The sequence below is a fragment of the Adiantum capillus-veneris genome, chromosome 1 (assembly GCF_014529385.1).
Source record: "Adiantum capillus-veneris isolate H3 chromosome 1, ASM1452938v2, whole genome shotgun sequence".
In the NCBI taxonomy this organism is placed as follows: Eukaryota; Viridiplantae; Streptophyta; class Polypodiopsida; order Polypodiales; family Pteridaceae; genus Adiantum; species Adiantum capillus-veneris.
Genome location: NC_140931.1, coordinates 136,322,849 through 136,467,027, shown reverse-complemented (window position 1 = coordinate 136,467,027; position 144,179 = coordinate 136,322,849). Strand labels below are relative to the sequence as shown.

The window sequence follows — 144,179 nt, the reverse complement described above, 5'->3', positions numbered from 1 at the left end:
TGCCCAATCATAGTACCATGGAGGACATTGACGAGATTCGATAGTGATCGATGTTGGACATGTTGGGATACCGACGACAATGATGATGTTTGTCATAAAATATATTATCTAACTTGATTTTGTCATATTAAATTGATCATTTAATATGGGAAGATAAAAGGGGAGCAAGAGTTAGGATATAGATATGTGCTTCTAGACCTATCTCAACAGGGGACCAAAAGGAGAAATGGTTGCATCTCAATAGGGGTCCAAAAGGAGACGGTCTACCAAAGAGCAATGTGCAACAAGTGCTTCTAGACTTATCTCAACATGGGACCAAGCGAAGAGATGGTTACATCTCACTAGGGGTCCAAAAGAAGGTAGTCTATCAAAGAGCAATGTGCATCTAATGGAGCTTAAAAGACCTTAGGGTTAGCTTCATTAAAGACCTCCAAAGGTTAGTGTTAAAACTCCTTAGACCTAGGACCTTAAGCAAGCTAGGGTTGAGCTTGAGGTGGGAACCCAACCCAAGCTTGAGGTGCTTGTTGTGCTTGCTGACTAAGGTTCTTGAGGTGCTTGTGATGCTTGATGAGTAACGTGCTTGAGGTGCTTGTCGTGCTTGCTGGACAAGGTGCTTGAGGTGCTTGTCATGCTTGATGAATAAGGTGCTTGAGAAGATTCCCATGCATGGGGGGGTTAAGGTGCTTGAGTCAAAAAGAGACCCTACAAAGGAGGGGGAAAGCCCCAAAGTTAGGGGAATATTTGACTTACCTTCCCACTCACCCAAAGGACACCCCCTTTCTCAAGGGGCACATGGACACATGTCGGGCTCTCCCTATGCTTAACCACATGGTGTGCTTGAATCCTATTGGCTGGTCTAAAGAGGGGTCCAATGAGCTTCTAGTTCAATTCAACAAATATCTAGATATTTTCAAGCTCTCTCCCTCTCTCTCTCAAAGGGGTAAGGAAGACACTTGTCCAAAAACTACCCACGTTGCTTGAAATGCATTGTGCATGTGATTGGCTAAGCTTAGAGGGGTCCAATGAGCTTCAAGCGTGAGCTACAAGGAGGGGTTGATCAAAGCAAGCAAGGGGTGTGCTTAGGGGTATACACCCTCTCACACACTCATTTTTCACACATTCTCACTTGGTGAAAGTGCAAGAACTCCATCTTCTTCTCCAAGCTTGTTGAGAAGTTGAGAGCCTACACCAACACTCTTGGCTATGGAATGCAAATCCAACCAAGATCCGTGCTTCAATGCTTAAGCTTGACATCTTCTCTATCTTCATAGCTATGGTATTATGTTATGCTAAGCAAGAAGAGTGATGATAAGTGAGGAACTATTTCTTTCTCCTATGAATGATTCTTCTTCCTCTTCCCTACCCTCATTCCCCGCTAGCTCTCTCCACCTTCGAAGTTGTTTGAGGCCTTGGGGTTGAGGGCGGGGATGGTTAATGATTTTACAAAGTTTATGTTATGCTCATGATGCATGAAGCTTTCCATCTTCATAGCATCACCAAAGGCACAAGAAACACAAAGATTGTATTGTACCAAGTCTCTCTTTATGGGAGAATCTATAATACAAAAGCCTATTGGAGGGGGCACCGCATCCACATGAATCTAGTCCTCAACTGTTGTCAAGTTCTCTAATTCTCTCTCTCTCTCTCTCTCTCTCTCTCTCTCTCTCTCTCTCTCAAAAGTATTGTTCATGCCAAGTTAATTAAGTATAATGGTTATGTTGCTATCACTAAATAAGTTCACCCTTCATGTTCTCAAAGTAGTCTCATAAAAATGTTTACTATAGTTCTCCTAATTCTGCTATTGTCAATGTTCATAGGCCATTCCCATTACTTTGGTATCTGAGCTATTGGTTTCTCTTTTCTTGCTTAAGAAGAGAGATCCTTAAGTTGTCCATGAAAGGTTGGACATGTTCATTCCAATAGGGTAAGTGGGGCAGGGATCTATTATCTTGGTTAAAAAGGACTTAGTTCAAGGTATACCATTGAGAACTATAGTCTTAATAATGGAGCCTCTCGGGGCTTGCCTTTGGCTTAACCATTATTGAGCTACTAGCAAGTTCAACAGGAACTATAATCAACCGAGCAATGTAGGTCTTACAAGATGGCGAGCAAGTTTTTTCGAGCGAAAAAAAAACGCGATTCCATCAACAAAGCTCTTGACTTCTTGTGTCACCCCAGGGCCCTGTGAAATCTAACCAAATGAGGAGCATGAAAAAAAAGTGCAGCACATAATTTCATGAAAGAATGTATCATTATCGGTGCCACTTGTAGTAGGAGATTAATGTGGGAAACTTATACCACTACATGCCATCACCCTCTAGCCATAGCCTCCACTATAGTCAAAGAGAGCTGCAATCTAAGACCCAAACCACTCCTTCTATACTCGGTGTCCTCTCTCTTCCCTCCTACACTCACAGTAGAGATGAGAAAATTATCTCAAGCACCAAAAATTTTCAATCAACCTTGCTACACAATCAACCCTAGTGACAACAATTGAACAATATGTAGATCCATAGGGGCTCCACAAGGACTGTCAATTAATTGGAATTGTCGACATATTGGAGAGGCCAAGATAAGGGCAAGATTTATGGGTCCAGATGAGTAGAATGGAAGGCGCGCGCACACACACACACACACACACACACACACACACAGAGTAGGCACTTTAAAAGGCATCTCAGTCTGATAGGCCTTCACAAATCCTACACTAGTCTAAAATCTAGTGGGATCATCTAGAGAGAGAAAAAGAGAAACTCTTTCAGGACTCTCCCTTAAGCTAGGGCCAATTTAAAAAGCTTGCATTGTGGATTGATAAAGTTCTCAAGATGTTTGCAATCAAATAAGGGATTGCATTGTGGATTGAAATTTGAACCAGCTTCTACAATTACAGTTATACCAAAGATAACTTTAACGTTGCCCTTACCCCTAGTGCTTCTCGCTCTCCCACTCAGACAACATTGTCCCACATTGTCATCCCCAAAGGTTCTTTACCTACTATACTCTCTCTCTCCCCCCAAGATGAGAGGAGTATCTCCTTATTTCTCCATATACTTTAATGCGGGCTCTCCCACTCAAGCAACATTGCCCCACCTTGTCATCCCCCAATTTTCTTTACCAATTCTCTCTCTGTCTCTCTCTCTGTCTCTCTCTCTCTCTCTCTCTCTCTCTCTCTCCAAGATCATAGGAGTATCCCCCCCACGAGACTAAGTGACACACAAAATTTAATGCGGGCGGGTAAGGGGATCGACGGTCCAAAAGTGGGAGGCGAGATCTTGAGGAGGGTTAAACCCGGGTAGCACAAAATTTTGGGCCTCTGTCGGTCGGTTTTGAACCCACCACCTCGCAGCCCAGGTTTTGGGTCGCATGGCCTAACCAACTCACCTGTGCACATGTTGCACTCAACCCTATTTTTATAATGTATTATGCTTAAAAACATGCATTGCCCGGCTTTAGGGGGTCCAATTTGTGGCCAAGTTTAATTTTGATAGGACTGCTACGGTTGCGATTGCATAAATCTCGTGTGTGGACTTGGCAACCATGGATCCCCTCACCACCCCGCATCTAATTTTGTGTGCTACTTAGTCCTGAGGAATATCCCCCATTTCCCCATATAACTTTAATGCAATAATGAAATCATCCTTTTCCCAAAAAATTGATAATCATGGGAAGGAACACTTTATGTATCAACCAATGGAAAAATTTGTAATGAAAAGAACAACCCAAATTATTTTTCCTATATTTAGACGAAAAATGAGAACACAACTCTAAAGCTTTTTTGCGATACAATATGTCCCAAATATTCAATTTCAGATTGGAAAAATGAACTCTTTTCAGGATTCAAATACAAGTGATTTTGTGCAAGCAGATCTAATACACGTGTTAAATGTTGTTTATGCTCTTCTTCAGATTTACTGAATACCAAAATGTCATTAAAAAAAACAATCACAAAATCTTGATGGTCAATGAAAATTTGATTCATCATGCGTGTGAATGTAGCTGGTGCATTTGTCAAACCAAATGGCATGACAAGAAATTCATAGTGTCTAGTTTGTGTTCTGAAAGCAGTTTTGTAGACATCATGTTCAAACATTTTGACTTGGTGATATCTTGATTTAAGGTCAATTTTGCTAAAGATGTGTGCCCCTTTGAGTTTGTCTAATAGGTCATCCACTCTAGGAATTGGAAACCTATTCTTAATGGTGATTTTGTTTAAAGCCCTGTAGTTGATACACATACGAAAGGTTCCATTTTTCTTCTTGACAAGAAGTATTGGAGCTCCGTATGGTGAACTACTAGGTCGGATTAGGCCTCGGTCAAGTAAATCAGTGATTTGAGTTTGTACTTCCCTGTGTGCGGTAGGATTTACACGATAAGGTGCTCTACAAGGAGGTTTACTACCCGGTATGATGTCAATTTTGTGGTCTTCTGGGCGTGAGGGTGGAATTCTAGGTGGCAGATCATGCATGAAACAATCTTTAAATTGTGAGAGAAATTCATCGTGTGTGGAATGACGTGAAGTTTCAGTTTCAGCAGAAATTTGATTTACCAATACTAGATATGTTTTCCCCTGTTTTCGAATTGCTTGTTTGGCTTGAGTGTGAGAGAGAAGTGGAAATTTTTGTTGTGCCAGTGTTGCTTGCATAGAGAAAGTTTTATTATTATGAGTGAGAGACATTGTACGTGTTTTATAATTAATCAACGGGTCAAATTCATGACGAAATGACATTCCCAAAATCATATCAAGACCATGCAATGGTGCTACCAAAAATGTACGTACTTGTGTGAATTCACCAATGCAAACTTCAACAGTGACTTGAGTTTTACAATTAAAACGTTGATTATTAAAAACATTTTTGACCTTATGAGGTGATGAAATTTCAGAGAGTGATAGTTGTTGTGCCAATCGTGTGTAAATGAAATCATGGCTACTACCATCATCTAGCAGAACGGTGATATTTTCACCCTTAACAGTGCCTTGCACTTTAAACAAAGTGTGAGGAGATATAGGAGTACCTGAGGATGGGTTGTCATCATTATCATAATCAGGATCATATCCCTCACCGTAGTTAACTTCCACTTCGTTCTCGTCAGGTATAGCATCTTCGATGAGGTTAAGAGTAGCTCCGTTGGGGCGGTTGTTGTTGAAGGGTTTTTTATTTGAATTTCTGTTGACTCCATTGGAATGGCTATTGGATTGACCATTGCCCTTAGCATGACCATTTGGGCACTTATCAGCATAGTGACCATATTGAAAGCATTTAAAACACTTCACCTTTTTGTTACCATTAGAATTTGGAGGAGAACGTTGGTTGAAAGGATGTTGGTTGTCTCGTTGCTGAGTTTTGTTGTGGTTGTTGCTCGTATGAGGTTGAGCAGTGGTAGGAGGATTGTCAAATATTCGTCTTTTGAAAAAGGTACGGCTTTGGTGTTTGCTTCTGTCAAAGTTAGGAGAAAAAAGGAGGTCTCTTGTTGCGGTTAGTGTTAGCAGGTTGATCAGTGTGAGAGGAATGTCCACCTTTCTTCTTTTCTGCGTTGAGAGCCAAATTAATGGCCTTTGACAGAGAATCTGGTTCGAACATATCGACCTCAGCACTAATTTGTAGTGCCAAGCCTGATATGTACTTTCGCTTCAATTTCCTGCGACTAACATGTTCAATAGCTTGCAATTGAATTAGACAATTCCAAAAACGGTCAGTGTAACCCTGTACATCTTCATTTCTACCCTATCGAATTAAATCCCATTGACGTCGTGCCTTAGCTTTGTACTGTGTGGGCAAAAATTGGGGTAAGAACACTTTTTTAAATGCATTCCATGTGTGTGGTCTTCTTCCATGTTGTTTGGTGGCGTTCCACCACAATGCAGCGCTGCTAGTGAGATGATTGGATGCACACTTTACCATTTCACGCTCGGGAAAGTCTTCATCATGAAAGTAGTCATCTAACTGACTAACCCATGCTAGAACCGTGCTAGCATCTTTGGTGCCATCAAAATCTTTGAAAGTGAAGGCTTTTCTGCTAATTTTGTTTTTCTTGGGTGCCGGTGCAGATTCGGTGTGTGCAGAATGCAATAATTTATCTTCAAGTTATTGCCTTCGCATGAGTTCATATGTGAGTGACTGCTGCAAATGTTGAAGTTGCTCTGCAATCGTGGGGGCATGAGGAAGATGTGCCATGATTGCGTGCTTTTCTTTTTCTTTTTTTTCTTTTTTTTAATCTTTTTTTTAATATAAAATTTAATAAATAGTTAAATGGTAATGCTTAAAAAGGCTATTTGGTGATATTCACAGATGCAATATGTGGAATAAAATAAAATAAATAACAGAAATGTAATGTACTTAGCTGAGAAAGAGCAGTGGCGTCCAGTCCGGAATGGCGATGCGCTAGGAAATTGCCAGAGAGTAGACAGTCCGACGGTGCGTCACCGAGCCAGTTGAATTTGTAGCGTCCGGTCTCCTTATTTTCAAAAGATAGTGGTAATTTTAATTTTCACTCCAAAGGTCGTCGAAGATATTCGGCGAAGAATAGACGGCCAATATTCTCCTTTGAACAGCGAAATACAAAGCTTGTGTGGCCAAGGGAGTCAGTCGAACTGGGTTTAATACAGCCGGTGACTTATTGTTGATTTTTAATTTGGTGGAGACCGACCAGGCGATGATAAAAGGGTGCCGAGTCCTTATTAAAAGGGGCCAACTTAATACTGAAGTTGAATCGGCCACAATTAAATTGGAAAGCCTTTAGAGGCTTGGGTTAAATGAGCTTGAAGGTTTGTTTGTTTTTTTCGGGACAATATGCACCAGTAGGAGGCCGGGGAGGAACAATGGGCGGCCGAGCTTTAAAGAATAAGACTTGTAAGCTCCTTTTTTTTTTGTGCAGTGGGCGGCCCTGGACCATCCAGTGGGAACTCACTTTGCATGAGGACTCTTATTTAGAGCATAAAGTGAAAAAAAAAAAAGCTGAAAATAGCCTGCAGGCAGCGAGGACGACAGCGCTGATTGATGGTGGAGCTCGGGTGTCGTGCAAAAGCCCTTTGAGGCTGCGAGCAAGGAGGACGAAGTTACCAGCAGACCAAGGCGCCCCTACTGGGGTTAATTAGGTGGGCTTTGGTGGAGGTCGACAGAGGGGGTTTTTGTGTGTAAGCACGGATTCACACAAAATTTCCTCGATTTCTTCCTTGCCTTCTCTTACGCCTCCCGATGCCGCTTCCCATCGACAAGCCGAATCATGAACATGACTCAATTTCCTTGTTTCCTTCAATTCTTGCTCTTCCTTTCCTTTAGCAATCCATAACCCATATTCTCGAGCCGAATTACATATGTCAAGCGACAAAATTATTGAATAATTTTGTTGCTTAATTCTTCGATTAAGCTTTACCTTGCCGTCAAGGAGTTTAGATCCGAATTCATAATTGCTATTTCCTTTCCCACAATCCACGAGAGTTAGCCAAAGAGTTGAATTTTTAAGCTTGCCATACCAATTTTGATCGTCGATGAGTGGAAATAATTAGCCGATTGCCAATTAGTCGTCAGGTAAGCCTTGATATTGCAAACTTGGTGTTGCAATTTCGTAATTTGCTCCTTTAAATTTGAATTCAAGTGTCGATTAAGCTTCCAAATTATGACCAAGAAGATTTGACTTGCAAATTCGATAATTTGAGAAATCGAGTTTGTCGAATCGAAAAGTCCCTCCTTGAAATTGAAATCTGATGCCAATTCAACCGAACCTGTTGGCTCTGATACCACTGTTGGGAGAAGAGGGGGAGATCGACCGCTTAAAATATTCAACATAAGCTTTCAAGCAATCACCATCAAACTGTCCACCTCTTCTTCCAATTTCCAAGCGCGCACACACACACACACACACAGTAAACATAGAATTGACATAGACAAACTTGTAAGAGATGTGTAAGAGATGGAGACTAGATTAGAGAATACACAACAAATAACCATAGCTTAAGAGAGTAGAGAAGAGAATCTGTAAGAGAAAAGCCTAAATCTAACCCCAAACTCCACGGCACCTCTCATGTGGAGTTGGTATTTAATATATTACTTTGAGTTTAAGGTGCCAAAAATTGAGGCCCCTCTTTTACAACCACTTTACTTTTGCAAATGAGTGAAGCTCATTAGTTCTTGCATGACCCATAAGGGTGTTAGAAGTTGGACACACCCCACGGCATCTAACTACTCGGCGGACTATTATTTTTTGTAATTATTCATTCGTTAAAGAAAACCCGATTTTTCACCTTGTAAATATTGGAACTTACAAAAGTTTCCAGCTTGTATCCCAGTTTTGATAGTTAGATGGAGTAGATGGATGATTTTGGAACTTTAGGGTTTGAGAAGTTGTAAGGTATATATACCACTTTTTGACCTTAATGAGAAAAAAACCCTTTTGTCATTTTGAAACGAGTTTAAGTCTGTGAGTGAGCGTGCTGTGTACGTGAGAGAGAGTGTGAGCTTCGTCTTGACGCTACGTGTGCTACGGTGGTCGGAATCGAGTGCGGAGAAGTGCAACGTGTTGCCCCCAACTAGAGCTACGAGCCGATACCAACATTGCGCGTGTACGGTCCGGCTTTGGGAGCTCCTTCTACGAGCTTCATTGGTTGTTTGGGTAAGCATATGTTATCTGATTTCGCATTGCAGCATATCCACGCGTTCACATTGAGTAGAGCTACACATCAGGCACTTCAGATTTCGGAAACGAAGACCTACAGATTTCGGCCAGACATCCTACGTGTTTCTGCACCGGGTGTTTTGGGTCATGATTTTGGTTCATAGACCTTAGGGAGAGCGGCCTATAGGTATTAGTAGGGTCTCCTTCAAGTTCTATGGTGTTTCGAAAGTGTTTGATGGGTGTTCGGCTCTAGCAAGCGTTGTAGGAAGAATCCTCTTTTTCACTTTTGAAGACTGTGACTTAGACAATGGGTAGGGACCTCTGTACGAATTAGTTAGGAGTCGGTCGAGTGTAGGTTGACACCTTATGCTTGCTTCCACGCGCCTACAAGTCGAGCTTCGTCCTTAGCTGACATTACTTGTTGTTGGGGTATAATGCCCAATGTGGTCGCCCAGGTAAGTGGGCGGGCCGCCAGGTATGTACACATATTCTTTTGTTAAAACCTAATAAGAACTCACTATGCTCTACACATTACAGTAGAGCGAGTTCACCATATCGTCGTGCTCTTCTTCTCGTACTCTCTCTCGCGTCGCACTTCCGCTCGTACTCCTTCAACTGGTATCAGAGCTCAGATCGAGGCTCGGGGCAGCACTGCAAGAGGCTAGAGTCACCAGCTCAGATTGGAGTGAAATTCGACAGGCAAAGACACGGCCCCAAATCTTGTGGGTAAGCCCGTAGGGCTTGGTGTGCTCAGAATTTCATTCTGAGGTCATCTCGGTCACCGTTCGGCTTCGACAAAGTTCTACGGAGGCCATTTTCGACTACGTGGTCTCAGCGGGTGCAGATCCGACTCTGCAAATTTGGGGTTTTCGGCCTACAACTGCAGGTGCTGAGGATATCGACACTCCCAGAGTGTTGATTTGTGGCTGTCTACACATCGAAGGACGGCTCACAGTTCTTGGAGGCGTGTCACATACGACACGGGCGCATCTACACACAGACTGTAGGCGACATCCACTACTTCATCAGGTAGCTTGTGTTTGCTGCTTGATATTCCAGATTTCATCCTGACATTGCAGGTACTTCCACATGGGATGTATTGTCAGAGATGATGTATGTCTGTTGAGGGTTTGTTGGCTGTGAGTCACGCAGCAAACAACCGTCGCAACGGTTACAGCATACAGTGGGAAATTTGTGGATGTATGACTTTGTGGGAAGTCTATGTACTGTCAAATTTACTGCAGCCTTTGTTGAGGGCCGAGTGAGGTTTTATTGAGCTGGGGGATTCTCGAATGTTGAGATCCTTTCGGTGATACAGGTCTTGGAGCGATCCCTCGAGCACCCTTAGATAGGAAGCTAGGATGTATTGACTGTGAGTTAGACAGTTGGGATTGCATCTTTGCTTTACTGCCGTTGAGGCATTGTCGCAGTCTATGCTTACAGGACAGTTACAGGACAGTCAGAGAGAGTACATGTGCAGGACAGGTTTACCCACAGCTTACAGTGTCAGAGAGACAGTGGTTTTTTGAGCTGTTTTTTGGTTTGTTTTTGAGTACACCAGAGCCATTTTACAAAGGAGACTCTGCCAAAATTTATGCAGAATCTGAAGCTTTCTTGGTTCATTTGACAGGTTGATATTGGTTCAGAGGTCAGTTTACAGGGGAAACTCTGCAGAATTTTTCCCAAGAAAGTAAACTACTGTGAAGCGTAGCTATGGCTGGATCACGGGACACTGCTCTTTACAATATCAAGAAGCTGGATGGAACCAATTTCCCATTGTGCAAGCAGCAGATTTGGCACGTGTTGGTACAAAAGAAGCAGATAAAACCTATAAAGCTCAAGGGGATAAAACCAGAAGATATGGACGAAGATGAATGGAGCGAAATGGATGAATTGGCACTTTCTACCATTATGCTGACTTTGGCAGAAAGCGTTTATTTCAATGTAGCAAACGAGATGTCGGCTTATCAAGCATGGTTAAAGCTGAGTGATCTTTATGAGAAGCAGAGTGCAGCTTCACATGTATACTGGCTTAAGAAGCTTGTTGACTTGAAGATGAAAGAAGGGACACCTATGTCCAATCATCTGAATGAATTCAACACAATCTACAGTCAGTTGTCAGCTCAAGGTGTTAAGTTTGATGAACCTGTTAGAGCTATGTTCCTGTTGATCACATTGCCGGAAAGTTGGGACACTTTTCGCACAGGTTTGAGTAATTCTGCACCTCCATATGGTTTGAACATAGCAGGTGTAGAAGGAAGTCTGCTTACTGAAGAAACCAATAGAAAGACAATGGACAAAGGAAAAGGAACAGCCTTAGTTGTCAGGGGAAGGACCAAAGAAAAGTACAAAGGTGGAAAGAGGAATCAGCCTCGTAGCAAGTCCCGCAGTGCTAAAGGCAAGAGTGACATAGAATGCTACCATTGTGGCAAGAAGGGTCACATGAAAAGAGACTGCAGAGAATGGAAAGTAGAAAAAGGCAAAGAGAAAGCTGAAGACCATGGTGAGAAGAACAAGTCCTCAGTGAAGATTCAAGAAATAAATGTGACAAACACTGTTGCAGAGGATGACAGTCTAGTGTCAGGAGACATCTACTTCTTGAATAATACAATGGACTCAGCTCTTCTTACAGCATCTGATGGAAATGCACCGAGTGACTGGATTATAGACTCAGGAGCATCACTTCATGTGTCTCCAAACAAGGAGTGGTTTACTTCTTATGTGACCACTAAAGATCATGTTCGGCTAGGCAATGGGCAGACATGTGAGATCTTACGTGTTGGAGATGTTCAATTGAAGTTTCAGAATGGCTCTTCTTTCACGCTGAAGAATGTGAGACATGTTCCCGCAATTACAAAGAGCTTGATCAACACAGGTTTACTTGATGATGTTGGCTACGTCACCACTTTTGGACAGAACATGTGGAAGATATCCAAGGGTTCTATGACAGTAGCACATGGAGTAAAGTCTGGAGGACTTTACATGATTTATGTATCAAATGTCTCTAAAAATGTAATCAATGTAACCGAGCAGCCGAACGTTTCTTTGTGGCATAGCCGGTTAGGACATATGTCCAAGAAGGGAATGGAAATCTTGTCTCGTTCTGGTTATTTGCCTGGCTTTTCATTTAATGATTTTGAATTCTGTGAACATTGTCTGTATGGTAAGCAAACACAGCAGCCACATAAGCATAGAAGCAGTAGAAGAGATACACAGTTGGCACTTGTTCATAGTGATTTGTGTGGACCTATGCCTAACCTATCTCTAGGGGGAGCTTCTTACTTTATGACATTTATAGATGATTACTCGAGGAAAGTATGGGTTTACTTTCTCAAGCACAAGGATGAATCGTTTAGTGTTTTCAAAATGTTTGTGACACTTGTGGAGAATCAGAGTGGCAAGAATCTTAAATACTTACACACTGACAATGGTGGAGAGTATATTTCAAAGGCCTTTCAGGACTTTTGTGAGTCAAAAGGTATAAAACGTGAACTTACTGCTCCTTACAATCCTCCTCAAAATGGTGTTGCTGAGAGGATGAATAGGACCATACAAGAGAAGGTCAGAAGTATGTTGTCTAATGCACATCTGCCAAATGGGTTTTGGGCTGAAGCTGTATCAATAGCTGTTCATCTTGTAAATAGATCTCCTAGCAAGGTTTTGCAGAAGGATTCAGTGCCAAAGATGGTATGGTCAGGCAAAATGCCCTCATACAAGCATCTCAGAGTCTTTGGCTGTGAGGCATATACTCACGTTCCAAAGGAATTTAGGAACAAACTTGAGCCAAAGAGTAGAAAGTGCATCTTTCTAGGCTATGGTAATTCTGGTGAGATGGGGTACAGACTTTGGGATCCCGAATCCAGAAAGGTTGTCCGTAGCAATGATGTTTACTTTAATGAATCCAAATATCATTCTAAACCAGAGAGGGTTGAGGAGATTAGAAGAGTTGTCTTCCAAGAAGATGGACCTGCACGTGCAAGACAAAATGTCAGGGCTCAAGAGGAGCAAGGACAGGATAGAGTGGAACCACAGGTTGTGGCTGAGCCTCAGCCACCTATTGGGCGTAGATCTGGACATGTCACGCGACCTCCTGATAGGTTTGTTCCATCTATGAACTATGTCATGTTGACTGATTGCAATGACCCTTCATGTTACAAGGAAGCAGTGCAAATGAAGGACTCCGGGAATTGGCAATTGGCCATGCAGTCAGAGATGACAGCTCTGCATAAAAACCAGACATGGAAGCTAGTTAAATTACCACAGGGCAAAAAGGCTCTACCTTGTAAATGGGTTTACAGGTATTAGATCACCGCTCATGATAGTCAGCCAAAGTACAAAGCAAGGCTTGTTTCCAAGGGCTTTAAGCAAGAACAATGCATTGACTTTGATGAAGTCTTCTCTCCGGTGGTCAAGATGACTACATTGAGATGCTTTCTTGCATTGGTTGCCATATTAGATTTGGTGTTGCACCAAATGGATGTCAAGACAGCGTTCTTGCATGGTGATTTAGATGTGGAAATTTACATGCAGCAGCCAGAAGGGTTTGTTGAGAAAGGCAAGGAAGATTGGGTATGCCAGTTGTTAAAAAGTCTTTATGGCTTAAAACAATCACCAAGGGCATGGTACCATAAATTCCACAAGTTTATGATTTCTCAAGGCTACAAACGTAGTGAGTTTGATCACTGTCTATATACGAAGAAGGCTAAGGATGGTAGTTGGTTGATCCTTATTTTGTATGTGGATGACATGTTGATTGCTGGCAAGCACTTGGAAGAAATTTCAGCTTTGAAGTCAAAGATGGCAAAATCATTTGACATGAAAGACATGGGTGAGGCAAGTCATATACTTGGTATGCGCATTGAGAGAGACAAATCAAAGAAGTTGATTTGGTTATCTCAAACAAAGTATATTGACAAGGTTTTGCAACGTTTCAATATGGAGAAGGGAAAGGCACTGAGTGTTCCATTGCCACCATATGTGAAACTTAGCAAACAAGATTGTCCTGTGTCTGAGGAAGAACAGGCTGAAATGGATAAGATTCCATATGCGTCTGCAGTGGGTAGTTTAATGTATGCAATGATTGCTACTCGCCTAGACATTGCATTTGCAGTGGGAGTAGTAAGTCGATACATGTCAAACCCAGGCAAGAAACATTGGGAGGCAGTGAAAGGAATATTGAGATACCTGAAAGCTACAAAGAGTATGCGTATATGCTATGGGAGTCAGGAGCTAAGTGTAAAGGGTTTTACAGACTCAGATTATGCAGGTGACTTAGACAACCGAAGGTCTACGTCAAGGTATGTCTTTACATTGGCTGGTGGAGCAGTATCATGGCGTTCTAGATTACAAGATTGTGTTACTCAGTCTACTACAGAGGTTGAATATGTTGCAGCATCAGAGGCATGCAAAGAATCAATTTGGCTTAATTGACTAGTAACAGATTTGGGAATCAAAGAAGAGATGCCTGTGTTATATTATGATAGTCAAAGTGCTATACAATTGGCTCGCAATCCAGTTTATCACTCAAAGACAAAGCATGTGGATGTGAAGTATCATTTCATCAAGGAAATGCTCGAGGATAAGCAACTTCAGCTTGTCAAAGTTCACACCACAGAAAATCCTGCTGATCTACTTACAAAAGGACTTCCCTCAGAGAGCTTTGCGCATTTTCGCAAGCAGTTAGGTGTAGGGTAGTACATCACTTCTCTACATCTCTTGTATATTAGCTTGTATAGTAGCTTCTCTCACACTTAAAGTACCACATTGGACTTTAAGTGGGAGGTTTTTGGGGTATAAAGCCCAATGTGGTCGCCCAGGTAAGTGGGCGGGCCGCCAGGTATGTACACATATTCTTTTGTTAAAACCTAATAAGAACTCACTATGCTCTACACATTACAATAGAGCGAGTTCACCATATCGTCGTGCTCTTCTTCTCGCACTCTCTCTCGCGTCGCACTTCCGCTCGTACTCCTTCACTTGTTAGGTGAGTTCTCGCTATGCTGACGTCCGTCGCGGCGTACCCGTCCAACATTGGCGCCACTGCTGGGGACGAAAACCTTAGGTAGGTGACCAAGACTAATCCTTGAGGATTGGGATTTTTGGCTTGCCAAGAGTCTCGCTTTACATTTAGACAGGATCGAAGGGTGGAGGACTCTCTAGGTCTTAGAGGGAGTCTAGGAAGCGTGTGTCTGGCTTAGATCCTTCGACTTAGGTAGAGGAGGTAGACTTAGGTAGTTTTAGGTAGTAGTCGAGTTCTAGAGTAGGAGTTGGAGTGGTAGAAGCGGTGAGAGGTGAGCTTGAGAGTCCGGAGAGGCCAAAAAGCAACCAAAAACACCATTATCACCATTTCTTCATGATAGGTAGAAGTAGAGTAAGTAGGACATCATGATTCATATCTAGAGCATTTCATGCATGTACACTTGCTTGGTAGAATCATTACAAGTTTGTAAAAGACGCAAAAGTGTGGTTGAAAGCCTAATTGAAGTCCAAAAGTTACTGTGAGTGTTTCTGATAGGTCTACAAAGCATCAGGGGCATTCCTGTCAGAAAAAATTTTAATTTTAAGCCAGGAGACATCCTACGCGTAGGATGTCTACATGCCAATCTGGGAGGAATTTTGGGATTTTGAGTTGACCAGTCTGTTCTGAAGGTAGGGTTTACCCTAATTTCAACTGGAAAGTGGAAATTTGGCCATCTCTTGACAGGATAAGGCCAGAAAGATTGAAATTGCTAGACATCCTACCCAATTAGTGCTAAAACATTAACTTGAGACCAAAACCATAAGATGGCTGCATGAGTGTGTCTTGCATGATATATTGAGTGACTGAAAGGGGTTTCACCTCATTCGGGTAAGAAAATTGGGTTCAAAGTGGACTTTAGCACTTTTGACTGAAAAAGAAAAAACAGCTGAAGTTTGGGACTTTTTGACATCCAAATCAAGATCTAAGCATACCACTGGGATACTGACATCAAGGGGAAGCTGTGGAACAAATCTGGGGTCAAACAGGCCAAAACGACATACTACGCGTAGGATGTCTTCTGAGTGATTTGGGACTCCAAACTGAAATCTGAGTATACCAAGGTGATCAGCAGCTCAAGAGCTTAAGTCTTGAGTTTAAAGCCATTCTGATGAAAAAGACATCCTACGCGTAGGATGTCTAATGCAAGAAAATGAAGCCATAATTTGACTTTGAGCAGTGTAAGGTGTTATATAGCCTAAGGCAAGCATGCTAGACAATTTTGGTCCAATTTGGAGTTGATTAGACTGATCAATACTATCAACAGGCAGTCGGAACAGATTTCTGACTCATTGACCAGCTTATAGAAGTCCAAATCAAAAAGTAAAAGCAGCTGTAAGCTCAGCACAACAAGGGGAAACAACAGTGCAAAAAATCCAGGCAAAATACAACAGGAGACATCCTACGCGTAGGATGTCTATTGGGCCATACTGCAGAGAAAATTTGACCTGGCCTAGACAGTGAGGTTCCATTTGGCTTAAGGGTTCCAGAACTTCTTTCAGAAATGAATTTGGACCTTGGTTGCCCATTTGACAAAGCAAAGACTGAATTCAGACTTTTTCGCGTAAATTGGCCAACATCATAGAAAAGTACTGTTTCAGATTAGCAACCTAATCTGGAACATCAGCAGTGTATAAAATACAGTAGTGGTTGAGATTAACTCTCCAGTTATACCAATCATTACTAAGATAACCTCTAGCAGATAAATGCTTTGATTGAATTGCCGAAATTAAAACTCTTGTGTACAGGTATATTCAGCAACAAAGCAAGAAGTTGTGCAGAAACTGACCCATTGCCAGGTGAGTGGTTGGAATTGTGCTAAATTTCATTGATAAGTTTGATGAATTTAAGATCAGGAAGATACATTGTTAGAGACCAGAAGGTGGCAAGTGACCAGGGTAGCTTAGTGTCCACCGAAGAGAGTGTAACTCAGGCAAGGTTAGATCCGCTAGCACCGATTATTGAGAAAGGTAGTGATACTGACACTTCGTCAGACAAATCTTTCTTCATGATGGGTAGTCAACGGCCAGGAGGTTTCACCTATGATGGACCTATGCGAGGAGGAACGACCTCCCAAAATCCTTTGAATGATTCCAGGCTTACGGTGATCTTCTTAGAGGGAACAAACTCAAGAGGAGCTCTAGTCTATTCTGACTATCGAGGCCGTAAGTGCATTTGTATAGAAGAGAGGCCAGCGCAAAGATTGGAGATAATCCGAGTGTATGATGATGGAGATAGATTCCGAGATGAAAAGGGGAACCACTATTTAATAGTTAGCAACCCTGAAGATTATAACAGATATGGAGACAATGTGGCTAAAGGGAAAATGGTTTCAGAAACTCAAGAGCCGCCACCAAACATTGATCGACAAGGAGCTATTTTTATGTACGATAAGAAAACAAACACGATTCCAACTTATAACGAGAATGTGGGAATCTACAAACACGAGAGCGAGGGTATTGTCTCTTACTTTCGCAACAAAGAACCATACGTAGACGGGCTAAGCAAAGACAAGGTTCTTTACTTATTCTCTTATGAAACTGCTACGGGGAAGGGCATAGTTTTTGTTGATAGATACGGGCGAGAATACCAACGTATTCTCCCAGAGGAAGTAGAAAGAGCAACAGGTCCAGGAGCATCATCATATGCCCCTAAGGAAATGCCGAGAGCCGCCCCCACCCCAAGCAAGTCAACGAATCCATTTTGAGATGAGTATGACACTACATCACATTCCACCAGACCGCAAGCATTTAACAACCAAGACCAACCAGCAAACCAGCCATCTTTGCAGGCATGGCTTCGACAAAGTGCAACAATGGAACCAGACCGAAACCGAGATGGTTATCCAACCGCACGAGGGCTCAGGGATTTGCAAGAACCGCCACACTATTCAAGGTATCAAGCAGAGAGTAAGCCAAAGACACAAGGGTCGACCGAGCTTGGAGGACCACCCATGGAACGAGTTCGAAGAGAAGAACCACCTCCAGCGAGAACCGTTAGAAATTATGGCTTAGGAGCACCGTTGGGCGAGGAACCAGCCTATTACAAAAGGCCTGAGGAGGTGTATAGACTTGGACGGGGTGATCCAATGATGAGGTTTGTAGACCATCGCAGAATTAGACCTTCTCAAGTGCAAAAATGGGTAAACAAGAAATACACAGGAAACAGAGACCCAAGAGATCATGTAGCAGCCTTTGTGCGTGTAATTAGAGCCGAAGAGGTGTTAGACTTTCCTACCCAATTTGCAAGGTTTGGACTAACCCTAGAGGATGATGCTGCAACTTGGTTTGACTCTGTGGAGGGTAGAGACTTTGAGTCGATGGAGGAAGTGTTTGACGAGTTTATTGAGGAATTCTCTCAAAGGGGAATAGCTCATAATACCGTCTCACAAATCCATAAATTCAAACAAAAAGATGGGGAATCTGTACGGAAGGCAGTCCTAAGACTAAAAAGATATGTTAAGTTCTGTCCTGTTGAAGAACTGCCAACTCAGTCCGGACTTATGCTGATATTCATCCAAGGAATAAGGAATGCAGATCTCCAGAAAGACTTACATATGAAGAGGAGCACGACGTTGAATGAGTTGACCAAGGAGGGTCTGTACCTTGTGGACAATTGTGCGGTCTACAAAGAAGGGGAGTTCAAGGACCTTGATGACGATTCATCTTCACAGCAAAGTGGGAGCAAGTCTTCCAAGACAACACTGAGAGGAGAAATAGTGGTAAACCAGGTGCAGCTCGTAGATGAAGTGCTAAAAAAGATCAACTTGTACGCCAAACCCCAGGCTAAATAGCCCAAGTGGTGTGCTATTGAACAAAAATGGACAAACCATGGGACCGAGGAATGTTACTATAACAAGGGATATGTGAGGGAGAGACCTTACGCTCCCCAAGCTCCTGTAGCTTCCCCTCAAGTTCCACCGATGCCTAGATATCAAGCAGGCAACTTGCCAGGACCTGTAGGTGTAGAAAGACCACAACCGGTGTTGGGGCAACAACCACCCCTACCAGGTTTACGACCAGTTGGTATAAGATACACACCAACGGTAACTGAATCAGAAGAAAAGGCTTTGGTGCCTATGCATGCATATTATGAAGATCCCAATGGATATGCGGCAAACCCTGTCTATTATCCACCGGAAGAACCCTCGACACCAGAACCATGGAGCATGATAGGGAATCAAGGACCACCAACTGCTGCACAGGCCGCAGGAGAAGGAAGATATAGCTTAGATGAATGAACATTGTTGTTCATAGCCAATGGAGGCAAGGGCGGACAGAGACAGGCTTACCAGCAACGAGGGGCTCAAGGAGCATCTCAACAACCCAAGGGCCCCTGTTACAAGTGTGGCGGAGACCATTGGCTAAGAGACTGTCCTCATGATGAAATCATTAGATTCAATGCGTATTGCCCAGAATGTGGAATTACTCATTTGATTCCCGATTGCCCTAAAAATCCGAGCAAAGGAGCAAAAACCACCTTGAACCTGTTGAAAACAGTACCTTCCAGTGGAGGATCGGAAAATGAAACAATCATACCTATTCAGGAGGTAACACGAGCACAAGCCCAAAGAAGGACGAAAGAACCCATAATAGAAGAACCAAAAACAGATGCCCAAAGTTCAGAAAGGAAAAATCAGAGAAGCACTTGGAAAGCGAGAAAGGCGCGTACGAAAGCTAGGAAAGAACGAGAGCAAACAGCCCTATCTGATGAGTTGAAACATACAAAGAACAGATTGGAGCAGTTAGAAGATCTAGCTAGCTTAAGCTCACACACCATAGCAGCCATAGCACCTAAGGAAATGGCAGAGCCCAAAAGTGCAGGATCAGGAGGATCCGTAATGGCAGACAAGGTAAACGAGCAGCTGGATGCGCTTCTAAAAGCTTATGAAGCTCGACTTAAAAAAACCAAACCCAGGAGCAAAGGTGGATGACATATCCATATGAGGAAATAGAAAAACAAAGGTTGGATATGTGTAAAAAGATGATCGAGACGGCTCAATCATTGATGGAAGACCCATTGGGTAAACCGACAAATTGCCATGACACACCAGCTCCAACCCCTATCCAACCAACATTAGAGAAACATGAAGAAAAAAAGGAAAGACTCACTAATGATTATGAGTCCAGAGGAGAGCCTATCATAGTGCCAAAAACCACCGATGAGGCAAGTGACGGGGTCCATCCTAAAATATTGGCAGAAATGGGAAAGGACGGTAACTGTCTAGATGATCTGTGGAAGCAAATCAGGGAGGCCAACGAGGCTAATGGGATGAGTAACCACATGAATAGCACGAAAAAAGAAAAGAACGTGATCTTACCTCCTATTAAAGAATTTGAGGCAAGATCACAAGTGAACTTTGAGATACATTCACAAGGGAGAGACCAAGGATCTATTAGTTCGGGGCACAGCCAAACAGACTCTTTGAGAACTTTACCCTCTTACCTGGGAGAATATGAAGCTAAGTCGGAAGTGAGAGCAATCCCATCTCAAAGACTTTCTTCTAACAAGGTGATGGATTCACAAGGATTGATTGAGTTGTTATCCACCCCGGTGGCATGCACAATTACGTTAGCAGAACTCCTAAGGTTAAGGCCAAACATGTGGACCACAGTAGGAAAATGCCTAGAAAAATTTGGAGTGAAAGACCCCACCTTGAAGCTACAAGAAGGAATCAGGGAGTTGGACAAGCCTAACCTAAACACTAGGCCGGTACCATTGAATAAGGTTGGAGAATATTGTGAGGGAGAAGACGGAAACACGACGCTACCGGTAGAATTCCAAGGAGTAGTTTCCAAAGCTATTCTTGACAGTGGAGCGGGAGTTGCTATCGCCACCAAGGAAATCTGGAAAAAATGGGGAAAACCAGCTCTGAGGGCTACCATGATGAAGCTGCAGTTGGCAGATGGGTTCATGGAGAAGCCTCTAGGACTCTTAGAAAAAGTAATTGTCACTTCATGCGGAATCGAGTACGAGCATACATTTGCAATAGTCGATTTTGACAAAAAGAACAATTATGAGAATCTTGGGACGACTATTCATGCGACAACTTAAGATGGTCCAAGATTGGGGCTATGACCACATATACCTCAGACATGGTGAGACGACAACTAAAATACACCTAAAAGATCATAGTTACAAAGATGTAAACCAAACACCAGTGGAAGAATTTGATTCGGCTACAATAGCAGGATCAGAACTACCAGCATGGTTAGGGCAACCAAAAGAGCTATGGATGTGCAGAGCTTCACATTGTGGAAGCTTAAGAAAAGAGAAATGCGTCTTAGAAAGAGCAATTGAGGACAAAGAGTATATTCTGGAACCTTTCCTTGAAGATGCCTTGGAGCCTCTAGAATGGGAACACATACTGGCAACATTAGATGTCTGTACTATTATCAACAGTCCAACAACAAAATTCTGCGATAAGGATGGCTACGATGTGCTACCCTATTACATGGTAAGCGTTGTGCCAGAAAAAGAGACGGTAGAACCTCCAGAACAAGAAGAGTTTTACAACTCCTCTGAACAATTGGAAGTAAATGATGAGGCAGATAATGAGTGTTCAGACACCTCCAGTGAGTGTGGGAATGAAGCCGAGAATATCAAGTTTTATGATTTTGCTAATCAACACCCTAGACACCAAGAACGCTATAGGAGGAAAAGAGCCGGAAGGCAAGCGAGAGAGAACCTGATGCCCAGGATAAAAGGTAAAACTCACTATTTGATGCTTGTAAAAGCAGAGGATTGTGTGAAAGATCAAATATCAGGGAAATCTCAGAAAATCAAAAAGAACGAACGCGAGAAGAAATAAAACAAGAAAGAAAAGCTAGAACCGAAACAAAATCACAAAAATCTAAAAAAACAAAAAAAGAACCAACAAAAGACCAAGAGTGGACCAAACTGGAGCATAAACAGAATTACCAAGAACTGAAAAGGTCTTTGAGAGAGATATGGACTACTGAAGAAGATAGTGATGGTAAAGGGGAGTCAGAAAAGGGCAACATAAACGTACCAGCACACTATCGGAAATTTACTATCCAAGATAGAAAAATCATCATGACACCACCAATCAGGGAGAGAACCAACCAAGAATCTTACGATGGGCCTGAAAATGCAAAAAGAATAGACCTCGACGAACCAGGTGAAAAGCCTCAGCCGGTCTATATAGCTAACGATCTAGAGCCTGAGAAGGAAGCGCAGCTAACACAACTTCTCACGAAGTATAAGGATGTGTTCGCCTGGTCCTATAAAGACCTCAAAGGAGTTGATCCATTGATATGACAACATACAATTCCTTTAAAATCGGATGCAAAACCTAGCAAACAATGTCCTTATACATATAATGACACATTTGCCAAGCAAATCAAAGAAGAGATTGATAAACTGGTGGAAGCAGAGTTCATCTATGAAATTGAACATACAGATTGGGTTTCACCCATTGTGGTAGTTCCCAAGAAGAACGGAAAACTATCGGTGTGTGTAAACCTTAAAAAGGTGAATGCAGCAACCATAAGGGATAATTATCCCTTGCCAATTACAGAACATGTCCTTGAGCGAGTGGCCGGGAAAGGGGCTTATTCCTTTCTGGATGGGTTTTCAGGATACAACCAACTGGCAATAGAAAGGGAGGATCAACACAAAACAGCGTTTGCAACAGAATGGGGGATTTATGCATATCGAGTTATGCCATTTGGCTTAACAAATGCACCAGCAACTTTCCAGAGGTTAATGACTCACGCTTTCAAGGAATACCTAAGGATATTCTTAGAAATTTACATGGATGACCTGTGTGTACACTCTCTTCTGCGAGAGGAACATATTGACCATCTGCAAAAGATCTTTGAAAAGTGCAGAACATATCGAATCTGTCTAAACCCGAAAAAGTGTGTATTTATGGTTAAGCAAGGACGAATCTTAGGACACATTGTCTCAAGAAACGACATAACCACAGACCTAGACAAAGTCAAATTCATAGTAGACCTACCAAGGCCTACTAATGCGAAACAAGTGCAATCCTTCATGGGGCACTACGGATATTATCGAAGATTCATATACATGTATGCGGTTATCGCACAACCTCTGTATCGTTTTCTAATCAATTTCGAATGGACCAATGAGTGTGAAACCTCATTCCAAAGGCTGAAGGAAAACCTTATATCCGCACCTGTATTAAAGGCACCAGATTGGGAAAAGATATTCCATGTGCACATTGATGCTTCAGCATATGCCATTAGAAGTATTCTAGCTCAACCTAGAGACGGAACAATGGATTTTCCGGTCTGCTATGCAAGCCGACAGCTAAACAGTGCAGAAAAGAACTACACAACCACCGAGAGGAAAGGGTTAGGAATGATTTATGCTTTAAAGAAATTTCGACATTATTTGCTTGCAAACAGATTTGTGTTCTTCACGGATCATCAAGCTCTTTTATACCTAGTAAATAAACCTTGCAATACAGGGAGAATCGTACGCTGGTTTATTATATTGCTAGAATTTGACTTCACAGTGGTGGTCAAAAAGGGTAAAACCCATCTGCGAGCTGGTCATCTTTCAAGAATACACAACGGGGAAGCTCCTCAAGGGGTAGAGGATGACATATCAGATTCTTATCTTTTCAACATTGAAATGGTACCCAAATGGTCTCAGGAAATAGTTAGCATTCTCTCCTTTGGAAGTGAGTTTGATAATACAGGAGGTAGATCCAAACATCAAACAATTCGAGAAACAAAAAACTTTCAGTTGATAGCAGGACGGCTGTATCATCTTGAATCTGACTCAATCCTACGATTATGTATAAATCCGGAAGAATTCGAGTGCTACCTTGAAGAGGCACACGTCCAGGGTTGTGCATTTCATTGTTCAACAGTGAAAACACACCAGAGACTGAAACAGTTAGGGGTTTATTGGCCAACTATGTATGCGGATACACATTCTTATGTTACCAATTGTACAATATGTAGTGCCAAACGACCAGTGGATCACGCAACTTTGTTTCGGGTGAACATAGCACCTACATGGAGTCGATATATCATTGACTTCCTAACCACTAGAACGTTCCCTGAGAACATTACAAGAGCACGGGAAAAAGCTATAGAGCTGGAAGCTTGTGACTTTTAGTTAATTGGAAATCAACTCTATAAGCGGGGAAAGGACAATCAACTTAGAATCTGTGCAAGTGAAAGCGAATACCTGCTGATTCTTGAACATGCACATAGCAGAGTAAGTGGAGGCCACTTTTCGGGTGATAAGTAGTTAGGGGTTTATTGGCCAACTATGTATGCGGATACACATTCTTATGTTACCAATTGTACAATATGTAGGGGTAAACGACCAGTGGATCACGCAACTTTGTTTCGGGTGAACATAGCACCTACATGGAGTCGATATATCATTGACTTCCTAACCACTAGAACGTTCCTTGAGAACATTACAAGAGCACGGGAAAAAGCTATAGAGCTGGAAGCTCGTGACTTTCAGTTAATTGGAAATCAACTCTATAAGCGGGGAAAGGACAATCAACTTAGAATCTGTGCAAGTGAAAGCGAATACCTGCTGATTCTTGAACATGCACATAGCAGAGTAAGTGGAGGCCACTTTTCGGGTGATAAGACGGCAAAAATTGTCTTGACCGCAGGAATTTGGTGGCCTACATTGCACATGGATGCCGATGAGTTTGTAAAGCATTGTAATGCATGTCAACGCACCAAGATACCAATCAAAAGAGATGAGATGCCATTAAGGCCAATGATGGGGGCAAGGGCATTTGCAAAATGGGGCATTGATTTTGTGGGACCTATATCACCCCATGCATATCGCACCCATACCCAATATATCATTGTAGCTACGGACTATCTCACAAAATGGGTCGAAGCCAAAGCAACACAAAAAGCTGATGCACGCACCACGGCTCAATTTTTGTATGAGAATGTTTTTGTACGTTACGGGTTACCAATAGAAATTGTCAGTAACCGTGGAACACACTTCCTCAATGAAGTCATTGAATATCTACTAGAGGAATTCATGGTCATACATAGGAAATCAGCACCATACCATCCACAGGCCAATGGGCAAGCGGAGGCCACGAATAAAACACTATGCACGGTTCTCACTAAAATAGTGTCAGAATCAAGAATCGATTGGGATCAGCAGCTACACTCAACACTATGGGCATACAGGGTAGCTTACAAAACCTCAATAGGAACAACACCATATAACATGGTGTTTGGGCTAAATGCTATACTACCCATATAGTTTTTAATCCCAACTCTATGAGTAGCAACAAGCTTGGAATGGACAGGGCATGAACTCTCTTCAAGAATTAATAATCTTGAAAAGCTAGATGAACTCCGCTTACGAGCTGTCGCTTCGATCTATGCTAAAAAGAGAAGACAAAAGGAATTTTTTGACAAACATGTGCGTACCAAAGAGTTTAAAACAGGTGATTACGTACTTGTTTATACCTTGAAGCAACATGCAAAGAAACTTAAAAAGCGAGGGATGGGACCATTTGTGATTCATGATCTATCACAAAGTGGAGTTGTCAAGCTTGCTACATTAGCAGGTGAAGAAATGCCAAACTGGATTAGTGGGTGTCGACTGATGAGATATCATCTACCACTCACACAGGCGATGCGCCAACAAATTCATCAAGGAAAGCAAAGAATGAAGGAAAAAGAGAGAGTACGGGAGGAAGCTCAAACCGAAGCACAAGAACGCATTGCAAAAAGACGGCTTCTGCGACAACAACAACAGAGTAAACCACCATTGAAAATCAATGCCATTCGACTGATGAACTTGGAGGAGGAAACAGTCGAGCCAATAATTACAGTCAAAGTGGGCAACAATCAAGTTGAATCAACAGCCTTGCTCGATTCGGGTGCTCAAGCAAATTTGATCTCTTACGGATTATACCAACAGCTCAAAGTCACAGATCAACTTCATCCTACTCCCCAAGTGCTGGAAAGTAGCACATCACACCCATTGAAAACATTAGGATGGACTATATTGAATGTACAGCTACATCAATATATTTACCCACACAAATTCTATGTGGTGACAGATGAAAGCACACAACAACCAATGATGCTAGGGCAACCTTGGCAAAAAGCATACAATGTCCAGATAGACTGGAAAGCAGAGGCGGTCAAAATTCAGCACGAACATGAACAACAGGTAATAGCTTTTGCTCAGAAGTACCATCATGATCAACTGCAAGCCATGCAATCACTGGCAACAAAGACAAAAGAACAAATACCATCAAAGAACAACATGAAACCTGAGACCAACAACCAGGTAAAGGCCAACCATGCTAATCACAGACAGCTGAAGTCACCGGCTACACTGCAAAAATCTAGGCTACCAAAACAAGGTAAACAAGTATGGATGCGGAAAGATAGAAAGGCCATGGTGGGAAGGAAACAATGTAACAACCGGATTCCAACAAAGCAGACGGTGCAACCCAAAACCAAGGTAACCAAGCAGATATGGATCCCAAAGAAAATGCTTAGCCATAACCCAAATGTCACTCACATTTGGATACCAAAGCAAAAGACAAAGGAAATACTTACAGTACAAGCAACAATAGAAAGCAGACATCTGCAGGTCAACAAGGCGAACCGATATATGTGGATGCCGATGACAGACAAACCAGTGGCAAACAAGAAAGTGCCAAACCATCTACAAAAGTTGGCAGCACCAAACTACCAATGGAAAGCCAAGGCCATAAGGCCCATAGCTATCACATCCAGGCCATCTCTATCCTCAAATACAGATACGACTCCAACAACAGTGTCGGCAAAGCAATTGCCTTTTGCCAAAAAGACAATTAAACAAAGAGCAGTAGAGTTACAGCAGCTACTTGCAAAGAAAGCAGGAAGCCTCGACGGCGAATGCCAATAAGCATCTTGCTTATTCCCTTCTCTTGCACAGCATTAATTTTTCCATGCATTGACCAAGTATGCATAAAATAGGGCCACATTAATTGGCCAGGCATTAGCATGACTTTTTCAACCTATACACGGCACATACTCCGAGGCGAAACCTTGTCGTCCGGGAGGACTCCGACTAGGAGGGGGGGAGGCATTCTCAAAGCGGAACCAATAACAGAAACAGCAAAAAAGGGTATGATTTTTGACTATTTTAAGGGTTGACGTTTGATTGCAAAATTTTCTGGAGTAACCCAAGTATATATGCCCTTATACAGCATGAAGCTACAGGTATATGGGGCCAAACGCCAAATCAAGCCCCTAGGTGTGTGTGTGTGTGTGTGTGTATATAAGTAGAAATAGCCATTTTTCAGGCAAAATATTGGTAAAACGGAGAAATCCGGCCATAAAAATTACATGAGAGTGTATATAATGTGTTGCGGTGATGTTTGTGATCTATTATGATTTTTGGGAATTTTTTGGGTTTGATTTGCTATTTTCCTTTTAATTTTGCTAATTTTCAGCAGAAAAACTTCAAAAATACAAAAAGCAGGTGAAAACAGTCGTAATGAAAAACAAAAAATATGGGGATGACCAGTGACTAAAGGACAACCTATGGTAGAGTGGGGGTGCAACTATGAGACTGGAACGGAAAGCGTGTTTTGTCCAGGTTTTGACCGAAATGACAAATTTCTGGTAAACAGGGCAAATGGAGTCCAAATCAAGAAATTTTTGAGCCTAAACTGCATCTCGCAGAAAGATAGGAGCACATATCAAATTTCATGAAAAATGGTTCGGGGACCTCCATTATAAGAAATTTCCACCCCATTTTTAGCTCATTCTCACTATTGACCTTGTGGAGAGAGCTTCTGCCACCCAGAGCGGATCGACCTTCCAGTAGCTTCTACGATGCGCACGTCTACCTGACCAGCTCCAGACATGAGAGGTAGGCTCACCACCTTGAGCTTTGCGCGCATGTTTGTCATTTTGTCGCGAAAACTAGCGTAGAGGTCACATACAAAGCGAGCGGTAGAGACCTACAAGTAGAAACGGCGACCTAACGGCTAACCCAAAAGCAACAAGACTTCATCGGAAGCTTACCCTAGTCTAGGAGACCAGTCCTGGATAGCCAAAGGCAGTGGGAAACCATCGGGAAAAACCCTAATTCCCAAAAACCCGCAAGAGGCCACCAAATGGAAAATCGGCGAAACAATGACCAAATGCTACCAAAATCTATGGGTAGGGGCATCTCAACATGCTCGACAAGTCCATATGACCCGCATGACCAAAAAGTGACCCGAAGTGGCACTAAACCTCAGAAACGGCATCAGACACACAAAGCGTCAAAATGCACTTGTGGCCAAACCGCAAGTTCGTTTGCCACCAAACTTCACGAGCGGCTTTCCTAGACCATCAACAACCAAGTCCTATGGTGGTAAACCACCACAAATCATCAAAGGTATGTAAACGCAACCACGGGTGCTTCTAGAGCGACAAATTGCCAAATGAAGCTCCGGTGAAGCCAAAGTCGACAAAAAACCATACGGAAAGGATCCCCAAGGGATTGGGAAGCTATGGAGACCAACATCGAGAAATTTCATCGCCAAAAAGCACTCCAAAAGTCAGAAAACGGCTCGGAGGCTCTGAAGTCCACACAGGGAGTTATACTCTATCCATTTGACTTTTTTGTTGAAATTAGGCTCAAAAGGGACTTAGGGGGGCAAAGGGCAAGCACTAGGAGCACTAACACTGGAAAAATCATCAGGAGACATCCTACGCGTAGGATGTCTCAAGGGCATTTTTGGCACAAAACCAAACAATTCTTGTCATGCACATGTTCTTAATGACATTTACAAGCCCTACACCAAGTTTCATCACATTTGGATCAGATTTGACCTCATATGCATGGAAAAACGCAAAGTTAGGGCATAAAGGCACTAATGGGCCATTGACCTACCAAATCTTGTCCAAATCTCATGAAACCTGCACAACACATTCACATACACATCAGCTAACTTTCTGTGTGGTAAGGGAGTAAAAATGAGGAATAAGACATCCTACGCGTAGGATGTCTAATTGACCTTCTTGGCATGGGGGGGAAGTTTTGTCATTCCAGATTTAATTACCTCATCAGCTAGAGCCCATATGTCAAGTTTGAAACCATTCTAATCACTTTTGACCCCCAACACCTTCAAGATACACTTTTTGAGCCCAAAAACACCTCACAGAGCCCTACAGGCATCAAATCTTATCCAAATGCAAATCCAAGAACATGGCCATGTTCCATAGGCCAAGGACAACCCCACAAAACAAGTTTCATGCAATTCTGATGAAATAGACATCCTACGCGTAGGATGTCTTAAGCTTGAATTTAGCCTTCTGTGCAAGAAATGACATCATAGGAGACAATACCATGATGCATTGAGCCCATACACCAAGTTTCAACCCATTTGGACATCAATTGCTACCCATGATAGACAATCTACCCAAACTGTGACCTAAAGCCTAAATCAGCCCAAAAATCCACTTTTTGACATTCAAATTCAAATCCAAGCTTATAACCATGTTCCATGAGCCTTGCACTACCTACATGTCAAGTATGAACCAATTCTGAAGAAAAAGACATCCTACGCGTAGGATGTCTAGATGGATTTTTTTGGCCAGATTTGCACTGTGAGCACATGCACAGCTTCACAGGTTCCTTTTAAGCTATAATTTCAATTTTCAAGTCATTTGGATAAGTAAAACTCAGATTAGCAGCTGATATGGAAAAAACGCTAACTTTGGATTACTGAGTGCAACAGGATCTATGGCAGCCTCGAAGTCACCGGCAAAGAAGAAGAGAATGACAATCAAAGATTATCTGGACGAGGTGGAACCTTTTGTCATTCCAGAGGGAACACTAAAGCCCACCAGCACCTAGATACAGAAAGATCTGTTAGAGTCAAACGACCTAAAGATCTACCAGGGGGTGTTCAAAGACAATGACGGCAATGTAATAGAGCTGCCAATGCTGCCAAGAGAGCTCAATGAATTTGTCCGAAGCAAAATGGCCGGCTACTTGGAGAAAATTGACCTCCATAACTATTTCGAAGCAATACCAGCATGAGTGGATGTCAAAAGAGTATGGGAGTTTGTAACAAGCATCAAAGAGGATGGAGTGGCCAAAGTGACAGATTTGCACGGCAGACCCGATACAAAGATCATTATCACGGAGCGGGTTGTAGCCCATGCACTAGATCTTTTCAATCAGGGAGACAGTGTGACAAAGAGAAGGGATGAAGTCAAGGTGTACAAAGAGAAAAAGGCTAATTACACCTTCGAAGACATCGCCAACCCAAAGGTGGCGATCATGAGCCAATTTTACAACCAGTACTTCCACATGTGCACGAAGAGGCCACAGAAGTACGAGATGCCACCAGGTGCAATTTTCACAACGTTTACTTGGGCAATGACAAAAGGCACCCCAAAGATAATCAACTATGCGGCATATATACATGATAGCTTGGTAAAAATGGGAAACAAAAAGCCAACCTACATAGTGCCAGGAGAAATGATAACCAAGGTAATTTATGCAGCACTACACGCCAAGGGAAGGTGGACTGACCCCCCATCTCAGAATGATTGGCTAAGGGTAAAGGAAGACAAAGAAGACGAGCCACAACGAGCACCAAGGGTGGCTACAAGGTTGAAGAGGCGACTAGAGCCAGTGGCAGAGGAGCAACCTGAGTAGAAGAAAGGAAAAAAGCAATCTGCTCAAGTGCCGGCCAAAGAGACGCGACCACAAAAAGCGGCTAGACTCGAGAGGCTGATGGAGAGTTTCCGAGCAGAAAGAGCCCTCAAGGGTGATTTAAACTAACTATGGAAGCCATCCCTCGAATCTATGACCAGATCCTCCAGAAGAGTGCAGAGAGACCGCTTTGAAGACTATATCAAGAATTTCGAGATTCTTGATGCTGCAGCGGAAAACATTCCCCATGTCCCTTTCACCGAGGAAGAAGTGGAGCAGATACGGCAGACATTGCTAGATGAACAAGAAAACCAAGAAAGGGAAAGAAAAAAGAAAGTAGATAGAGACTTTAAGGGCAAACCTACAGCTTTACCAGATAGCCCTAAACCTAGCCCACCACCATCACCACCTCCTAGCAGCCCTCCACTAGAAGATAAGGAGGCTGGAGACAATCAAGAAGAACACCAGGATGAAGAGCAAGAGCAAAGGCCAGAACCGTGAGCCCAAAGAAGAGGCTAAGCCCGCATCTGAGCAAAAAGAGCTCGAGGAGGCATATTATGCATTTTTGGACCTGCTAGCTACATGCTATACAAGAGAAGAAGCCGCCACAGTCACATTCGACTTGGCAAGAATAGGGCATAAAGAACAGATGCCAAGCATCCGGCTAGTTGAGCTAAAGGAAATTGCTACCGACACGGTAGACCTGCACCCGCCCTCAAATGATTGGGACGTGGTGATGACAATGCTAGCTGGAATAAGAGCACAATCTGTGGCATCAGACGAAGAATTGATAACTCTAAAGGCCATCGAAGTAAAGACCAAGATGGAAAGGGATATTCTGCAGGCACAAAGCCAAGGACAAAAAGAAAGAGAAGCTGGCCTCCAGGCCAGCTTGGCCACGGCTCTACAAAACTGCCAAGCAAAGGAAGAAGCAACTGAGGCAGCGGCAAAAAGATTGCAAGCAGCTGAAGAAGAGTGTCTGCAACTCAGCAAGTCATTGCGAGATGCCGAAAAAGAACGGGATAGTCTGACACTCCAGCTAGCAGAGGAAACTAAAGAAGTAGAGGCCATGAGGAATGCCAAGGAAAAGGCAGAGATAGAACAAGAAGCAAGCCTGGATGAAGTCCTTGAGCTCAAGGACCAGTTAAAAGTCAAAGATCAAACCATCCAGAGGCTGCGAGCATCACATGCGAGAGTTAGAGCTACAAGCTCGACTCAAATCATTTTCGAGAGTCAAATATATGAGGAGCAGATGCAAGAACTCCAGAAGGAGTTGACTCTCGAGAAGAAGCAGAGGTTGATGATGGTTGAAGGTTCTATCGCAATGCAAACCAAAATGGAGGACAACCAAAAAGCCCTACAAGAAGAATTGGAGAGCATAAAGATAAAGCTCGAGGAGGCTGAAAAGGTAAATGTTGAACTCAATGACCTCCTTGTGACTATGGGCGGAGAAGCCGAAGCGGAAAATCAGACACTCCTCAAGCAAATAAAGGAGTTGAAAGGCCGGCAACAAACAGAAACAGAGAGCTCAGGGCCAGCTGCCAATGAGGGCATCGACCTCGACAATGTGGCAGATCCTGTGGACACACCCATTCCAGAGGAAAGCATAGCAGGCTCCTCTCAAGAGCCCCAGGATCTAACACAAGAAGAGGAGGAAAATTTGCGTAAAGCAATAGAGGCAGAGCTCAGAGAAAGCACAAAGGAAGCCTTGGAATGGGAACAGAGGATTTTCAAATCTATGACAATTCAGAAAATCGACGCCAGCAATCTCAGGCGTGAATGGCTTCAACCCTCTCTCCCATATCCATTGCTGAAGTATGAGGCAACAACAATAAACAGGCGAATCAGTGAAGAGCCAACGGTCCCTCTCTACAACGCAGACACCTCGGGGCCAGAAGGAGTAAAGCTAATAGTGGATTCTTAGCCAAAGTGGAGGAAGGCTTGGATTACCAAGTACCCGCAATACCTAATACACTTGGTAGAGGCACCTAAACACATCAGAGATAACCTCAGCTTCTGTCCTCTACCAAGGGTTAGGACGTGGAAAGCACAAGAAATCTTACAAAGAAGCCAACCCACTTGGCTGAACTACCCAAAGCTGCCATGCGTGAAGGCAGGTGAGAGAATAAGTGTACAATACATGGTGAAAACCCTAACGGGCGCCATAAAGTTGTTCACTGGCTCACCTGACCTTACATGCATTATGATGAGAAAGATCTGCAGAACCATCCTAGCAGTATTTGAGACCTTCAAGCCAGGACAGGTGACTGACAGCATATTCTTCTTCCAGGACACATACAGATGTGCTTATGATATGTCAGGTCAGCCTTCCAAGGAGGTGATACATGCGTTGTATCAAAGAATTATGTTTCTCCCATCCTATCACCTCCAGGCATTTGAAGAAGCATTCTACACGGGGTTCTTCACCATGCATACAGATATCTTTGGCCCAACAATGCTAAATCTACATGCACGGTACGAATCACTACTAAAGATGCGGGAGACCATAAGATGAAGCAAAGGATCAAGGCCATGTCGGGGACGACATGAACAAGGAAGGGGGGGATGTTAGAAGCTATACACACCCCACGGCATCTAACTACTCAGCGGACTATTATTTTTTGTAATTATTCATTCGTTAAAGAAAACCCGATTTTTCACCTTATAAATATTGGAACTTACAGAAGTTTCCAGCTTGTATCCCAGTTTTGATAGTTAGATGGAGTAGATGGATGATTTTGGAACTTTAGGGTTTGAGAAGTTGTAAGATATATATACCACTTTTTGACCTTAATGAGAAAAAAACCCTTTTGTCATTTTGAAACGAGTTTAAGTCTATGAGTGAGCATGCTGTGTACGTGAGAGAGAGTGTGAGCTTCTTCTTGACGCTACGTGTGCTACGGTGGTCGGAATCGAGTGCGGAGAAGTGCAGCGTGTTGCCCCCGACTAGAGCTACGAGTCGATACCAACATTGCGCGTGTACGGTCCGGCTTTGGGAGCTCCTTCTACGAGCTTCATCGGTTGTTTGGGTGAGCATATGTTATCTGATTTCGCATTGCAGCATATCCACGCGTTCACATTGAGTAGAGATACACATTAGGCACTTCAGATTTTGGAAACGAAGACCTGCAGATTTCGGCCAGACATCCTACGTGTTTCGGCACCGGGTGTTTTGGGTCGTGATTTTGGTTCATAGACCTTAGGGAGAGCAGCCTATAGGTATTAGTAGGGTCTCCTTCAAGTTCTATGGTGTTTCGAAAGTGTTTGATGGGTGTTCGGCTCTAGCAAGCGTTGTAGGAAGAATCCTCTTTTGCACTTTTGAAGACTATGACTTAGACAATGGGTAAGGACCTCTGTAGGAATTAGTTAGGAGTCGGTCGAGTGTAGGTTGACACCTTATGCTTGCTTCCACGCGCCTGCGGGTCGAGTTTTGTCCTTAGCTGACATTACTTGTTAGGTGAGTTCTCGCTGTGCTGACGTCCGTCACGGCGTACCCGTCCAACAAAGGGGAGTTCCCACTACAACTATTTATAGATCCATAGTGGCTTATTAAAATGATGTTCTAAGATATTGTGCAAATATAAAATGGCCAAGAGTAATTGCCGTCGCCTCTCCATCAACTCCCCGCATTCCACTCTATAAAATCATCATCAACTCAATTAGTAAAATAAATAGACAGCACATAATTAACCATTACGCCCAGCTATCCCAATTGCAGCTAACCACTACAACAGGAGGGTGCCCAGTCTCGTAACAGTAAATACCCCTGACAATGCAACCAAAGTTTGCCAATGATCGGTGTAATGGATATGTACCGTCCAGGTGCCGCTAGAACTACCTCTGCTAGTGGTCCCATTCTGTCGGGTGTAATCTCTAGCCGCACCGCTAATTCAGGTGAAATGAAGTTGGCCTTGCGCTTGAGGGAACCATCGTTCAACCTCCTTGTGTACAACCAGTGATCCTCTTGGCTCTGTAGATAACCTTGGGATTGAATGTACTTATCAAACTTGATGTACCGCTACCTTGATGTATCACTGCCTTGAGCATTGCTTTAGTCCATACAAAGCTTTCTTGAGTTTACACGCCAGTTCTATCCTTGTTGTCTTCTCAGGCTTTATCTCAAAACCTTTTTGTTGCATCATGTAGACATCTTCTTCAAGATCCTCGCAAAGAAATGTCGTCTTCACATCCATCTAGAACAATTTTATGTCCTATATGGCTACTAGACCAAGCACAAGATGGATTGTAGCCATCTTGAGTCTGGAGAACAGATCTCATCAAAATCTACGCCTTTCTTCTTCTTGAATCTTTTAGCAACCAATCTAGCCTTATACTTAGGCTCGAGATCTTCTGTCGTGTACTTCTTCTTATACACCCATTTGCAAGGCAATGTTTGTTTACCCTTTGGTAACTCTGTTAATTTCCAAGCCTTAATTAGCTAAGATTGGGTGATACTAAATTTGTGCAGCCTGCTCCCACTTCATGCCATCTTCCATCTGAATAGCTTCTTTATAACAAGTAGGCTCACTATAATTAGTGGCTAACAAATAGTCCAATCTTGGCTGAAAACATTTAGGTGCACGAGATACACGAGTAGATCTTTTTTTGAGTGCTTGACTATTGAATTTTTCTCTCTTTGGAGCACCATTTGTCTGTGTAGTAGTGGAAGATACATCGGTGATGCAACATCCTCAAACCTTACTTTGTGATATTCAATCTCTCCCACTGGTTGTTTATGCATCTTAGACTCGTTCACCTCTAGATCTAGAGCACTGAGGTTAACCTAGTATGTTTTCCATAAATGCAGTGCTCACATAAAGAAAAAGTAGATTAATCTAACACGGGGATATAATTAGAATGCTATAGTACCTTCATTCCTTTCTCACTCATTTGTCCCAGTCGGCTATGCCACAACTCTGTAGGCAGCTCGACTACACAAATAGAATTCTCTTTCACTGAAGAGACATAGAGTGAATACAATGAGCCAGACTTCTAGCAATGCATGAGGACTCACATCTCATGTGAAGATCAAATCATCTGATGTCTTCATCACATCAGTAACAATCTCATCATTTGATGTCTTCATCACATCATTAATAAACTCAACAATTGAAGACTCAACAACATTAAGTTCTTCTATCTTCATGGTGCTCTAAGGTGTGTCAAACTTCACTTTTTCTTTGCCCTTTTCACGATGTAATGCACGGAAATCCTTCTTCAAATGTCTCTTTTTATGACAGTGATAACATTGAGCATTCTTCGTGTCTCTTGCACGACTCTTACTATGACTGTTCTTGTGATCCAAAGAACGATCGCGACTACGACCATGCTATTGTGTCTTGTCACAATTGCCACTAGCCATATACGCATCACCATGCCTACTCGCATCAAGAGATTGACATCTAATCTCCTCAATAAGCAATGCGTTAGTAACATCATTGAACACCAGCTTCTTGCCAGGTATTGAGTTACTTATGGCTGTATAGAAAGTATCCCATGACAATGGCAACAAACATAGCAAGAAGATGGCATTCATCTCATCAACAAAGTTATAAATAAGCTGCAAAAAGACATTGTTGAACTCATTCAAATGAAAGCTAACATTGTTGCATTCTTTTATGTTCATACATATAAGTTTCTTCATGAGAAAGACCTTGTTCTTTTTCCATCCCATGTTGCACATAAGGCATCCCATAAATCTTTGGCATTTGTCTTATCCATTATTATGAAGTAAATGGATGCACCAAGGTGCAGGTAAATGGTCGCCATAACATGCTCATTCAAATCTTCCCATTGATCATCAGTGTATGCAATGGCGCTATCAATTTCTTATTGATCAACACATCACGCATACGTTGCTTCCAGATTGAAAAGTTTGTGCCATCAAACTTCTTAATGTAGTACTCATCCTTGTCCAAAGCACTACTAGCAGCCATATGTCAAGAGAATATGACCAAAATACTTATAGAAAAAATTCTAGGAGAATTTTGATAGAGTTTCCCTTGTAACAGGAGCAAAATCTCAAAAAACAAAAATGCAACAAAATCACTGTGTGAACAATCAAGTATTCCAAGAATGCGTATGGACGACTCGCAGGGAAAATTTGACAAAGTCTCCTCTATTTGGGGAGCAAAATCTCAACCCAAAACAAATGTAAAACAATGCATAGACAAAATCAAATTCTCTCAGAGCATATACTGGCATAAAATGGTAGCATAAACCACTAACAGAGCACGGATGACCGCCAACTCAGCAGCATCAAGGCACCTATGCCCGTCTATATATATCCTATGGCAAGGCCATGAATGGGGATCTCCAACAACCTAATCCACCTCACACTGGGTAACTCAGCTTCAAAAAACCTCACGCAATGACCCTCATGAAAGGTTATGTAGACTCAATGATTAGCCAGAATCTCAGAAAGGGCTCTTTCGGACCCAGTCTTAGAAACGACCGAGTAATTGCCAAAATACCAAGCCAAATTGGCTCCACGAGCGACATATAGCGGCAATATCAGCAACTCAATGTACATGTAATGATAGTTATTGCTAATGTAGTAGGCCCTACACACAAACAGGTGCCAAAAGAGTGCAAGCAGTCTGTATTGATACCTCTCCCTACGAGGAGTGAAAATCGCTCTCAATAGAGCTCAACAACACATAAAAGTGCTAAATGCATACATGCATAAGTAATTGATGCTCAAAACCTTCCACTGAAACAATGTAAACCCTATCAACATCTAGTGAAATACTCCCATTGAAGCCAAAATCTATCACCTATAGCCAACTAGGCTAAATCAAGATCGAACCATAGATGCCATACATGTTAATTCGGCACTATTCAAAAGTAGAATCAACATATTTCCATTGTAAAAGTGTATGCCAAGTATCCTTGTAGACATGTCTATAACGCTTCGGAATACTACACAAAAACCCAAACTATAATTGTGACAAGAAGCTACTCTCCGATGCCGCTTCCAAGAATGTATGTGTAGCCGGATGTTGTTGATGTTGGGATAGGTGGATGTCAAGAAAGTATGTGTGTGTGTGTGTGTGTGTGTGTAGAAAGAACACCGAGCTAATGTGGATGTGTGCTCCATTGCTGGGTGGGGCTGATGTGTGCTCTGAAAATGCCATTGTTCTCCGCCGAGAACTGCCGGTGGATGTGTTTGTGGGCTGATCTGTGTGGCTTCTTAGGAGAGGAATTTTAAAAATCAATATTCCTTGCTACTTCAAAATTCTCCTTGCTGCAAGCGCTGCTCCTTGCTTTTGATTTGCTCTGTATTTTTTGGTCACATGCCCAATTCATTCACAAAGTGTGCGTGTGTACACACCTTGCACATAAACTTCATTAAAAAATGCTTGCACGGTTCTTAAAACTCTCGCTGCATACTGCATAGCGATTTCAAGGTCATCTTGCTCCTTGGGTGCTTGCTCGATTGTAGCTTGATGCCCCTTGCTTGCTCCATGGCAGTTGCTTGATGCCCGATTGCAGCTTGATGTTGCTCGTTACTGCTTCACTTTGTGTGTGCGTGTGTGTGTGTGTGTGTGTGTGTGTGTGTGTGTGTGTGTGTGTGCGTGCGCGCACACACACAAGTACACATGCTCTATAGATGCTTTCAATTTTGCCCTGCATGCTTCAATTTCCTGCTTTTCTCCTTCTGTCCCGATTCCAATGCTCTGCTTGGTTTCAATTTGCGAGGTCTGCTGCCTTCGATGCCCACCACGTACTGATTCCAAGCTTGCTTATATTCCCTCAAGATCTACTTCTCAAGCTCTACAAAACTCTGACTGCTACTATTTCAACTTACTCCCGATTTAATTGTTGTCCTGACCTACTGCTTAGCCGATTTTTCAAAGTTCCATTGCAAGCTTGAGCTTCAAGGGAAGTTGCACACGTGGGGTTGGGGAGGAGTTGGGACTCTGATACCAGTTGTGGGGTTGGTCACCCGTGCTTGCACAAGTGTGTGGGTGCATCAGGAGACACACATGATGTGGTGGAGCTATTGGTGAGACTAACTCTCATCACTCCTTATTGTTCACTATATCCAAAAGAATAGGGTTAGGGGTTAGTGATGGGTGCCCGGACTCGGACATGGGGCTTGAAACTCTTACAAACTTCTCACTCTAATTGTACTCTGCTTTGTAAGCCTAATGATATCTCTTGTGTGTAATTGGTCTTGTTTTCATGCAATTTTACCCATTTCTTGGTCAATTTACTTTGTTTCCAATTTAGTTTAGTTGGTCTCAGTTGTAATGTCCTAATTGGGCAAATATTAATATGCATCATGTATGTAATATGTACAAGAAACTTGCAAAGTCTTTTCCCAATTTTGTCTCTATAGTCTAGTATTGCAATAATGGTCCACAACATAGTTTCTTTGGTTTGTTGGTTTTCAGGCTTCTGTGTAGTGGTTTTGCAGCTCTCGTTTATTCCAAATTTTCAAGCAAGTAATCACAACACACTTCAAAGCTCGTCCTTCAACTAATTCTCTAAAAACGCACTTGGATTCTTTTGATGATTTTAAAAGGATTTAGGGGTAACACACATGTAAGGATGCCTATTTACCCTACCCCTAGTGCAAAAATTGAAAAGGTGGGGGATGTTTAAAACATTAAATAGATTTCATTTATGCACTTTTGACTCAATGAATATCCCTTAACCAAGAGTTCAAAAGACTATCCCAATGATCCAAATCCTACCCTATAGGTCTTTGAATGATACCCTAGTATCTCCAAACACCTAAACACAAAGAATCAAACTGATGATCATCTATCTGCAAAAAGAAGGATTACTTGAGAATTAAGTAGAGGAAGTCTTTTAAGAGAAACTACTCCATGCCAATGTTTTCTCTTAGGTGGCTACATCCCCGGAAATGATGCCAAGAGTTAAAAAGCGTACTAATCTTGTTTAGGATTAGTAAGGATCTCACATTAGTTTGTCAATATGAGGGATGTAGTAGACCTGGCTAGGGCATGGAGGTGACAAGGATGTGTCAAGTCCCTAGAAAACATTATTTATGTAAGCTACAATTCAATACTTTCACTTAGGTGATGCCAAATCATCAAAGGCTAGCCTCAGACTGGTAGTCAATCTCTACCATTTCAATGGGCAAATGGACTCCAAATGCAACCGAACTTGTACGAATGACTAAGAGGACTTGTAAGGTACCCAACCCAAAGATTAGGGCGCCTTGATATTTGGCTTTCCTTTATTCTTAAGCTCCATTGACAATGCCTTACTCCAATTTAGAGAAGCAAGGATACGATAAATAGAAGTGATGGAAGCCTCTATCCTTCTTGGCCATGGATGTAAGGGTCCTACACTACAAGCCAGATTGATAACCCAAAGGTTATGATGAGAGTTAAATCCTATTTCACTGCAGGGGGTTTGAAAGAGTGCCATCTACAGAGGATTCGCGATGTGCAGGTAATAGAGGAGGGCATCATAAAACAGTATCCGCGACAGATGAACAATATGGAAAAGGCGTAGATAAGGAAGGAGATCAATGACTGAGGCGGCTAGTCATCAAGAGAGAGGGGTCCATCAAGAGCAAAAATACCATTTTGACAATGAGGGGACTGTTGTTGCAAAGTGTGAGAACAGGGTTGAGTGGCAACCAAAAGATGGTTGTCAAGTTGAATTGAAGAACGGCGCCAATAGCAGGTCGGAGCAGCACGTTAAAGGGTGCATCGAGGTAACAAGAGGTAGTAGAGAGAAGGCAACGTTATTTTCTTAGGAAGATTATTACTTGGTGAGCCAAAGGCTCTTTTTGCCGCTATCTCGTCGCAGAATCCACCACATGGCATATCAAAGCTTCAAATATAAGTCAAATTTTTTTTAAAGGCGATAAAAAGCGATGCTAGTTGACAAGCAAACAAAAGCAATGTCGCGGGATTCCAAAGGCGCTTGTTCGGAGGTTCACAAAGGCATCATTTTGCAGGTTTGCAAATGCGCATCAGTTTGGAGATGAAGCTTTGCAAAGCCAACATTTGAATTTTCTTCAGGTAAGTCTCTGGCCATTCTTTGAGATAGAGATGGAAACCGTTCTTGTCAATCAACACAGAGTCGGGGCACATGTGATGAAAGGACACGAGGCCTGCTCAGAAAAGGCCATTGCCATACTAACTCGCCTCTAGTTATATAGTTCAGAATCCGGCTATGGCAACTCTACGCATGGGGAGGAAAGCATATCGCAAGCCCTCATTTGTTGCCTTGCCTCTCATGCATGCCTCCCTCTATGTATGTATGTATGTGTGTGTGTGTGTGTGTGTGTGTGTGTGTGTGTGTGTGTGTGTTCGTGTTTAGTATCGGCTATTCATGGTTGACTGCTCGACTATTTATGGTTGACTTGCTTGGTGGGCGTTGTTATAGAACATCTATAGAATATAACAAGACATATACAGATTGACATCAAGCACTGAAGTAAACAAGTACAAAGTTCGTCGGATCTTCATTTGCAATAGTGATAAGCAGACTAAATATGGTCTCTTCTTCTATGGAGATGCCGAACTCAACACGCTTGTTATCATGCGACATTGCATAGGAAAAGCAACACGTGAATATATTGTTTGGCCAATGCAAGTTCGCAACATGGAGTTCTCTTTCCAAGGTTAGATTCAAGCATTGACTGGTCTCATGAACAGACTGGAAAGGCTCCTAGACTTCTTGAGAACATACCCTACATATGATAGCATGCTACTACATGGCCAACAAGTTGCATAATTGAGGAGAAGCCCTACTTGGTTTACAAGGAGAGGACGCACTACAAGTAGGAAACTGGCTACAACATAAGACAAGAGAAAGAGTTGATGGTGGAGCAGAGAGTGATAGTGCAATTTTAACAAGGGAAAATATATTAAAAAGTACCCATAACCCTTTATGTAGCGAACCTTCGACATGGAATATAAAATTAGATCTGCTTCTCTTTAAGTTTAATCAATATGCCACATCTCTTGTATTTGTATTAATGTGTGTTTTGTGTCTGGCAGGGAGGACATATATTCACAACACTGGATGTTTCAATTGCACAAGCGCGACTCCAGCTCGACAATACTACAAGGTTTGTTATCTGTATTCATCACCCCATGACTATGCGTTTGTTTGGCGCAACACATAAATCCTGCGGGGCAGGGCAGGGCACGGCTTCCGTTTCTTATAATTTTTGGAGGGACCACAGTGCCAGCTCTCCACCATACTTTTGTTATGGCACCTCTACATGACGTGCACTCTATACTTTGTAGTTTCAATTTGTGACGTTTCATTGCAAACGATATATTTAACTATTCACATTGCTTTTTTGTAGCTTTACTCAAACATTATCCTCCGGCTTGCACGATTGGATGACAGTTGTACACAATTACCAGGTTGGTAGTGTAGTTCATTTTTTACAGTCTGTTTATGCTTTCTATATTTTTGAGTAAAGCTTTAGCCATATGTTTTCCTCTCCAGTGTTGCATGCTCAATTTCAATCATCCTATCTATATATCAAATAGACATGCATTTCTTTTCTCACAGTTTAGCAATTCAACCTATATATTGAAATAAAGGAAAATTGACTACGCTTGATTGAGAATAAGATGGGTGTCTCAAAGATGGTTCCTTGGTTTACAGACTAAATGGTCGATATTGCTAGGTTGAATGGTACAATCTGCAAACAACTACCAAAGTAGGTTTGCTCGATTCAATTATCCTCTTTAGCCCTTTGTCATATATGGAGCACTATGGGACACTACTTGCTTCTTCCCAATGCTCATCGAGTCCCAAGCTAAGCTATTAATGGTCCTTATCAATTGGTTCTCCTCATTTTCTCGTGTCACCACAACAAAACCCAAAGCCGATAGCAATCACAACCAACTAACCAAGTAACCATCTGCACTCCAGGTTATGTACGGCCAAGGCCCACCAAGCAAGACTAGTTATTGGGGCATTATACCCTGCCGGTTCTTTGAAAGGTCATTTGTCCCTCCGGGCTGGCTCTCCTTGTGGCTTTCTAGTTAATAGAAAACGTTGGGCTTCTACAGGCCCTCGATTGATTGAGAGAAGGTGATGTTATCGGCACAACTCATACGCATCTTTTGCTCCATCTGGTTCTGTGAGGGCCTCTCTCTCTCTCTCTCTCTCTCTCTCTCTCTCTCTCTCTCTCTCTCGTGCACCCACATTCCATAACAATTTACAAAGAGCTCAACACTCCACAGTACGAGTGGTATGGCCAGTGTTCATCCCGAGGTTTCTTCTTCTTCTTCTTTTTTTGCCTAGTCACTGAGGCTTGTTTTAGAAAGCCAAAAACTCAGATTGTGAGCTGCCCAAAATAGGCTGCAAACCTTGCTGATGTGTATCTTATAGCTACCATTTTTGGCCATTGGTGGCTACCATGGGTTCCCAAGGTGGCTCGCAAATCCTCGAAAAGTTTCTATTTTATGTATCCCAAACTTCGCCAATCCATTATGCGCAGTATCTATCTCAAACTTGGCCAACACATTCTGTACAATATGATGTTAGACTCAACATAGTTTTTCAACCCTAATGGTTGCATCTAATATCAACAAAAATAAAACAAATAACACAGTAATGCAAAACCACCCATATGAGAACTCAAAATTTGCAGCCATTGTATTCAATCTTTATTGTATAACAATGTCTTCACTACTATAATGTATGTCTACCTTCCTTCTCACGAGCGCCTGTGTGTCTCATAGCTAGATTAAGTTTTATCTCGTAATGATTCCTCTCAACGTCAACGGAGCAAGGTATATTGTATAGCAAGGTCTTCACTACTATCCCGTACAGATGCCTCCCTTCTAATGAGAGAGTGAAAATCACATAAAATTCCTCTCAAAGTCAAATTGAGTTCGGAAGTCTACCCTAATGGGGCAGAGATCTTTCATTCTCATCACTATTAAGTTATGGAGTCTCTTCCTATCAAAAACCATTATAGAGACATCATATCTAAGCTGGACAAGTACAATGAGTACCATGGGTTATTAAAGAGGAGAAATTGAGGAAAATCTTTTACCCCAGAAAAATTCAGCTTCAATGTAGGTTTTTCTAATCATTTCTTTGCTCTTTGTATCCTTTAGATTATCTTTTGTTTTCTGATTTATTGTGTGCGATAACATCATTGCTACTTCTTTGCACTCACCATCTAGTTTGAAGACGTTCATCAATGCGATATTTTCATCGAGTTTCAATAATTCACAATATATCATTTCATACTCATTAAAAAATTATAGTTTTTTACATTACTTCTAAAATTCCTTTTACTCCTTGGGCATCCTTAGCTTTTCACTTTTCTAAACTCCATTCATCTTGTGGAAGAAAAAGATAGACGTACATTTACATGTCATTTACATTGAAGCTTAGGCCACTTGCCAGAACCATTGGTATTATCTAACCCATTTGGCTATGTAATATAAAACCTACAAAAATTAGCTTTCACACTCTTTGAAAAGGCTTGGGTCAGTGGTATGATAAACTTCTAAAATAAGCATAAATAATCCCTTTTGTGATGCAATATACATGTTAGTTGTTCACAATTGCCATCGCCTTATTACCATTAGGAAAACATTGCACATTCACTAAAATTTGATACCACCATCAAAGGTTGTCCATCCATGTATCCAACACAAAAAAACAAGGTTCACCATACAAAACCTCACTCGACGCCAATCTCCATTTTACTCCATGCCTAAAACCCCATCGACAGCTTTGGTACTTTTGGAGGCTAGATACGATTATCATGGCACCTCAACAACCTCCTTGATTACCACAGCACCACTCCACTTTGGCCTAACAAAGCCTCTCCAAAACAAGGTTTATACTGCATAAACCCATACAACAAAGCACATAATATCCTTCAATTTCATGCCTAAACACTTTATGGCATCAACTATTCATCAATTTTTTCAAGATATTGATAGCTCTATCATTTTGAACATGCAAGCTCTTCAGCATATGAACACAACATGGATATGAGTTGGTTCATTGTAGCATTTGCGAGATGGCAACGATTAAAAGGCATTTGAAGTCCAATGAATCTTCTTCTACTGTTGTCTAACGATCCAACCATACTAGCATAGTTTACAAGATACGATGCAAGTTATCTGCAAAGCCCACCCAATAAGATTTTCATTCATGAACTTCTTATATGAAGGATCATGAATTCAAACAAAGACTCTGATGAGGGGACAAGAACATGAAGCACTAACATCTCTTCATGGAATTACAACCCTCTTACTAGGCACTTATAGGAGGCCAACACATTCACCCAAAAGAGATCGACTTGTCAAAGTCCATAAATCATTCTCGTCAAGACTTTGAATTTCTTTGGTTAACGGCAAACCTTGTGCGTTAGCATATGCAAACACTTTACTTTGTTGGCATTGAAAATGTGTGCAACGTTAGTCCAATATAAACCAATGTAAAATAACCAAGTACCTCACTCAGAAGAATCCAGGAAGAACCATTATAATTTTCAACATAGGTTTAACCCCTTGATTCTCAAAAGTCTCACTAATCACATATAACAAATTCTATGAATACACTATACACATCAATTGCATAACAGAAAGTTATTGCATCCATGTGACTGTACACAGCCCAAGCTCATTTGCTAGTGACATCCAAGTAAAAGATACTAATTCCACAAAACTATATTGCCACCATGGAGCAACGACAATTCCCCAAGCCCACCATTTCTATGATATATCCAGAATACATTACATTTTCTGGCTGAAACGTTCACAAAAAAATCCACGAGTAAAAACCGTGTCTTGAGCATGTAGTCAAACTGGATCGAAAATAAAAACCTGTAACCTGCGCACATTTTTAAGAAGCTAACAATGAGAAATGAAAAGAAAACAATCTACCACACGATGGAGGCAAAAATAAAAACATATGAGAACACTAACCTCTAACTAAAATGGGCCATTAATCTTTTGATACGATAGGAATTAACAAAAAGTCAATAATTTACCCTGTGCTCTTGTCTACATACTTATACATACTTAGGCTCGCACAATATAAGACCCATGTTTTGTAATCACTGTGTGTCTGTGCGCGCGCGCATGTGTGACATAAATATAGCTCATGCATATATGTTTGCACATTTATGAATATAGTGTTCAGTATTTGTTTTAAGTTGACTTTGAAAGCATCAAGGTGTGTGGACACACGCATGCAAGTGGAATGACATGATTTGATATCTATCAACTTACAATACATCAAGAATATTGTGTGTGGGTTGAACCTTTTTTCCCAGGCACGCGCACACGCAAGAGCACCGAATTATTGCATATTCGAGGAATTATTGCTCCAATATCAAATAGGAGAACAAGCAAAGTCTTGAAACTGAGAGAGAGAGAGAGAGAGAGAGAGAGAGTCCAACTTAGATACCGTATATACAAAAGAAGTTGACCGACAATGTATATCATATTCTCAACTGCTTCCTTGGTGGTTCTAAATAATCTGCAAGCAGCAAGTAAGCTGACGTCTTCACAGCCAAAACAATGATCCAAAGATAGAAGATGACCGTTCATACAGAGCGGACCTTAAAAACGCGACAGAGCAAAGTAAACCAAGATATGCCAATGCATAGCAATCATTGTTACAAACTAAAGGAAAAAAGACCTTATATTTACCTGTGGGACAAGTTGACTCAATGCGAGTGCTATTCCGCTTGCTTATTTTCGCACTGACCTGGCCATGATTATCGTTGGAACAAAACAATCAACCATCAAAAGACAGATCTCTGCACATAACATGAGAAGAAGAAGAGCAGAGAAATTTTTAACGTTATAGGAACAAAACTCAGAGATCTCAAAGATCTATCCAAGGAGTCAACCCAAGACCTGATACTCCAGAGGGAACTGGGATAATCAATCTACCACACTTGGGTGATAGAAAGTTATTCCAGTTTCCTCTTCTTATTCACTCACACACACACACACACATGAGAGCTAACAAATCTACAGGAAACAAAGCCGTCACACTAACAACAAACACAACATAGGACGATGATATAGCCTGCTATACAAAAACACTTTACATTACATTGCCAACCATACATCCGGAAGTCTCACTTTTGCTGCTGCGAGAGAGTAGTGTAGGTTGTCCAATCCATTCTGATGTAAATTGCACTTATGGAAGCTTCGATTTTGAAGCCTTCCGTCAGTCTTCTCTGATGGTAGCATTCCATCCCTAGAAATTTGGTATACGCTTTCTTGCCAAACTTGATCGTTTGCTTGATGAGTCAAGCTCACTAGTCAAAACGCGAAAAACGACCATAAGCTCTGCACGTAAAACAGCTCCTTCTGTTGTCATTTAGCTCTTACCACTATCATCAGGGAGCTCAACAATATGCTGATGATGATCTGAAGCTCCATTAGAACTAATTTCAAAGTCCTCAGTCAATTCTTGTACTATCACTCCCCTGCTTTCCTGCAGCATATATGCAGAGAGATATTTAATTCATTTTACTGAGCTTTCCCAAAAATTACAGAAACCAAAAACAAAAATATATAATCAAGCTACATGGAATGCCTCTTAGCAAAGAAACATTAATTTTCAAAACTTCTTAAGCTTATGCAACAAAAGCACAAAAGAGCTCACACAAACATTCCCCACTGATCACTGATGTTCAAATCCTAGAAAAGGCTTGCAAAGAAGGGTCTTGGTACTCTACAACAACCACGTGCATGGAGCCATACGACGTAATTAAAATAGACCGCCTCCTTTTTGCTATAGCATGAAGGGGCCCCCCCCTTATCCTCGGAAGCTACAAGTTGAACATAGAGCGCACGTTCAGAGTACATACTTGGCAAACACCCAGCTTGTCTCCTTTGTCTTTTGGAGCGAAGATGGCACTATAAAAGTACCAGCTTCTTCACCTCATTGGATACTCACTTGCAATCACAAAAATGTATCCAGAGCGACAGGAATGAAGATCAGGATTCCCTACAAATGCCAGGCTGCTGGATTTGACCACATCGCATGCCTGCCTGACCCCCCCCACCCCCCACCCCACCAAGGTTACGTTTTCTCTCACTTCCTCTTTAGGGTTTTCGGTTTCACTTTTCCCTTCTTTCTGTGGTGATTGTCTCTTGCTAGTCTCACCTTCTGTCTAGTGGTGGCTCTTGTATCTCCCAAGAGTAGATTAAGGAGTGAGGGCCTCATGTTCCCTTGTCACCATACCTTCCGATGCACTTTGACTAACTCGTCCATGGAGACCAGTCAATGTGAAATGGTCTCAAGGGAGGGGTTAAAATTGGATGGGAGGTGAGTTTTTGACAAGCTGTAGAGTCTTTTTTTTTAAAAAAAAATAAGCAAGTAGTACGTTTTGGATTAACAAAGACAGCCTACACGTGCCACAAAGTGATGACGTGGCATGACCAACTAGAAGAGAAATGGCCGAGTGGACCCAAAAAACTTGAAGAACTTACGAGCACCGGTCATGGGGCTTAAAACCCTAAAGACCAAAAGCTTGAACTCTGGGAGAGACTTCCATAAATCGCGCTGGCATGCTGCCGTGGCAGATTGTACGGATACTTATGTGGCAGGGCTGTATGGGTTTTTCCGCGTTTTGTGTTAGCTGTGCCACATGGCAAGCTGTACGAAATTCCGAGATTTGCGCTAGCTTTTGGGAGCATATGCTTTTGGGGTTCGGTGCTTTTGAACCTGATGCTTTTGGGACTTTGCTTTTGGACATCCCTTGTACTGTCTATAAGAGCCCTCACTCTGCAAAGCATCTGGACGCAAAGTATGAGAGCAAAGGACCCTCGGGAGTTGTACTTTGCAGTGATCAATAATAAAGAAATACCAAAAGGGGCGCCAGTCTTTGGGGGCAGTGCTTCTCGGCGCGGAACTCCGCTGTGCCATGTCGACTCTCTCTCTCTCTCTCTCTCTCTCTCTCTCTCTCTCTCTCTCTCTCTCTCTCTCTCTCTCTCTCTCTCTCTCTCTCTCTCTCTCTCTCTCTCTCTCTCTATCTCTATCTCATTTATCTCTATATTAAAGTTCAATGGTTTTGAAGTTTCTGTTCATGTGTTGCTATTGATTTCTCGCTTCGAGTGTCCAAGCTTGAAACAACACGTGCAAGGATTGGGAGGGGGATTGAGCGCCAACACGAAGAGAGATTCTACGATTTCCCTTCTTACATCACTTCGATTAGCACATGAAGTTTGGGATTACCTTTGCAACCTATTGATTTCTCGCTTGGAGTGTCCAAGCTTGTAACAACACGTGCAGGGATTGAGAGGGGGATTGAGCGTCAACACGAAGAGAGATTCTACGATTTCCCTTCTTACATCATTTCGATTAGCACATGAGGTTTGGGATTACCTTTGCAACCTATATGAGGCAATTATTGTCACAAATTGATGACGTGGCAGTTCTGCCCGAACACACACGTAGCAACAGTACGAATTTCCGGGTTTTGCGCTAACATGCTGACGTGGCAAGTGGTACGAATTCTGAGGTGACAACAATACGGAACATCCGGATTTTCCGCTGACAGGCTGACATGGCAGGTTGTACGGACATGCCCGCTTTTTGTGCTGACAGCTATACGGAAATTCCGTAAATCACGCTGACTACTTTTATTGCAGATTTTTGAAAACAGCTGCTTTTGGAACTTTTGCTTTTGAGTTTAACTGATTTTGCGGCTCTGCTTTTGGCATCCCTTGTAAGAATAAAAGAGCCCTAAGGGCCTCACTTCTCAAGGCATCTAGACGTAGAGTCTAAGAGCAGAGGACCCTACGGGAGTTGTACTTTGCTCAAAGATTAATATAAAAGAAATACCGAAAGGGGCGCCAGTCTTTGGGGCCAATCTCTCTCGGCACGGAACTACGCCAGGCCGTGTCAACCAAATTGAACTGTGATTTTAAAGTTGTGAAGTAATTTGAAGTGAAATTGTGCTGTGTCGTGACAGAATCTTGACGTGGGGTGTCCAAGTTTGTGACAGTTACCCCGATCTGATCCTTGCCCTTGAGAAGACTGCTCAATCTACAGTACTCGCAATTTTCTTCACTACAAGCTCCTATTTATTGACTGCAGCAACTTCGAGACGGGCTTTTTGTTTGTGGCAAGGTGATCACTTCAAAGGACATGGCTACTCGACTTTTGGCCAAGCTTCCCTCGGAGAACGACTATAACAGGAGGGCACCATGTGCCAACGGAAAAAAATAGACCGAACAGACTTTGGACGCTTCAAAACAACCGAACTGAAAGAGATACATTGCACACAAGACACGAAGTGGTGGACTTCCACCCCAAGAGTGCACTGGCCCCAAACGGTGGTGCCCCTTTCAATATTTCTTTTATATTGCTTCAACTCAGTACAACACCGGCAGCACTTCTTTGCATCTCCACACAGCAGCATGCCAGAGAGTGAGCCCTCATCTCATGTTTAAAGGCCCTTGCCCCTCAAAAGCAATTTACATGAAAAGCTAAGAGTCTAAAAGTGTTACAGACTTGGTCACCCCAAGTCGAAAATCTGCCACGACACGAGAGAATCCCTTAAATGACTTCACAAAACTTTATCACAGTTCAATAGAGTCGACACAGCCCGGGGTAGTTCCGTGCCCAGAGGTATTGGCCCAAAAATCTAGCGCCCCTTTCGATATTTATTTTAATATTAACGCTTGAGCAAAGTTACAACTCCCGCGGGCCCTCTCTGCTCAGAAGCTCGTTAGGTAACTAAGGGGAGAAGTGGACTTCGGTTCATATTTAGGCCCTTGGCCTCAAAATCAAAAGCAAGCACATGAAAAGTTGCAAACTCAAAAGCTCTATGGCCCAAAAGCAACCAACGAAAATCGCGGAAAGACATACAACCTGCCACGTCGCATAGCAAAACGCGAAAGTCTGTATTGCTGCCACATCATCATGCCAACGCAATTTACGGCCTGTCCATACAACTTTGCCACTTCATCAGGTACGTCCGCGCATTACTGCCACGTCATCATTTTGTGACATAACCCCCTCTTGAAAGAATTGTAATCGCCCTCGATTACGCCTGCAAAATCAGGCATAAGCCATAAACCAGTTCAGTAGACACTGACTCTGTTGCTAAATTGGCTTTATCTTACAGAAAAATAATTCTAAATGAATTATTGGATTTATAAGTGAGAGGGTTTTCTCGCTTGGAACACCAAGGAAAAATAATTCTAAATGAATTATTGGAATTTTAAGTGAGAGGGCTTTTCTCACTGGAGACATCCGAGTACAGAGTATTCCTAGTATGTCATTTAAAGTAATGACGGGAACACTGAGAACAGGAATATCTGTAAGGCCACCAGGAACGGATACTTCTGATGCATCACATCGGATGGGTGACAGGGAGCATCGGAAAGAAGTATCCGACCATCCGGGAACGGACATCTTTGATGCGTCATAGGATGGGTGACATAGAGCATCGTGAAGGAGATTGTACCGTAAGTTCGGTAGGAAAGGACTAGGTGATGGGTATTCCTGATGCGTCACAAGGTGGGTGACGGGTGCATCGGAAAGGGAATATCCATAGTCGGGAGGAAATTCCGAACTGTGTTAGAATTGTGCACAAGGAAAAAGCAAGCACTTGAATAAAGATGGGTTCAGAGGAAACTTTGAGGAAAAACAGATGCTTTTTGAGAAAGCGGGATTGCTTTTCGGGAAAGCAGATGCTTTCCCGCGAGGAAGTCTATGTCTGCATTGTAACTGTGCATGTGATTGCATCAAGGGACGCCTGGGAAGTGCTGTCAAAGCATTGTTTTTAACTTATAAGGTTTTATTGCGTTTTTGGGCAGGTTCAAACTATTTTTAAAATACGCCGGCCGCCCACTTAATAGGTGCACAGCCATCTGATAAATAAGGCAACAGATCAGCCAGGGTTTTCTCTCTCTCTTTTTCTGGCAGAACAGAATTATTTTAAACAAAAAAAAAAAAAAAACGGCCGCGATCTCTACGCGAGCAGCTATTCCAGCTAGTGGCTAGGAGCTATAAAAGCATCACATGCCCTCACTCAGAGGGGAGGACCAATATTTGCAAGCTGGAGATGCTGCTGCAGAGTTCAGCCGTAAAGAAGACATTGCCGGTGATGCCCATGGCTGCCCCAAGTGTACCAGATGTCTCCAAGACCCAGTGTGCGAGTTCCCTCGCGAAGAAGTGCCTACGAAGCGTGTTTCCATTGCGACAAGTTGCTGTTTTTCTCTGTTTTCAACCCATAAACGTCGTAGACGGGGCTGATTTACGAGAAGGAACCCGAGAACACACCTCTTTTGTGTGTAGGATTGGAAGAGAGGATTTTCTATGGAGAGATCTCTTCCGGGGAATTGCTTTTCGAGAACGGAGTTGCGTTTCGAGCGTCGAGACTTTGAAGGTAACGATTTTCATGTTATGAACTCTAAGTATTTGTTTGCAAGTGTACTTCCTCTTAGTGAGGGAGTAGGAGCAGAGGAAGGTATGAGCCTCTGCAGGAGAAAAGCGCTCTGAGGAACTAGAGCCAGATCAGCCCAAGGGTTTCGTACCCGAGTTTGGGAAGTAGATCCACGGATTGGAGAGAGGTAGTCTCTCAAGTTGTGATCCGGAAGTTGGGATTCCCAAGTAAGGACTTCGTGTCCGGGAAAGCAGAGTTGTTTTGCGGGAAGAGCACTCTGGAAAGAGAGTTGGAAAAGAGTTGCAGGGATGCCATGCCCTGAGTCTGGAAGGTGAGATCCAGAGGCGAGAACCTTGATTCTCGAGGAATTGGAATAAGGAACGAAAGTTCCTTGGAATAGGGTTTTGCCCTAGGAATCGGAAGCTGAGGCTTCCGGGAACCATCAAGTCTTATTCTAGAACGAACGTGGTAATACGTTCGGTTCAAGTGCTTGTATAGACTTCTCCTCAGTAATAAAGATACTATTACGAGGGGGGGACTGGCCCATCTTCTGGTCCCCAGTACTCTCTCTCTCTCTCTCTCTCTCTCTCTCTCTATATATATATATATATATATATATATATATATATATATATATATATATATATATATATATATCCTTTGGCTTCAATATTAAGAGATAAATCCTATTTATCTGAGTATATTTTATATTGTTATGCGCTCCCGTTTGTGACAGTGGTATCAGAGCATGGTCTCCTCTCTTTCTCTGTAAAGGAGGACGACTCTGGGAAGATACGGGAAGAAGCCATGACAAGCCAAGAGAGAAGTAAGCAGGCGGAACCCTAAGTCCTGCAAGGAAAAGCTCGTAGAGTAGGAAATTTTTTTTTTCTCTCTACAAGAAGTCGACACAAGGCTTGGGATTCTCTGAGAAGGCGACAAGAGCATGATGCTCAAGAAACTAGAGAATCTAAGGAGCGGAATGCTCGAGATCCTTCAGAATCCAGAAAATATCCATGAACATCAATCCAGAACCATAGCCAAGAAATCCCGTCATTCCGGAAAGGATATGAAGAAGGTCTTTAGACCTCAGAACACTCCGGTCAAGTTTGATACTTTTGACGGAAGGGAAGATGTCCTGAAAGCTACTGCTTTTATTCGACAGTTTGAAGTTGTCTTTGCAAACGGCAATTTCTGAGAAGTGTCGAAGGTGAGGTGAAACCGGCCCGTAGGGCGGTAGGCATTGGCTTTCACCCGAAATTCTTTACTTTAAACACACACACAGAGCACTTTGCAAAGAGAACCTGCGACGGGAGTTAACACTTGAATACACACACGGCTCGGAAGCTAGAATGCTCCGAGCAGACGGTCCTGGGAATCCTTCACGTGTATCCACCTAGATACCATTTGATTTGGCCAAATTTCGGTAGCATAACAGCCCCAAAACTTGCGCGAAACCAATTCCCCTGTTGGAACTCGCTTGCACTGTCGTATACCCTCTGATTCCTGTCCAAAAACAGCAAATTCAGCACGCTGTATTTACTGGTTTTTGCCCTGTTTTCAGCCCCAAACAGTCCCCTAACTGTCCTCTGCGAGTGGGGCACGATTCCCAATGGTCCTGGCGTCCGTATGGCTGAAAAACAGTGAATTTACAGCGCATACACAGCGCTGATTTTGCACCTGTACGGTGAGGTTATGACCCTCACCAGTGCCTGCTTTGGAGCAGCAGCTAGCTACCCCTGTTCCTGCTCAAGGAGGCTCTTGCCTCAGCACAAAAGCATGAACCCACACAACTGTGCATCAGTCAAATGAGGAGCCCTCTTGTGGGGCATCACATAACTGCACGTAGGGGAGAGAGAGAGCAGTGTGTAGTGTGCAGGGCATCACTCCTAGCACCACACTGTACATGAGACGGAAAGGAAGCACTCCATAGCTCTTAACCTGTGACAGGTTGCAAATGAGGCCTCTCCCAGCTTAAAAATCAGCGCCCATTTTTCTGCAAGAGGAAAGTTCACGAAAATGTGACACTTGGCGCATTTTCAAGCATTTTCCCGTTTCGGGTTTGCCACTTAAAAATATCCTGACCGGTTGCCCGATTGACTTCGCGGCAAAGTTATAAAATGTTCCCTAGTCATACCGGAGGTAATGACGCGAACACTTTTCACGGCCCAAAATAGCAGTTCCCTAAATTTTAGGAGATGCTTCCGTTGGGTTCCCACTGGTCTTCTGACCATCTATCCTCATTGGAGCCGCATCCAAAAGTGCAATGTGGCCCAACTGTCGGATACTTTTTGTTGGTAGTCCCACCTTGACTTTACGCCTTAATTGAGTTCACTTCCTAGTATCCACCAACTTGGTAAGTGCGACGGGGGGACCTATATGATCTTGCTCTGAGCCTAGACATCCTCTTACCATACGAATTCCAGTGCCGACCACTTCCCGTTTGCGGGTGAATCTACCGTTCACATTGGCCATACAATGTCCGACCGTTTGCTACTTCAAAAAGAGGGTCTTAAACAAATAAAATAAACCCCATTGGAAAGAAACCAACAACCAAGGTTAGCAGTTGCCACATCTCTGTGACATGGTTAATAACTGCCACGTCCTCGTGACATGAGGCATGTGACCAAACACCTCAAGGGGATTGCAAGTACTTGGTGGTATACCAAAGCTCTGCAAGCAACTTACAACAAGACTTGGATTTAATTCAAGGCTGAATTTTCCGACAAATTTTATTTTATTTTTTCCCTCTACGCTTTGAGGAAGGCATCCAAGAAGATTGGGATTTGTTTGCCCAAGCAAGTAGTGGTTTACTCCTGCCAAGGTAGCTCCACTCTTGATCCTCTTTGAGGAAGGAAAGATGAAGAATTCTTTTGTCCGAATTTGTAAACACATCTGCAAGATACTTTGCAGTGGATGGTGGAGACAGCAATACAAGCTGAAAGTGTACACCTCAGTGTACATAGAATCTAATCCCCACAGTGGGACGGGAATCATTGAACACAGAAAGTTTGGAGTAAGGGAATTCAATCTAACTCCTGAGTTCTTGAATAGAAGACCCTCGAACTTCAAGTGAGAGGGCAGGTTTTCAATCAAAGTTACATCTTTGAGGAAATCATAAAGTGCATTGTGCTTGTTTGCTCTTTTGCACAAGATATGGTTATGTCTAACCGGGACTACCACTCTCGAGTGTTTATGAGAGCAGGATCAAACTGAAACATTGTTTTCTGAGATGAATTGGTTTGCTTAACTAGCCGGAAGGTCAACTATTAATCTGGTATCCGGTAATTCCCAAATAGATTACCTGCTACTGCGGATAGGAAAATTATGAAGGAACCATTCTGAGCTTTCCAGCAAAGAAAAGATTTCATCAAGCTTGAATACTCTTTAAGCCCACACCCCCTACCCGGTCAGGGAAGACATGGTAGTTTTTCGCACAAGTGAATGAACACACTCTTTACGAGGGAAGGAGCAAGTGACAACTACGGCGTGTGCTCGAGAAATCCAAGGATTGAAATCCTAGATTATTTGATGAGCGGGTTTTACTCTAAGATCGAGCCAAGTGATCATCAAGTTGAGCGTCTTCGCTCTAAGGATCTTACGAAGGGAAGGTAATTTCCCAGGTTCACCGAAACTTTAACACAGCTTAAGAATTATGTACAATTTGGAGTACATGGAAACACACGAAGCTGCAGACCTATGCCAAGGAATTGGACGAGAGTTTGTTATACTCTCTTGAGCGCCTTTTTGCGCACAAGAATATTCCGACACGAGAATCTCTATTTGAGATGTGTTTGGTAGAAGGAATTTGAGTTTCTCTACGGAGAAGAGGTTTTCCGATGGTCGTTGATCATTGAGTACGCTATGTGCCTTTACCATTACAGTAGCAACTTTTGGTTGCGGTATATGTTTCTCCATGAGCAGGTCAAGTAGCATTTACACGCTGCTGGAATAAATTCGAACTATTATGTTCGTAAGAATATAATTCGCCAACCGTTTCAAAATGGTAAGAATTACATATGGGAGAACATCAGTGAGATTCAAAGAGGGTTCGCTCTATTGTGAACCGGGTTTGAACGTACGTTCAGAAAATGCTATGGCTAGAATCCTATCTGCCTGAGATTTTGCAGATCGTCATTGATGCTCGCAAGGTGAATCATTTTTTATGATTTTGTAAGGAAGAGAGGCTAATAGGCGTCGGGAAATCACTGCTAGTGGTAATAACTCGCAGGAGGAAACGATTGGAAGGAAGTGCTGTCGTGCACAAGGAATCTTCGGACTGGAACCGTCCGCCTACGTTGAGCGACGGCGTGGAACAAGAACCTTCTTTAAGGTGATCGCAAATTGTGGAAGAAAGACGTCGAACTTAATGCTCTATGACTTGGGCATTCCCTATGTGGGAGGACACAAGAGGTTTAATACCCTCTGGACTAACAGCGTACGATTATGCGCAAGGACAAATACCTAGATTGATTTCTAGGAAGATTATTCTTCTCGAATTTGAGAAGACAGAATCAAGTTAACAAAGTCTTAGATAAGGAAACTTTGGATCAGAACAATTGGCCTACCCAAAGCAAAGGCCCGGAATAAGAACTTACTTTGGTAGGATGACACACTTGTTCTGCCATAGGAAGATTCACATGAGCTTAATGCTCTCGACATGCCCTATGCGGGAGGACACAAGAGGTTTAATATCCTCAGGACTAATAGCGCAAGGTTATGCGCAAGGACATAGACCTAGATTGATTTCTAGGAGGTTTATTCTTCTCGGAATTGAGAAGGTGGAATTGAGTTAATAGATTCTCGGATGAGGAAACTTACAATCTGTTGGAAAGACGCGAATGATGAGTTCTTACATGGCTCGTAACTTTAATGAAAGGTGAAGGATATCCTCGAGGTCCTAGCGGAAAGACATGAACCGGTAAGGTAAGTATTGAATTATTGAATTTTTGTTTGATTGAATTTTAAGTTCTCTTTTGAGAAAGGACTAGCTCAACTCACCATTGAGCAAGATTTGGAATCTTTCTGGTTTCTCCCCGGCAGTTCAGTTGGACCTCTACAGTTGAGGACAACTGTTTATAAGCGAGAGCAGGGTTGTCCACGTTCGACGTACGGGACGTTCCGTACGTTCCGTACTGTACCATACGACTCGTACGTCCGTACATGAGTCGTCCAGTATTTTTTATTTTATTTTTTATTTTATTTTTTAAAAAAAATATATTTTTTTTTATAGCGGGGGCGATTTTTGGTGTGGGAATGTTTTGCATCTCGACTGCATTTGAACAAGAGCCCAATGGATGCATTGGCTCAAAGTTCAAACACCCATAACCTATGTGCGACGAGGCTCGGGTAGCGGATCTACTATGGCCACCACCACTTTGGAGATCATGATTCTTCTTTCTTCAGACATTGCCGTTTCCAATGTCCATGGACACATCTTTCATGTTCTAACTTGTAAGACTTAAGTTACAAGTATTTAGTACTAAGCAGTGTTAGAAAAAAACCGGGGTCTAGTGTATTTTAACCGACTGAAATTATAAAATCTCGATTAGATTTTGAGCTTGCCTTTAAGAAAACCAGCAAATTTACACAAGTTTTAGTGTAATTACCGACAAAAGCTTCAAATTTTGACCTGAAAACCCGGAGAATTTCCTTATTTTGATCGGTTAGGAAAAATGTTTTTTTCTAGCCCTGGTACTAAGTACTAAGGTCAATGTCATGACTCATATGATCTATCATGTGTAAGATGCATGATTTCTTTTTTGCATCGTACGTTACGTCACCGTACGTCTTAATTTTTTTTAGTTCGATTAGTACCACGTCTTCGTACGTGTACCCGTCGTACGTGACCGTACGTGTCAACTATGAGCGAGAGGGATGTTGCTAAATTGGCTTTATCTTACAGAAAAATAATTCTAAATGAATTATTGGATTTATAAGTGAGAGGGTTTTCTCGCTTGGAACACCAAGGAAAATTAATTCTAAATGAATTATTGGAATTTTAAGTGAGAGGGCTTTTCTCACTGGAGAAATCCGAGTACAGAGTATTCCTCTTGCGTCATTTAAAGTAATGACGGGAACACTGAGAACAGGAATATCTGTAAGGCCACCAGGAATGGGTACTTTTGATGCGTCACATCGGATGGGTGACAGAGAGCATCGGAAAGAAGTATCCGACCATCCGGGAACGGACATCTCTGATGCATCATAGGATGGGTGACATAGAGCATCGTGAAGGAGATTGTATCGTAAGTTCGGTAGGAAAGGACTAGGTGATGGTATTCCTGATGCGTCACAAGGGGGGTGACGGGTGCATCGGAAAGGGAATATCCAGTCGGGAGGAAATTCCGAACTGTGTTAGAATTGTGCACAAGGAAAAAGCAAGCACTTGAATGAAGATTGGTTCAGAGGAAACTTTGAGGAAAAACAGATGCTTTTTGAGAAAGCGGGATTGCTTTTCGGGAAAGCAGATGCTTTCCCGCGAGGAAGTCTATGTCTGCATTGTAACTGTGCATGTGATTGCATCCAAGGACACCTGGGAAGTGCTGTGAAAGCATTGTTTTTAACTTATAAGGTTTTATTGAGTTTTTGGGCAGGTTCAGACTATTTTTAAAATACGCCGACCGCCCACTTAATAAGTGGGCAGCCATCTGATAAATAAGGCAACAGATCAGCCAACGTTTTCTCTCTCTTTTTCTGCTAGAACAGAATTGAACAAAAAAAAAAAAAAAAACGGCCGCCATCTCTGCGCGAGCAGCTATTCGTGCTAGTGGCTAGGAGCTATAAAAGCATCACATGCCCTCACTCAGAGGGGAACACCAATCTTTGCAAGGAGGAGATGCTGCTGCAGATTTCAGCCGTAAAGAAGACGTTGCCGGTGATGCCCATGGCTGCCCCAAGTGTACCAGATGTCGCCAAGACCCAGTGCGCGAGTTCCCTTGCGAAGAAGTGCCTACGAAGCGTGTTTCCATTGCGACAAGTTGCTGTTTTTCTCTGTTTTCAACCCATAAACGTCGTAGACGGGGCTGATTTACGAGAAGGAACCCGAGAACACACCTCTTTTGTGTGTAGGATTGGAAGAGAGGATTTTCTATGGAGAGATCTCTTCCGGGGAATTGCTTTTCGAGAACGGAGTTGCGTTTCGAGCGTCGAGACTTTGAAGGTAACGATTTTCATGTTATGAACTCTAAGTATTTGTTTGCAAGTGTACTTCCTCTTAGTGAGGGAGTAGGAGCAGAGGAAGGTATGAGCCTCTGCAGGAGAAAAGCGCTCTGAGGAACTAGAGCCAGATCAGCCCAAGGGTTTCGTACCCGAGTTTGGGAAGTAGATCCACGGATTGGAGAGAGGTAGTCTCTCAAGTTGTGATCCGGAAGTTGGGATTCCCAAGTAAGGACTTCGTGTCCGGGAAAGCAGAGTTGTTTTGCGGGAAGAGCACTCTGGAAAGAGAGTTGGAAAAGAGTTGCAGGGATGCCATGCCCTGAGTCTGGAAGGTGAGATCCAGAGGCGAGAACCTTGATTCTCGAGGAATTGGAATAAGGAACGAAAGTTCCTTGGAATAGGGTTTTGCCCTAGGAATCGGAAGCTGAGGCTTCCGGGAACCATCAAGTCTTATTCTAGAACGAACGTGGTAATACGTTCGGTTCAAGTGCTTGTATAGACTTCTCCTCAGTAATAAAGATACTATTACGAGGGGGGGACTGGCCCATCTTCTGGTCCCCAGTACTCTCTCTCTCTCTCTCTCTCTCTCTCTCTCTCTATATATATATATATATATATATATATATATATATATATATATATCCTTTGGCTTCAATATTAAGAGATAAATCCTATTTATCTGAGTATATTTTATATTGTTATGCGCTCCCGTTTGTGACAGTGGTATCAGAGCATGGTCTCCTCTCTTTCTCTGTAAAGGAGGACGACTCTGGGAAGATACGGGAAGAAGCCATGACAAGCCAAGAGAGAAGTAAGCAGGCGGAACCCTAAGTCCTGCAAGGAAAAGCTCGTAGAGTAGGAAATTTTTTTTTTCTCTCTACAAGAAGTCGACACAAGGCTTGGGATTCTCTGAGAAGGCGACAAGAGCATGATGCTCAAGAAACTAGAGAATCTAAGGAGCGGAATGCTCGAGATCCTTCAGAATCCAGAAAATATCCATGAACATCAATCCAGAACCATAGCCAAGAAATCCCGTCATTCCGGAAAGGATATGAAGAAGGTCTTTAGACCTCAGAACACTCCGGTCAAGTTTGATACTTTTGACGGAAGGGAAGATGTCCTGAAAGCTACTGCTTTTATTCGACAGTTTGAAGTTGTCTTTGCAAACGGCAATTTCTGAGAAGTGTCGAAGGTGAGGTGAAACCGGCCCGTAGGGCGGTAGGCATTGGCTTTCACCCGAAATTCTTTACTTTAAACACACACACAGAGCACTTTGCAAAGAGAACCTGCGACGGGAGTTAACACTTGAATACACACACGGCTCGGAAGCTAGAATGCTCCGAGCAGACGGTCCTGGGAATCCTTCACGTGTATCCACCTAGATACCATTTGATTTGGCCAAATTTCGGTAGCATAACAGCCCCAAAACTTGCGCGAAACCAATTCCCCTGTTGGAACTCGCTTGCACTGTCGTATACCCTCTGATTCCTGTCCAAAAACAGCAAATTCAGCACGCTGTATTTACTGGTTTTTGCCCTGTTTTCAGCCCCAAACAGTCCCCTAACTGTCCTCTGCGAGTGGGGCACGATTCCCAATGGTCCTGGCGTCCGTATGGCTGAAAAACAGTGAATTTACAGCGCATACACAGCGCTGATTTTGCACCTGTACGGTGAGGTTATGACCCTCACCAGTGCCTGCTTTGGAGCAGCAGCTAGCTACCCCTGTTCCTGCTCAAGGAGGCTCTTGCCTCAGCACAAAAGCATGAACCCACACAACTGTGCATCAGTCAAATGAGGAGCCCTCTTGTGGGGCATCACATAACTGCACGTAGGGGAGAGAGAGAGCAGTGTGTAGTGTGCAGGGCATCACTCCTAGCACCACACTGTACATGAGACGGAAAGGAAGCACTCCATAGCTCTTAACCTGTGACAGGTTGCAAATGAGGCCTCTCCCAGCTTAAAAATCAGCGCCCATTTTTCTGCAAGAGGAAAGTTCACGAAAATGTGACACTTGGCGCATTTTCAAGCATTTTCCCGTTTCGGGTTTGCCACTTAAAAATATCCTGACCGGTTGCCCGATTGACTTCGCGGCAAAGTTATAAAATGTTCCCTAGTCATACCGGAGGTAATGACGCGAACACTTTTCACGGCCCAAAATAGCAGTTCCCTAAATTTTAGGAGATGCTTCCGTTGGGTTCCCACTGGTCTTCTGACCATCTATCCTCATTGGAGCCGCATCCAAAAGTGCAATGTGGCCCAACTGTCGGATACTTTTTGTTGGTAGTCCCACCTTGACTTTACGCCTTAATTGAGTTCACTTCCTAGTATCCACCAACTTGGTAAGTGCGACGGGGGGACCTATATGATCTTGCTCTGAGCCTAGACATCCTCTTACCATACGAATTCCAGTGCCGACCACTTCCCGTTTGCGGGTGAATCTACCGTTCACATTGGCCATACAATGTCCGACCGTTTGCTACTTCAAAAAGAGGGTCTTAAACAAATAAAATAAACCCCATTGGAAAGAAACCAACAACCAAGGTTAGCAGTTGCCACATCTCTGTGACATGGTTAATAACTGCCACGTCCTCGTGACATGAGGCATGTGACCAAACACCTCAAGGGGATTGCAAGTACTTGGTGGTATACCAAAGCTCTGCAAGCAACTTACAACAAGACTTGGATTTAATTCAAGGCTGAATTTTCCGACAAATTTTATTTTATTTTTTCCCTCTACGCTTTGAGGAAGGCATCCAAGAAGATTGGGATTTGTTTGCCCAAGCAAGTAGTGGTTTACTCCTGCCAAGGTAGCTCCACTCTTGATCCTCTTTGAGGAAGGAAAGATGAAGAATTCTTTTGTCCGAATTTGTAAACACATCTGCAAGATACTTTGCAGTGGATGGTGGAGACAGCAATACAAGCTGAAAGTGTACACCTCAGTGTACATAGAATCTAATCCCCACAGTGGGACGGGAATCATTGAACACAGAAAGTTTGGAGTAAGGGAATTCAATCTAACTCCTGAGTTCTTGAATAGAAGACCCTCGAACTTCAAGTGAGAGGGCAGGTTTTCAATCAAAGTTACATCTTTGAGGAAATCATAAAGTGCATTGTGCTTGTTTGCTCTTTTGCACAAGATATGGTTATGTCTAACCGGGACTACCACTCTCGAGTGTTTATGAGAGCAGGATCAAACTGAAACATTGTTTTCTGAGATGAATTGGTTTGCTTAACTAGCCGGAAGGTCAACTATTAATCTGGTATCCGGTAATTCCCAAATAGATTACCTGCTACTGCGGATAGGAAAATTATGAAGGAACCATTCTGAGCTTTCCAGCAAAGAAAAGATTTCATCAAGCTTGAATACTCTTTAAGCCCACACCCCCTACCCGGTCAGGGAAGACATGGTAGTTTTTCGCACAAGTGAATGAACACACTCTTTACGAGGGAAGGAGCAAGTGACAACTACGGCGTGTGCTCGAGAAATCCAAGGATTGAAATCCTAGATTATTTGATGAGCGGGTTTTACTCTAAGATCGAGCCAAGTGATCATCAAGTTGAGCGTCTTCGCTCTAAGGATCTTACGAAGGGAAGGTAATTTCCCAGGTTCACCGAAACTTTAACACAGCTTAAGAATTATGTACAATTTGGAGTACATGGAAACACACGAAGCTGCAGACCTATGCCAAGGAATTGGACGAGAGTTTGTTATACTCTCTTGAGCGCCTTTTTGCGCACAAGAATATTCCGACACGAGAATCTCTATTTGAGATGTGTTTGGTAGAAGGAATTTGAGTTTCTCTACGGAGAAGAGGTTTTCCGATGGTCGTTGATCATTGAGTACGCTATGTGCCTTTACCATTACAGTAGCAACTTTTGGTTGCGGTATATGTTTCTCCATGAGCAGGTCAAGTAGCATTTACACGCTGCTGGAATAAATTCGAACTATTATGTTCGTAAGAATATAATTCGCCAACCGTTTCAAAATGGTAAGAATTACATATGGGAGAACATCAGTGAGATTCAAAGAGGGTTCGCTCTATTGTGAACCGGGTTTGAACGTACGTTCAGAAAATGCTATGGCTAGAATCCTATCTGCCTGAGATTTTGCAGATCGTCATTGATGCTCGCAAGGTGAATCATTTTTTATGATTTTGTAAGGAAGAGAGGCTAATAGGCGTCGGGAAATCACTGCTAGTGGTAATAACTCGCAGGAGGAAACGATTGGAAGGAAGTGCTGTCGTGCACAAGGAATCTTCGGACTGGAACCGTCCGCCTACGTTGAGCGACGGCGTGGAACAAGAACCTTCTTTAAGGTGATCGCAAATTGTGGAAGAAAGACGTCGAACTTAATGCTCTATGACTTGGGCATTCCCTATGTGGGAGGACACAAGAGGTTTAATACCCTCTGGACTAACAGCGTACGATTATGCGCAAGGACAAATACCTAGATTGATTTCTAGGAAGATTATTCTTCTCGAATTTGAGAAGACAGAATCAAGTTAACAAAGTCTTAGATAAGGAAACTTTGGATCAGAACAATTGGCCTACCCAAAGCAAAGGCCCGGAATAAGAACTTACTTTGGTAGGATGACACACTTGTTCTGCCATAGGAAGATTCACATGAGCTTAATGCTCTCGACATGCCCTATGCGGGAGGACACAAGAGGTTTAATATCCTCAGGACTAATAGCGCAAGGTTATGCGCAAGGACATAGACCTAGATTGATTTCTAGGAGGTTTATTCTTCTCGGAATTGAGAAGGTGGAATTGAGTTAATAGATTCTCGGATGAGGAAACTTACAATCTGTTGGAAAGACGCGAATGATGAGTTCTTACATGGCTCGTAACTTTAATGAAAGGTGAAGGATATCCTCGAGGTCCTAGCGGAAAGACATGAACCGGTAAGGTAAGTATTGAATTATTGAATTTTTGTTTGATTGAATTTTAAGTTCTCTTTTGAGAAAGGACTAGCTCAACTCACCATTGAGCAAGATTTGGAATCTTTCTGGTTTCTCCCCGGCAGTTCAGTTGGACCTCTACAGTTGAGGACAACTGTTTATAAGCGAGAGCAGGGTTGTCCACGTTCGACGTACGGGACGTTCCGTACGTTCCGTACTGTACCATACGACTCGTACGTCCGTACATGAGTCGTCCAGTATTTTTTATTTTATTTTTTATTTTATTTTTTAAAAAAAATATATTTTTTTTTATAGCGGGGGCGATTTTTGGTGTGGGAATGTTTTGCATCTCGACTGCATTTGAACAAGAGCCCAATGGATGCATTGGCTCAAAGTTCAAACACCCATAACCTATGTGCGACGAGGCTCGGGTAGCGGATCTACTATGGCCACCACCACTTTGGAGATCATGATTCTTCTTTCTTCAGACATTGCCGTTTCCAATGTCCATGGACACATCTTTCATGTTCTAACTTGTAAGACTTAAGTTACAAGTATTTAGTACTAAGCAGTGTTAGAAAAAAACCGGGGTCTAGTGTATTTTAACCGACTGAAATTATAAAATCTCGATTAGATTTTGAGCTTGCCTTTAAGAAAACCAGCAAATTTACACAAGTTTTAGTGTAATTACCGACAAAAGCTTCAAATTTTGACCTGAAAACCCGGAGAATTTCCTTATTTTGATCGGTTAGGAAAAATGTTTTTTTCTAGCCCTGGTACTAAGTACTAAGGTCAATGTCATGACTCATATGATCTATCATGTGTAAGATGCATGATTTCTTTTTTGCATCGTACGTTACGTCACCGTACGTCTTAATTTTTTTTAGTTCGATTAGTACCACGTCTTCGTACGTGTACCCGTCGTACGTGACCGTACGTGTCAACTATGAGCGAGAGGGATGTTGCTAAATTGGCTTTATCTTACAGAAAAATAATTCTAAATGAATTATTGGATTTATAAGTGAGAGGGTTTTCTCGCTTGGAACACCAAGGAAAATTAATTCTAAATGAATTATTGGAATTTTAAGTGAGAGGGCTTTTCTCACTGGAGAAATCCGAGTACAGAGTATTCCTCTTGCGTCATTTAAAGTAATGACGGGAACACTGAGAACAGGAATATCTGTAAGGCCACCAGGAATGGGTACTTTTGATGCGTCACATCGGATGGGTGACAGAGAGCATCGGAAAGAAGTATCCGACCATCCGGGAACGGACATCTCTGATGCATCATAGGATGGGTGACATAGAGCATCGTGAAGGAGATTGTATCGTAAGTTCGGTAGGAAAGGACTAGGTGATGGTATTCCTGATGCGTCACAAGGGGGGTGACGGGTGCATCGGAAAGGGAATATCCAGTCGGGAGGAAATTCCGAACTGTGTTAGAATTGTGCACAAGGAAAAAGCAAGCACTTGAATGAAGATTGGTTCAGAGGAAACTTTGAGGAAAAACAGATGCTTTTTGAGAAAGCGGGATTGCTTTTCGGGAAAGCAGATGCTTTCCCGCGAGGAAGTCTATGTCTGCATTGTAACTGTGCATGTGATTGCATCCAAGGACACCTGGGAAGTGCTGTGAAAGCATTGTTTTTAACTTATAAGGTTTTATTGAGTTTTTGGGCAGGTTCAGACTATTTTTAAAATACGCCGACCGCCCACTTAATAAGTGGGCAGCCATCTGATAAATAAGGCAACAGATCAGCCAACGTTTTCTCTCTCTTTTTCTGCTAGAACAGAATTGAACAAAAAAAAAAAAAAAAACGGCCGCCATCTCTGCGCGAGCAGCTATTCGTGCTAGTGGCTAGGAGCTATAAAAGCATCACATGCCCTCACTCAGAGGGGAACACCAATCTTTGCAAGGAGGAGATGCTGCTGCAGATTTCAGCCGTAAAGAAGACGTTGCCGGTGATGCCCATGGCTGCCCCAAGTGTACCAGATGTCGCCAAGACCCAGTGCGCGAGTTCCCTTGCGAAGAAGTGCCTACGAAGCGTGTTTCCATCGCGACAAGTTGCTGTTTTTCTCTGTTTTCAGCCCATAAACGTCGTAGACGGGGCTGATTTACGAGAAGGAACCCGAGAACACACCTCTTTTGTGTGTAGGATTGGAAGAGAGGATTTTCTATGGAGAGATCTCTTCCGGGGAATTGCTTTTCGAGAACGGAGTTGCGTTTCGAGCGTCGAGACTTTGAAGGTAACGATTTTCATGTTATGAACTCTGAGTATTTGTTTGCAGGTGTACTTCCTCTTAGTGAGGGAGTAGGAGCAGAGGAAGGTATGAGCCTCTGCAGGAGAAAAGCGCTCTGAGGAACTAGAGCCAGATCAGCCCAAGGGTTTCGTACCCAAGTTTGGGAAGTAGATCCACGGATCGGAGAGAGGTAGTCTCTCAAGCCGGAAGTTGGGATTCCCAAGTAAGGACTTCGTGTCCGGGAAAGCAGAGTTGTTTTGCGGGAAGAGGACTCTGGAAAGAGAGTTGGAAAAGAGTTGCAGGGATGCCATGCCATGAGTCTGGAAGGTGAGATCCAGAGGCGAGAACCTTGATTCTCGAGGAATTGGAATAAGGAACGGAAGTTCCTTGGAATAGGGTTTTGCCCTAGGAGTCGGAAGCTGAGGCTTTCGGGAACCATCAAGTCTTATTCTAGAACGAACGTGGTAATACGTTCGGTTCAAGTGCTTGTATAGACTTCTCCTCAGTAATAAAGATACTATTACGGGGGGGGACCAACCCATCTTCTTGTCCCCAGTACTCTCTCTCTCTCTCTCTCTCTCTCTCTCTCTCTCTCTCTCTCTCTCTCTCTCTCTCTCTCTCTATATATATATATATATATATATATATATATATATATATATATATATATCCTTTGGCTTCAATATTAAGAGATAAATCCTATTTATCTTAGTATATTTTATATTGTTATGCGCTCCCGTTTGTGACAGACTCTAAGTAGACGGCACAAATCCAACACTTGTACAACGACAACAATTACATAACATCACATTCAAGTCATATGACATAAAATCCATCCACATCTAGGACGATGATTCTTGGCAACGTTAGCAATTGCATCTAATCCACACCGGACCTCACTAATGTTGGATTAACTAATTCTTATTGCGATCATGTCTATAGATTTCTCAAGACCGAAATGCTACAGTCATATGCTGCAATCATTTCGTCTATCGTTCCGTCTTTCAATCCTGCACTCAAACACAATCACGTGAGTGAGTATTCAAAAATCAGATTCATTTCCGAGAATTTCAGTTCATCAATCACACTGAGTTCATACTGAACACTAGTCATCTTATCGTTGTGTAGCCATCTCATCCCTTGGGAATTCTTGATGCGCTAACCATAGTATCCAGTCATATCATTCATCATTAGTCATCATCATTCAAGATTCATGATTCTTATCATGATCGGGTTCATTCTGGAGCTATCATTGCTCCCAGTTGCATTCATATGCAAATTTATCATTGTCTCATTCTCGATTTCACCTGTTATCTATTCACAAATAGCCAGATCTTCCACACACATTAATTTCATACATAAATCAGAGTCATCTTCAGGAATTCCTATTTCAAAGTTATTCAGTCATAAAATCATAAAGCAAAATACTGTCAACTCATCAGTATCTTTTTCAATTCTCTACCCAGTATCTATTCTGGAGCGAGTATCTCCTCGCCCAGTTCTATTTCAGTCTGTCACTCGTTCTTATTCTTGTGCCTATTTGGGGCACCGTGCAAATATATGTCCTTGTTCCCCGCAGTCAAAACACTTCCCCATTTTGAGGTATTCACCTTTCTATTCCTCTGTCAATCGGAGATGTGCATCTTTCTTTCCTCTTCTTCTTTCATCATTCGTCGAAAGTTGTTCTATTGGATAAGTTACCTGAATGCATAGCAAACCCTTGCTTAGTATGTCCCATCACTTGCTGTATAAACTCAGATTTTTGTAATAAGCAGTAATCTCGTATCTCTTTGGGAAGTCCATAGCAAAATTGCTCGATTTGCTGTTTAAAACTGATCTTTTTAAAAGATGAGGCAGGTAGAAAAACATCCCAAAATCTCTCGCAAGTATCCACGGTATCTACCTAGTCCATCCGAATATGATTCCAAGCGGTAGTCACATCAAATTCATACTCTTGAGTGAGCCACGAGAAAATAAAAAGTGTCTTGAACTTTAGCCACTTTGTCGATGCTTCTTTTCGTAACAGAAGAGTGGACTACCATGTTCGTGCATTTCCTTTCAAGTAGGATGCTGCCCTTCTAATCTTGGAGTGCTCTGAGTAACGCCCTCCAAAAAAAGATATGTCAAACTGTTGAATAAATGCGAGCATCTTGTGTGCATCTTGAAAACCCGAAAAGATATCAAATTTTATTGCTTGTCCACCCTGTCACAATCTTGGTCACCCCAAGACGAGAATCTGGCAGGACACACGATGGAAGTCCGTACTGTCCGCCACGTCATCATGTTAGCGTGGATTCCGAGTTTTATATACGGTCCTATCCACGTCAACAACAGTGCCACATCATCAATTTGTGTCATACCCCCCTCTTGAAAGAATTGTAATCACCCTCGATTATGCCTGCAAAATCAGACATAAGCCATAAACCAATTCAGTAGACACTGACTCTTAAGTACCGACGTACTAGATGACAGAAATCCAACACTTGTACAAAGACGACAGTCACATCACATCACATCACATTCAAATCATATCACATAGAGTCTAGGACCGTGATTCTTGGCAAAGTATTTAGCAATCGTATCTAGATCCGCACCGGATCTCATTGATGTCGATTTAACTAATCCCATATTGCGATCACGTCCGTAGATTTCGTTCTAATCTAGGACCATGATTCCTGGCAACGTATTTAGTAATCGCATCTAGATCCATCCCGGATCTCACTGATGTCGTATTAACTAATCCCATATTGTGATCATGTCCATAGATTTCTCGAGACCGGAATGCTGCAGTCATTTGGTCAATCATTCCATCTGCACTCAAGCAACAACGTATGCGAGTAATCATTTCCGGGGATCCCAATCAATCAATCACACATTGAGTTCATACTGAACAGAGTGATTCAATCATTCAGTTCTAGTCGTGTGGCCATCTCATCCCGCAAGAACTCTTGATGCGCTCACGACAGTTCCATTGAATCATTCATGATTCAAAATTTATGATTCTTTTCGTTATCACGTTCATTCGGGAAATGTGATTGCTCCAAAATCATCTCATTCTCGATCCTGCTATCTGTTCACAAATAGCAAGATCTTCCATAAAACATTATTTTCGTACTTAAATTCAAAAAGTACTATTTTGTTCATAAATTCATAAAGCCAAAATAATGCTAGTTCATCCACAATTTTCTATCTAATATCTGTTCCGAAACGAGTATCTCCTCATCCTGTTGTATTTTCAATCTGTTAGTCATCCTTATTCTTGTGCCTTTTTGGGGCACCGTACAGAGATATATCTTTGTCCTCCACATTCAAAGCATTTTCCCACTTTGAAATATTCATCTCTCTGTTCTTCTGTCAGTCGAGATAGTATATCTCTCGGTCGTCTGCTTCTGTTTTAACTTGTTGAAGGTTCATCTGGTGGATAAGTCAAGTTACCCGAATGCATAGCAAATCCGTGCTTAGCATGTCACATTAATTGTTGTATTGACTCAGGCTTCTGCAAAGGATGAAGCAGGTAAGAAAACATCCCAAAATCTCTAATAGTAAGTATCCAAGGGTTTTGGAGGACGGTTCCAGTCAGTGATCACGTCCCGTTCATATTCTTGAGTGAGCCGCAAAGAGATAAAGAATCTCTTAAACTTTAGCCACTTTGTCGGTGCTGCTTTTCTTAACAAAAGAGTGGACCATCATGTCCGTGCATTGCCTTTCAAAAAAGATGTTGCTCGTCTAATCTTGAAGTGCTCTGTATAGCGGCCTCCAAAAAATGTTATATCAAAGTGTTAAATAAAGGCTAAAGCCTTGGAAACCTTGAAAAGTACTCAAACTTTACTGTTTGTCCACCCTCATGAATTCCTTGGTCTTTTTGCCCTTGTCTTCAAGACTACATTTCAGTTCTGGATGTGGCCGCAGTGTACAAAGAGGGTCGGATGACCTAGAAAGATACAATGGTAGCATCTCCTAAAATTTAGGGAACTGCTATTTTGGGACCTGAAAATGTCTTCGCGTCATTACGTGCAGTTTGACATGGGGATCATTTTGTTACTCTGTGGCCAAGTCAACAGAGGCTGCAGGTGAGATATTTTTAGACCCGAGGGTCTAAAGCGGGAAAATGCACAAATGAGTGACACTTGGCACTCTGAGGCCAGTTTACTACTTATAGAGAAGGCAAAAACGTGATTTATAGCTAGGAGGCTCATTTTGCAAGTCTCTGTCACAGGTTAAGAGCTATGGAGTGCTTGCTTTCCCTCCTATGTACAGTGCGGTGCCAGGAGTGATGCCCTGCACGCTACGCACTGCCCTCTCTCTCCCCTTTGGCAGTATGTTATGCCCCTCTAGTGGGCTCTTCATTTGACCAATGTACAGTTGTGTGGGTTCATGCGCGATTGCCGAGGCAAGAGCCTCTTGCACAGGTACTGGATTAGCTAGCGGCTAATCCCCCGCAGGTACAGGTGAATTCGGAGAGGTTTCACGCCAGAAATCTCGTCCGATTCAAAGGGCAAGTAGCCCTACAGGTGCGGGAGCTCGAGGACTTGCTACGGATGCGACCGGCACGCGAAACGGAGCCCGAAACAGTGAATTACAGCCTGCTGTGTATTTTTGCAGGTTTAGGGTTTTGGCCCTAAACGGACCCTAATACCCCCAGGAGGTTCGGGGACGTAAGGGGACCGCTGTACAGGTGATCTGGCGCATTTTCAGGGCTGAAAACAGAGAATTCAGCATGCTGCAGATTCTCGCCAGGTTTTGTAAAGTGCCCGTATGCGTCGGGAAAGTCGGCCAATGCGTGGGAATACTGATTGTGAAGGGTTCTAGTACAGTTATGCTGCCGAAATCAGGTTGGAACAGTGGAAATTCAGCCGAGTTTGTGCGGGGCAGCTTGTAGGGAACCACAACGTTTATTCCCTCTTTTGAACAATAAAGAAATACCGAAAGGGGCGCCTAAGTTAGGGGCCAATCTGGTGTCCGTCTACTCATACAGGTGCAATCTAGCAGCCTGTATCCCTCTCCCCTTTGTTGTGTCTTGAAAGTACAGGTAAAATAGACGACTAATAATGGGTGAAAGTTAAATCAAGGTTTAAAGTAAAGTCTACCGCCCTTTTTGGATTGAACAGGCCGGTATGTGTGATCTGTCTTGAGGTAGGTTGTACTGATTCATGTGAAGCTTAGAGGTGCTTAGTCACTGTCCAAGCTTGTGGGAGAGGGTGGTGTTCTTTCCTGAAACAAACTCAGTAGATCCCTAGTTTCTCTAGTGAGAGTGTGAGCCAATGATTCCGTTATCTGTGCTGCAGCATCAGGTGCGACTTGAAAACTGACTGTGATAATTACCTCGGTGACTTGAGTTACCCGATTCTCAAAGTAGAATAGTGTTGATTCTCTATTGTGTAGAGCTCCTTCCATTTTGTTGTGGGTTGGTTGTAGGTTGCGGACATGGTTTCGACCTTCTCCTTCTTCTTCTTGGCACTTGGCCTATGTATATCCACTGGGTTTGGCATGTTGGTTGACTCTCCCACTGCAAATCGATTACCGTTACGCCTGGCACTCGAGCTTCGATGGAGATGCGGAGTTCGTCTACTTGTGCTTGGAGCTCTTCTTCTTCTGTCGTCCAATTAGCAAATCCTGCTAGCCATTCATCCATTCACAATAGTTTAGGGGTTTCAGTCTTCTAAACTGAAGGGTTTCATGAAAAGATCCTCAGTGGGGGCACCAAATGACGGGAGAAAAGCGAACCCCGACGGTCTCTAAAACACCGGGGACCGAATGGCGCGTCTCGAGCCTGTCATGGTAAAGCAAACAAGGGGCACCACCTAGCTTCAGCGGCTAGGATGCAAACAACACACCACCATAACAAAGTTTTCATCCAAGAGAGATGGATGCTTGGGAGTAATGATGAAAAGGAATGGGAATGAGATCAAGTGAGAGAGAGAGAGAGAGAGAGTGAGGGAGGGGGTATAGCGGCTTAGTACTTAGGCATCACAAAAGGATGGCGAATCCGCACACCCTTCACACATACACAAGCTCACTCCAAAACACAAGACTAGGTGGCGATTCCGCACACCTCACATGGGCAAAACATTGCAAGAAAACATACTCACAAAACCTCAAGCTTTATTTAGAGAATTAGGCGATGAAATGGGGAGCATAGGGTAGGGAAATGAGAAGGGAGAGAGTGGTAGAGCACATGGCGGATAGGTGGGAGTTGATGGCGAAGACTCGCACGAGGATTATGGCCATCATCCTTCATTTAGTTGCCCTTCATCTTCCATAGCCAAGGGTGTAGAGGTCATGCTCAAGACAAGCATGGTGATTGCGGTGATGGTGATGGTGTGGGTGTGTGTGTGTGCACTAGGCACACACAGTGCATAGTGTGTTCTTTGGTGATATTGTGTGTGTTTGTGTGATGGTGACCCCTCTTTATATAGGGGAGGAGAGGGGGGAGAAATTCTAGAATTTAGAAATGAAGAAATCATTATCTACATAGGCCATGTGACTGTGGGCCCCACTTATCTGGCTGTGTGTATATGTGCCAGAACAGCAGTCTCATGAGAGAGGGACTAAGAGAGAGAGATGGGTTGATGAAAAAAAGTGAGAGGTGACATGGAGAATAAAGTAATTACAAGAGGGGAGAGAGGGGAGTGTGCTCAGAGGTGAATCTGTGTGCAGATGTGTGTGAACACAAGAAAAATCAGGTAACCACCGGGTGGGGATGGGTCTGTGGACACCTTTTTCAGTGAAACTGAGTGTGTGTGAGTGTGGGGGAGGTTATTTAGCTACAAGACAAAAGATATGGCGCCCTTTAGAGAGAGAGGGGGGTATTTGGGTCATGGGATATGATAGGAGAGAGAAAGAGGGGGTGGGGTATACTATTTTGGAAGATAGGATAGGTTGCATGTGAGTTAGGGTGCATTATTGGTGAGTTATAATGTATTATTGGTGAGAGGTGGGGTAGCTTGAGGGGAGAGAGAAAAGAGAAAGGACAAGGGGAAGAAAGAGGAGGTTGACCTTTTGAGTGGAGGAGAGGAAAAGGGACACACGACGGGACAACAGTGAAGAAAAAGGAGGCAAGGTGGGGATGGGCTACCCCGTAGGCATGAGGTGGCTTATTTTACCTTTCTTATATATTTACATAATCATACTTTATTTTTTTCTTACTTTTTCCAATGCCTTTTATCACTCCCTCCCTAAGAGGGGGTTTTCATGGGGTGGGGACGAGAGAAGAGGGGTATGGGAGCTTGGCTTGTGAAAAGCCCCCATCACTAGTGTCAGGCAGTTTCAGTCAGAAGGAGACGTCATTGATCTTTTTGGAGATCTGGAAATGTCCATAGTATCTCATACTAAGCTTTGGAAAAAGCCTCTCCTTTCCCTTTTTCTTTCTCAGGCGTGCCTTCTCAAAACGTAAGAGCACCCAATCATCCTCCTTCAAATTTTCAAATCGCGACGATGACGATCCGCTGCCTTTTTTCTGTCGTTCTTGAGATTTTTGCAAAGCCTCGCGGACCTTGGCAAAAGCCGTGTCTAAGTCGCGCGTATACTCATCAGCTTCAAAAATCTTACGTTTCGTGCTTAGGAAGGGTGGAACCTTCGCGACACCTTCAACAATCTCTAATGGCACCTTCCCCGTCGAAGAGTGTATCGTGTTATTGTAGGCAAATTCCACCAAAGGTAGATACTTTCCCATTTGAGTCTTCTGATCTGAGATATAAGACTTCAATAAATCTAAAACCACTGAATTGGCAATCTCAGATTGCCCGTCAGCCAATGGGTGGAAAGATGACGAGAACTGCAACCGCGTGCCAATGTTCTCCCAAATTGCCTTCCAAAACAAACTCGTAAATCTAGGGTCCCTGTCACAGACAATCGTCTCAGGCAGGCCATGTAATTTGAAAATCTGGGCCACAAACAGTATTGCTATGTGATCCGGCTTGATTGTTTTATTCACTGGAATGAAATGAACCTGCTTGCTAAATCTGTCAATAAAGGTCCAGATACCATCGTGACCACTCTGTGTTCTCAGGAGATCAAAAATGAAATCCATTGCGATACTTTCCCAGGGGCGGGTGGGTATGGGCAAAGGCTGTAACAAATCCTTGTGCTTTATGCCTGTCAAACTTGACCTTCTGGCATACCAAGCACCTGCCCACAAACTCGTCCACATCCTTCCTAATCTCGGCCAAAAGAAATCTCTCTCTACCCCTTTCATGGTGGTAGCAATGCCACGGTGACCCGTAAAAGGCGCACAGTGGCATTCAGTCATAACCTTTTCCCACAACGGCTGTGTAACCCACAACATGGTTTTCTTCATCAAGTAGCCATCCCGAATGGAATATCTTGCTACTGTCTCCCCATCCCGTATCCGTGTGAAAACGTCTGCAAAATCTGGATCTGTGGCATATTGGTCGACCATATCCTCGAAGCTCCTATGGTGAATCGCCGAAATAGCCAGAACCAACGGCTTCCGAGACAAAGCATCTACCACCAAATTCTTTTGTCCCTGAACATGGACAATCTAGAAGTGAAACTGTGACAAGATGTTTGCCCAGCACATCTGCTTTTTCGATAACTGCTTCTGTGACAAGAAGTAGCGTGAACTCTGATGGTCTGTAAAGCCAGTAAAATCCGCTCCGAGTAGCTAGTGCCGCCACTGAGTAAGAGCATGATAACCGCCAAAAGCTCTCGTAAGCAATGACATGGCCTTCTTGCATTAAGACCGCACCTAGACTACGACCACAAGCATCACAATATACTTCAAATGACTTCTGTAAGTCCGGCAAAGTCAAAACTGGTCCCGTAGTCAATTTCTCTTTCAAAGTTTGAAAGGCAGTCACCTCTGTGGGTGCCCACGAGAAAGGGACTCCTTTCTGCTTCAAAACATGCAAAGGGGAAGCAACCTCTACAAACTTTCGAATGAACCGCCTGTAGTACGAACACAGTCCCACGAAGCTTCTAACTTCATGGACATTCTTCAAATCGGGCCAATCACGAATAGTCTCTATCTTGGCCGGATCCATTTGCACTCCTGCTGCTGACACAATGTGTCCCAAAAAGTGTATCTCTGGTAGGAAAAATTCACTTTTCTTCGCATTAATCACTAACTTGTGATCTCGTAATGCCTGAAAGACCTGAAGCAGATGATCTCTATGTTCTGCCTCATTCTTGGAGAAAACAATGATATCGTCAAAGAAAGTGCCAACAAATAGCTTGTACTCTCGAAAAATCTTGTCCATCATCCGATTAAATGTAACAAGAGCATTGATTAGGCAAAAAGGCATCACCAAAAACTCAAATAACCCAAAAGTCGTCCGAAAGGCTGTCTTGTAGACGTCTCCCGACGCGATTCGGATCTGATGATATCCACTCTTCAAATCAATCCTGCTAAAGTATGAGGATCCATGTAATTTGTCGAGTATATCATCGTTCCTAGAAATCGAAAATCTGTTCTTGATGGTGATTTTGTTGAGAGCTCTATAATCGATGCACATTCTCCAAGATCCGTCTTTCTTCAAAACCAACAACACTGGAGAGCAATACGGTGAAGTACTAGGCTAGACAAGACCCTTTTCCAAGAGGTCTTTCACTTGGTTCATAATCTCTTCGTTCTGTGCTCGGCTCACACGAGAAGGTGGCCGGTTCGGTGGTGTGCTTCCTTCCAAGAATCAAATCAATGGTATGATCTTCAGGACGAGCAAGTGGTAACTCGCCTAGCAGGCCCTCTGAGAAGCAATCGGCATGAGAGTGGAGAAAATCTTGGCGTTTTTTATCAAGTTCAGACATATTTTTCCTATCCTCGTCACTCAACTCTTTCAAAAAGATCGAGTAAACAAACAGACTTGATTTCATTAATTTAGAAATGGCCGAAGCCGATACAATAGGGACAGACTCGCCCTTAAGTTTTATATCGAGTACAATGGTTCTGCCCTTCTCTGTAGTCAATGTCGCTTTCCTCGCCCGATAGTCAACCACGGTGTTGTTCTTGTGGTACCAAGGAATTCCCAAGAGAACATCACAACCTTCCAAAGGCATTATGTAAAAGTCCTCATGCCCCAAATACCCCTGACAATGCAACCGAAGTTCGCCAATGACAGGTGCAATGGCTACGTCCCTGTCGGGTGCCGCTAGAACTGCCTCCGCAAGTGGTCCCATCCAATCGGGAGTGATCTCGAGCCGCACCGCCAATCCCGGTTGAAATGAAGTTGGCCTTGGCTCCGCCATCAAAGAAGATCAGGGCTTCTTGGTCTTTCACTTTGCCCCAAGCTCGGCAAAAGTTCTGTACTCTCGTCCATCATGTTGGGATCGGTTTCCATGCAATCTGGAACCAATCCTGTTTTCATCTTGCCTTTTCTTCCACGTTCCTCAGCTGCTCTCGAACTCTCAGGCCTTTCGTCGTTCTTGTCGTTTTGTTCTTTCTGTGCCTTTTTAGGGCACTTCGCGGAGATATGTCCAGTTTCCCCGCATCCAAAGCACTTCCCTTCCCTTATGTAGCAAGCCCACTCCTGAGGAGTAAGCTTGGGTCATGCATCTTTCTTTTCTGGGTTGCTCTTTCTCTTTCTACTTTCATTTGTCGAAGTCTGTTCAACTCTGTGTCATGATCTCATCGGTGGGGTAGGTCAAACTGCCAGAGTGAATGGCAAAACCCCGTTTCGCATGACTCATCAACTCCTGAATGGAAGCTGACTTTTGTTCCAAGAAGTGATCTCGGATCTCTGTAGGTAGACCCAAGGTAAACCGCTCAATCTGTTCCTTGAACAAGATCTTCTTAAATGAAGAGGCAGGTAGAAAAGAGCTCCAGAATCTCTCGCAATAAGAGTCCGCCGTATCCTTCTTGGTCATCCAAAGATGGTCCCAAGCAATTCGTATATCGCGTTCATACTCTCGAGTCAGCCAAGAAGAAATAAAAAGCCTCTTAAATTTCAGCCATTTAACTAGCGCACTCTTGCTTAATAGAAGCGTGGACAACCAAGTTCGAGCGTTCCCCTTAAAGTAAGAGGCAGCTCTCCAAATCTTAGAGTGCTCTGAGTAACGCCCTACCACGAAAGCGATGTCAAACTACTGTACAAAAGACAAAGTCTTTGAAGCATCTCTATCTCCAAAAAAAGTGTCAAATTTAATTGATTGTCCACCTTTCTTAAACTCTCAGACTTTCTTGCTTTTGTCTTCCAGAAAGTCATACTGGTTGGCTTTATAAAAATTCTTCTTCTTTGCATAAAAGTTGTTGTCGTCACAGTTTTAACTGTCTGTAGACGAGTCCTTTGTAGAACTGTCACTCACGGGGCGAGATTTAGACTTCTTTGTCTTTTTCTTGCCCTTTCCGAAGCGTTGCTTCTTACTTCGCTTTTTGCCTTTTCGGTCTTCTTCGCTCGAGTCAGATGAGCTAGAAGAACTGTCATAAGAAGAAGAAGAAGAAGAAGAACTGGGTACTCCTTCAAATAGAGCACGCTTCTTCTGTTTCTTTGCCTTTTCAAATGTCGACTGACGACCCAAATAGCCCGGGAAGTCAGTTGAAACCGGCCTGTTCAATCCAAAAAGGGCGGTAGACTTTACTTTAAACCTTGATTTAGCTTTCACCCATTATTAGTCGTCTATTTTACCTGTACTTTCAAGACACAACAAAGGGGAGAGGGATACAGGCTGCTAGATTGCACCTGTATGAGTAGACGGACACCAGATTGGCCCCTAACTTAGGCGCCCCTTTCGGTATTTCTTTATTGTTCAAAAGAGGGAAAAAACGCTGTGGTTCCCTACAAGCTGCCCCGCACAAACTCGGCTGAATTTCCACTGTTCCAGCCTGATTTCGGCAGCATAACTGTACTAGAACCCTTCACAGTCAGTATTCCCACGCATTGGCCGACTTTCCCGACGCATACGGGCACTTTACAAAACCTGGCGAGAATCTGCAGCACGCTGAATTCTCTGTTTTCAGCCCTGAAAATGCGCCAGATCACCTGTACAGCGGTCCCCTTGCGTCCCCGAACCTCCTGGGGGTATTAGGGTCCGTTTAGGGCCAAAACCCTAAACCTGCAAAAATACACAGCAGGCTGTAATTCACTGTTTCGGGCTCCGTTTCGCGTGCCGGTCGCATCCCTAGCAAGTCCTCGAGCTCCCGCACCTGTAGGGCTACTTGCCCTTTGAATCGGACGAGATTTCTGGCGTGAAACCTCTCCGAATTCACCTGTACCTGCGGGGGGATTAGCCGCTAGCTAATCCAGTACCTGTGCAAGAGGCTCTTGCCTCGGCAATCGCGCATGAACCCACACAACTGTACATTGGTCAAATGAAGAGCCCACTAGAGGGGCATAACATACTGCCAAAGGGGAGAGAGAGGGCAGTGCGTAGCGTGCAGGGCATCACTCCTGGCACCGCACTGTGCATAAGAGGGAAAGCAAGCACTCCATAGCTCTTAACCTGTGACAGAGACTTGCAAAATGAGCCTCCCAGCTATAAATCACGTTTTTGCCTTCTCTATAAGTAGTAAACTGGCCTCAGAGTGCCAAGTGTCACTCATTTGTGCATTTTCCCGCTTTAGACCCTCGGGTCTAAAAATATCTCACCTGCAGCCTCTGTTGACTTGGCCACAGAGTAACAAAATGATCCCCATGTCAAACTGCACGTAATGACGCGAAGACATTTTCAGGTCCCAAAATAGCAGTTCCCTAAATTTTAGGAGATGCTGCCATTATATCTTTCTAGGTCATCCGACCCTCTTTGTACACTGTGGCCACATCCAAAACTGAAATGTAGCCTCTGTAGCAAAGGATTCCACTTTGGCTAGTCAATGACCCCACTTGGCTAACCATAGTCCTTGTCCAACCTTAGTGCTCTCTTGCCCTCAGGCCCGGACTCCCTCTGGACAGTTCCACACTAGCTATGCAATGCAGGGCAGTTAGATTTCCCGAGGGGTTTCCAAAAAGTGAAAGTAAATAGATAATAAGAAAGAAATCAACAAAAAGGATAGATAGTAGTCACACGTTGGTGACATCAGTGCCTTTCTTCTGCTTTTTGCCGTGCTTTTCAGCTTGGTTTTGCGCGTCAAAAAGCTGAGCAATTCGTGCATCAACCACCTCTTCTAATTCCTTCTCTGTATATTTCTTGGGAGTAGGAGGTTTCTTGAGAGCGGGTTTTGGGGTGGTTTTGTGGTTTTCTGCCACTGCATGTGCACCTCCTCCAAAGAGGTCTTGCTGATATATTTTGCCATTTTCGGGTCCTTGGCAAAATTAAGCATCATCTTTGTTGTGTCGCCGATCAATCGTTGACGCTCCATCTCTCGACGCTCTGCCTGAGTAGGCCGAGGCGGGCCATACTCCTTGCCGGAATCTTCGTTGTGATCCCTTCCCGCATCTTCGGATACAGAGGGAGTTGACTGATCTTTGCCTGAAGCCACAGGTGCCGCGGAGAAAAAATTTGAGATCGGATTTCCCGTAGAAGAGAAATCGGCCGTGCTTTGATACCACTGTAACAGACTTGGACACTCCAAGTCGAGAATCTACCGCGACACCACAAACAAACACTTCAAAACAGTTCACAGTTCACAATTGATTTGACACTGGCCCGGCAGAGTTCCGTGCCTAGAGATATTGGCCCCAAAGACTGGTGCCCCTTTCGATATTTCTTTTTGTATCAATCTGTGTTCAAAGTACAAGAGTGCAGGCAGGCGCTCACTCTCAGACTCTGCGTCCAGATCCTCTGAGTTGTGAGAGGCCTTGCCTGCTTATTTAAAGAGTACAAGGGATGCAAAAAGCAGAGCCCAAAAGCTTCTTTTAAAAGCTGCCCATAAAAACTGCCTCTAAAAAATTTAAAGCATCTTTAAAATTTTAGAGCTCTTTCTCTCTCAAGCTTGCGTAGAGAAAATAAAGCGAGAGCGTAGGCTGCGCTGCGTAGAAAAAGCAACGCAAAAAAAAACTTCGCACAAAGGCTGCCGCTGGTCTGCCCACGCAACTGCATTTCCATACAAACGCCGCAATTCACGGAGGGTCCTACGGCAAGCCACGTCAACATTTCCCTCCCCTTGTTTTGGGCTCTGCTGCCAACCAGGGAATGCGTGTTGTGTGTGCACACGCCACATCACCTTTTTTGTGACAGAAATTCAAAGAGTGTCGATTTTGAGGAGTATTAACTTTTAGATAAATTATTAGCATACTATTATCTGCTAGGATGTATGCCATTGAGCAAAACTTTCATGAAGGTCGATGATGCCTTGGTTGAAGAGCATGCTCAATATTGCAGTTTTCAAGGCTTTGATTGATATATATATACCATAGTTACCGGGGAACGGCACCCTATGGGCTGGGAACGCCGAAACTTTCATGGCCAAGAACGGCCCAGAACGGCTAGAAATGGCAAATTTTCAAATTTATGTGCTTTATCTTTTGAGGCAGACTTCGTCGTCATCGTCGTGGACATCATCGTCGTCAAGTACCGCAGCATCTAGAAACATAGGGAGAGCCTTCCGTTCCTTTAGTGAGAGAGTGAAAATGATCACAAACAAAGTGGGTAAACACTGTGAATGAAGGTACTAAGACTGAGAGATAGAGAGAGAAGAATACGACACCAGAATGTTGTCAAACCCTCCTCCGAAGGCCCCACTCTCTATGGCGAGAGTGGTCTACTATTGATTGCACAAATCTCTACAATGCAATGGACTTGCCGACGATGTCGATGACGATGATGAGAACGACGAGACGGGCTGAAATCTGCAAATCTTGTATCTGCTGAATTCTGACTCTATGTCAGTGACGACGGCGATGACGACGATGCAACAACGACGCACTGAAAACGCAGATGCTGAAATCTGCGTTTTCCGGGCTGAAATTGCAAACTTCAATGGATCTGACCGTGTGGCGAGGATCTGTTGCGGGAAGGTGAGATCTGCGAGGTTTGGGACTTCTCCTGCGGGATCTAACTGCTGAAAACTGAAAGCGCTGGTCTAACGATGGTCTTGTCGCGAAGAATCTGCAAAACGCTATGAGGCTCTGCTGATCCAAAAACACTAGGGCTGATCTCGTACTTGATGCAAAAACGCTAGGCTTCTGCTTGATCCTGCCGTCGCCAGGCTGCTGCAAATGCAAAACGCTGGCTGAATCTGTACTTGAAGATAACGCTGGCTGTTCTTGGCTGAAAACGCTAAGTCATCTGTCGCCGGGGGGGGGGGGGGGTCTTGCTAAGAAGATGCACTGTCGGATGTCAGGTCCCTGCTGCCTCTTCTGCCAGTGCTAGCGCTAGGGTTTCTTATATACTTGGCTTGCTAAATTGCCCTACCCAGTTTCCAACAAAAGTCACTTACAAATAATAAGTGAAATTTGGCTAAAATAGGGAAAATAAGTCTATGCACTGTAAAAATGCTCCTGATGGGTTCTGGTGGTAATCTGATGATCATGTTGTGTGCAACCAGAGGATATGCATCTACTCTAAGTGTCTGGACATGCACGGTCTGCGAACAAACTCACAAAAGTGCCAGAACACTTCCTAGGCTAGACTGACTGAACTAAACTGAACCCATGTCGTGAAGTAGCTTGTCCATGTACACATAGGGTTAGATGTGCACGCGACATGTCTTGTTAGTACAGAAAAAGGATGGCACATTTAGTATGTGCATAGATTATAGATCTTTAAACAAGATCACAATCAAGAATCGATTCCCAATCCCTCGGATTGACATTCTTGACAAGTTACAAGGAGCAAGTATTTTTAGTTGTATAGACTTGACGAGCAGATATCATCAAATCCGCATTGTTCCTCAGGATGTGCATTCATTTAGAACAACCTTTGGGTTGTACGAGTTCTTAGTGATGCCTTTTGGACTCACTAATGCACCAACAACTTTCAACAAAATGATGGATACAATTTTCCATTCATAAAGAAGATGACAATTACGCAAACACAAGCTATTTGTGAATGCTAAGAAAAGTGAGTTCTTTTTAAAAGAAATTCACTATTTGGGCCATATAGTGTCTGAAAATCATGTGAGAATAAATCCTGACAAGATTCAAGCAATTGTCGAATGGCCTACACCAACTACAGTACATGAAGTTCGAAGTTTTCTTGGCCTGTGTTTCTATTATCGGCGTTTCATTCAAGCCTTTGCTGCCATAGCTGGTCCTCTCCATGATTTGACTAAGAACCGGATTCCATTCCATTGGGAACCTCGACAAAAACAAGCTTTTGAAAAGCTTAAGTATTTACTCAATCATGGACCTGTCCTCACCGTCCTTGATCTTCGCAAACCTTTCGAGGTGTATTGCGACGCATCTGGAGATTGTGTGGGAGCAATCTTGAATAAAGAGGGTCACGCCATAGCTTAAAAGAATTGTAATCGCTTTAAATTATGCCTGCAAAATCACACATAAGCCATAAACCAATTCAGTAGACACTGACTTCTAAGTACCAATGCACTAGACGACACAAATCTAGCACTTGCACAAAGACCACAGTCACTGCACATTCACATCACATTCAAGTCATATCACATAAAATCCATCCAGACCTAGGACCATGAATCCTGGCAACGTATTTAGCAATCGCATCTAGATCTACACTGGACCTCACTAATGTCGGATTAACTAATTCTTATTGCGATCATGTCCATAGATTTCTCAAGACCGAAATGCTGCAGTCATTTCGTCTTTCAATCCTGCGCTCAAACACAATCATGTGTACTTAAAAATTAGATTCATTTCCGAGAATTCCAATTCATCAAACACACATTGAGTTTATACTAAACAGTGTTTCAATCATTCAGTCTAGTCATCTTATCGATATGTAGCCATCTCATCCCTTGGGAACTCTTGATGCGCTCACCACAGTATCCAGTCATATCATTCATCATTAGTCATCATCATCATTCAAAATTCAAGATTCTTATCTCGAATCGTGATCGGGTTCATTCTAGATCTGTCATTGCTCCCAATTGCAAATTCGTCATCATCTCATTCTCGATTTCATCTATTATCTGTACACAAAATAGCAAGATCTTCCAAAAACAAATTAATTTCATACATAAATCAAAGTCATCTTCGGAAATTTCCCATTTCAAAATCATAAAGCAAAATGTATCTATTCTAGAACGAGTATCTCCTCGCCCAATGCTATTTTGGTATATCGGCCGTTCCTTGTTCCCCACAATCAAAACACTTCCCCGTCTTGAGGTAATCGTCTTTCTGTTTCTCAGTCAATCGTGGACGCGTATCTTTTTTTCCTCCTCTTCCGTCATCAGTTGTCAAAATTTGATCCGTTGGATAAGTCAAGTTACCTGAATGCATAGCAAACCCTTGCTTAGCATGTCCCATCAGTTGCTGTATAGACTCAGATTTCTGTAATAAGCAGTAATCTCAAATCTCTTTGAAAAGTCCACAACAAAATCGCTCAATTTGCTACTTAAAATTGATCATTTTAAAGGATGAGGCGGGTAGAAAAACATCCCAAAATCTCTCGCAATAAGTATCTAAAGTATCTGCCTTGAGTATCCAAAGATGATTCCACGCGGTAATCACGTCAGGTTCGTACTCTTGAGTGAGCCACAAGGAAATAAAAAGTCTTTTACACTTTAGCCACTTTGTCGGTGCTTCTTTTCGTAAAGGAAGAGTGGACCACCATGTCCGTGCATTTTCTTTCAAGTAGGATGCTGCCCTTTTAATCTTGAAGTGCTCTCAATAGCGCCCTCCAGAAAAAGCTATGTCAAACTGTTGAATAAAAGCGAAGGCCATGTGCGCATCTCGAAAACCTGAAAAGGTATCAAATTTTATTGCTTGTCCACCCTCCTTGAATTCTTTGGTCTTCTTGCTCTTATCTTCGAGAAAGTCGTATTGATTGACTCCATAAAAGTGCTTCCTCTTGGAATAAAACATCTAGTCCTCAGAATCCAAACTCTCAGAAGAGGATAAATCCTACTCTGAACTGTTAGAAAATTTCTGAGATCTACGGTGGGATCTGCTTTTCTTGATCTTCTTCTTGTTTTTCCATGTCTTTGGTTCTTCTGTCATTTCTTGCCCTTTCTGTCTTCATCACTGGAATCAAAAGAGGAAGAGTTGGCGGAACTGTCAGAAGAGGATGAGGACAAACTGGACACACCCTCGAAGCGTACACACTTCTTGGCTTTTCGTGTCATTTGCAAAAGAAGATTGTCGACCCAAATAACCAAGGTAACATGTTCCCTTGTGAGTCTCTTTGAATGCTTCGTGGTCTTCAATATTTGGTTGACTCGTCGTTCAATCACATCATCAAGTTCATCTTCAGTGTACACCCGCGGGACAGGTGGTTGCTTCAATGCGAACTTTAATGGTGAATCCATGGTTGTACGCCATCAGGAATGCATCTCATCAATTGGGTGCCGGGTCAAAAATTTCCTGTACTGGTGATCCTTCGAATAGTGTAGCATCTGCTAGGCAAAAGCATCAACCTCTTGTTGACGCTGCATCTCCATTCATTCATACTCCATAGGCCGTGGAGGCCCGTACTCTTTGTTTTGATTGTTCATTTGAATTTTCCGTACTTTCACCCGATCCGGAGTTGTTGGGTGGGTTTGTCTGATTCTTGCGAGAGTCATCACCTAAATCCATGTGTGTCGCGGTAAAAGGATCAAATTTCCCGGTGGAACGAAAATCGCAGGAGCTCTGATACCACTGTTACGGACTTGGGTACCCCAAGTCGAAAAATCTGGCACGACACACGAGAGAATCGCTTAAAATACTCCACAACTTTATCACACTTTAAAAATAGAGTCGACATGCCCGGCATAGTTTCGTGCCCAGAGGTATTGGCCCCAAAATCTAACGCCCCTTTCGATATTTATTTTTATATTAATGCTTGAGCAAAGTTACAACTCCCGCAGGCCCTCTCTGCTCAGAAGCTCGTCAGCTAACTGAGGGAAAGAGTGGCCTTGTGTTCATATTTAAACGCAGGCCCTTGGCCATTCAAACTCAAAAGCTATTGGCCCAAAAAGCAACCAGCGGAAATAGAGGAAATCCGTACAGCCTGCCACGTGGCACAACAAGCAAAAAACGCGGAGATCCGTACTGCTACCAAGTCAGCATGTCAACGCAAGCTACGAAGATCCGTACTGCAATCCACGTCATCAGTTGTCCGTGCAATACTACCACGTCATCATTTTGTGACAAATGCTCTAGAAAGGTCAACACTCCGGACAGACATCGAAAAATATGTTTGTGAGTGTTTAGTACGTCAATAAGTGAAATATGACAAACATAAAGTTTATGGTAAGCTTCGGCCACTCATTGTGCCTAACACACCACGGGAAAGTATTGCCATGGATTTTATTACAAACCTTCCTAAATCAAAGAATGGAAATGATGCAATCTCGACTATTATAGATAGATTCAGTAAGCAAGCACATTTCCTTCGAGTTAAGACAACAATTAAAGCTAATCACATGGCTAGAGTATTTCTAGCTCAGATTTTTAAACATCATGAATTGCCAAGAGCCTCGGAATGCTTAAACAGGGCTTTGGACACCTGACAATTTTCAGGGAATTACAGCACGCTGAAATTAACTTGCAGCTCACTGGAAAGCTTCCTAACCGCAAGGGAAAGTGTCCTTGACATGTACTTTTGACCTACAAAGGGTTTTGCACCGTTATGCTGGAGAAATTGGATCAAAAACCTGCAATTACAACCTTGGACAGCTTGGTGAGGGTTTGGTGAAAGTGTTCGGATCGTTTATTTACAATAAGAATAAAGAAATACCAAAAGGGGCGCCAGTCTTTAAGGCCAACAGGTTGTCTGCGTCTGCTTAGTAGCGCTCTAGCTTCCAAGCCGTGTGTTTGAAGTGTTAATTCTAGTCACACGTTTAATTGTGAAGTTTCTTTGTGTCCTAAAGTTCAAGTAAAGTAAAGTAAAGTTTCGGGTGAAAGCCAAGGTCTACCGCCCTACGGGCAGCTTTCAACATCTCTTAGTAGGTGTCTCTTCTCGAGCTGATAACCTTGGAGGTCGAATGTGATTGCTATGTCTTGGGACTACCATCGCCGCCAGAGGAGCATTGTCTGTCCAAGAGCTGATGGACCATGCTGTGGTCGCCTACGACCTTATGGAAGGAGCCTAACCCTAATTTTTGGTGCAGGTTTCAGGATGGAAGGTCGGTCGAATTTACAAGCTCAAGTGATGTCGAGATTGCTTTTTAAGTTTGAATCAGTTTGGGAGATTGTTTGGTGAACTTGCTTGGAAATTGTTTGAAATGGATGGTGTCTGTTTTGAACCTGTATTGGTGCCGATTTGAATTGTTTGACTCTAGTTTTAATAATGGTTTGAATGGTTGGTGATTTACTCCCGAGTGGAGTAGTGAGAAATGTTGTTTTGGTATTGTCTGAACCTCCGAACGACGCAAACGAGATGTCTGGAAAGCGTTTCGTTGTATACTGGAAAACCTCCATACGACACAGACAGATGTGTGGGGAGTTTGGTTGTACGCTTGTCTCACAAACTGCTGACATGTCAAGCCCTGAAGAATGGAGCCAACTTGCAGATCCCAGCCAAGGGGCCTAAACCGTAAGTGAAGAAGCAGAAGCAACAAAAGATGAAGCGGAACAACACACACACACACCAAAAGATACGCAGCCAGCTGATGACGTGGCAGACCTATACGGACAGCACGGATTTTCCGTTGACTGCTGCCTTGGCATACCTGTACGGATTTTTGCGTTTCATGCTAGCATGCTGACGTGGCAATTTGTGCGGATTTCCGCAATTTGCGTTGCTGATGTGACAGTTGTACGGAATTTCGTAAATCACGCTAGCAAATTTTTGGGCATCTGCTTTTGGACCATATGCTTTTGAGTTTGAAGGCTTTTCATGTAAACTGCTTTTAATGGCCAAGGAATATGAGGCTAGGGCTCATTCTCTTGCATGCTTTTGGACGAAGGTGCAGAGGATGGAGTACCGGCTTGTACTTTGATAATGCCATATAAAGAAATACCGAAAGGGACGCCAAGGTTTGGGGCCAATACTCTCTGGGGTGGAATTCCGCCACTCCGTGTCGCGTGTCGTCTCTCTCTCTTTCAATTTAGTTGTTATTAAAGTGTTAAAAGTCTGTCTAGTCTGTTCTTTTCTATTGGCACGTGGTGTCAGTCTTGTGACAGTGATATCAGAGCATCAGGCGTGTGCTTTTCTGAAATCATACCGGTGCTCCGACCCCGGACTTATCAGCCACTCCGCTCCGACCCCAGACCTATCAGCGACTCCCACCCTTACTTCATCGCACATCGGACGCGCTCCCGTCTTCACCGCTCATGTCTTACAGGGCATAAGCCATAAAGATCACTTGCAAGAGAAGGATCCAAGATTTGTTTCGAGCTACTGTTTTTCTTAGATGCAGTGTCATGCAGTGATGGATGTCTATAGCTACCAAGCCGCACACGCCAAGGACTTGGCAAGCTTTCAAGAAAAATTTTGCCCGAAGTTATATGGTTTCTGACTCTTCCTTAGGAGTGCAACTTCTGGCAGAGTGAGGTATCCTGAATGCTTGCCATGGAAACCCTAGCAAATTATAACTTGAAATTTCTCGACATCTCTCAGTAGGTGTCTCTTATAACCTTAGAGGTCCAGCGCGATTGCCAGGTCTTGGGACTACCATCACCGCCACAGGAACATTGCTCTGTCGAGGCTTGTTTCGACTATTCAAGAGTTTGTGAATCGTGCTACGGTCGACTCCGACCTTATGGAAGGAACCTAACCCTAACTTTTGGTGCAGGTTTCAGGATGGAAAGTCAGTAGATTTTTCGACCTCGACTAATGTCGAGTTGCTTTTTAAGTTTGAATTCTGTTTGAGAACTTGTTTAGTGATCCTCTTTGAAATTTGTTTCAAATGGATGGTATCTCTTGTAAACCTGTTTTGGTGCCGATTTGAAATGTTTGACTCTGGTTTTAATACTGCTTTCATTGATTGGTGATTTTCCTCTCGCGTGTAGTAGTGAGAAAATTGTTTTGGTAATGTTTGAACCTCGGAACAACGCACACGCGATGTCTGGGGAGTGTTTCATTGTATGCTAGAAAACCTCCGAACGACGCAGACAGGATGTCTAGGGAGCGTTTGGTTGTATGCTTGAAAAAAAAAATTGTTGTTGTTACTCCCGGCTCGGACCTAGATGGTTATGCAGGAGGAGTATTAAGAAGTCTAAGCAACGGTTACTCTGAGCACCTCCAAACGATGCAGGTTGCGGTCTAGGGGGCGTTCGGTTGTAAAAAGCCTCTATATCTCCGGCCCGGACCTTTTTAGGTTATGCGGGAGGAGTGATGAGGGAGTCGTTGAATATCTCCCGGCCCAGACCTTGTTAGGTTATGCGGGAGGAGTGTTCATCGGCGACTTTATGTTTCTATGTCTTGCAACATGCATATATGAGCATTTGTGTTGCATTGTGATGTGCCAACCACTGATAATTCCTAATTGAATGATATTGCCTGGGTATGTAATTTTAGTGCATCAAGACACCCATGGAAGATCAAAGCGATCTGGGTGTGATCGCTAATCTTACTACTCCAGAATATCAAGAGTTTCGATCTGGACGAAAGGAGAAGCCAACTCCTTGATCAAAAGAGCCGAAGGGAGAAGCCGACTCCTTAACAAAAAGTGCAAATTGATTGTCCCTCAGATTGTCCCTCGAAATGACCCTTGGAAATTTTTGAGCTAACTTGAGTTGTTTTGCAGATATGTTGTAATCGCGGACAATTACTTTCTTTCAAGAAGGGGGGATGTCACAAACTGCTGACGTATCAAGCCCTAAAGAATGGAGCCAACTTGCAGATCCCAGCCAAGGGACATAAACCCTAAGTGAAGAAGCAGAAGCAGCAAAAGATGAAGCAGGACAAGCACACACACACACCAAAAGATACACAGCCAACTGATGACGTGGTAGACCTGTACAGACAACACGGATTTTATGTTGACCGCTGCCGTGGCAGAACTATACAAATTTCCACGTTTCACGCTAACATGCTGACGTGGAAGCCTGTAAGGAATTCCACGATTTGCGTTGTTGACGTGGAAGTTGTACGGATTTCTGTAAATCGCGTTGGCAGTTTTTTGGACATCTGCTTTTGGACTTGATGCTTTTGAGTTTGAAGGCTTTTCATGTAGACTGCTTTTAATGGCCAAGGGCCTTTGAATATGAGGCTAGGGCTCATTCTCTGGCATGCTTTTGGACGAAGGTGCAGAGGATGGAGTATCGGCTTGTACTTTGATGATGCAATATAAAGAAATACTGAAAGGGACACCAAGGTTCAGGGCCAATACTCTCTGGGGTGGAATTCCACCACTCCATGCCGCATGTCGTCTCTCTCTCTTTCAATTCAGTTGGTTGTTATTGAAGTGCTAAAGTCTGTTCAGTCTATTCTTTTCTATTGGCACGTGGTGCCCGTCTTGTGACAGCTTGAACCTCCAAACGACGCAAGCTGCGATCAGGGGGGCGTTTGGTTGTAAAAGGCCTCTTTATCTCTCGGCTCGGACCTTGTTAGGTTATACAGGAGGAGTGATGAGAGTCGTTAAATAGCTCATGGTCGACCTCGATGGGTTTTTGCGGGGGGAGTGCTCATTGGCAACTTTATGTTTCTATGTCTTGTAACCTGCATATGTGAGCATCTGCGTTGCATTGTGATGTGCGAACCACTGAATATATTCCTTTTTGGATGAGATTCTTCTGGAAGGCAACGATGAGATAGAAAGAGAGAGAGAGAGAGAGAGAGAGAGGAATAAAGAGAGGAATAGAGAGAAATAGTTAGAGATAGAGAAAGAGGGAAAGAGAGAGAGAGAGAGAGAGAGAGAGAGAGAGAGAGGGGAAGAAGCAGAAGCAACAAAAGATGTTTTACCAACTTATAAAGTCTTGCCGAGTGGCCTATTATTAAAGAAGAGTTTCCACCAAGTTCCGACCAATGGAATAGATCCTAGTCCAGGGGCCTAAAACCTAGAAGAAGAATAAGAAGAAACCTAGAAAAATCCCCCACGACCCAACAATGAGGGCATCCGGGCTGGCCCCAAACTCGGGTGGTTGGACGAGGTACAACCTAGACTATGGGTGGCCAGCCCAGAGACATCCGGTACAAGTATCAAGTATGCCCAAGACCTATGTGAAGCAACAGAGTGGTGTAAGTCTTAACATCCCCTCTCAGCAACGGATGCTGAACAAACCGCATGAAGCTGAAGATGTGAGGCAAATGATGAAGATGTCTGTTGCGATGTCAAGTGGTAAGTGTCTGTCCCCCCAAGATAGAAGTGTCTTCTTTGGGAATGTCGGAATCCCATATGCCATGAGCATGGCCATCTCTTGTGTGAACTCTGATGATGAGTGCATAGGTGTGTCCAAAGCAAATCACAAGTCACCACCCCCTCTGGAGTGCGCAATCGTCGAATGATGGTTGGAATGAATGGATCTCCCAAGGATCGTACATCCGTGTATGATCAAGCCGATGTCGAAGATACCGTGTACTGCAACAGTCACTGAGAGACCGCATGCACCACCACCGAATGGTGTCCTCGTAGGAGGTAACTTCATCCTCTTCGAAAAAACACAAACCATGTGGCTGCTGTCCACCCAAAAACGCAACTGTGAGGTGATGAAAACACTGCTGTCCAGTGATTTTCAGCGTGCTCGTACGGTGCAAAGGGTTTGGGGAGGGTGGGGAATCAAGGTAACAAACCTAGGTGGGCTGACAACAGAAAAAAAACAGCAGGTGTATGTCACGAGGACATGGCAATTGCTAACCTTAGTTGTTGGTTTCTTTCCAATGATTTTTGTTTTATTTTTGAGACCCTCTTTTTGAAGTTGCAAATGGTCGGACATTGTATAGCCAATGTGAACGGTAGTTTCATCCGCAGACGGGAAGTTGGTCGGCATTGGAATTCCTATAGTAAGAGGATGTCTAGGCTCAGTTCAAGATCATGTAGGTCCCCCCGTCGCACTTAGCAAGTTGGTGGATACTAGGAAGTGAACTCAATAAAGGCATAAAGTCAAGGTGGGACTACCAAAGGAAAGTATCCGACAGTTGGGCCACATTGCTCTTTTGGATGCGGTCCCAATGAGGATAGATGGTCAGATGACTAGTGTGAGCCCAACGGAAGCATCTCCTAAAATTTAGGGAACTGCTATTTTGGGCCGTGAAATGTGTTCGCGTCATTACCTTCGGTATGACCAGGGGAACATTTTATTACTCTGCTACAAAGTCAATTGATGCACCAGTTGAGAGATTTTTAAGCAGGAAGAGCCCAATGCGGGGAAATTGCATGTATGAGTGCCAAGTGACACTTTTTGGTCAATTTACCAAGTCTGCGAGAACAGAACTCGTAACTAACTTATTGGAGCAGTTTTGGAGGCTAATAACTCTGATTTTCAGCCATTTCTCTCCATTTTTGAGCTTCCCATGACTTTACCTAGGACTAAGGAGCTCATTTTCGGCATTTGAAGGCATCAAATGCGTGTTTACAAGGCTATTTTGCTGCGTTTTCAGCGATATGCAAGTTTTGGCAGACATGGAAATCTTCCCCTTTTGCATCTATTTGTTCACAGATGCATTACACGTCAAGGGCAGAAGAGGGGGCGCTCGATTTATGCTGGGGGGATGCTTCATTGAGAACCTGTCACAGGTTAAGAGCTATGGAGTGCTTTCTTTCCCTCCCATGTACAGTGTGGTGCTAAGAGTGATGCCCTGCACGCTACATACTTCTCTCTCTCTCTCCCCTATGTGCAGTTATGTGATGCCCCACAAGAGGGCTCTTCATTTGACTCATGTACAGCTGTGTGGGTTCATGCTTTTGTGTTGAGGCAAGAGCCTCCTTGAGGAGGAACAGGAGTAGCTAGCTGCTACTCCAAAGCAGGCACCGGTTAGGGTCAACACTGTACAGGTGAAAATTCAGCGCTGTGTATGCACAGAAAATTGATTGTTTTTCAACCATACCGACGCCAGAACCCTTGGGAATCGTGCCCCACTGGCAGAGGACAGCTAGGGGACTGTTTTGGGCTGAAAACAGGGCAAAAACCAGTAAATACAGCATGCTGAATTTACTGTTTTTGGGCAGAAATCAGAGGGTATACGCCAATGGAAGTAAGTTCCAGCACGGTAATTGGTTTCGCGCAAGTTTTGGGCCTGTTATGCTACCGAAATTTGGCCAAATCAGGTAGTATCTAGCGGGATACAGGTAAAGGATTCCCAGGACTCTACTTTGTAATTCACCCTCCCAAAGAATAAAGAATTACCGAAAGGGGCGCCAATTTTGGGGCCTACAGGTTGTCGGCGTCTGCTCGGGGCATTCTAGCTTCCGAGCCGCGTGTGTATTCAAGTGTTAACTCCCGTCGCAGGTTCTCTTTGCAAAGTGTATGGCTGTAATCTAACAATAATGGAGAAGATCTGGGCCGGCAAGGCACTGGATGCCAAACCGGTGTGTCGAAAGGCAAGATCGGAGGTAGGTAGCGCAATGCTCCCCCTTTGTGCAGCAAACGCTGCCTTCCTGTCAAAAAATGCAGCAGATCCCAAAAACGCAGATATGGCTGAAAACGCAGATGGAGCAGAGGGGTTTTCCGGCGACGAAAAGTCCCAAAAAGGGTAGCGTTGGCAGCCAGAAGCAAAAATGCAAGCAGTTGATAAAGAAAACGCAGGTGGAGGGGTCCTCCGCGATGAAAACACTCCAATTGCCATCGCATGCCTGGCTCATGCAAAAACGCTAACAAATTTGTGTTCCTTTAACAGATCTGCAGTTCTCCAGCAAAAACGCAAGGGGAGGGTTGAGGTCTTTGCGAGGGATGTTCCTCCAACTGATGGCACCCCCCCCCCCCCCCCCCCCCCCCCCCACCTGGTGTAAAACGCTGGCTGATTTTGCAGAGATGCTGGCTGATTTGATCCCTTAGGAGAAGAACCCGATGCGGCTGATGCGCCTTGGACTCAATTGGCGACTGATACCATGTGAATGCGCGTGTGCGGAAGCGTGAGAGAGAGAGAGAGAGAGAGAGAGAGAGAGAGAGAGAGAGAGAGAGAGAGAGAGAGAGAACACAAACGCTAGATGTGGGGAAGAGGGCGCGATCAACCCCCCATGACTAGTAACTACCATCAACCACAAGACCTGCAAATACGTCTCAGATGATGGAAGAGGCTACCCCCTGGCCCCATAAATAGGTGCCCACGCAGAGGTAGGGCAAAGCCTGGAAAAATCCCCCACGACCCAACAAGAAAAGAAATATATATGGGGCCGTCCGGACAAGGCGGGCAACCGTCCCCAAACTTGAGCGGCCGGACCAGGTACAACCTGGACTATGGGTGACCAACCGGAGACATATTAGCCGTACAAATATGCCCTAGACCTATGTGAAGGAGCAGAGTGGTATAAGTCTAACACCGCAGTGCACCAGATTCAATCCGTAAATCATCGTGAACTTTTGGAATAGTCAAAGCTAGACCAAAAGCCTCAAGGTAAAGTTCCAAAATCTGAGGAGTATCTACTAGGTCCTCCTCCTCCATCCACTTCACATCCAATGCCGAATAGTTCTTAAACTGGACTAAGAATCGCCGTATCACTTTACCTTTCACTTTTCTTTCCTTGTGAGCCAGTATTTGTTCCGGAACAAGAATATCCTTGATCTCTTCCACTTCAGGTTGCTCTTGAGTCCTCAGGCTCCCTCTCCACCGGCACCTCACCTGTGAAAGGTTTCACCAGACTCACATAAAATGCATCGTGAATCTTCGAAGTATGTGGTAACTTCAATCTGAAGGATACATCATTGATCTTCTCTTGAATCTCTCGTATTCTCGCAAGTTTCCCATGTTCATATTTCTTCGTCTGCTGCACACTGACAAATTTTATGAAAAAGTGGCAACAACTGTAAATATTTAGTGTGGCCATAGAGTTGTTTCACATAAGAGAGAGAAATCAATTTGATGTTCGTATTAGAAGCATCAAGTGGCGTTTTTGGAGACACAGGAATAATTTCAAGGCAGAACTACATCGATCCATATCGACCTTTGTTTAATAAGAGAAGCTAGATATTCAATCTTTTTTTCTCCCTTCTCTCTCTTTGGTTATGAAGCAATGTTGGCAATTCATGTATATATATTTCAAGCTAAAATAGATGTTTTCAAGTTTGAGGTTATGCTCATGATGTACATAGAGCTTGTGGTTTTATTAAATTGTAAACACTTTGCAACTCAATTAGAAAATTAAAAGAAAGAAAAAACAAAGCGAAACAAAATGGAAGTTGATGAGCACCATGATAAAGCAGAGGGTCACCTCTCCGAGCTCCTACTACTACTAAAAATGAAACTATTGTAGGCGAGATTTAAGCCTTTTAGAAGGCATGAGGAGGTTACATAGGCACATCTTTGTTGAAGCAACCAAGAAGCAGGCCAAAGTATGTTATTATGATCTTGCTCAAAAAATTCCTTCTGTCTTGACGACTCAATTTTTGTTGAGGCAAAGGGAAAGAGCGCTAAAGTATGTTATTATAATATCATTAAAAAGATTAACGTAATGAAGCAACCAGGTTTTTGTAAGGAGCATCCGTGTGGATTTCAGATGAGCCCACGGGATTTCACATGAGCTGACATCATTTCAACTTAAAAACCGAGCAAGCAAGCTAACTAAAGTCAGCGAAGCAAGGAGGAAAGGGAAATAGGCAGTCTATAGAGGATGGAAAGCCATCATCAAAGATTTTCAGAAGCCACACCCAAGGCCAAAAGCTTAGATTTCCTAGTCTTTTCATTGTAAATACTTAAAGCACATAGTGAATGTAATACCATTGGAATAAACCCTCATGAGCCATGAGAGTTGGAGATTTATTTTAATCTTTGTAAATTGTACCTTTTGCACATTTTCCCTTCTTAATGTGTCACGGCATGGATATGTAGAATAAAATGTAATCAAGCATGTATCTAACCGGCCTTAGAGGTCAGCTTTGGCCTCCAAAGAACGTTAATAGATTTTCTTTGTTCTCTCTCTCTCTCCTACAAAAATCTTTGACATTGTTGATACTACAAAGTGTTACAAAGAGACTGACTCTCCCAATTACAACAGCAAAAAGTCACAATACAAGATACAACTGTTGGTGAAAAAACCCCTCAAGGCTAGCCCAGAAGTCCCGAACACCTTAAGGTTGTAAGAGGGTGGATGGCCATACCAACTTTTGGAAATCTTGTAGTTAAGCATGCTTGTGCGGTGACAGTACTACGATGGGTAACCTCCCTCCCACCAAGTTGTTGCCCTGGGTAACCTCCCAACAATGTTGCCCGTGGGCCATCACTAAGCTTATAATGTAGACCTTCGAGACGAACCAATGAATTACTACCCAAGAGAGTTCCATAACGCGCATAAAAATTTTCAAAGGAGCAGGACACGACAACATTTTGGGCTTTCAAGGAATTTAATAATATGCGCTCTCTCTCTCTCTCTCTCTCTCTCTCTCTCTCTCTCTCTGTCTGTGTGCAAGCTCCCACCTGAGTAGAGGCAACCCTTGTAATCATTCACGCGGCTATACAGAGTTGTTTCCCTATTACTGACAAAAGAATACGACAGAAGAGGAAAAAAAAAATGAAGCGGGGAGCTGGGTACATACAGATTCACGTGAAGAAGAAGCATGCAACCGCATAAGGAGTAAAGCACGCATGTCACTGAAACCAGCAGGTCCGAAGAGGCCCCCAGTGCATCCAAACATAGTCCCAAAAGGTCGTGAGACAAAGGAGACGCCATCGCTGGGCCTGCCACCCATTGCTACTTCTTGAAGCTGTCGTCTGCCATGCTTGAACTCGTAAACAGAGACCACGTCAGACAAGGAGTCAAATCTCTGAGGGTATCCATGCGAATGCACGGCAATTTTTACTTTAAGCCAGTTGTTCAGCGTACGTCTCATGAAGTGGCTCCGTCCTAGTTTTTGGAGACTCTTCAAGGTTACTAGTGTGGGCTTCAAGGTTACTAGTGTGGGCTTCGGCCGCCTCTCTCTCTCTCTCTCTCTCTCTCTCTCTCCCCCCCTTGCGTTCGCACTGTCCTCATTGTAGTCGGATAAAGGAAAATACGACACGTGGCATTGGAAAACCAGTCTCCTTACTAAATATATAGTATAGATGACGATGCATACTCCAAGGTGTGGAGTCATGTCAAAAAGAGGAATCTTTCTCGCTCTAATGTTGGTAATGTATCTATTTCTTCCACACTCGGTTCTCCTCTTTTGAGTGACGAACTCAATAGATGGAATAATTTTTTTATTGATAATGGACACGTAATTCACAAGGGGAGAGTTTGTGTACCAACGGACACACACATTCAGTGTCAAATTTTTTATGAATGTGATGACAAACACTTATACATTCGTACAATGACAGTTTATATTGGCCAAGCTTACATGAGTATGTTCAAAATTATGTTCTCCATTGCCCAAAATGTAAAGTTACTAAAAAAGAGAGCTTGAAAGTAGGAGATCTTTTGCATCCTTTGAAGATTTCCAATGGTAAATGGGAGAGTATTTCTATGGATTTTATTGTGGATCTACCAACCACTGTACGAGGTCATAACTCGGTAGAGGTGATTGTAGATAGGTTGACAAAACTTTGTGAGTTTATTCCAACCAAATCCACCATTAAACCTCCAGAGTTATCCAAGTTGTTTGTTGACAATCTATATAGATTATATGGATTGTTGAGCAATATTATGAGGATCATAATCCCAAGTTCAACAGTCATTCTGAAGGGCTTTCCTTGAATGATTGGGTACACGTCTCAATATCCATATTGGAGATCATCTCGAAATAGATGGGCATATTAAATAAGTTAATCAAGTGCTAGAGGATATACTAAGAGCATACATCAGCAAGAAGGAATACAATTAAGAAGATTATTTCTCTATTTTGGAGGTTGTTTAAAATAGTGCAAAGCATGCTACAACAAGGTTTAGTCATTTCATGCTTATGTACAATTCCCAACGTAGATCACCACTTACGATGGGGTTGGCTACTAAAAAATTTTAGTACGTCGAGGACTTTATCCAAGACCATAGATACGTTGAAATTTGATCGCCACAATGTTTGACAAGCACAGGATAGATATAATAAGTATGTTGATGAGAAACGTCAGCATGTCACTTGCATGAAAGATGAAGAGATATTCTTACACGTTCAAGAGCATTCAAAAAGTTTGAAAATTGATCCTATACCTAAGTTATCTCTTAGATATTATGGCCAATTTAAAATACTCAAGCGAGTTAGAGATATGACCTACAAGACTTATTTACATGCACACTTTCACATTTATCCGTTTTTTCATGTACGTCGTTTACATAAACCCTTGCATAGGGATGACAATATAATTGATGATCAAGTTTTAATCAATCTCATCGAACCTTCAACCTAGCTACATGAACCCAAGCACATTCTTGATTATCGTGATTTACGTACTCATCATCATGTGTGTCACCAAGCATTAATTAAGTGAAAAGATCGACCTGAAGAAGGTGCCACTTGGAAAAACATTAGTGTTCTTAACCATACCTTTGTTTTTTAGGACAAAAACAATTCTCCAAGGGGGGAGTAATGTGAGGAACATGGCGACCTACCTATATGTATAGGCAAGGATGATTGGGTGGAGCATCGGTTTTCCTACCCTTTGGCCTCTCATCGAAGATCTCACCATTATTTCCTCTACTTGAAAATTTGACCATTAGATAGAGATCCTCCCAGGAAGTGAACTTGTATCAAAGAGACTTTATAAAATACCCTTACCAGAGGCCATCAAACTGAATGGGCAGCTTCGTTAAGTTTCAGAATAGGGACCAAGAAAATCAAGTTGGGGAGCACCATAACTCTTTCAAAAGAAGAAGAAATGGAACTCTTCGACTCTACATTGAGTCTAGAGGACTAGACCGGGTAACTATTAAGAACAACAACTCTACACCACGAGTCGATGAATTGTTGGATCAGTTACACAGATCCGAGGTCTTCTCAAAGATAGATTTAAGATCTAGTTACTTCCGAATCAGAAATAAGGAAGCGGATTTCCCAAAGACAGACTTCAATACTCTATATGACCATTTTGAATTTGTAGTAATTTCATAGTGATCAGCAACTCCTCGATGATGAACAAATTGTCATGCCGATCCAAAACATCTTGGAGCTCCAATCCTCTAGAATTTTAGAACCTTAAGAGAAAATCCTTTGAAATAGAATTCAAAGAGAACACCTTGTCCAATGGCAAGATTATCCTAAAGAAGATGCAACATGGGATGATAAAGCCACCTTAGAGAATGACTACCCTCACTTGTTCTTGAGATGAGGACATTTTGAATCTCTAAGTTGAGTCCCAATATAGAGACATTGAGATTGAAATAACCTTGACGCGGGCTCTGTTTTACTATTTCGAGTAGGAAATGGCGTATTCAAAAGCTTGTGCGACAACTTAACTCCATCAAAAATCTTGTCGTCAATGGTGTTTTGTCACGAGCGCGCTGCAGACGACACTGAATTCCTGTGTAAAAAATTCGAGGGTGAGTAGCAAAGTAGACTAGGGTGTATTTAGAGGTGAAATGGTCAGTAAGGCTTGAACCCCCACCACCACCAATCCACTCAATGCACGTAGATGTCAAGCTATGTAGTTTTGGTGTGCAAGCAGATCTCTTTTGGTAAATTAGTGTCATTATACTGGGGGCAGGCCAGCTCACATCTGGGGCCCGGCCACTTACTGGCTCCTCTACCCTAATGTTCCTGAGTTTTTTTGTTAATAGAATTTTTCTTTGATCAAGGCTTTTATTTGGTAGCTTAGGAGCATTACCAATTGTATTAAACTTAGGGATCTAAGTTTTTTTGTCAATAAAAATTGTGTCCACTCAAGGCTTTTATTTTTGAGCTTAGGAACATTACTATTTGTATTAAACTTAGGGACCTATCTAGAACGATCGTTTCTGAAATCGAACATAGTCTGTGTTATGTTGATTCTATGTTTTAGATCTTAGTGAAAAAGGGAAGGTTGTGGAAGCCCTTAGCGGGTGTTGAATATTTTGTGACCCTCCAATAACCTCAAGAAAAGGACACAAAAAAGAGGCCGATATGAACTCTTAGCTAAAATCGGAAGACAACCACCACTAAGCATGAAAATTAGTGATGCGAGAGACGTATCGCCAAAAATAGCAATACGTGAGGCAAAGAGCCAAAAATATAGTGCATGATGGGGGCCTATATAAAAGGCAGAGGGTGAGCACAAAACACATAGAGAGCAAGAGAACTCTATAGGAAAAATTATATGCGACGACAAGAGCACACCGTCGCGGCACTAACACCCCCGTCACCTCCCCTCTCCTTGATTCCCTCCAAGGCGATTGACTTAAGGTGGAAACCAAGCCATAGTCTGTTGCAAACTTGGCAACAAGGCTACGAAGGTTTCCTTGGCACCATTGGCTACGTGCCAAGGACAACCGTTCCACCAAAATTCGAAAATTTTTGAGAGGTCACAAATCCTAGTATTGTTTGGGTCGAAGAGCACTTAACCACAAAGTAAGTGACCATTGAGTTAAACATATTTGTTGTCTATATCCTCAAAAGAATGTGGGGTTAAGCTTGACTTTTTCGTCTACATAGACTAAAACATGTGTAAAATAAGTATATGAAGGAATATTTAGAGTTAATTAAATTTTATATAACACACACACACACACACACACACACATATATATATATATACACGGCTGTGCTAGCACTTAGTGTTTATAAAAAAGCATGTGCGATAAGATTCTCCACTTTCCACTACTCATCCTCTACCTCTCTCCACCTTTTGACATGTCCACTTTGTAAAGCAATAGACCACCTTGGACAGTGACACCCACTAGTGTAAAGTGATACCCACTCATGTAAAGTGACATCCACTACCTTACCCACTAAGGCGTTACCTTGAGCTTCAAGCCAAGCCTTTCGTACCTTGCTAACAAGATACCGCAACCTTGCCTTGTGTTGTAGATTCAAGTGAACAACAGTTACACTACTGGATAATATAATGAAGAAAGATATAAATCCTCACTAGTCACTTAGAGCAAGTAGGCTTCGACCAAAAGCTTGTTGAACTTTAGTTCATACACAATTGAAGTATTATACCACATGGAACAAGAGTCATAAACAAAGAGAGAGTGTAAGTTATAAGATAACTTAATCGCAGATGCGAAACACTAATTGATATGGTTATGATTATGGCTCTAATACCAAAATACTCACACCTTATAGTTGCAGGCGGAAGCGGTGTATTATGAAGCAAAAAGGTTACAAAGGTAACAAGAGGAATACGAATAATATGGAATAATATAATCGCTTACCTAAGCAATGACATCGCTTAGCCAAGTAATGACATCATCGCTTATCCAAGCGAAAGGAATCTCATCGATGACATAATCACATATGTCATAATCCACACGGTTGTGCTAGCACTTAGTGTTTAGAAAAAAGCGTATGCAATAAGATTCTCCACTTTCCACTACTCATCCTCCACCTCTCTCCACCTTTTGACCTGTCCACTTTGTAAAGCAATAAACCACCTTGGACAGTGACACCCACTAGTGTAAAGTGATACCCACTCATGTAAAGTGACATCCACTACCTTACCCACTAAGGCGTTACCTTGAGCCTCAAGCCAAGCCTTTCCTATATAAAGGAGGCCACGCCTCATTGTAAAGACATCTCCTTGAGTCCTAGTGAATGTTTCTCCTTAACTGGTAATACTTCTCTGCATTACTCATAGTAAGCTTAGCCTTAATCATTGTACAAAGCTTCACAAATACAAGCTTTTCCCTTTGGTATATCGATCCCCTGCACACATAGTGTATTCCCCTTGTTACCTTTGTAATCTTTTTGCTCCATAATACACCGCTTTCGCCTGCAACTATATGGTGTGCGTATTTTGGTATCAGAGCCATAATCATAACCATATCAATTAGTGTTTCGCATCTGCAATTAAGTTATCTTATAATTTACACTCTCTCTTTGTTTATGACTCTTGTTCCATGTGGTATAATATTTCAGTTGTGTATGAGCTAAAGTTCAACAAGCTTTCGGTCGAAGCCTCCGTCGAAGCCTACTTTCTCAGAGTGACTAGTGAGGATTTATATCTTTCTACATTATTTATCCAGCAGTGTAATTGTTGTTCACTTGAATCTACAACGCAAGGCAAGGTTGTGGTATCGTGGTAGCAAGGTACGATTTGGTAGCCATCGGCGTTAAGGCGAGAAGGAAAGCCATTGAGCCACCGACGTAAAGATCCTCGATAAACTCATGCGTAAAGTCCCGTGTAATGCGCCCGCTCTAAATCCCCATCTTTTGGTGTTTGTTCAGGTAAGCTTCAATGGCATTCTTGAATAGATATTTGTCTAAAGTGACCAAGTCTCTTGCAAATCTCTCATGAGCAGTAGGAGAAGACGAACCATCAGCTCAATTGCAAATACCACAATCAACTCTCGAACAAGTCTATCATCATAAACATTTGATTCAATCCTTATGCATCTAACATATCTTCACATTATAGATCCTCTAATTCTATTACTTTTGATAGTTTAATGCATTTCATTAAACTCACCGACATCCTCCAAAAGGACAAAATGGAAGCCATCTAGGGAGGCAATCATTTTGTACAATTTTGTTGTATAGATATTTTAAAGTTCTTAGAATCTGTCGATAGAATTCTTAAATCAAAATTCATAAGTATTCTTAGATTAGAATTCTTAGACATAATTCTCCAAGTAGAACTCATAGATAGAACTCTTAGATTAGAGAACAGAGTTCTTAGCATAAATATGTTAGAACTCAAAAAATTTAGATTAGTAATCATTAGTAAAATTCTCAAATTACTAGCCGTAAGTAGACTTCTCAGATTAGAATTTGAAGCCATTAGAACGGGCTATTATTTTATTCATTTTGGTTGTGTACAAATAGGAGAAAACCCTCTTGACACTAGAGTTTTGAGTATTGATAATAATGATTCATCTAATTATATTATCAGTTTCCAAATAGATATTATAGATTCATCTAATTCTGAAAACCCTATTTCCACTCCTATTGTGCATAAAGCCCCTACTAAGTCTCGAGCAATGAGAATTAAAGATTGTCAATATTCTGAAACTTTTGAGAATGAAGACAAAACCTTTTGTAGACATTGTTTAAGATTAATGAGTCATACTGTCTCATCATCCTCTGCATACTCTATACAGTTTTGTATGATCGAAGGAAAAGATTTTGTTATTTCTGAAAATGATAAAATCTTTATTGCACCATATGTAAAACTCGATGATCACACAAAACCCAGACCCGAGGTTTTACAAAGAAACTACCACACAGTAAGCTACATTTGCTTACAAAGCAGTTGTCTGAGTTGCATGCGTTGGTGAAAAGTATGCAAAAGCTACTTCAAGCCTATCTTTCCTCTTTGCATACATAGCTTATTGTTCCTACCTCATTTCCCATTATTCCAAGCTATTTATCCGTGCATAAAACTCATGGTCACTCTGACAAACGTTTATTCTTGAATATATTGGAGTTTACTAATGAACATGATAATTCTTCAGATGACGAACCAGGATGGGACGATTGTAAAGCTGTGGAGCAGCTTGTTAACAAGCTGCAAAGCAACTTGCTTAATTCTGAGTTTGAGGTGGGGAGATATTTACATACTACTACTCGTTGTCATAAAAAACAAAAAAAACTTATTGACAACACAGGTAAACCCCTCTTCAAAGTCCCAGCAGGTGTATCATTTGCAACAAATAACTATTGCTTGGGAAGATAATTCAGATGAGCATAAAAGGGATAGAACCTTGCAAAATGCAGACCAGGTATTAAAGACCATAATACAGTTTTTCATGGAGACCTAAATCAATCTCATTATTTCTACAAAGAAACAATTTATAACGGCCTCCAAGAAGAATACAATCCAGCTCAACTTCCTCCTTACAACTATAATGTTGGCATAAAAGAAGACACTTGTGATAGTGAAATTGATGATTCACAGGTATTAATTTCTTTAGTACCAGAAAGCTCAACAGTGTACATCTCCAAAGTGCCCCTACATATGGACAAGGATGAGCCAATGAAGATGCCTCTACTAGTGCTTCACCCATTCCACCAATTCCCCAAGTTGTGCAAGGAGTTAGAAAAGTAGGAGATACTACATTTCTAATAATTGACTACAATTGGGAAGAAGACGAGATTGAACCAATCTGGAATATGTCCAATGCCGACATAGATCATAAAGTGCAGCTCCCATTACAAATGGAAAGAAAAGAATCTGCTTCAGAAATAACTACTTTCAATGAAATCTCAGACTTCCAATTCAGCATGGCAAAATTTGAAAGTGAAGCCTCTTCCTCAACAGAAGACTCTTCAAGCAATGAAGCCTCTTCCTCAACAGAAGAATCTTCAAGTAGTGAAGCCTCTACCTCTACAGATGATTCTTCAAGTTCTGATCGTGAATCTAAAGACTACCCTGTAGGAGATTTCATATACACATCTTTCAATCCTCCTAGACATAAGAAGTGTTCTTCAAAGAAAAACAGGATTGAAAAATAAAAAACAACTAGTTTTAGTTCTTCTTCAACAACTGCAAAATCAGGTTAAAAAGGCCGATCAAAAGTATCCATTTTGCAAAAGCAAGCAAAAGCAGCTCTTAAAGCAGAACAAGCCAATGCACTAGCATCAGAAAGAATGGTAATACCAGCCTTGGCCAAAAGGAGGAAGTCAAAGAAAGTCAAAGAAACTAAACCTTTCTTTGATAACAGTTCTAGCAGTAATTCAGCAAGTGGAAAAGAAAAAGATAAATCTGTTCATGATCCACAACAAACCACAGAATCCTACTCTTCATTAGCTTCAGATTACAAAAAGCTAGCCAGGCCATCAAAACCTCCCATTCCTTTCTCATTCGATGTTTTGCTCCAAAAGGAGAAAGAGATTAAGCAAAGGGAAGAACTTCTTGCCAAACAAGAAGCCCTACTCAAATGGGACGCCGATCTTAAGGTTAAAGAGACAACTCTTCACTATTTACAGTGGGGTGAAGTAAGGAAAATATTGCCTACGACAAGAAACCAACTCTTAACCTCAACGGCATCAACAACTACTGCTGCACCTACAATGGACTTACCTGCAACATCTACAACAAGTATGACTGCACCAACAATAGGTATAAATGCATTAACAAAAAAGTAGTCACCAAAAGGTAATCCTTTTACCTCTGAAGAAATTCAAAGGCTTAAGGAATTATTAGCTTTGCCCAGTAAGCCAAAAGTATAGTCAACAAAAGATAAGCAAAGCTCAAAAGCATTAACTCTGTCTAAGCAACAAAAGGATCAACCACCTATTGAAGAATTTACAAAGTTACAAAAGGCCAACACTCCAGAACTACCAGTGGCCAACAAATGCCAAAGTGGCATTAAAGATATCCTACCACCAAAGGTAGATATCATGATGATTGGCAGAACTCCTCTAATGAGAGAATCACATCCAACTGCTTCATCAGGAGAATCAAACCCTAGCTCTTCAACCAGTAAAGGTAAACAGTCTCAAATCAAAGATCGTGTCTCAGTTTCAGTAAAAGAAATTAGTGAAGCAGAGAGACAAGATATCTTAGAATCTCCAGCAATCAGTATTGATGGTATTCCTACAGAAGATCTACCATATCTCACCTCTACAAAAAAGGTAAACTCTTCTGACCATTATTCTAAAAAAGAAGAATTTATTTTGGATCTAGAATATCCTCTCCAAATTCAATTTGATAAAGATAAATCAAAGTGGATTGACGCCAATATCTCAATACAAAAGATGTCAAAATACTATGAATGGAGAAAGCTTCATACCAACTATGCAGACTCTAATTTAGATTCCAATATCCCTGAAGAAGCTAATCTTCCTGAGCAATTGGATGATAAACATCCTATGCCAATTCCCACTGACAACCTATTTGCCTTTTGGGATCAAGAGAAATATATGATTACTCTTCCAACTATCCCTAAAGCAAATCCTACTAAAGCTCCACACTCAGGAATGTTTACTACAGACCCTGAGTGATGCATAAAGGAAGCTAATGAGCTACTTCAAAAAGTAATAATTGAATATTCCAATTCAAATTGGATCTGCAGAGCCTTCTACATCGACAAACATATCATAAGTCTTGAAGTCATTAAGAAAGCATGGATCAATCCTATCAACAGACAAATTCAATAGTGGATTGATAACCTTAAAGAGCTTCAAGCCCTTGCTCAAATAACAGATAAAACAAAATCCCAGGATCAAATCTAGATGACATCATCTATACAGAGCAAGAGAAAAAGTAAGCACTCAGTAGCACAAAGGTTCTACCAAATGACCACCCAATCAGGAACGCCAAAAGATAAAGGTTTGGTTTCCACTAAACTTAACATGCTTTATGAAAAAATTGATGACATCCTAACAAGAGTATCTCATAACACAAAGCTGATTAGCAATAATCAGAGCCTTGCAAGGATTACACAACAAGAAGAGGGATCCATTCTATCACAACAAGAAGAATTATAGGAACCAATTAATGGAGATAATAATCTTTCATTCTTAACAAAAATCTCCATCATTATAATCCTGGATATTAAATTTCAGAATTCCCTCATTGCTACATTGGATATAGGAACCAGCTTGACACTCCTCAACGAAAGGTGCGTCTCTAAATTTTTTTTGGAAAAAGCCAGCATAACCCTTTCTTATCAAATGTGCTAACAAATCAAAAGAGTCGATAAAATATCAAATCAAATTGTGGCCTCAACTTGGGAAAACCAGAATACCCATCTATGCCTATCCCTATTCTCAACCAGGCCATAACATAATCATCGGCGATGATATTCTGGACAATGTGTAGCTAATCCCAGTTAACAATGAATGGAAGGAAATGGATTGCTACAATGCTATCCTCCGACAAATACAATATACCATTCCTTCACCTCAATGGCCCAATGACTACATTGACGAATTCAACTTATCCAATGTGGCCATTCAAAATGATTTTGCTAACCTAATCCAAGTAGAACCCCATCCGGCTAGCAGGAGCACATTTTGTTAAAATACAAAATATAAAAATGTAAAGGAGAAACCGCCAGACCAAACCCAACCGCGATCTCGACTTTCTAAGTCCCGACAGATGGAGCCAACTCACTCTAGAGGCGGGGTGAAATAAGATGGAATAATATAATCACTTACCTAAGCAGTGACATCGCTTAGCTAAGTAATGAAATCATTGCTTACCCAAGCAAAATGAATCTTACCAATGACATAATCACTTATGTCATAATCCACAGGGCTGTGCTAGCACTTAGTGTTTAGAAAAAAGCGTGTGCGATAAGATTCTCCACTTTCCACTACTCATCCTCCACCTCTCTCCACCTTTTGACTTGTCCACTTTGTAAAGCAATAAACCACCTTGGACAGTGACACACTAGTGTAAAGTGATACCCACTCATGTAAAGTGACATCCACTACCTTACCCACTAAGGCGTTACCTTGAACCTCAAGCCAAGCCTTTCCTATATAAAGGAGGCCACGCCTCATTGTAAATTCATCTCCTTGAGTCCTAGTGAATGCTTCTCCTTAGCTGGTAATACTTCTCTGCATTACTCATAGTAAGCTTAGCCTTAACCCTTGTACAAAGCTTCACAAATACAAGCTTTCCCCGTTGGCATATTGATTCCCTACACCCATAGTGTATTTCCCTTGTTACCTTTGTAACCTTTTTGCTTCATAATACACCACTTCCGCCTGCAACTATATGGTGTGTGTATTTTGGTATCAGAGCCATAATCATAACCATATCAATTAGTGTTTCGCATCTGCGATTATCTTATAGCTTACAATCTCTCATACATACATATATATACATGAGTGTATACACACACACACACACACACACACACACACACACACACACACACACACACACACACACACACACACACACACACACACACATGAGTGTATTATAGATGTTGGGATCGGAGAGCACACACACAGAGAGCCAGCACGAAGAAGGAGATAGACACAGTGTGTGGCGGGGCGGTACTCACACTACAATGTGTGTCTCACTGCATCCCAATGACGCTTGCTCGGGTTAGACATGTACCTACTAACCACACCAATTGCATGAGCAAGATCTGGACGCGTAGCCACCATGGCATACATCAAGGAACCAACAGCTGACGCATAGGGAATCTGAGACATCTCTGTAGTCTCCAAATCTGTCTGAGGGCAGTCATCATGGCTAAGTTTTACATATGGAGGCAACGGGGTACTAATGGCCTTCCCCCCTTCCATATGAAAACGCTCAAGCACCCTGTCAATGTACTCTTTCTGACTAAGAAAGAGCATCTTGCGAGAACGATCACGAGTGATCCGCATACCCAAAATATGATTGGCATCCCCAAGATCCTTCATGGAAAAGGTCTCATGTAGCCTATGTTTCAAGGCATCCACATCAGAAATACACTTCCCTGCGATACGATACCATTCACGAGATGATTGCTTCAGCCCATACAAGGTCTTAAGAAGCCGACATACCATCTTCTTTGAACCATGAATAACAAACCCACTTGGTTGCTCCATGTACAAATCCTCGTGCAAGTCCGGATGTAAGAAAGCTATCTTTACATCCATTTGCTTCAACTCCATGTCTTCTGTAGCTACCAAAGCAAACAACATACACAAAGTAGACATCTTCACCACTGGGGAGAAGATCTCGTCAAAATCAATGCCCTTCTGTTGCTTGAATCCTTTAGCCACAAGCCTTGCTTTGTACCTAGGCTTTGCATCCATTGAACACAATTTTATCTTGTAAACCCACTTGCATGGTAGTGCCTTCTTACCCTTTGGCAAAGGAGTAAGCTCCCACGTTTCATTTTGGATCAACGAATCCATCTCTGACTGCATAGCCTGCTCCCACTTGAGCTTGTCAACACTAGACATGGCCTCATCATAACATGATGGCTCCCCGCAATCAGTCAACAATACATAATCCATAGAAGGCACAAAATGCTGAGGCTGTCTTGCACGCCGCTCTAAACGCCTCAAAGACTGTGCAGGAGGTGCATCTGGCTGTCCCACATCTACACGATCTCCCAACAAGGGCTGATCTCCCACTTGAGGGTCAATGGGCTGCCCACGAGCAGCCATGGGACCATCATACCGATGACCATCCTCCTCAAATATCACACGCCGAACCTCAACCGTTCGCGGTGATGCTCTATACATAGAGTCCTCATGAAAAACAACATCATGGCTGCGCACAATCTTCCTGTCAATAGGATCCCACAATCGATAACCATCTCACCAGAGCTACCATAACCCAAGAAGATACATCTCTTGCTCTTTGGATCCAATTTGCTGCGTTTTGCCTTAGGTACATGTACATAAGCTTCACAGCCAAAAACACGAAGGTGACCATACGAAGGTGGCAAACCTGTCCATACCTCTTCAGGCACTTTGAAGCCCAAAGGAACACTAGGTGAACGATTTATCAAATGCACAGAAGTGGCAACAGCTTCAGCCCAAAATCCATTTGACAAACCAGCCATAGAAAGCATACTACGGACTTTTTCCTGTATAGTCCTGTTCATGCGCTCTGCCACACCATTTTGAGGAGGTGTATAGGGAGCACTAAGCTCGCGCCGTATACCCTCTCAACACATAATGTTGTGAAAGCATGAGACATAAATTCACCCCATTGTCCGTACGTAAGCACTTCAACTTACAACCTGATTGGTTCTCAACAAGAGCCAACCATTGCTTAAATATATCCAACACCATATTCCTTCATTACGAATGGGGTATGCCCATACCTTCCTGCTAGCATCATCAATGAACGTAACAAAGTACATAGCACCTCCAAGAGAAGCATTGGGCATCGGCCACATACATCACTATGCACCAAAGCTAGCTTTTCCAAAGATCTGTGTGGAACACTTTTCTTATGAGAGGACCGAGCATGTCGACCATAAAGGCAATGCTCACAAAACTCAAAACCACCAAAATCTGAAACGGGAATGTAATCCGCACGTGCCAACAACTTCAAACCTTTCAGTGACATATGCCCCAAACGCTGATGCCATAAAGAAGCAGGAGGTTGCTCAGTGATCCCCACAATGTGATCAGCCACACTAGCTACACAAAGGGAATACAACGTATTCCTCTTAGCACCTTTAACCAAAACAAGGCTGCCCTTAGTGATCTTCCAACCTCCATCACCAAAAGATACATTGAAACCAAGTGAATCCAACTGACCCACACTAATCAAGCTTTTTGCAAGAGCCGGCACATGATGCACACGCTGCAAGACAAACGTAGTAGAGTTTGGCATAGCCAAATGAATATCCCCAATGCCATGAATCTGCATAGAACGCCCATCGGCAATCCTGACAGTACCTGTGCTCGAAGCATCATAGTCATGAAACCACGACCTATGAGGCGTAACGTGAAAAGAAGCACCACTGTCAATGACCCAATCCATAGGCATACTACGCTCATGAGTGAGAAGAAAAGCGTCATCAAAATAGGATGCAAGCAACACATCACCAAGCTCTTCACTAGTAGCACTAGTCGGAGCACATACATGGTCATCTTGAGAGCTACAATCTCCCTGTGTTGCATTTAACTCCTCAATCTTGACATTGGATTTAGGCTTGTTCTTAGCATCATGGTCTTTCTTCTTACCATCTCCATTTTCCCTTTTCCACTTGTAGCAATCCTTTTTGAAATGGCCTTTTCTACCACAACAATGAAAACATTCCACATCCTTTTTACTTGTGCCTGCACGGGACTTGCTTCTAGATTTACCCCTGTTGGACTTATACTTGTCCATAGTCCTGCCTCTGACAACCATTGCACTAGAAGACTTACTACCTGCATTATTCTTTCGATTAATTTCTTCCGTGAGAAGACTAGACTCCACATTAGTACTTGTCAACTCATCCGCAGGAACCGAGTTACTTATGGCTGTCCTAAATGTGTCCCATGACTCAGGCAACGTGACAAGTAAAAACATAGCTTTTACATTGTCCTCAAACGTAATTTTCTGCGTAGCAAGTTGGCTGAAAATTGTATTGAACTCATTCAAATGCGCATTCATGGAAGCACCTTCCTCCATTCGCAAATCAATAAGCTTTTTAATCCAATACACCATAGAAGCAGCCGAATGCTTATCATACATATCGCAAATCCGCTGCCATAGCTCATAAGCTCCACCCTGTGCATCTTTCACATTGTAATAAACAGACTTTGAAAGGGAAAGCCTAATGGTAGACCTGCACATCTCATCCAACTCCTCCCAATCATCCCTCTCCATGTTCTCTGGCTTAACTCCCTGCAACTTTAGATGTCGAATCTATTTCTTCTTCACCAAGACATCCCAAATCTGATCTTTCCAATATGAGAAGTTAGCACCATCCAACTTCTCAATATTGAAAACTGTGTCCTCTTTAGTGCCCATTACAACAAGAATGCAACAATGAGAAACCTGTAACCAACCAACAAACTGCCACAACAAAGTAGTGTTGCAAATCTGACAACACCTGCTGCTCAATCAAAGAGCAAACGCATAGAGTATAAATCAGCCCATAATATGGTCAAAAAAACGTACGTAGAAATCCACAAACAAATGCATAAACCCGTGACACCTGTAACTCAACCGGCCTAGGCAAACCGTGCCACAAAATGCATCAACAATGAGCTGTCATAGAGGCATAAACATACTCCATGTCTGAATAACCACAATAGAAACATAAGCTGACCAAGCCTACACAAATCCGTGAGCATAAATGGATCCAAGTGAGCATATAACCAATGCACAAGCTCAACGAAGTCCAATCTCTACTGTCAACCAAGTACCTGTCAGTACTCAAACCGCAACACTGCAAGCAAGAGCAAACCCGCTCTATGTATAAGTGAACCAAATCTCCACAATATCATGCATAAAGAGTGTCTGTCAAACTGCCATATCCACATCCATCAACATACATAGATGATGTAAACATGTAGCTCAAGAACACGCATAAACAGACTGCCCAGAAGAGTAGAAGCTCCCACTCAAACCACAACCATATACATGGCTGTCCCACAGTCAAAATACATGTTTTGTAACCACAAAAGAAACCTGTATCCAAAGCTCCCTGTAACCTGTAACCTGTACCCGTACCTGTACCTGTACCTATACTTGTACCTGTAGTCGAAGAAGACAATGTCGCCAAACTCCCACTCTATCTGTGTGTATGAGGCCACTCCAAAAAGAGGCTACACACTCTCCAATGAGCTGTGGGCTCACGTAAGTGGAAGACACTACAACAATGGCACCTGTAATGGCTATGGAAGCTCTGGCAGCAGAAAACTACCAAAGAGAGCTGAAAAACGCAGCTCCTAGTCTGTAGCTCGGATGGGATTTCTAATGGCACGAATGGCTCCGAAAGGGGGGTTAAACTCCAGGACGCCTGCTGAAAATACTCGCGGAGTGCTGAACCTTCCAATGCCAAGCTCAGAAAAACCTTCTGCTCTTTAGAAATGCGCGCGTGCGCGAAACCGAAAAACGGCAATGAAACAGTAGCAAGTTTCAACACACTCAACAATGATGATGAAGCTCTCAATGCTCTCACTACCAAGCTCTGATACCACTTGTTGGGATCGGAGAGCACACACACAGAGAGCCAGCACGAAGAAGGAGATAGACACAGTGTGTGGCGGGGCGGTACTCACACTACAATGTGTAGTTATGAGTATAGTTATTATGAATGAGTAAATGAATGGCTGTACATGGGCGGCCGAACAACGGGCAGCCGGGCACACGGGCTTTTAACCCAACAATAGACACATGCACTAGTAATCAAGGAATATAACCCTTTGTTTTTGTGTGAAATTGTTTTTCTTAATCACTCTCCATGTTGTTATTGTTCCTCCTTAATTTTTCCCTTCCTGTCCACTTGAAAGTGGAATGTGAAGTATGGTTTCCTTCCTATTTAGGGTTGTGTATGCATTAGGATATGTTCTTAGTTAAATAGATGCATAAACCTCACACTAAAGTCATATGCTTATGTATTTTTTCAAATTGGTTATGTGTATATCTCTTGATTGCAACTAACATCCAAGTGGCTCTAGTTAATTCTAGTATTACACCCTTTTTCCTTTTTCTGTGTATTGCATAAGAGATGACCCCACCAAGGAAGAAAACACAAAGTTTCAATGTCGTGCCTGAAGCTATAGCAAACCCTCAATCATGGCACCAATGAATGAAGTTGTTGATCGACATCCTCAATCGCAGGTTACTGTCGCACACACCTGCTCCTATCATGGTAAGTCAAATTGTCAATTTTTGTATTATTTATACATAAATTGACCTAGTACAATAAGCATGTGACCAAGCATGTATTGGAATTAGTACATACATATGTATGGGGTATGACAAAGATTGTGTCTATGAGTGCATGCAAGTACTATGTGAGCTTCATTGATGACCATACGATGAAGGTACGGGTCTATTTCATGAAGCACAAAAGTAAGGTGTTTATGCACTTTCCAAATTTTAAGGCTATGGTTGAAAAATAGACTGGGAAACATGTAAAGTTCTTGGGGGGAGAATACTTCTCCACCAATAAATTTCAATGGAATTCAAAGGCAGTTTTCATGTAGGTATACTCCATAGCAAAATGGTGTTGTTAAGTGGAACAATAGGCACATAGCATAAGTTACTAGCGCAATGATGAATGAGAAGAGCATGTCACATTGTTATTGGCATGAGGTTGTTTCTATAGATGTGTACTTCAAACCCAAAGATTGGGGCGACATGATACTTGGCATTGAGTTGAGATATTGAAGTGAGACAAGGGGAGAGAGAAGGGGGAGAGATAGTTAGATTCCATTATCGCCCTCAAAGGTCAAATATGACCCATGGGCCGAAAAAGCATACATAGTGAGACCTCTTACTAGAAGAGTACATGGAGAATCATAGCTAATGTGGATACAATAGAAAAATTGTGACATATGTTGCTTAGGGAGGGGAGAAGGGGAAAGTGGCTTGGGAGTTTTTGGAACCTGAAATTTCTCATCGATGGCCTTGCCGCCTCAATAGATGGCCCATTTTTTGGTTGCTCATGCTTCTAGAACCTTTTGAAGTTCTTGCTTTTTGACTTCGAGCTAGGCGGCAGTCAAGGCTTTGCTTATCCATACTTTAGTGCCCTTGAGACGTCATGCTTGTTGTAGAAGTGATATGCATGCCACTTTGGTTTTGAAGACCAAGATGCCTTGATTGGTGTGGTTGTCATGGTGAATCCTCTCAATTGTGTTGAGATCGAGCTCGATTGGATGAACATCTTGGTTGATCTTGACTAGTGTCGAGGTGAAGTTGTCCTTATCTCTCCCACCAAGTAGAAGGCAAGCCCTTGATGCAGACGGAGATTGCCAATCCTTCCCGTCAGCGAAGTTCTTTCATGCATTCTTCTACCTGAGAAGAGACTGTGATGTTTGCTTAGTGAACTTGGGTGGCAAGGTTGGGCACACTTGTGGTGAGGGTAAGTTTGACTTCTTTTGCCTTGGTGAGGGCATGTTCAAAGACACCTTGCTTTTGAGATTCCAAGGAGGAGAGACGCATCTCAAGGGTTTTGAGACGTGTCTTGAGCTCTACATTCTCGCCCTCGAGCTCTCAAATTTGAGCTTGAAGACGATCCATTGGATCCATCTGTGGGGTAGGCACAAAAATTTGCATTGGTTTGATTGGGGAGAGAGATCTGCCACGTTACATTGTTTCTTGAAGAAACCCCCTTCATGATTTGTAGGTCTAAGTAGGTCAAATTCGAGCCTCTGCCTATTTCCTACTCCGTGGGAACTCTTGTTTTCTTGTTGTGTGAGCCTCTACCTATTGCCTACTCCGTGGGAAGGGACTCTTCTTTGCTTTTTGTGTGAACAGGGTGTTATTTGCAAAGCGAGTTGTAAGCTGGGGTCGAAGTTGAAGACGAGGTCTGAGCAATGACTTGCTGACATAGAATCGGGTTGGAGCCGAGGTTTAAGTAGCGATGGACCTGGGGACTGGAGGCGAGGTCGGGTATGGGTTGGAAGGAGACGAGGAAGGGGAGAAGCTTGGGTGCAGGAGGCTCTCTCGTAGGGCTACCCCTTGCCCCTTAGGAGGCCGATGAAGAGTAGAAGAGGAAGTCGAAGTGGGCTACGGCTAGGGTTGCATAAGAGGGTTGAAGAGAGAGAGAGAGAGAGAGAGAGAGAGAGAGAGAGAGAGAGAGAGGGGGGGGGGGGGGGGGGGGGGGGGGGGGGGGGGAGGGGGGGGGGGGGGGGGGGGGGGGGGGGGAAGGAAGAGAGAGATGGATAACAATTAAAAAAATTATCTCCAAAAAGCTTGCTCCAATGGCTTAATGAGTGAGCGTTTCATAAAAATACAGCATCTAAGAAATATCCAAAAAAAAAAATCGCTCCAAAGCTCGCTCCATTTCAATCCATGTTGGCCTTCCTTATTTGTAAGTTCCATTGACGATATCTTACTCCAATTTGGAGAAGTAAGAATACAAGAAATAGAAGTGGAAGAGGCCTCTATCCTTCAGGGTCATGGATATAAGGGTCCTACCTACACCACAAGCGAGGTCAATAATCCAAAGGTTATGATGATAGATCTAAATTTTATTTCACTACACTAAAATCTCAGTATACTTAGGATCTATAAACAAAACGTTTTCCCCATGTTAAAGAGACATGACTATCATCCTTAAAATCCTAAATATGGTATGAGACTTATCCTTGAGGAATAACTAGACTTGTAAAAAGTACACGACTAATCAGGTCCACCCGTCTGTAGACATAGTGCAGCAGATGGGAGCATCGAGTCCATGCAAAATTCACAAAATAGCATACCACAAGCTACAAAATCAGTAGATCTGCATACATAAAAGACCATACACAGTTGCTATGTTACTAATCTGCAAGTCATAGTCGTCAAAAGTAGTCGTTAAAATAGGCACGTCATGTACCAAAATAAAACCTCACAAACTTAAATAGACTAATTTATGTATGCCTTTTGCCATCTACGTACTACATATTCTAGTATCCCATACCACTAGAATAAGCAGTATATGTCCTCTATATGTCATATCCTGATGTATCATGATATCATTGGTCACAACCATCGTTCAATAACCAAGTTCCATTAATTTCAAATCCAAATTTATAAACACTGTCAACATCATATCATCATAAACAAATCCAAATACATAAAATCCAAATCTTTTTCCATCATATATCTGAGTTGACAAAATGATCCTGATGGTAGTGGTGTCCCAACAAGTGTAGCATGCAGATTTTGTTATCAGTGTTGCTTAAACCCACGAATTGACACCAATTGAGAGTGCTGCCTAAATAGGTGAATCTGTACTTGTGCTACCTAAACCAATAGATTTGTACCTATATTATTGAACTTGTATTTATAGTCATGCTATCTAAATCGATGAATCTATAGTGCTACCTAAATTGGTGAATTTGCACTAAAGAAGCTGATGTTGCCTAAAACAATGGATCTACACCAAGATGAAAAGTGTACACTGCATGGGAATATAATTTCTTATTTATGTGTGACTTGTTAACCTTAATCACCCTCCATGTTGCTATTATTCCTCCCTAAATATCTTCTCCCTATCACTTGAAAGTGGAATGTGAAGCATGGTTTCCTTCTTACATATGGTTGTGTATGCGGTAGGATGTGTTCCTAGTTTAATAGATGCACAAACCTTGTACTAGAGTCATATTCTTATGTATTTTTTGAATTGTTTACAAGTGTATCTCCTAGTTGCAACAAACATCCACGTGGTTTCAATTGATTCTAGTATTACATCCTTTTACCTTTTTTGTGTACTGCGTGATGGATTGCTCTATAGTTTTCATAGTTTAGTCTTTTTGACAATAGACATCTAGCTTTAAGTGGAGTTTATAGAAAAAAATTTACCAATGAGCTCACAGATAGAGTCTAATAAATAATAAGTTATTTCAACTTGAGAGCCCACAATACCACCCGTAATCCTAGTTCTAGTAATCCTAGTTCTATTATCTTCAATACAGGGAGAACAAATCTTCCTACGAAGAGTTGCAAAAAGGAAAGTGTTTGGAGATGTTTGTGAGAATAACAAGGCCAGACATTTTGGGAATTTTGGAAAAAACTAAGGGCATTTCGAGAAAATTTGGCAAAATATGAAGGGTTATTTGGTAATTTTTGAAATTTCAGGGCTATTTTTTTAAAAAATTCCTCTTTTCAAGAAGTGCTCACAATTTTGTAGCTTTCTCTCTAATATTTGGACGGTGAACCCAACCATGCGCACACACATCGTTGACAATGAAGAAAAATTGAGGAGTAACTTGTAGCACACAAGATTACTTGAGCCCAAGTAACAATCGACAATTGAAGATATATAATTGCATAAGGTATAAGAGTCATTTATGTCATTAAAGATAAAGAACCAAGCTCGGTGATTTTCAAGAATGCTTGACAGTGACTTGAGCATGTAGGCTTGTCCACCATTGATGGGCTGACTTTTGGAAATGCATGGAAGCATGCTGAAGCATTGAAGATTCTGAGAAATATTCATATCCAAAAGCCGCATCAGATTGTTGGATAAAAGTCAACACTTTATCAGTTGCTCTGAAGGTTCCATCATAGGCAAGGAAAGTGATGTTCTTTCCTCCCTCTTTGAACTATTTTAACTTATATGTGACCTCTTCTATGCTGCATAGCTCCTTTGTTTACCCTTCTCATTTCTCTCTTGGGTGGCAAGTTGCTGCTCTCCATGTTAGAATACGGTGACGACAAAGACAAAAAGGAAGAAGAAGGCGAGGATGGTGATCACTTTCTTCGATTCCTCATGATTGGATTTCTTTCTCCCTTCTTAATATTGAATGGAAGGGAGTGCTTGATGATTTTCTCTTCTTTTTGGGAGTGCTAGGTGATTGTCATGCCCGCTATCTTTTTGGGACAATATCACTTTAAGATGTAAGAGGGGAGTCACTTTCATACCTCTCCCTTGAAAGTTCAAGACACACTTCTTCTTCTTGTACAATTTGCCTTGGAGGTCCTTCCGGTATCTCCTCTTCATTACCCAAGAGATTCCTTTTTTGGCAGAATCTTGGGAAACTTGAAGGGCTTGAATTTGAATCTGAGTCTCTTCTTGCATAGTAGGGTTTTCCATTGTGTCATGTAACTTGCCAACAAGACAACTGTGCCACCATCATCAAATATTAGATGAGCTAGATCTAAGTTCTCAATAACAATTATAATTTCTTGATTATGTTGCCATGGTTGGATTTTCCTTGTATGTGTATTCTAGCTCTTTCCTCGGCACTTCAAAAACTTTGGCTGCTACTTCTCTTACCCCTTGAAAATTAGCACTCGAGTGACTACACCCGTGGTTTAGAATATTTTTAATTGCAAAGTGTAGTGGAATGGGTTTAACAATGCTAAGATGGAACTGATTTCTATCGAGGTTGCTAATAGCTCAATAATATTTAAGCCTAGGCAAGAAAAGGATTGGCTTTGAGGCCTGGTCTAGGGGAGGCTGTCGGTCGAACTGATACGGACAAGGGGATTCCGATTGTTTAATTAAAACAAAGCATTGCGATGGTCCGCACGGATGTTGACACAATGTGATTTCTGCCTAGTGCTCTGAATGTCAAAGTGAAGAAATTCAACCAAGCACATGTAAACGGAGTGAGTAACTATGACTCTCTTAAGGTATCCAAATGCCTCGTCATCTAATTAGTGATGCACATGAATGGATTAATGAGATTCCCATTGTCCCTATCTACTATCTAGAAAAACCACATCCAAGGTAACGTGCTTGGAAAAATTAGCGGAGAAAGAAGACGCTGTTGAGCTTGACTCTAGTCCCCGACTTTGTGAAATGACTTGAAAGGTGTAGAATAAGTGGGAGCCTTTGGTGCAAGTGATTAGATGTGATGGGCTATGAAATGATGGTTCTTACTCAACCACAAAGGCCCCATGAGGTAGCCCAAGATCAGAATCATCGAAATCGAGGCAGGCAAGTTGGAAAGAAGATATGTAATCATTAAGAACTATGGAGACTTGTGTGTTGGGGTGTGTGTGTGTGTGTGTGTGTGTGTGTGAGAGAGAGAGAGAGAGAGAGAGAGAGAGAGAGAGAGAGAGAGAGAGAGAGAGGGAATATGATGAGCCTTGAGAAGATCATGGAGACCTTCTTTTTTACTTAGGATTGTTTGGATCTTCAAGAGCCAGGAAGACAGAAGTATCACTACTCTCTCCTGTCCCCCATACCCTATAAACATGCATGCCAACCAAAATAATAAATCCCAGTCCCACTTACCCTATTGCAACATGAACAACTCCAACCTTTCATAGATTACTCAAGGACCTCTCTTCTTAGGCAAGAAAAGAGAAACCTTAGCTCTAATATCAATGTGAAAGAATCTAATACTCAATTTAGAGTCAACAAAATTTTAACTTATGCAAGGAGAGAGATTTCCTTCATAGAATTCTGTAGAGGAAACTAGAGGTTGTGCCGGGTTGATTTCATTTCAGATTTATAAATTAAAACATTAAATTCCATGCACATTAATCAAAGACAATACCCTAATTAAGATTGACAACTTGATAAGGACCGAATTTGTTTGGACGGTGAGCCCCCTCCTCCAAAAGATGTTTGTATAATAAATCTCTCTACAAAAGAGCTTCAATTGCAACACAACTTGTGCTCTTGTAGAGCTTTCCTCGGACCACGAAGATGGTGTTCTTCAAGATTCCATGGTGTAACTCTCCTTCCCAAGCCTAAATATCCCAATGGGGAGAAAGAACTACGTGGTAAGAGATAGATGAGGGTGAAAGAAGTTTTTTTCAAGAAAAAGAAATTGTAATTTTTACATGCTTACTCCATGAGCAAGATTTTAGTATAGCTTAACATAGTAAAGTTGTAGAAGATTATGAAGAAGAAGGATACCTTCCACTTACTTGGATTTGCATCCATAGAGAAGCTCTTGAGCATAGAGTCCGTCTCTGAAGTTCTCATGAGAGAGAGAGAGAGAGAGAGAGAGAGAGAGAGAGAGAGAGAGAGAGAGAGAGAGAGAGAGAGAGAAAGCAAAAATCCAACGAGCCCTTGCTTTAATATCATGTAAACTTGCAGCTAGTCTTCAAATGGAATGCCTACAACTCGATCAGTGAGAAGTGAATAGTCCATAGTGCAACACATGCATGCTCTTGCACTTGTCCACGTTGCTAAACTTGAAATGAATTTGTCTCCCCCCAATCTTTCCTTGGACTTTTCTTGGCAAGTGTACGCACCATATTCATCCCGCCGTGACCTGCACCTATGGACTGAGATAAGTTATAACCAAAACAACAATTACTCTTGCTCTTTTATGGACTTCTCCCCTTTTTGGTCCCAAGCCTTTGACCAAGCTAGTCCATAAGCACTTAAATCAATTTCACTTGTTCTCTTTTGTTTTCCCTGAACCTAAATGGGAAAACTAAGATGGAAATGCATTTAGAAGATAAGAAATTGATTTTCATGACATCCACCAACAATTCATTAAAAAAAATTTCACCCGTAGAAGGCAATTTTGGGCGGCACCAAAAATATTTGAAATGGTTCCCTTCATATATCATTGTATAAGTAGTAGATTTTGCTAACAAATAATTGTTCAAAGAGAAAAACAAGATACAATATATGCACTGGAATGCATATCAATGCACAATTTTGGTACATTTGCATTCCTATATTTATAATGATGGGAAGCATGATATGCTTTTTTCTTCGGTTTTTTTTTGTGTGTGATTGGTGACTTTTTAAGAATCTTACTTAAGCAAAGACAAAAAGTTTATCATGTTTTTGCATCAGTTGTATCAAAGGCCAGTGGAGGTTTTGCTGCAACAAGTCATGGATACAAAAAATGGAAATATATCTCTTTGAAACCATTATCTAATGAGCAAGATGAGAACATTATCTCATGCCCATTTACCTCATACATAAAAACCACCAATGGCATGGGTGTCATAGTGTCCTTGATAGAAAATGATCCTCTAAGAAAGGACCTAAAGGATATTCTATATGTATGGGGACCCCTTGTTCTTCATATTAGAAGCCAGTTTCTCTATGTCACACTACAACAAAAACAGGTGTTATCGACGTATATATCGACGCTGTCCGTCGCTATGCGCGTCGCTGTGAAACCAGTCGCTATTAGCGATGCGGATAGCGACGCTCATAGCGACGGGCATAGCGACGACCATAGCAGAATTTTTTTTTCTTGGGCAGAGGGCAGGTAGCCTGGCTTGTGCCCAGTTAAAAGATGGACATAGCCACAGCCAGACTTCCTGCCCTTTGCCCAAGAAAGCGAGCAGCACCAAAATATCAACCATGCTCCCGCGCGCAGAAATTTCAGCAGAGTTCTCTTTGTTTTTACATAAACTTTAAAAAAAAAACCATATCATGTATACGCTTCCTACATGCTATCCATGTAGGATCTCACATGAGATTTAAAGCCAATGAAAGACAATTGTACCAACTGAAAAGCATAGCCATAACTTAAAAGCATAACCATAACTTAAAAGCATAACCATAATGAACCATAACCATAACTTAAAAGCATAACCATAACGAACCATAACCATAACTATAACTTAAAAGCATAACCATAACTTAAAACCATAACCTAAAACCATAACCGGCTATAACCACTTTGATCAAAACCATAATGCAGATAACCATAACCATAAACAAAATTAACAATAACCATAAGCATAACCTGAAAGAGAAACAATAACTGTCTATACAATGACAATGACAATAATCATAACCATAAGGGAAACAATAACTGTCTGAACACTAACTGTTTGTACAAAAAAGAGACACAGAAGTGTGTCTGTGTCTCACAAAGCATATAGATGAAATCTGGTCCACTAATGACTAGGCGTCGCAACCTACACATAGGATAACTCACAAAATTAGTATTGATATTACTTCACATATACTGACTTAATTAAATCAACTCACACATATTAACGTCTCACCTCAAGCGATCAGCGAGACTGTAAGGCCTCCCAGTCTACAGGCTCTCCTGAAGCTTCAAGATCATTCAGTACTTCATAGATACCTCTGCGATATCCATCTGACTCCTCCTCGCGTGATGGAGCTCTATGCATCTCAAGATTCTGCGTTTATACAAAAATCAAAGTAATAAGAATACATGATTCATCGCATTTTAAAAAACGCCAAAGTTAAGATTGGATTAGAAACTCACAAACTCATAGCGAAAGGTGTCGAAGCCTCCGCTGCCAAGATGAGATGTCCCCCTAGTCATCTGTCGTACCTGCGCGGCCTCATGCTGCTGTCTGAACCGCGTGGCCGCTGTTCGCTTATCCTCCCTGATCTGTAGCCACGTCTCGTGTGGGATGCCCGAAGGCTTCGGCGAGCCGGTCCTGAAAGCCTTCCGAGCTGCATCTCGTCGATGTTTGATGGTGTCCCGTGCAACACCCTTGATCCACCGCGCCAAAACAATGGAAGAACCCGGAGCAGGCTGGTACTCTCTCAGGATGGTCTCCACTATGTAAGTGACTTTTTCCTTGTCTTGCTGATCCCAAGACGTCAGAATGATGGTCGAAAACTGCAGCTCCATGAGCTGGCGAATCCGCTGTCGCATCTCAGTCCCGACTCTATCCATGTCAACATAACCATCTCCCTCTACAGTATAGAGCTTGGAGGCACTAGGATCGTGTGCCCCCAAAGGTGTCCGAGGTGTGCCAAGAGGTGTGTCGAGAGGTGTGCCTGGGTAAGACGGGGGTCGTGAGCGAGGAGGGGTCGAAGCATCTGTGGACCCTCCTCCACATCAACCACCACCTCCACCTGACGATCGCCGAGATTGACGAGTGCGCCTGTGCTGCGGAGATGAGGACGTACCCGCCTCTGCCCCACCCCTAGGTGTCGAAGCGGCCGTGATGGGAGAAGAAGGCGTCGTACCCATAGGCGTCCTGAACCCCGTAGGCGTCCCCCCTCTAGGCATCGGTCCCTTGGGTGTGAAGCCCGGAGGCGTAGTATCCGTGCCTCTGGCTACCTAGTACTGAGAAGCCTCTACCATATGAGCAGGCGTCATCCGTGTATCGAAGCCCATGAATGCATATGCACTCATGGAAGCGGGATCTGGAATCTCGTCTGCCATACTAAAGTCCTGCACAAAGAAAGTAAAATAAAGCGTCAGAACACAGTTGTTTAAATTAACTTTAAGCTTAATTTTAAATCAAAGTCTTCACACAAACACTTACAGGCCTAGGCCTCGACGAGTGAGGCATCATCGATAAGATCTTGCACCATATCATCGTCTATCTCTAATTGCAAACATAACTCTGCCCCAACTCATTCTGGTAGATTGTCTTCATCCATTGCATCTTCATCTACAAGTGTCAATTCTGGCTCGTCTGCGTCATCCCTCGTATATCTGTCAGCTTCCTCTACCATACCTTCGTCCATCTCATCTAATGTCACAGTAGTATGGACGTCGTCTGACTGACTTTCCTCCAGGAGATCTTGCCCTTCAAATACTTGTTTATTTCTTGGAGCAACCTGAACCACAAACCACCATTGTCGCTCTCGAGGGTCCGGTACAAAGACCACTTGCTCGCAATGTTCGGGGAGAGCAAATGTGTCGCTCGCATCTGTCCAAGTCTTTGTAGAATCTATTTGCACAAGCTTGTTTCCATCTCTGCGTACCGTTGCATTGCGACCAGAAGTAATCACCTTGAACCACTTCACATCCAACAAAAACATCTCAAACCGCCTGAAGCTTACTTTCAGGATATCTGACACTAGACCACAGTAATCCAGGTTGCTAGTGCTCTCATTCGTGTCTCTAGCACTGGCCCTGCTCTTTTGCATGAAACTAACTATTACCCCACTGTCAAACGTGTTTCTTCTGCTGTCAATTTGTTGTGTTCTTAAATGCTTTCCATGCGACCACAGTGCCATGTATGTATGATACTTCCAGTCACATCCAATAGCCAACTCTTCCTCTTCTAGAGATATGGGTTCTCCGATCTGTCGAGCTGCTCTCACTGTCTTGTCCAACCATGCCATTGTAGGGAATTCAGGTAGAGGAGTGAGATAGTCTGGCAAGGGTAAGCCTCTAGTCGTTCGACTTCACCTGAAATCCTGTCGCTCTAGATTGCGTCTCTCTTTCTCTTCTTCGTACCTTTCAAGCCATTTTTGCATCGACGTTGAATTTAGTATACAGAACTTCATGATCTTTTCTCGGATGGCCAGGTTCATTTTCTTCGGCACCCCTTGCCCTTGCGGCTCCTCTCCCACCAGTCTTGCATCCTCCTCATCGCTCCACAGTCGAGGCATTTCTGGGTCAGAAACGGATAGAAATTCAGTCATCAATACAAGAGACTCTTGCACCAGCCATCCGTGGCTCTATATTGGTCGGACCTTCACACATAATATTTTTTTTCTCTCTCTCTCTCTCAGATGTAGGTGCTATGTCACGGAAATCAATGTCCGTTCCGTAGGAGTCGTATCGTAGATTCTGTACGGTTTCTCTAGCAAACTCTCCGTACTTGTGCACATGCTCATTACATATCCTACGTTTGCGCAGGATTTGATACTTGTAGAGCGTGCACGAGCATGCAATCTTTTCCTCCATGTTAGTTGATGACATTGCCATCTACAATGATTATGAATGTTGTTTTAATATATATATATATATATATATATATATATATATATATATATATACTCTCACAATGTAAACTACCTCGCATTCTCTAGTCTTGCCCAATCTCCGTACACCTCGGTCCAGAGGTGTACGGAGATCAGGACCACCGGGTCAAAATATCGTCTTTATTGGTCAAATCCTATATGGGTAGACACATACGTGCACTCCCAGGTGTACATGGCAATGCATGTAGCAGACAAAACCCCTTTGCCTCTTTTAGTTCCATAGTTTCTTCTCTGTCTACGAACCCACCTGCCTCCATTCCGAGGTAGCTTGTCAGAGAAAGCTTTCCAATGCCGCACTTGATGAAAGCACAAGCCATGGAAGTTCTCAGCCCAATGAAAGTTTTCTACCTGATTGTAAACCGGACGGGGCCTCCATGTCCAAGCCAGAAGATAATGTGGAGATGGATGAGCAACTTGAGAAAGATTCAGAAGCCTTGCATGGTTCTTGCTCAAAAAAGCGATCTCGATCTCTCTTTCTCTCTTGATCTCACTCTCGCTATCTCTCTTCTCTCTCTCTCTCTCTCTCTCTCTCTCTCTCTCTCTCTCTCTCTCGCTCTCCCTCTCGCTATCTCTCTTTCTCTCTCTCTTTCCTTATTTTCCTATCTCTCTCTCTGTCTCGCTCTTCACTTCCCTACCTCTCTCTCTCTCTCTCTCTCTATATATATATATATATATATATATATAACTCTCTTTCTCTATCTCTCTATTTCCTATCTCTCTCTCTCTCTCTACTTACCTCTCTCTCTCTCTCTCTCTCTATCTCTCTCTCTCTCTCTCGCTCTCTACTTCCCTATCTCTCTACTGATCGAACGAGCGACTGAGCTAGGGAGATCTAGACGTCCACGACTGCGAAGGACTACACAACATCGACAGAGGCTGCATCAGAGGATCTAGCTAGGTCACTTTGGCTCGACATGCATAACGCCCGGTCAGACTACTGACCATGGAGGAGATTGATGAGATCCGCCAGCGACAACTGCTGGATCTCCTATGATCTACCTATCCCAGCTAGCTGGTTTAACCGTTTAGTCCATACCCAACAGGTTAGGATTCCATAATATTTTATTTTGTCATCTTCTTACTCTGACTTTGTATCAAATCCATCACATTGTAACTTTCTTGTCTCATGTCTCATAGGTCACTTTGGCCTTTCGAAGACGTTAATATAACATTTCATTTCATTTCTCTTTAATTATTTTTCTTTAATTTTAATTTCCTAAGCATACATTAATTCTCTATCTCTCTCTCTCTCTCTCTCTCTCTCTCTCTCTTTGATTACCTACACACACACACACATTCTCTCTCTCTCTCTCTCTCTCTCTCTCTCTCTCTCTCTCTCTCTCTCTCTCTCTTTCCTACACACACACACTTCTCTCTCTCTCTCTCTCTCTCTCTCTCTCTCTCTCTCCTACACACACACACACACACCTCTCTCTCTCTCTCTCTCTTTCCTACACACACACACACACCGCTCTCTCTCTCTCTCTCTCTCTCTCTCTCTCTCTCTCTCACACACACACACACACACACACACACACACACACACACACACACATGATGTAGAGAGAAAGAGAGAGAGAGAGAGAGAGAGAGAGGGGTTGGGGGGGGCATAATACCTACGCAGCAGGTGGAGGCCAAGATTTGAGCAGAGCGTAGGCGAAAATGGCCCCTGTTGCTCGCGGGTTTCGCTTTTTTCCCCCATTTTTTTTTGCGTCGCTATAGGCGTCGATATACGCGTGGGAAGTAAAGCCTTTCCACGCGTATATCGACGTACATTGAGACGCGTGTATTGACGCGTATAGCGACGCCCGCTAATTTCGTCGATAAACGCGCATCGATATCTCCATGTTGTGTTGTAGTGACAAAGCACAAGCCATCAATATGAATAACAAAGCATTTTCATAGTGTTACTTGAAAGAAAATAGAGTCAAAGACAAGTAATAAATTCAACTATCATAGCTCTATTCTAAATGTTTCTTTAAGGTCAAGCATCAACATTTTTATGTCAAGCACATGCTGCGTGCAACCCTTTACCATGTAGGCTCCGTATCGTTTGCACATGTATGGCATATATGCAAAACAAGACATGTGAAATGCATGCGAGTATGTGATAGACGATGCATCAAGCGGATACATAAAATTCTATGTCACATCCAACACAACTATTATTAATCCCAACTTTTTCTTGTCTTCATCCTTTACAAGCAGACACCTCCTATAACTAGGACAAAGGCACATAACAATTAGAAAATTTAAAACATGACCATCAGCCACATGAAAGAGTTGCATGCTAAATAGGCACGACACAAATAATGCACAATCCATATCTTTGGCTATATCACACATGCCATGCTATGCATTGTATAGCATATACAGCAGTGCACATAGTTGATAGGTTTTTGCTAGTAGCACCTACCTCGTCATAGTTGATGGGTATGTCACATATTAGTGCATGTGGTAGGTATGTGCTATACAACACACACCTTACTACATTCTCGACAATATATGTGCTTTCTGTACAAAATATATCACTGCATACTTTAAAAGTGTGCACTAAATATCATACCTTGGTGTACAATATACTTGTGCTTTACTTCACAGCTTTGTGCTATATAAGACATACCTTATTGCATAGTTTAAGAGTATGTGCTATACAATAAGATGGATGATTTTAGTACATAGCTTAGTGCATAATATATAGGTATTCATTACATCCATTATGAGAAATATGAACCTTGCATGGGCCTTGTAAGGAATCTTAATTTTTAGGGATTAAGGCTAATGTTGTGTGGGGTTTAGGGGGCAAGGGCATTGAAGAAGGTAGTTTTGAGTAGGCTTTTCTAACCCTTTTTTTAGACAAATGTAGGATGTGGACCTAAAGGGTTACTTTCTCTCTCTAGCTTTTTTTAAAGTGAAGGAAGCATAGGGGTGTGTCCACATCAGCAAAAACGTGGGTCACAAAGAGTCAAAATTTGACTTTAAAAAAAAATAAAATCATTTTACTTTTTTTTTTAAACTTAAAACTCCCTCCCAAAATATATACATATCCAAAAATCATTTTTTGACCCATTTTTTAATCCACAAGCTTAGAAAGTCCATTTTTGCAAAAATCTTTTCCCCCAAAAAGTAATAAACATTTTGTTCTCTCCTCCTCCTCCCTCCTCTCTCCCTCTCCCTCTCCTCTCCCTCCCTGTCCCTACCTTCCTCCTCCTCCCCAATCTCTCCCTCCCCCCCCTCCCTCCTTCTCTCCTCCCATCTTCCTCAACCTCTCTACCCTTCCCCCTCTATCTTTTCATCATTTGCTTCGTCACGCAACAACTTCCATGGTGCTCACGGACATCACAAATGGTTTGCTTCCACCACCATGTACTCCTCACACCAAAAGCATACATATTCGCTTACCCACGGAATTTGCACCGAAGACCACTAGTGAAGGTGATCAAAGGTCATCACAGGAACGTCGCACCGCTTGTGAGACCAATGTTGACATTTGGGTGGATGGCCATTTGTACCCTTATGATCCTATAAGCCGCTTTCATCCACCGTTTAATAGCCTTTCCACATTTCTTCAATTTCTTGGGAGGGGAGAAGCAGGCTTGTTAGGCTATTGCAAGCAGTAGTGTATGGATGCAGGTGTTTCTTTGCATATGTAGATGCACGAATGTCAAGCTCTTCACCTCAAGACGACGGCATTACAAGAGAGTGTTGCCTCTTTGGAGAGGGTAGTTAAAACTCTTGAACAATAAATGCAAGAAAAGGAGTCCCACATCCAGAAGCTTACCAACACCATCACATACTTGAAAGAAACACCCCTTGGTGCAAGGGAATGCAAACGCACGTATTCATCCATTGAAACTCTTGCACATTCGGGAGGAGCACGCAAACGACGAGTTACAGCCACAAGGTGATTTGATCTTTACTTGCATGATGCATTTTTACTTCACACTATTTTCTAACATTTATGTTTATTTGTTGCTAGAAACTTCATCCAGGAGGCATGCGGTGGAACAAGCCAAGATGATCGAGTCAACCCTCTCACTAGTTGTCTCAATACCCAGAACGTGATTTCTATCTTACAATCACCTGGAGGTAAGCACATTAAGGATGCAGTCACCAAGGACCTTATGCGTAAATTAAGAAATGTGGTTAGTGATGATGACGTTCAACAAGCTTGTGATGAGGTTGGAATCAACACCAAAGCCTATCAGGCTATTTTCCAACTCCTAAAGGATGCCCTCAAAGAACATGGCATTGTGGAAAACCTATTTCTCGTTCTTCACAAGGTCAAGCTCGCAAAGAAGGCCACAAACGAAGATGTGTTCTCCCGCATTGGGACATACCTACACATTGAGGACACAATGCCAACTTCCCTTTATGCTTTGTGCGCAACAAAGACAAGGGGAAAAGGTAAGAAACAATCCACAAGACCTTCGGAGAAGGGCTTTCCTTACACAATGTGGAACAATATTTTCGTTGATCTTAGAAGGCTTCAAGAAGCCATGCTTAGATTTTACGAGTTACCTGAAGAAGGTGACACACTTTACTTTTTTCTTTGGTATTATTCTTATCATAGACTCTGAAGTTTAAGGTCTTAGCACTATTTATTTTGTAGTGCTTGGCACAAAAGTCGCTTTTGTGCTGAAACTCGATGAGTGTCAAATAGTGAAAGGCCGAAGGTTAGAGAGGCTAAGTGTTACTCTAATGAACGAGGCCCTTCTGCAAACCAAGCGAAGGGATTCAATCGAGCCATTTTCCACCCCATCTTTTAGCGTGCAATCAGAGAAAGACATTTGGTGGTTGGGTGCTATTGAGGTGCCCAAAGAGACCAATGGAGTACTTTCATGGATTTTTGAGAGAACTCCATGGATCACAGAAGTAATATACTCCCAAATTGCAGGTCAGAAGTTGGAGATTGAGGGTTTTGGTAGTTATGATGTGGAGTGGCACTTAGGTGGGGATTTGAAGACCATAAAGTGTTTGCTTGGCTGCAAACAAGGGGCTTCTTCTCTCATGCCTTGTCCATTTTGCACTCGAGGGTAAAAACCTAATGGACAAAAATCACATAAGAGCACTGCAAAGGTCGGTTCCATGCTTCCATGGCAAGGGCATGGAGAACAAGGGTTAGATTGTCGTGATGTCGGAGATGAAGGTAGAGAATGGGAAGCGTCTATTCTGAGATGTCCCATGCTCAATGCCCCAGACCGTGATCAAAAGGACCACGCTTGGAATCCAATCTTTCGATTTCCTCTATCGAATGTACATTTTTGTACATTACACGCATTCATACGCATTTTTGATAGGCTATTGAAGATCCACATTGACTATGCTTTCACAATGAAACCGTTGGAAAAGTCCCAGGAAGCGATCGAAAGAGTGGAGGTACTCTTGAATTCCATTGGCTGTCACGGTGGAAATGTGTCTATCGTTGCTGGAAAGAACACAGGGGAGGCCTATGAAATTGCTCAACAAGTGTCAATGAGTGGACAAAAAGCTAGACACTTTTTGAAGAAAGTTTCCCAAGGAAAGCCAAGTCGATATGATGCTCAAAACAGCTCCAACCAGCAGGCAGGTAACCTTTGGGAGCTTTGGAAGGAGTTATGCAAAGCTACTACCTGTTGGAATTAGGGTTGCAGAGAAACACACACAGCTTGGAGAAGACGAAGGAAGCTCAAGGCACACAATAGAGAGTGTGTTACTTAGTGTGCAATGGAAAGATCGATAGCCCTAGAGTGATGGGCGTATATACAATGCTTGGGGGAAAAAACCTCCTAAAGAGGGAAAAAATGCCCCGGCGGTCCTAGTGTGTTCACACACATCACTACCACATGTATATGGTAACAAATCCCCCTTGGAGTGATGCGGTGAACGAGAGTGGCACATGAGTAAAGGGAAGTGCCATGCCCTGAGGACATGATCAATCCACAAAGGGGAGTAAGCCCAAAGCTTTGCGGAAAGCTTCAAGCTTCTCACGAGACAATGCCTTTGTGAAAAGATCTGCAAGGTTGTCTTGTGTTGGCACATAAGCCAAGATGATATCTCCTGCTGAGAGCCTCTCCCTGACATAGTGGGAATGCACCTCAATGTGCTTTGTGCGAGCATGAAAAATTGGGTTTCTCGCAACTGCCAATGCGCTCTGACTATCAGTGTAGATAGTGTTGGCAGTGTCCTGTCCAACACCCAAATCAGCCATAAGGCGTCTGAGCCATACACGCTCAACCGTAGCTGTGAAGACTGCCCTGTACTCAGCCTCACAACTCGAAGTGGCCACAGTAGGTTGCTTCTTGCTCAACCATGATATACATGAACTGCCAAGCATGAAACGAAAACCACTTGTGGACACTCGCGTGTCAAAACAACCAGCCCAATCTGAGTCCGAAAAAGCATGTAAGTCTGGCGGCAATGATCCCCCCTTGGGATAAAACAAGCCAAGATGTAAAGTGCCACTAAGGTAGCGGAAAATTCTCTTGACAGCGTGCCAATGCTTAGACCCTGGGCTATGCATAAATCTGCTGACTTGTGAGACTGCAAACTAAATATCTGGCCTCGTGTTGCATACATAAATGAGGCAGCCAACAGCAGTTTGGTAAAGAGTGACATCAGCAGGATCGCCAGCATCATGTAGACTCAACTTCAAACCTGTTTCCATGGGAGTGGCAATAGGTTTGCAATCCTCAAGTCCAAACTTACATAGCAATGTCTCTATGTAACTTTTCTGACACAAGGCAATACCACCATCACACTGCTTAAACTGTATGCCCAAATAATGATGCAACAACCCCAAATCTTTCATCTTGAAAGTAGCATTCAAATCAGCCTTAAATTCAGCAATATGTCTCTCATTTGGTCCAGTGATCAGCAAATCATCAACATAAAGAACCACGATGAGAAATACATCACCCTCACGCTTTACATACAATGTGCTTTCTGTTGGACTGTTACGAAAGCCTTGTTTGACCAAATGAGTGTCAGCTTTCTCATACCAAGCACGAGGAGATTGCTTCAACCCATACAAAGCCTTGTTACATTTGCACACTTTGTCCTCTTGTCCTTTTATGAAAAAACCGTGAGGCTGCGTTACATAAACTTCCTCAAATATGTCACCATTCAAGAAAGCAGTAACAATGTCTGATTGATGTACATCCCAACGAAAATGAGCTGCCAATGCACATAGAAAACGCACAGTAGTCATACGACAAGTGGGAGCAAAAGTCTCTTCATAATCTATGCCTTTTTGCTGTGCATAACCCTTCGCAACAAGTCGAGCCTTATGGTGATCAATCTCACCATCCGGCTTGCGTTTCAACTTGTAAACCCACTTCGTACCAAGGGCCTTTTTTCCAGGAGGCAAATCACATAAAGTCCATGTGTCATTTTCTATAAGTGCATCATATTCTGATTGCATGGCAGCCATCCAATTTTCTGAATTCTGTGCTTCATCAAAAGACAGAGGTTCCTCAACATCATGTAAACTAGACACAGCCAAAGCATAACAATTTGATGCATAAGATGCATGGAGAGAGCATGAACGAGTACGACTAGACAAAGGTGCATCCAATTTACTGTCACGCAAAGTGTGCACCAGCCATTTTGGCATACCTCTAGCCTGCTCATTTTCAGCCCTTTCCTCATCAAGTACATCATGTACATCTGCATCAGTAGTAGGCTGATCTAAAACATTTTCAGAAACCCCCATAGGCTGTACATTTGCCTCATTGGAACTTACATTCGTATTTCCACCACTGAAAAGAGGCAACAAAGTGTCATAAATGTCCTGTGAGCTTACATTACTGTCTCTAATACATGACAACAAGGGCTGAACATAATCTTCCACAAACACTACATCCCGAGAAACCAGAATACGTTTTGTTTGCGGATGATACAACCTGTAACCTTTGCTTTCAACACTATAACCAACAAAAATACATTTGACAGCCTTATCATCCAATTTTCTGCGCTGCACTTGTGGCACCAAAGCATATGCCAAACAACCAAAAACACGCATGTGCTCAATAGAAGGTTTTCTATCATGCCATGCTTCATATGGAGTAATAGACTGCAAAGCTTTCGTAGGACACCTGTTAAGTACATAAGTGGCAAACATAATGGCCTCAAGCCAAAAAGAATGCGGCAAAGCTTGACTTTTGACCATACATCGTGCCATTTCTGTCAGTGACCTGTTTTTCCTCTCAGCAACACCATTTTGATGAGGTGTATAAGGCACTGTACATTGGTGTTTTATCCCACGACTAGCCAGAAATGCATTAAATTCATGAGACATGTACTCCCCCCCTCGATCGGAACGGAGGGTGCCCATAGTACATTTCGAGACATTTTCAGCCATAGCCAGAAATTGTTTGAAGCACATAAAAACTTCGGACTTCGCTTTAAGCGGAAATACCCATGCATGCCTGGAGTAATCATCAATGAAAGTCATGAAGTACAGGTAATTGCCCAAGGACGGAGTTTGCATGGGCCCACAAACATCACTATGCACAAGCTGCAACCTGCATGTGGCCCGAACTGAACCATCCTTTGGAAATTTAGAACGCTGCATCTTACCCAAAGTACAGCCTTCACAAACATGTTTGACAGGTGCTTCAAGAGGTGGCAAAGAAGCAACCATATCAGATTTTTGCAAACGCAGTAAACTGGCAAAATTCAGATGACCAAAACGTGCATGCCAAAGTTTTGCATCTGAAATAGCCCTTGAATCTGCAACAGCATTTGCAAAGTTTTGTCCACACTTGTCATACAAAGTGAGCTTATACAGCCCACGGCACAAAAGCCCAGATGCAATAATTTCATCACCAAAAGTGAGATCATGAACTGTACATCTGTCATCCACAAATTTGACTACAAGTCCAAGTCTAGCAAGTGCGGATACAAACAAGAGATTCTTCTTGATCCCAGGTACATAAAGTGCATCAACAAGTGTGAAGGAACTGCCATTAGCAGCAGTGAGCACAATCTTTCCAACTCCTTGAACTGGATAAGAGGCGTTGTTGGCACAAGTGACTGAATTCCCATGAGGGACAGACTCAAGAGAGGTAAACAATTCACGATGTGAGGTAATGTGCTTTGTAGCACCACTGTCGAAATACCACACATGTGAATCTGCAGCAACAACTGACAAGCATGCATCATGGACAACAGGATTGTAAGTGCACTCTGCACTAAAAGCCCATTCTGCATCAACATCAGCAACACAGTCTCCTTTCACAGAAGACTCAACAATGGCTGCATTTGTAGTGGAACCAACATTTGCAGTGAAACCACCCTCTTTCTTCTTAGCCTCTTTGGCCTTCAACTTAGGACACGACTTGATCAAGTGATCATTGGCTTTACAATAATGGCAACGCATCTTCTTTTTGCCCTTATCACCAGAATTGCCAGACGAAGTACTGCCAGCAGAAGCATTAGGAACATAATTTTTACCACTCGCAGCAGAACCATAAGAAGTGGCTGCATTGCTGTTACCACCCTTTCTTTGAAAAGCAATAAAAGCCTGTTCAACTGCACGCTGCCTAGTCCTGTTTTTTTTTGGAAAGTGACTCTTGCAATAGCAATGTGCATAATGCATCAAACTTGACAACTTCAGGATTGCCTTGGGTCATCGGTCTCCAAGTACTAGCAAAAGTCTGGTAGGAATCTGGTAAGGCATCAAGAACAGTCTGCACAAGGGAACTGTCTGAAATGACTTCACCTGCAGAAATAAGCTGCTCATTGATATCCTTGACACTAGCAAGGAAAGTGTCCATATCATCTTCCTCATGCATAATCTTCGACTCCAGTTCTTTACGCAGCAAAGCAATTTTAGCCTCATTGCGGCTTGCATAAAGACCTGCTAAAATATCCCAAGCCTGTTTTGCAGATTTTGCTGAACGGATGTGAGGAACAATGGTGCGCTTCACAGACAACGCAATCAATGCATGAGCTTGCGCATCCTTAACATCCCAACGAGCTTGGTCGTAGGCAAAACAACTCTAACAGCTGCAATCCTTGCAGCAAGACCTGCAACATCCTCAACATCGCCTACATCCTCAGAACCAGGACGTACATCAATGCCCTGCACAATGTTCCAGACACCCTTTGACACAAGAACATGTTGCATCATATAAGCCCACATAGGGTAGTTGTCCCCATCCAACCTATCCTCAGCAGCAAACATCTTGAACACATCTGTGTTGTTGTTGTCAGCCATGGTAAATGCTGCACCTGATGTGAAAACTGCCCGAAAATAGGAGAAACGGAGCGGGAACAACCTGTGCTATATAACAACCGTAGAAGACTATAAGGCACCTGTTATGCAGAAAACGGCACTGATAGAAATTCTGCACAAAATGACGAAATAGCCTGTGTAGTACTGCCTGTAGTGGAAACGGAGGCCGAAATGAGCCCAAATCAAAATTCTGAGCAGACCAAGCTCTTCGAGCTTTCGAAAATATTTGTCAACCTGCGAACGCTCGCCAAAGCTCACTGAAATCGGAGAAAGTGAGCGGGCGTGTGCTGGAGCAGCTGGCAACTAAGCCCGGGAGGACGTGACCTGCTCTGATACCAATTGTTGGAATTAGGGTTGCAAAGAAACACACACAGCTTGGAGAAGACGAAGGAAGCTCAAGGCACACAATAGAGAGTGTGTTACTTAGTGTGCAATGGAAAGAAAGACAACCCTAGAGTGATGGGCGTATATACAATGCTCGGGGGAAAAAACCTCCTAAAGAGGGAAAAAATGCCCCGGCGGTCCTAGTGTGTTCACACACATCACTACCACATGTATATGGTAACACTACCGACAATGATTCAAATGGCGAGCTTGCAAACAAGCGCAAGCAAGTTTGGGCACATTTTGATAAAATGGTCAAGCTTATGGGCCTTAATAGCACAACAGTAGAACAACGCCAATCATTTCAAGAAGCCTTGGCGGATTTTACCAAGGTCTTCACCCTTTCTTGGGGTGAAAATAACATCACACATTACATGGTAAGTCATTTACATGGTGTATTCATTACAAGGGATTGTTTTTATTTAATGATGTGGATCGTTTACTCATGTGAACAACATATCTTGTTTGCGCATGGTGCATTTTTTATGCACAAGTATGGATCGTTTGAAATTTTTAGCACTCAAGGCATGGAGAAGTCCTATTATCGAGCAAGGGGAGTGCACTTAAAAAATACTCGACATGGTGGTGGAATGGTGCAATCCAATTATTTGGAGGAGATGTTCAACTGGTTTTTTTGCACAACATTTGCTCGTAAGCTCACAATGGAGCGTGCACGACAATCCAGGATTGCTATTGAAGTGCGGAAATGGAGTCGTCAAGAGCATATCAACAAGGGGCAAATGTCGCAAGGTCCCACCAAGCATGCTGCATGGCAGCGATGCAGAGTGCGACAAGGATCAAAGTGGATACTGCGCGAATCACTAAACGTGAACGCAGGGTCCAACTCTTAGCGACATGTTTATTTAAAAAATAATACTTTTTTAAAAAAAATTAGGTTGAACAGGGCCCTTTTTAAATGGGCCCTTATAAATATTGCATGCTCTCATAAACCACTCATTTCTTAAGAACATGTGAGCTCTTACCAACGAAATGGCGCGCACCAAACAAACCGCAAAAGAGCATCCACCTGCCAACAAAAACACCCTCCAAGGATGTGAGAAGCCGTTATGGCTTAAAGGCACAAGAAAATGGCCACGAACGCCTGGCCGTTCCAGGAACTCATCTGGTAGTGGGCATGGTGGTAGGGCACGAGAGTCATCGAGGACTATTGAATCTCCACCTCCTCAAGATATAACACCTAGAAGGAGAATGAAGCAACGTGCCCAGCGCTGGAGAGAAGAAGAGGGCCAGCAAACAACAGAGTTCGATAGGGAGCAGCCGTCGCGCCACCAATCACAAGTAGGACTATCCAGGACTTGGGTGGTCCATACAGACACTGAATCAGAGAGTGAGCCACCATGGCTACGAGATAAAATACCGTGCACACACCGGGTGGCCGTTGGGGGGAAGACATTGTCTCGAGGCCAGGGAGCTCTCCCCACACGACAAGATCGGCAGCCAAGGGAAGAGGAAGAATCAGAAGAGGCTGCAGAACCAGCCCCTAAGCATGTAAACAGGTGCAAGTCTAAGTTTTTCAAGAAGCCTAAACGCCGCCCGCCAGCAAATGTGCAAGTGCCCCCAAGACAATCGCAGCGACGCCGAAAAATAGCAAGGGTATTTGCAGAAATCCGACACTACCAGAAGACGACGGAGCTTTTGATTCGACGCCCCCCCTTTGCTCGCACTGTGAAGGAGGTGCTTCAAAGCTATGGAAATTAGTATAGAATGCAAGCAATAGCGCTAGAGGCTATTCAAGAAGCTGCAGAGGCCCACATCATTTCGGTGTTGGAAGATACCAACCTATGCGCCATTCATGCAAAGCGAGTGACAATACAACCAAAAGATATGCAGCTTGCACGTCAATTGCGACGAGACTTCGAGCATTAGCCGAAGTTACCCCTCTTTTTGTATTGCACACCCTTATCTTTGTAATGATTTGACTTTCCAATGACAATATGATCAATAATTGTGTCTACTGTGTCTATTATCTTTGTAATGAAATGACTTTGTAATTTCAAGTTCTGTATGTAATTTTAGTCAATTTCAATAAATTTGTGCTTTTTAAGTACCCTTGGGGGTAGATAAGCCTAGAAGGGGCAAAAAAAAGCCTGGCCACAAGGGCGAGCAAATGGCGGGCATCCATCAGTTTTGGATGGGCCATTTGCGCGCCCTTGTGGCCAGGCTTTTTTTTGCCCCTTGTAGGCTTATCTACCCCCAAGGGTACTTAAAAAGCACAAATTTACTAAAACCTATTGGTTTTGCAACATTATTTTACATAGATCCTTGTGGACACCCTTTTTTGGCCATTTCAAGCTTTGAATTCCCTATAGGATATTAAAAAAAATAACATATTGTGAAACCAAGTGTCTATGCAACATTAATTTGGATTTTTCAAATGTCCAATGTAATTGGACTTTTTGGTGCAGGGGTGTACTAGGTAGAGCTAAAGCAGGTGATAGTGTGCTGGAAACTTCATTTCATAATTGATTTCACCTTTTCTAGTGTCCTTGAGTGTGAACATATGCTGGAATTGCCATAAAAAGGGTGCATCTAAATTAATGATGCAAAACCAATTCATTTCAATAAATTTGTGCTTTGTAAGTATCCTAGGGGGTAGATAAGCGTACCAGGGGAAAAATAAAGCCTGGCCACCACAAGGGCGCGCAAATGGCCCATCCAAAACTGATAGATGGGCTATTTGCGCGCCCTTGTGGCCAGGCTTTTTTTGGCCCTTGGTAGGCTTATCTACCCCCTAGGAAACATAAAATACCTAAATTTACTGAAATTGATTGAAATTACATACATAACTTGAAATTACAAAGTCACCAATCAAAACAATTTTCATATCACCAATTGAAACAATTTTCAAGATTGACAAATCACATTCAAAAGAATTTGGAAGATAGAGAGACGATTTCAAATATTTTTTATTACTTCCAAAACGGTGATTTTACATCATGTATTTGAGGAGTTCATAATTTTTTGGCGATTTCCTAGTGCCTATTTTGCGCGTAAGGCAACTCCCCAGTCAAGAGGGACTGCGCTATGGCCTTTGGGTCAGTTGAGCCAATGGAAGCATGTATCCCTATCTGAGCAAGCACTTTACCACGAAAACCAGTGCCAAACGCTGTGCATACAAGGGATCTACGCACTAGGAACACTTGATGCACAGTTTGAGCAATGGTGCTCAAACACAAAAACTTGCTCAAAGCTTTTAACGACCAAGTCATAAAAAGGGCTTGGGGAGTAAACTCATTATGGATAATGGCCACATCGCCAGGGGGGAGTTGTCCTAGGTAATGCGCAAGGGAAGCTTGAGGTCCAAAGCCCATCCGCTTGTCACCCGTCCTTGCAGCAAAATCATCAACCTCCACGACATCCTGTCATAAACCGATGAAGGTTGAGAAAAAAGACAATGAAGGATAAATAGTAACATGAAAATTAGGATACAGTTTACCTCCTGCTCCTTGTCGTCCTGCTCCCTATTGCCCTTTGCATCCAAGTCAATGCTCCCACGCACCACAGATACAACCTTTGGATCATCAGATGGGAGGCTGCATAATGGCATAGGCATCCTAGCAGCCTCAACCTTGGTTTGCATAGCTTGGAATTCTTCATCATCCACGTGCAACTGCTTTGCTGCCAGGACCTCCGCACATACAACTGCAATAGTGTCAGCAACAGAGTCCCCATCTAGCAAGAGCTTGCTTTCTAGGGCATCTGGCGTATTGTCTAAGGGACATTTGGTGCTGTTGCATAGCACGCTCAAGCATTCATCCATGCGCAGGCCAAATGCTTTGTCCAAATCATGCAGGAACACATACTCCTCCCCATCCACTAACACTGAGGAGAAGCGGCTGATTTCTACCTCCGGGATAGCCACATCCGTCAGTGGTAGTGGCACTGGAGTGTCACTAGGGCTAGCCGCAACTATGGATTTCTCAACCACTTCCTCAAGACCCCTAGGGTACTCGAGCCGGTGTGCCTTTCCTTCCACTACTGCAGGGTTCATGGGGATAACCTGCTGCTCCTTGGTGTCCTTGATAAAGGACCTAACCTGAAGGTGTGGTAAGCGGAGCTCCTTCAATCAGGTTCCTCGCTCACCAAGAAGATAAATGTTGCGAGCCGAGAAAGGTACTCCACCCCCAACTTGCGCTTCTTGAGCGCTGACACCCCTGGGGCTTGCTCGTCCAAGTAATGGCCTGCATCGGTTGCAATTTCTTGGAATCGTTGCAACCGCTTGGAGAATGGGCGATCACCTTTGTGTATATAGCGCAAAAGATCGCAAGGCACCCAAATCCCTACATGTGGGGGGATAGATACATAATATTTTATGATGTGCTCCTCCATGAACGCAAAAATCTCGGCAAATACGTCCATGTGAAGGGCAACTGTGGCGTCAAGGTCAGGGAGACGAGTAAAAAAGGTGTGGAGGTCCAACTTCCCTTTGTATTTGGTGTCCTCGAGGAAGAGGATGAAGCGTGACAAAGGGGTGGATGTGGCTGCAGATGTAGAGGCTGTGGAAGCATTCATGTCTAGCTTGGGGTGTAGATAGAGAGTGGAGGAGCTCAAGAGTTGCAAAAGTGAAAATAGTGAATGAGTTAGGTGGCCCCCCTTTTATAATGGACCCTTTTTTAAGACATTAAAAAAAAAAGGCACTTTCACCAAAACATGATTTCTCATCCCAATGCAAAAAATTATATTCAAAGGCATGATTTGTCGAAGCAAATCATGTTGATTACAGCGGGGATCAGTTTGAAAATTGCAAGAGTTACAAAGTTATAAGATCGATAGCATAGTTCCATCCATCCCCCAGTCCTCCTCGACCTTCAATTTGTCTTCCATTCTCTTCCCAATCTGCGGACATTCATTACAATAAGCATCCAATGATCGACAAACCATGATGTATTGAAAATGTGGTGGAAGGATTCTCACCTTGTGACCTTGTAAACAAAATTGTACTTGTTGAAGGGCCTCAAAACCCATAATAACCAAATGTTCTCGAACATTACTGAGAGTCCAATGCTTGTTCACTTGGACTGCCTCCAAAGCATCGTTGGGCATCTTCACTGCAATGTCAAAGCTTGCAATAGCGCCGTCTACACTCTGTAAGGGAGTCCACACTCCAAGCTTGCACATCCAACGATCATAGTGAAATCGTATGTACAAGGAGGTGCGGGATTTCAAATAGCGCATTCCAATACCTGAAGCTCCAACCTTACAATGATACCGGTCCCCGTTGTGCATGCCCTCCACAAAACCCCAGTCCTCTTCTAAAAGCCTTCCTAATTTCTCGTAATGCGCATCTTTACATACAAGCATTGTGGTAGTCTCCACAAATCCAAACTCTTTAAAAATGTGCACAAAACAATGAATAGGCAAACACCAACTCATGCTCACAGTCCTAGAAGCTTTAGAGTATTTCAAAGAGTTTTGGACATCCATTATCATCTTTTGCTTGAAAGATGCTACCCACGACAAATCTGGCACCGACCACTCCATACTTAATAAGGAAGTTACTTTAATGGGTTCAAGAATTCCAAACGCTTGTGTAGAAGTAGGGACAATATAGGAGTGAGAATAGAAGAAAATCCTTCTTTGAATCAGTTTGGTTGCGCAAAGATGTGGGAACATTATTGCTCCAATATCCGTATGTATAGCATTGAATGTGCCGGAGAGACTATGTAGTGGCTGCTCCTCCACCAACGTGGATGGAAGTATGACTATAAATACATGACAAATCTTAAGTATGAATCCATAATAACATTACACTGTGATTTCACACCTAGCTTTGTATTATCAAAACATGTACTTACAATGTGTTGGAAATCGAGGTGGTTGTTGCAAATGCATGGTTGACATTGAGAAAACATGTTGCACAATGGATACGGTCCCCTTGTCTTTGCGGTTCTTGAAGCCAAGGAGCTTTCCTTTCCAATGAAGATCCAAGTTTGCACGATTTCGCACACGATGAGGGCCAATAGCAGATGGTTGCATGTATACCCAAGCACCTTTAGTGAACTCTTGTGGCACCCACTCATCATCTACACCTCTAGTGTTGTGGCATGCAAGTGCTGTGACCTCATCCTTTGTCCGCCTTTGCGAAGTAGAGTTGGCCATGGTTGAGCAAAGAAAACTAGGAGGAGGAGAAGGACCTTGCTTGTTGCTACAATGTAGGTGGGATAAAGTGATATGAGAAGGTGGTTAACCATTGTGGCAATGGGAGGAGAAGGTGGATAACCCTTGCTTGGTGTGGCAATGGGAGGAGAAAGTGGATAACCCTTGCTTGGTGTGGCAATGGAAGGTGGTAGGGGAGGAGAGAGGAGCTTCCTTGCTGCTGCAGCAATGGAGATGGTGTAGAGAGAGAGTGTTGGAGTAGAGGATGAGTGAGATGGTTGCAACCAAGGAGGGGTTGGAAAAGGGGTTCTAGAGAGAGAAAATCACTTTTTGCCTAAAAACTACTTTTGGGGGAGCTTTGGATAGCAAAAAAAGATTTTTCAAAAGTTTTTTAAAAATTTAAATTTTAGGGTATTTGGGTGCACGTTTTGACTTTTTGAGGTGAAAAAATGCTTTTTTGACCATAAAATAGTTTTAGGGGGGTTTTAAGAAGATGAAAGTTGAGTTTTGAAAATTTTAAAAAATTTCAAAATTTTGGGATTTTTTCAAAATTGGATAAAAAAGGAGGGAAGTTGGAGGTTCCATATGGCCCCCCCTGCCGCCCCCCCCACCCTACCTTCTCACTAGGTAAGAGCCCATTTAAGAAGTGTAAGACTACTTTGTCCCCCTACATTTTTGAGGGCATAGAGTGTGTCCACCATCCTCTTCTCATTGGCTGGCCTCTAATTAACCTTAATCCCAAAGGGCCCCTAGAGGGTTCATATTTTTCATAATGTCTCTAGCATATTTACTTCCTACAAGGTTCACACATGATATACAACACATATCTGATTTCGTAGTTTAGAGTCATAAAACATACGTCTCTGACAAGGTAAAGGGTATGTGTTATATAGTACACACCTCAGTGCATAGTAAAGAGCTATATGCTAGCACATATTGCATAATAGATAGGTATGGGATAAATTGTACCATTTCCTATGTGTACTTGACACTTAGAGCGAGTAGTTTAGATCCATCTCATTCATAGAGTTGGCCTATGCAGAAACAACACACATGATAATGTTCGTCGCAAATAGCTGATGGGATGATCTGGCACATTTCACAGACATAAAATACATAAGGATAAGACCACAAAACTTCAGATATTTTCATGGCATGATCGAGGGCCAAAGGAAACATAATACCTTTGTCCTCGAAACACCTTCCTCTAGGAATTTTAGACCCATCTTTGATTCTCTCGTTAATTTTGCACAAAGATCGAAAGTAGACGTTCACGTTCTTAATCCTCTTTCAATACATTCATTTCACTTTGAAGAGTAGCCACCACAATGTTACTGGTTTGTCTAACTTGTGCGTAGTTAAGTTCACACATTTGCAGCCTTAGTAGCCATCTTCACATCAGGAATGCCAAAAATTGCGATGCTGCTTCTGTCAAATGTTATTTTGCCCATACTAACAGTCTCATGAATATGTGGCATGTCCAATCGCTTGAATGTGCTGCTAGCTTTCGAAGATTCCAGTGAGCGAGTTGGTTCTAATGATGCATCAAAATTTTCACCATATGACATTCTCTTCCTTATCTCTTCCCACGCTCTTGCACTTTGTTTCTTAATTGATGCCTTTCGTCAATGCATTTCATTGCATGCTTTGTAAATGGGGCCCATGGTGCGTTGCACAAAACATTTGAAATAATGAAAATAATACAAATAATACGATATTGTTTACAAATACTCAAATAATTCGTGAATTTTTGAATAATATTAGTGTATATCAATACAATTTTTTAATTATAAAACATTTGTTTCACAAATTTTATGCACCTTACAATCAAACAATTCTATGTCTATTTAGAAACAAGAGTATATGCACTTTTTTTTTTCTAAAACTACCATCCAAAAGTTAATTCCATGGATAAAAAAATGTTTTTAATCATTATGTGATATAGACAATAGGTTAGTGGGATATGTTGAAACTCTACACAAAAATGGATATAGATTATGATGGAAAGTCACAATCTATCTCTTCTTTTGTGTAGGGTTTAGAATGGACCTACTACACAAAAATAGAAAAAGCTAAAGGTAAGACCATCCTAAACACTACACAAAAATAGAGACAGATTATGATGGAACTTTCATCATAATCTATTACTATATTATGTATACTAAAATTAGAAAGAACTGGGGCTCTTTTCTATTTTTAACACATGTAGGTTTAGAGCCAAACATTTAATTATTACTTTTGATACTTTCAAGTACCAAAAGTAAAAACATTTTCTCAAAACGATTTTTCATTATTTTTTCTCTACCTTGCACTGCTTGGGGTTAGCCTTGCAGTTTGTGTGAGCTCTATTCCGGAGAGGCAAAAAACTTCTACTTCTATAGAATTTTTATATCGATCGATATGTAAGTAAATATATTAAAAAAGAAAAAGACGTGTCATCAAATAATACGATCAAATATGATGGGTAAATGCATTATACGCCCATTATTCGCGTATAAAACGTTTTATAAATTACGTATGATGCATACAAGGGCCCATGCAATCGCATGAGCTTCGCTATGTTTAGGGTCCTCTACATAAAGAGAGGTAGTTTGTGAGTGTAAAAATCTTTGCAAACTAGTAACTGAGCTCATACATCTGCAAACCTTCTTGACACATCCGAGTGGCAATGCACTAGTTGCTCTGCAAATTCCTCCTCTCAACAAAGGAGGACTGAACCTTTTTGTTCGTACCTACTTGACGCTTTGGACAATCAAATAATGGATACTAGTCTCTTGTGCAGATTATGCCGTCAACTCCCTCCATTGCTAAGCCTCTATCTTCATGAAACTCATGAGTTGTGGGACACAAAGTGTCTATAGTGGGGGGCATTGTACATAATCAAGTTCCTACATGTTGTGATATCCCTTTTGACAAGCTTTCCTTTCATCTTGAGGAAAAGTAAAAAACAACAAAAAAATTATAGATAGAAGAAAGAACTCTATCAAGAATGCACAAATAAATAGCTACATGCATACTTTTTAAATCTCCTCCGTTCATAAACCTATCAACGTGAAGGCATTTGTAAGATTTCAATCTTTTGATGGATCTGAATGGAATAATCTATCTTTCACCATAGCACACAAACCAAGGATTCATATGACATCATGAACCCTAGCACAGACATGTAACAGTTATGGCCACGAACAATGATGGACGTTGGCATGTATGCACTTCTAAAACAACCATTACTTATCAGTTACTTAAGAAGGTAGAGAATGGAGGAACTAGTTCAATTCAAGGCTTCAGTGCTATCCCCAAATGTTTGGTCCTACCACTCAAGGATCAAGAGGATGCTGAGCCTGTAGAGCTCATCACAGGGCTTGGGAGGTGGGCTTGGGAGGAGGAGGAAAATACTGATTGTGAGGGTTAAAAAGAGGCAAAGCTCAAGAGTGATGAGGGTTGAAGGCCATGGACTCTATTGAGGTACAAAGTGAAAACTTAGACATTGATCATGGAGAAAGTGCATGTGAATGTCATAGGTGTGCAAGGACAAGCTAAAGAATTCAAGTGTTCAATTTACTGATGTTATCACATAAATCCACTTCTATTTCGTGCTCAAAAAACGCACCTTGTAATTGAACAACCTTGTACATGTGAACCTTGTAAGGTAGAGCCAACAAATATCTTGATGTTGATAAAATCTATGCACAAACAAAAAAGATCTCCAATACTCGAGTAGCATGAATAAATTTGGCATCATTTTGTTTACCTTTTTCACGATACAAGTGCACGACAATTTTTTTTTGAGAAACATCTCCTATTGGCTATCTTCAAAATCAATTTGAAAGTATGGTTAATTTTGAAGAGTTCCAATTCCAGTGACCA

The 144,179-nt window shown here is 42.6% G+C and overlaps 2 protein-coding genes across 7 annotated transcripts in view; both read right to left on the bottom strand.

Moving 5' to 3' along the window:
- Window positions 1-44,776: 44,776 nt before the first annotated feature.
- On the bottom strand, window positions 44,777-95,746 carry LOC147465630 (uncharacterized). 4 transcript variants are annotated; one of them, XM_086511978.1, is made up of 6 exons: window positions 95,433-95,746; window positions 46,612-46,717; window positions 46,345-46,538; window positions 45,919-45,976; window positions 45,674-45,827; window positions 44,777-45,094 (listed from the first exon to the last, which is right to left on the bottom strand). In XM_086511978.1, exons 1-6 carry the CDS (start codon window positions 95,724-95,726, stop codon window positions 45,064-45,066), a joined length of 837 nt encoding a protein of 278 aa, XP_086368104.1. In that variant the 5' UTR covers window positions 95,727-95,746; the 3' UTR covers window positions 44,777-45,063. The 4 variants fall into 4 exon arrangements, with proteins under 4 accessions (XP_086368104.1, XP_086368117.1, XP_086368111.1 ...); XM_086511991.1 differs by having other exon boundaries at window positions 45,674-45,745; window positions 95,433-95,741; XM_086511985.1 differs by having other exon boundaries at window positions 46,360-46,538; window positions 95,433-95,741.
- Window positions 95,747-144,030: 48,284 nt separating this feature from the next.
- LOC147465629 (transcription factor MYC2-like) overlaps window positions 144,031-144,179 on the bottom strand; it is a 6,701-nt gene continuing 6,552 nt past the window's right edge. For all 3 annotated transcript variants that reach the window (XM_086521006.1, XM_086521015.1, XM_086521023.1), the window contains exon 4: window positions 144,031-144,179. This exon is cut by the window's right edge and continues 119 nt beyond it. The gene's annotated coding sequence lies outside the window, so the exon portion shown is untranslated.

Coding starts and splice junctions, on each gene's coding strand:
- LOC147465630 (XM_086511978.1), bottom strand. CDS start 95,726: ATGAGACGTACGCTGAACAACTGGCTTAAAGTAAAAATTGCCGTGCAT. Junction 46,539..46,611: donor TGAGCTCCCTGATGATAGTG/GTAAGAGCTAAA, acceptor CGTTTTGACTAG/TGAGCTTGACTCATCAAGCA. Junction 45,828..45,918: donor TGAGTCAACTTGTCCCACAG/GTAAATATAAGG, acceptor CGCGTTTTTAAG/GTCCGCTCTGTATGAACGGT.